General features: G+C 43.3%; 2 protein-coding genes and 1 pseudogene across 3 annotated transcripts; 2 read left to right on the top strand and 1 right to left on the bottom strand.

Annotated features, from left to right (window-relative positions):
• The first annotated feature begins 9,691 nt into the window (after positions 1–9,691).
• POLR3E (RNA polymerase III subunit E) lies at positions 9,692–37,208 on the top strand. The gene is made up of 21 exons (XM_080911167.1): positions 9,692–9,807; positions 14,150–14,221; positions 15,468–15,518; positions 18,343–18,420; positions 19,294–19,409; positions 20,140–20,222; positions 22,574–22,681; positions 22,970–23,019; positions 23,782–23,901; positions 24,785–24,870; positions 25,076–25,120; positions 25,202–25,293; positions 26,099–26,219; positions 28,373–28,454; positions 29,741–29,800; positions 29,886–30,043; positions 30,498–30,559; positions 31,054–31,577; positions 33,311–33,388; positions 35,330–35,455; positions 36,089–37,208. Exons 2-21 carry the CDS (start codon positions 14,186–14,188, stop codon positions 36,143–36,145), a joined length of 2,133 nt encoding a protein of 710 aa, XP_080767293.1. The 5' UTR covers positions 9,692–9,807; positions 14,150–14,185; the 3' UTR covers positions 36,146–37,208.
• Positions 37,209–47,641: 10,433 nt separating this feature from the next.
• On the bottom strand, positions 47,642–72,488 carry CDR2 (cerebellar degeneration related protein 2). Its single transcript, XM_080911538.1, has 5 exons — positions 72,254–72,488; positions 60,208–60,320; positions 50,931–51,079; positions 50,520–50,684; positions 47,642–49,310 (listed from the first exon to the last, which is right to left on the bottom strand). The coding sequence occupies exons 1-5, from the start codon at positions 72,327–72,329 to the stop codon at positions 48,446–48,448; spliced, it is 1,368 nt and encodes a 455-aa protein (XP_080767664.1). The 5' UTR covers positions 72,330–72,488; the 3' UTR covers positions 47,642–48,445.
• Positions 72,489–79,001: 6,513 nt separating this feature from the next.
• Positions 79,002–101,216, top strand: LOC308416735 (transmembrane protein 180-like; annotated as a pseudogene). Its single transcript has 6 exons — positions 79,002–79,151; positions 83,332–84,053; positions 86,816–86,971; positions 89,350–89,433; positions 90,617–90,739; positions 101,084–101,216. The product of its transcript is annotated as a transmembrane protein 180-like (transcript).
• Positions 101,217–107,964: the final 6,748 nt, after the last annotated feature.

Here is a 107,964-nt window from a genome sequence, read left to right as displayed (position 1 = left end):
ACCATGGGTTTCATTGCCTGGAGTGTGGGCCCAGCGTGGTTCCATGCTGCCTTTTCCCAGCTTAATGTTATGCCTCTTGATTTAAGCTGTAATAAATACCATAAGCCTGGTCCTTATGGTATCGGTTTGCTTTAGATTAAAACAAGTGGATGCAGGGGGCTGGAGAGATGGCTCAGTGGCTAAGACACTGGCTGCTCTTACAGGGGACTTGGATTCAATTCCCAGAACCCGCATGTAACTCCAGTTCCAGGAAATCCAACGTCTTCACCCAGACATAGATGCAAGCAAAACACCAGTGCACATAAATAAAATATGTGGATGCTTTTGATTAGTCCCTCTATAAAATAACAACCATTACCTCTGCAGGTTTGTCATGAGCTTCTGCGAAGATCCTGTGCACTTGGTGCTTTCCAATGGAGAGCTTCAAAGCTGTCTGGTGTGGTCATTTGGATTCAAGATAATAAGGTTTTTTTTTTTTTTTTTTTTTTTTGGAGGTGGAGTTTAAGAAATTTGAGTTTTAACTGCATGACAGTAGGTCATGTACATTTAAGTTAATATCCCCAATGATAGGGGACTTTTTAAAATTTGTACTTTTGAGACAAGCTCATAAGGAAAAAGACAAAGGAGTCAACAGCAAAAGTTCCAAGACAAGAAAATGCATGGCTGCCAACATGCCTGCAGGCCCAAGAACACTGGATCCAAAACCCACAGGCTGGGACTGGGGGGTTCACTGTGTAACCTCAGCACTGGAGAAGCTGGAGCAAGGAGATTCTGAGTTTAGGGCCAACCTCAACTACACAGTAAGATGTCTCAAAACCAAAATATGACTGTAAACCTAAAGCAGTGGGTCAGCAGAAAGAATGAAACATCATCAAACCGCCGATCAGACCGATTTGTTCGGTGTCCTTCGAATCCTCCTTCAGCCTGGGACATCAGGTACAACAAAATGGAGGTCCTTTGCTGTGAGGAGTAAAGAGAAATTTCCAGGCTCCATATAGAAAAGGCTCTAGCAGCCTTTTCCTGTGTTCCAGACATTGGCCATTTAACTTCCAACTTAGTGGCTGAACACAGATGTAGGAACCTCTAAGGGTATTAGATGAAATGAAATCAACACAGTTCCTGTCCCTGGTGAAACACCACAGGCAACACCACAGCCATCAATCCTTCCTCCTCACAGAACTGCCCAGACAACTTAGAGCCCCATTCTCAATCTGAGCAGACAGCTAAAGTCAGCATATGAAAGTCACATTTGAGGAGCTAGACAGAGTAGTTCTGCAGCTAGGAGCACCTGTTGCTTTTGCAGAGGACCCAGATTCCGTTCCCAGCACCCATGTGATGGCTCACAGTCATCTATAAGTCCAGTTCTACGGAATGTCTTCTGGGCACCAGGCATGCACGATGCACACACATGCAACACATGCAACACACACACACACATATATACATATACATTTTTTAAGAAGCATTGAGTGTTAAAGAACAGACAGTAAAAGAAAGCACTTCAAAAACGATTAGGAATGAGGTATGGTGCTTTATTCATTTAATATAGACTAAATGATCAATATTTGGGAATACAAGTTCAATTTTTGTTTATTATTTATCATAGTATATTGTAATCTCTTATTAAAAGATTTATTTATTTTATGTATATGAGTACACTGCAGCTGTCTGTCTTCAGACACACTAGAAGAGGGCATCAGATCTCATTACAGGTAGTTGTGAGCCACCATGTGGTTGCCGGGAATTTAATTCGGGACCTCTGGAAGAGCAGTCAGTGCTCTTAACCACTGAACCATCTCTCCAGCCCGATATATTGTAATCTTAAAGGACCAATTTCGATATTGGTTATGTCAATGGGAAACACTTGACTCTCACATCAAAGGGTACGACAAGAGATTGTTTAGTCTAAGACTAAATAGGTCATCCCAAATTCAATCTAACAGATTTGGTGAAATTTTTGTAGTAACAGGACAAAGGAGGTCTTTGAAGAACGAACTTGCAAAATATATGGGTGAAAACATTAGGTAGATGTCTTAAAACAAGAGGGACAAATCTCTGTTCTAGGTCCCAGATGTGTGCTCACACACTCTCTCTCCCCCCCTCCCTCTCTCTTCAGCATTTGTAGCCTTTCAGTCAGTAGGGGCTAGATATCTGTATATATTCCAAAGGGTTTGCTTCACAGACAAGAAGGCAATATATGGTCACTAACAGGGCTAAAGATGGCCCAAGATACTGTACCTTCAAGCTTGTAACGTCCCAAACTGCCCAGCCTTGTACAAGGGTCAGTAGAAAGTGGAGTACTTTCAGGAACTTTATTCACAGTTAAATATGAGCTCTTGCCTGTAACTGCAGCATTCTGAATACTTAGGCAAGAAGAATAAGAATTTGAGGCCACCTTGGGCTACTGAGACTGTCTCAAAAAATAATCTACCAACACAGTTCCTTAGACACACAGACAACTCCATCTCCTCAGTATGTCGACCATGCACTAGTTACTTTCACAGCATTTTCCTTTTGTTTTACACACATATACGCATATGTGTACACACATATACACATCTCCCTGGCTGTGGCTGTCCTAGAACCCACTATGTAGATCAGGCTGGCATGCAACTCACAGAAATTCACAGGCTTATGTTTTCTAAGTGCTGGAGTTAAAGGTATGCATCACCACACCCAACTCACAGTGAATTCTTTAGTTATTAATTACTTAATTTTTTTTTTTTTTTTGGATACCCAGTTTCTCTTTTCTCTGTGTAACAGACCTGGCTGTCCTAAAACTCACTTTGTAGACCAGGCTGACCTCGAACTCACAGAGATCTGCCTATCTCCTTTGCCTCCTGAGTACTGGGATTAAAGGCATGTGCCACCACATCTGGCTGAAAAAAAAATTATTTTTATTTCGTGCGTATGGGTGTTACGACTGCATGTTTTTCTGTACTATGTGCGCGTAGTACTTGTAGAGGCCAGAAGAGGGCGTTAAACCCACTAGAACTCACAAACAGGCGTTTGTAAGATAAGGATTTGGGTACTGAACCTTAGTCCTCAGGAAGAGCAGCCAGTGCTCTTAAACGCTGAGCCGGCTCTCCAGCCCCTCACATTAAATTCTTTTTACTATAATACAGTGAGGCTTTCTAGAAGGTTTGGCTTCTTTTCTTCTATCTTCATGCACTCAACATAATTCAGAATATTTCCAAAGCTGCAATAGAAGACTGTTCAGACTTTGTAAGGTATTGGAGGGGTCAGATCCACTTGTTTTTCTTCCCACATTTGGGCTGAACATCTCTAATCTGGGCCCACAATGCTCCAAAATCAGGAATTTGTTTATTTTGGAGACATAAGACCAGGCTCAGAATCTCTAACACAGTGCTGCAGTGGAAAAATCTTTTCACATACAAACATATTAAAATAGTGGATGTGGCTGGGGAAAGAACTCAGTGGTTGGCTGCTTGCTTAGCATACATAAGACCCTAGGTTTGATCCCTAACATTGCAACTTAAAAATTAAAAGCCGGGTGTAGTGGCTCATGCTTTTAATCGGCGCACTCAGGAGGAAGAGGCAGGTGGGTCTCTGTAAATTTGAAGCCATCCTGGTCTACATAGTGAAGATTCCAGAACAGCCAGGACTACAATGAGGCTTTGTCTTACTGAAGAGGGAGAGAGAGAGAGAGAGAGAGAGAGAGAGAGAGAGAGAGAGAGAGAGAGAGAGTTAGTTTAAAACTTAAGGGCTGGAGTCTTAGTTCAGTTGGTTGTTTTCCTAGCATACACGAAGCCCTTGGCTTGATCCAACAGCATGACAGAGAACCAGCCGACTGGCACATGCCTTTAATCCCAGAACTCAGAGGCAGAGGGAGAGAGATCTCTGTGAGTTCAAGGTCTAAGTAAAGAGTTCCAGGACAACCAGGGCTACATAGAGAAAACCTTTCTCAACCACCCCTCACAAAAGGAAACAGGTCTAGTGGAGGCAGGAGGGTCAGCTCAAGGTCATTTTTATATGAAGTTCAAGGCCATCCTGGGCTACATGAGAACACTAATGATAATATTAACAATTAATAAATAACATATATAAGCATATTTCATGTTGAGTCTAGTGTTTGGATATCTCACTATGCATATGCAAATATTTCTAAATCCAAAACCTGACACAGTTCCAAGTAGATAAAGGTTAAAGGTTATTCAATCAAGAACTAGAAAATGGAGTTCATGCTAGCAAAGACCTTAAAGAGTAGAGAGAAACGTTACACTTTGCAGGTTGTTGTATTACATATGTCAAATTTTTATTACAGTTCTGCTGCAGGTAAGGTTCTCCCAGGAGGCCAATTCAAAGATTCAGACTTAGTACAGACATTTGGGGGGAAATGTAGAATGGTATTACACCTTCACAGAGGAACCCGCATAGTACACAGCTTGATGCATGTCTGCACACATAAATATCAATGCAGACCAAGGTACAGAACCTTTCGAGGCCCTGAGATGATTGATACAGATTGTCAACTTGACATGACCTGGAATCATCTGGAATCATCTCGGGACCAACCTGTGGGCTTGGCTCCGACGGAATTTCAAGATTGGTGTTAGAGGACTCAGTCCTCCAAAGCAGCAGCCAGATCATCTGTGCCTGCTTCGGAGCCCCTACTGACTGACTTCTGTTCCCTCAGAGAAGGAACAGGTAAGGAAGGTCTTGCTTTGAAGCCTCTCATCCCCAAGATGCAGTTCTGGCCTGATAGTATGTAGCCATGTGGTCTGGCGAGTGTAGCTATGTATTCAAATGCTAAATACTGACGCCCGAGATCTGGTCACTCCCGAAGAGCAGATCACCACACACACCGAGGGATGATATGAAAACCTTGCTCCCCAATCTAAAACTATCGATTACTTAAAACTGGCAATAGCCAATTTCTGGAGGCAGAGGGTATTGAAAGAGGTGGAGTTTGAGTTACTGGGCTGGAAGTCCCAGGTATGTCCAGGAGGAGAAGGAGAGTGAAGAAGAAGACAGAACAGGAGTTCTCCAGGAGCCGTGGCGGGGGACACCAAACTGCTGGGGCAGAAGTAACCGAGAGAGCTTCAGACAGCAAGTATTTGCGGAGCACAGTTGATCAATAACCAGACTGGCATTTAGAGATTTAGATTGGGGGTTAATTGCCCAGTAATTGTGCAGATCCTGATAAATAAATATATAGCTTGAGTCTCATTGGGATAAGTTTAATAGATATTTTTATACATTTGGCACCCAATGTGGGGCATATCACGCTGGTATGTGCTGTTGGTTGTAGGTTTTGCTTAGATTGGGGAAAGTTAGGAGAGAAGGCAGCTGTGGGAAAGTCATCATCCCATCAGGGTGAAGACTTTTTGCCGTGGCAGTTTCAGAGTCACCAAAGCTCTTGTAAGTAGTCCCTTACCCAGCGCACCCAATAAACTCACAGATTCCTGGGTGAGCTTTGGTGGAATTAGGCTTTGGTTTGTTCTTGTAAATGGTTGGTTAATGGAGGTGGTCCATCCTGACTGCGGGCAGCACCATCCTTATCCCTTGGGGTGACTAACAAGGAGAAAGTAAAGTGAACCTAGCATCCCTCTCTCTGCTTCTTGCATGTGAATGAGTCTCTCCTTTAAGTTTTGATGGACTACATCCTCTAACTGTGAGCCGAAACCAGCTCTCTTTAAGTTGATCACCTCAGGTATTCTGCCGCAGCACCAGGAAGAGTGACTAATGCAGGTGCTCCCCAGACTAAACATCCTGCTCAAGCTGGGCAAACATTTTTCTGACCCCTGGCTCGACAGAGAATATGATTAGCCATTGTTAGATGAGGTTGGAAAGAATTTTCTTAAAGTATTTATCTGATTTAGAGTCCTCCGTTTTCATGATACCAAAAGAAGGCATCAGATCCCATTACAGATGGTTGTGAGCCACCACATGGCTACTGGGAATTGAACTCAGGACCTCTGAGAGAATAGCCAAGTACTCTTTTCCACTAAACCATCTACCTCTTTAGGCCCTAGAGATAGTTCTTCAGTAAGGGTCATTTTACACTGTCCAAGCCCAGACATGCGAGGAGTCCAGTGATCTGTTTGAAATCCAGTTGTCTTGCCTGATGGTTTTGCCTTTGATGGTCACATCTGTGGGATGGGCTGCAGGACAGTAGGAAAATGCCGCCGTCTGAGTTCCAGGAGCCCACGTCCTTCCTAGTGGCTGCTCAGTTTGTGGAGACAGACCTGAATTGCTTCAGACGGCCCTGGAAGGGATATTTCTAGTTTCTTTTGAGTCCCTACTAACCGAGAGCCAGGTTCTTGTCTAGTCTATAACTACTGAGTATTCCTGATGTTACCGAGGGAAGAGTGTTAAATGGCAGAGGTGCATCTCCAAGAGGACTAGAGGTAGGAACTGGAAATATCAGGATTTCCTTATGGCACGGCCCTGGGCTCAGCCCCACCCCACCCCCTGCCCCCAGTCCACACACACTTTTTTTTCTTTCTTTTAAAATTCAGAGTCAGGGTTTCTCTGCATAACCCTGGCTGTTCTGAAACCCACTCTGTAGACCAGGCTGGCCTTGAACTCAGAGATTCCCGAGTCCTGGGATTAAAGGTGTGTGCGAAGATCCCTGAGGTAGCACAACACCCCGCGCACTCCACCCTCCTTTTCTAATGTGCTGGCTTTCTCTGCTCTTACAAGAAAATAGCCATCCCCAAATCTTTTTTTTTTTTTTTTTTTTCTAATTCCGGAGACTGAGTCCAGCTCAACTCAAATGAATGCGTTAATCGCTCATGATGTGTTAATTCAGATTCTCGTGAAAGAATGAGTTAGAGCAACCTGAATCCTACATCTACCTTGTACTGCACTGGCCAGCGAGAGACGAGGAACCTGGGGACAGTGTAGGTGGTAGGATATTTAGAACAAAGGTGCCACGAAGGACCCTTTTGGGGGTCTTCCTGATGCTTAGAAGAGCAGGCCTGAACAGATTCCCACAGGTGTACTACCCTGGGGACACATTCCCATTCCGAAAGCCAGGTATACAGCACACAAGCGGTCCTTCCTGGCACCGAACTATCCTGAGCAGGTGGAGGCATCTGTTGATCTCAGGACTGACTAGTCGCCACTCAGCCCTGGTCTCTGGCTAAGCCCGACCCATTTCCTCACTAGATGGCTGCATCAGATTCTCCCAGATCCACAAAATCCTTGTACAGCTGCTGAGGGTGGAAGGATGGAACAAACAAATCCAACCTTAAAGAGTTAGGGGAAGAAATCTATGAAATGCCCACATTTCAGGATTGGGCCAACCCCAAATGACATTTGTGTGACTTGCTAGGGGCATGTCGAGAGAGCTGAGTGAAGTGGCTGCAGGATTACCCCGGTGAGTAGGGCTGAGTACCAGCTGGGTTAGTGCACTGAGTACTGGTTAGTACCCCGGTGAGTAGGGCTGAGTACCAGCTGGGTTAGTGCACTGAGTACTGGTTAGTACCCCAGTGAGTAGGGCTGAGTGCCAGCTGGGTTAGTGCACTGAGTACTGGTTAGTACCCCAGTGAGTAGGGCTGAGTGCCAGCTGGGTTAGTGCTTGTGATAGAACTTTTTAAATCCAGTGAACTTTACTCTCCTAGCCTAGGATATTTAAAATTTTTTTTGTTCATTTTTGTTTTGAGACAAAGTATCCTATGTAGTCTGGCCTGAAGCATATTCTCACCATGTAGATTAGTCTAGCCTGGAACGTAGTCTGTCACCATGCTGACCAGGCTGGCCTCAAATCTGCTGAAAATTTCAAATTTGCCTCCTGGTGACTGGGACCATAGATGTGTACGTACCATTATGTCCAGCACACAGATACACACACAGACACACACACACACACACACACACACACACACAGCTTTTTGTGTCCTGGAACTCACTCTGTACACCAGGATGGCCTTCAACTTAGAGATCTACCTGCCTCTGCCTTGCAAAAGCTGGCACTAAAGGAGTGTGCAACCACCTCTCAGCCCACACTTTAAGATACAGTTTTAAACGAGCACATTCCTTTCATTACCTGTGTATCTTAACTAATTAATTATCCTGTGGGTACATGTGGCGGAGAATGACTAGTGGGTGATTCTCTTTTGCTGTCATGCGGGCCCCAGGGATTGAACTCAGGTTTTCCTATATGCTTAGCCACTTCACAGTATAACTTTTAATAAAAATTACATACACAAGAAAATAATTGGAAGCAAAATGCCATATTAACAGCAATTGGCCAGGTGCAGGCTTGTCATTGGGAAGTGCAGGCAGGAGGCTCAGAAGTTCAAACTCATCTTGAGCTACACAGATAGTTCAAAGCCAGCCTGGGCACCGTGAAGCTCAACTCAAACAAGTGCACGATTATGCGTGCTCAAGTTTATGTATATGTGTATGCAGCGATGAGTTTAACTCTGGGTGGTGGAAATATGGGTGACGATTTTTTTCACTGTGTCTTTTTCTGTCTTAAAACATCTAGGGCTGGTGAGATAGCTCAGTAGGTAAATATACACCTGCCTGGAAGCCTGTCACCCTAAGCTGCCCCCACATGGTGGAAAGAAAGAACAAACTCAGGCAGGCTGTCCTCTGACCTCCACAGCATGTCCCGCCCTCTCCCCACCTCTCCCCCACTCCCAAACAAATAAATAAAATAAACGTAAGATTCTGTATGAGTACATTAGCATGAATAAATACTTAAAAATAAAGTCTGGTTAAAAACAAAAGAAAGAAAAAGAAAATTAAATCTAGAGTATGGTGAAAAACCAGCCAGCTGTATATCTCTATACGTTACTGTGTGAATATTTATATGCCAACGCATTCACAATTTGAACAAAACAATTTTCCATGGAGATAAATATCCATAGAAACTGACAGCAAAAGGTCAGAAAAGATGTCAATCAACCAATAACGCTGGTTACTAGGAAACTAGAGCAAGTCGAAGGTCGAAAAATAGTATTTTGAATATTACAAAGAATCTATTTTATCTGCCAAGTTTTAATATTGTTTGTGCATTAAATTTTTATTGGATATTCTCTGTATTTACATTTTAGATGTTATCCCCTTTCCCTCAATTTCATTCCCCCTCCCGTATACTAAAATTTTAAACTCGTAATTTTTCACCTGGGGTCACAGTTCAGCTCTCAGAGCTCGGTGAAAGTTACTGCCAGATCCAGACATCTAATTCCGGTTATGTGAGTGACGTTGTGGCTTAACCTGACACCTTAACCATCTGACTCAGAACGCAAATTAGACTATTTTTTTTGCTTTAAAACTTATTTGGAACAAGCTTACATCTAAATACTCTTGCAGTAAGTGGCATAATTATAATATTGTTTATGACAATTTCTATCTGCGGAAGATAAAAGAAACATCCACAAGAATCTAAGGAAAATATACATGTCAATCCAGTAAGTAGCTTCTAAGAAAGCAACCCTAACAGCTGGGTAGCGTGGCCGAGCGGTCTAAGGCGCTGGATTAAGGCTCCAGTCTCTTCGGGGGCGTGGGTTCGAATCCCACCGCTGCCAAGATGGTTCTTTTTCTTTTTGTAGTTCTGAGTTGCTTCTGCCGCCGCAGCGGCGACCCCTGGCGTCCACGTACGCTCTCTGCACCACGAGTAGCTCGACTAAGGGGGCGGTCCCGCGCGCGCCGGGGCGGGGCATTGTGGGTAAGAGGAAGCGCGAGGGCCGGCCCCGCTCCCCCCCACGTGTCCGCCGGAGTTTCTCCAGCAGCAACATGGCCGCTGCCTGATAGGAAACCCGGCCGCCGCCGTCTCTGCAGCCCGCGGGTCCCTGGGCCGTTCCGCCGCCCTTGCGCGGCCCCGGCGGAGAGGTGAGTCCCTACTCGGCGTTCTTGGGATTCGGGCCGCAGCCGTCGCACTCGCTCGGGACTCCGGGCCGCCCTGCTGACTAGGCCGGAGAGGCCCGCGCCGCTGCGTGTCGGGGTCCGCGGCCTCCCAGGGCAGGGCGCAGGGCGGCCGCCCCAGCTTTTCAGACCGCCCCGGGCCTGGGTCGTTCCGCACTGCTGACGGTGGGGAGGTGACGGCGATGGGGCCCGCGCTGACTCAGGCCTCCGCCGTGCTGCCCCGCCGGGGCCTGGCTCCCGAACCGCACCTGCGAGGACACTGGTGCCCGGTGGCGTGGCTGCTTTCGGAGGAGTGGGAAGGGCGCCTGAGCACCGGCGACATGGGGAAAGTCATTGGACGCCTGGGCCGCCTGCATGGGCGGGGGTCGTTACCCTAGCTGAACCGAGTCAACTCTGCCTGGCCCTAGTGGGCCCGGGACGCCTCATTCATTGATCTGTGTTTAAGCAGAGTGGAGACTGCTGCGCGGACCCGGGAACCCTCCAGGAACGGGCGATAGTGGTGCACATTCCAGGTTATCCTGGAATTCTGCTTTTAGAGTTCCTGGGTTTGGGAGCGGAAAGATCTTACCTTTATCTGTAAAATAGGGGTAATCTGATTCCCGTGTTGCTGCTTTCATTTGTGGCTGTCTTGTTCGGTCTTACATTGGAAGAAAACATGTTGCCACGTAGCAACAGCCCTTCTTATAGATTCTACTTATCTCTTTGAAGCCGGTGTGTGGTTTTAGTATGAAAATAGGAAAGGACCCAGGGTTATGCAATTCATGTCATTAATCAGCTGCTACATTGTAGAGGTGGGATTTGAACCTGTAAGGTTTCACATGGGAGTCCAACCTCTTAACCACTATACCATACTGCCTTTTACCAGAGATATGTGCAGAATATTGGTTAAGAATAAAATCAAGGCTCTTTGACATCAGATGTGGATTTCTTGATTACCTGTTTTCCTGGGACTGTGACCTTGGGCAAATCAATTCGAAGTTGGGCACTATAAATTTTGATTTGCACAGCTAATGAGAAGATTAAATATTATTTGGTACTATATTGGTGCCTGGCATCATTAACATTTGGGAGAAAGAACTGTGATTTTTTTTTTTTAATTTTAAAAGTAATGATCCCATAACAACGACGAAGTATAATTATTATCTCTACTTAATGGTCCAAATCTGAAGCATAGAGAAGCTTTCATGGAGTTTAAAGTCTAGTGCAGAGGACAGCTAACACCTGACCAGCAAGCAGATCAGGAAGTTCCAGGTTAGGACCATTCAGGAAATAAGGAATTATGCTTGTAATGGAAGGGGTTGGAAGCGGCTGTTCCAGTCGGGTTGTCAGGGAATGTGTCTAATCCTGGAGGAAGTGGCAGTGGTTACATATAAGGAAAGTGAACATCCTGAAAATGACCTAGGATTGTTGTGCAGAGGTCCTCAAGAATGCCTGGGGCTTGGCTTGTTAGATACTCACTAATTGATCATGTAAGAGCTTAGGGCCCATGGAAAGGTTTGTTTCATGGGACAGCTGAAGGCTTGGGAGTAAGATAGCAATGCTGTAATGTGTTGCTGTTGTCAGTCACAAAGATGGCAGGCTCTGAGGATGGGGGTAGAGGAGTGGAGCTGAGGAAGCCTTTTGTTTTTTTGTGTCTGTAATTTTTACCCCAGATGAGGCTTTGCTATGTAATAGCCCAGGATGGCCTCAAACTTGTTCTCCTCCTCCCCACTGCTAGTATTTATAGACATAGATCACCACAGCTTGCTCTGGAAGCTTGGATCGTTGGCTATAAAGATTGCAGGTCAAGATTTATTAGTGAGTGTTGTAAAATTGGGTTGAGGGGTCTTGCCACCAGCATTTTTATTTTGCAAGGGCAAGGATGGAAAGCATCACCGTGTGGCATGTAACAGCCATGCTACACAAAGCACTGCTTCAGCTATGGCCTTTCTGCATCACTGATGGGAAAATATTATTGTTGGTCGTAGGCTAAACCTTTAAAAGCCATCGAATTGGATACTGTTGCCTGGGAGGCTAAAGGGAGGTGATGAACTTTGCAGGTAGCCAGTTCAGGTGCAGTGTTCAGAGGGAGGAGCCTCTGTCTTCCAGCTGAGAGGACACCTCATTCTGCCTGATGGCAGGGCTGGGCAGAATTTTAGCCCTGAAAGAATAATTGGAACTCGAGACTCTCATAACTCATAACCTCTTTTTGCATATGTTGTGTTCCCTTGATTCCCCCTGAAATCCTGTCTTAACTAGCCACCAAGTGCAGCTGCCTGCAGAGCGGGTACCTGCTTGATACGTATCTGTGACACTTGGTAGCCAGTGCACATGCACAGTGACAAGCAAGTAGGACTGTGCTCAGATGGTTGAGACCTGCCTGCTATGTCCTCATCTGCTGTGATGGCCCATTTCCCACCAGCCTATCTCTTTCCCTGCTCCAGACCTCCCTTTGCTCAGAATCCCCCTGGAGCTCACAGCAGCCTTTCAGTTCACATTTTCAGGTGCTAGGTAGAGCTGGGCTCTATCTGCTGAGTTCTAGGGACCAGGGATACAGCAAGGCAAAAGTGGACTATCTTAGTTTGTAACTTACAGCTTAATGGTAGGAAAGACAGGCACAGCAGAAATTATCCCGTCACAATAATGTGCTAAGGAGACCAGAGAAAGCAGTTGGGACAGTTTTCAGTTTTGAGAAATAGGGACAGATCCACTTTAGAAATGAGATAACATCAGAACAAAAACCTGAAAATGGCACAGGAAGGAACCTGGAGTTAAGGTAGAACAGTTAGTATGGCTCTCAGATGGATTGGGAAGAGACAGGGAGATCAGAGGTGGTGGTGGGTGGGGCTTAAGGCAAAGGGGTGTGGTCTGCTGAGGTTCACTGGAAGGGTCAAGATTCTGTCTGAAGAACATGGAAGACTCTGGGAGGCATCACTCAGAGTGCTGCTACTGAGGGTTGAACAGTGATTTCGGGACAGGAAGGAGCCCCGAAAGATTGAGGTGTGGCCCACGTGGCCAGCTTCTGACCTTCTTTGCAGGCAGACCTGACCAGATGAGCTGGCGTGAAGTGAGAGGAAGGGAGATACCAAGGATGGTGCAGGTGTTTCTGCCTGAGCAGTTTAAGTGTGAACTGTGTCTGCAGCTACTGAGTTTACATAGGGCCTTAGCTGGTATTGAACCCTGTGTTAAAATAATTGCTTACGTACTTTTAAGTCTTTGTGGGTTTTTTTTTTTTTTTTTTTTTTTTTGCTTGCTTGCTTGCTTGTTTGTTTAAATCTGTTTGTTTTTGAAACAGTTTAACTGTGTGGCCTAGCCTGTAGACCAGGCTGACCTTGAACTAATGATTCTCTTGTTTTTACCTCCCAAATGCTGCGATCATAATCATTCACTGGTACAACTAGTAACCCTTTAAGTCCTAAATCATTTGGAAACGAGGTAGATACAATTGGGGTGGTCCTACCCAGGAGCAGAGGGGTGGGAACAGCTGAAGTCTTTGGATGTTCAGTTCTTTTCTTAGCCAGTAGCACCTCTGCCCTAGGGTGCAGGAGAGCTGGAAGCCTGAAGACACCCCTTTCCATCTCTGTGCTCAAACTCCCCTTTCTCTATTGTCAGGTTTCTTTTCTTTCTATCCTTTAAGCCCACCCACATGTTCCTCCTTTACTGGAGGGTCCCACTCTTCACTGAACTTCCCCGTTTATAGCTGTCACCCAAGTCCAAGGCCTGGATTTGCAGTGTTGATGTGGTGTGATGTTGAGTGAGTTCCTTTAACCTGTCCCTGAATTCAGTCTTTTTTTTTTTTTTTGGTAAGATGGATACCATCATACCACTCAAAGCCTTATTGCCTCATAAGCCCAAGAGAAAATATTCAAAGAGGGTCATTTTGACCACAGAGTACAGAAAATTGACTCAATGGGGTCAGAACCTGACAGCCAAGCTGTCTAACGAGACCTGGGAAGGCTGTGGGCCATGTGTCAGCTGGCTTTCATATTGGCACAGGACCTTCAAGACTCCAGGGCTTCAACTCTAGCTATGGACTGCTAGCTCCTAAGGCCCAGCTGGGAGTTCTTTTTGAGTGGGCAAGAAACCTGTAAAACTGGTCATTAATTTTTTTCCCTAGAGGTACAGTTGACATGTATTGGCTTGGGTCTCCCTGCTTGCACCCTTTGTGGGCTTATTCCTTCCTCATTGTTGCCTTCATCATAGACACAGAAAGGAGATCATGTTTTGGTCTTGGGCTTCCCTTCCCTGCACAGCACCTGTGAAGAAAGACACTTCAGAAAGGCTGATTGAACAGCTTGCTGATTGCCCAGGTCTCTTGCTGTCTTTGCAGATTGAGTTGAGGACTGTGTGACGGGCTCTCCCTAGTATGGCCAATGAAGAAGATGACCCAGTCATACAGGAGGTAACTGCCGCTGTCAACTCTTTGGACCACAGGCCATAGGACCAAGTCCCTTCTGTATGTCCATAGGCCAGTCTGGGGCTTGTTGGTGATCTAGGGACCCTGGACCTTGTTCTTACCACTCTTATTCCTTTAGGGTCATGACCTTTGAGACTTCATCTGATGTGCCTAGACTTCAGCTTACTTGCTGTCTGTCCCGCAAAGCCAGCTGCAGAGCTGGACGTTGAACAGAAGCTAATGACTGAAAGAGATTGTTAGCTCCCACGCCTGGGCTTCTCAGATTGTGTCACTTAGCAGTTCTTTACTCACTCACTGTGTACCAGGGACAGTGACAATAGCAACCAGGCTGTGTCCTTGTCTCTAGGCCTATGGATGAGACACATAAGAAGCCTCAGAACACAAACTTTGGGCAGGCAGGTCCAGACTCCTCACAGGAAAACAAAGTTGTTTGTTGTCATTCTTACCCTTTAGAATCCTTCCAGACCAGATCCTGTCTTTACCCTGGCCTCCTTAGGTGTATCTGGAACCCATACTGAGTCTGAAGGGTAGGAGTCAGGATCAGGAGGCCATTCCTAGGTAGGCAGTGGTTCCTCTTATTGGATACAACTTACTAAGTTTTTAGATTTGAATTGTTTAAATGCACTTAAGCTATCACTACACTAAAGAAACCCAAGTAACCACAGAGATAGCTCCTTCTGCAGCCAGGCAGCTCTGACCAGCTTCTTTTCACACGGGTATAAAGGACATTCCAGGTAGAGGAATACATGTGTGCAAAGGCCATGGGCAGGAGTGAATACAGTTTGTGTACAGAGCCTGGAATCAGGAGTATGAGGTGAAGAAGAAAAAAGGAGACAGGTCTCACAGGGCCTTGTAGACCTTCTTAAAACAGGGTGGCATCCAGGTACTAGAGCATCAAGGTGGGAGAAAGCACAAAGAAACACAAGTAGGTAGAGCCCCACCCCATCTCCCAGAAAGCACGTGCCCTGGCTTTAGAAGGCATCTTAGGTTTGGAGCCCAGGCATGTGTGCTCTTTCTACACCTTGGGTAGAGGCCAGGCAAGCTCTTGCCTTGGTTCTTTGGTAGCTGTTGAGAGGGAATCCTGGATGTCTCTCGGTTGGAGGCCTGACCTGGTTATCTCTGTTGTTAGTGTAAGTCAAGCTTTTTCCACTTCCCTAAACTGCCTCTGTGAGCCATTGATCCTATCCAAGTGTCTTGGCCTGGTTTAAATGTTTTCTTCCCTTGTTCCCAGATCGATGTGTACTTGGCCAAAAGTCTGGCAGAGAAGCTGTATCTCTTTCAGGTAAGGATAGGACTTCATGCAGGTAAATGGGGAAAGCCAATGTTGAGGGAGTGGGGGAGCTGGGCAGGAGGCATGGCAGAGCTCACTCGCTCTGATGGGCAAGCAGGACCACACGTGGGATGCAGATTGAGCAGCTGGGGTGCTAAACCTGCCCAGCCAGTTCCAGCTCCATCAAGACTCAACTTCTAACCCCAAGCAGGTACCTCATCTGTATGCCTCACTTCTCATAGAGATCCTGTGAGGGTCAAATGCATCCACATAGAAATGCTTAGGCCACTGCCTGGGGAAGAATTAGTGCTGACAGGGACCACAGCCGCTGGGTAGAACTCAAGGATGCTTCCAGAGTATCCTTGTGGCTGTGTGTGCCAAGTTGTTAGCCCTTCATGGCCCTTCTCTTCTGCTGTGGGTGGCATCTGTTGAGCACCTCCTGTTTCGGCACTGCTTTCCTAAGTTACCTCAATCCCATAGCAACACTAATGATGGTGACTATGCTTTTACATCAGCTTTACTGGAATACAGCTCGTTCACCATACTGTCCCACGTTTAAGTAAGTGAACTATGCTGGAGATTTAATCTATCTGGGGGCTGTGCAGCCAGTCCCACACTGTTGTAGTACATTTTTGCCCCTCTGAAAGAAATCCCATGTATTTAGTCAATCCTCAGCACTAGTTCCATTCTTACTTTATTTGTGTTTGTATGAATTTGCCTGTTTGGGACTTCATGTAGAAATGCAGGCTTTAGTACCAGCTCTTTTCTATAGAGCGTGGGTCAGTGTTTTATTTTCAAAGCTAAGGAGTATCTTTATGGGGCTGGGAAGATGGCTCAGTTGGTAAAGAGCATGCCGTGCAAGTAAACAAAGACCTGAATTTTGTCCCCAGAACCCACCTCAAAAGCTGGTGTAGTAGTGTGTGGTTGTAGTCCCCGTACTGGGGTGGCAGAGACATGTGGATACCTGGGGCTTACTGGCCAGCAAGCCTAACTTAGTGAGCTCCAGACCAATGAGAGACCCTGTTTCAAAAAACCAAGGAGATGGCTCATGAGGAATACCTAAGGTTGTCCTCTGGCCTCCAGGTACACATACAGATATAAGAATATCCATTTTGGATGTTGTACAGTTGTTCTCCATCAGTTGGTGGGCATTTGGGTTGTCTACACTTTGGCTACTGTCTTGAATAATGCTCTCTGGACAACTGTGCATGTGTTTTCATATGAGCCTGTGTTTTCACTTCTTGAATGAACATCTAGGAATAGAATAGCTGGGTCATACCACATGTAACTGGAGGACCTTATGGATTGCGGGTACCGTTTTACATCCTACATAGAAGGTGGTTGGCAGCACTTTGTTGTTGTTGTTGTTTATTTATTATATATAAGTACACTGTAGCTGTCTTTGGACACACTAGAAGAGGGTATCAGATCTCATTACAGATGGTTGTGAGCCATCATGTGGTTGCTGGGAATTGAACTCAGGACCTCTAGAAGAGCAGTCAGTGCTCTTAACCACTGAGCCATCTATCTCTCCAGCCCATCAGCAGCACTTTGAGCTGTGTTGCACATGAGGGAATGAGATGGAGGATCCTGAACTCTCCAGAGAGGGCCTGGGGCAAGTGGCAGGGGCAGCCACAGCACCTGTGCAGGGGAGAGGCTGTCCTTTCCCAAGGTTACCTGCACCTTTGAGTGCAGAGCCTCTGTGACAGTGGCTCCATGTATGTCCACTGTGCTGGACTCTGCTAGAGCCCACTCCATATGCTTTGTTCACACTCACATGGAGTAAGTGGCAGAGTCAGTACTGTAGCACAGACCTTTAGCTCACTACTAGCCTTCTTAGCCCAGAGTTGAGTGAAATTAGAGCTGTGGCTTTGTGAGCTATTGTGGGAGGCATATCTCACCTAGTGCTAGCTCTGCCTAGAGTACTTGTGCCCCAGGCTGTGCCCCTCACCAAAGCTTATCCCTGCTTCAGCTGAAGGAGTAGCCCTGGTGTTGTTACTGAAGAGTTTTTTGGAAGAATTTACTGAATTCTATGGTAAATGTAGCTGACCTGAAGTCATCCCAACATCTGAGCTTCAGCCCAGATTGCTGTAAACCCTCAAGTGCACTGCAGAGGCTTTTGAATATTAGGCACCAGTGACCGATGGCTTGGACTAAGGATGGGGTTCATTCATCAGCAGTTTTCATGGGAGAGGAGAAAGAAAATATTTCTGTGAGGCCTCTATGGAAAGGTACTTTATGTTCAGACTAGGCTTTCAGAGGAGGCCTGAAGGCAAGCTGTTTACATAAGAGTAGCCATACTTGGGAGGAACCCACCTTCCTGACCCCTCTCTAGAGGATGCATGTGCAAAGTACAGATAAGATTGATAAAGAGAGAGAATTGGGTTCCAAATTCCTATATCCAGTGTCCATATCAGCCTGTAGCAATCTTAGGCCAGCCCTGTTTTCTTTCTTGGCCTCCTCTTGTCTCATGTCTCACCCTGGTAGCCTTCAGAGTGGCAGTATGTCCTTGGGCCCCTACTACTCTCAGTTCCCACAGCCCTGCTTTTGAGCTTCAGGGTACCCGGGGGCTCAGCCATGCCCCTTGACAGACAGACAGCAACAGGAGGTTCAGAAGACCTATTATGAATTAGCTTGTAGATGTAAGCTATAGGGGTACCTGTTGGTAGAGCAGATTGGGATCCTGGGGACTCTACTCTGGTCTCTGTTGGATGGTGTAGGTGTGGGAATAGTGTGATTAGCGTTGGCTCTTTGTTAGTTCTTCATTGGAACCATCAATGCCCTGCTCCAGCTTGTTTTGTGCTGGGTGGACTGATTGGGGCTTTTTTCTCTCTAGTATCCTGTGCGTCCTGCTTCGATGACCTACGATGACATTCCACATCTCTCAGCCAAGATCAAGCCCAAACAGCAGAAGGTGGGGCTATCCTCCAAGATGGAAGTGGGGTACTGAGGGTAAATGGGGGCTGAGGGAAGCAAGAAGACAGATACTTTGGAGACTGGAAGTCCAGAGAAGGAGCAGTGGATGAATTAGAGGAACAGCTGTGTGCAGGTCTTGAAAGCAGAGGAAGGAAAACATTTCCAGAAAGGAAAGGCAGTCCCCAGCAGAATCGGGCTCAGGTCAGGGGTAGGAAGGTAGGCTGGGGGAAGCCTGGATTATCAGGTGTGGGTGTCTGAAGCAGACTGAATAGACAAAGATCTAGTATCCATACAGGATGGGTTGAGGGTACAGGAGAAACTGAGATAAATTTAAAATTTTCTCATCTGTAGGAGTTGTGACTCTCAGTTTCTAGTCTTGGAGGGCAGGTGGGGTGGCTGGTCTAGGATTGCTGATATTAGAGATGATATCTTAAGTTTTAAATTTTCTTTCTGATTTTTGGGGTGTGGCATAGTATGGGACAAACAAGAATGTGTATCCCTAAAAGACACTGTGACTTAAAAAAAAAAAAAGATTTATTTGTTTATTTTTTTCTGTATGTGAGTATATTGTTGCTCTCTTCAGAGATACCAGAAGAGGGCATCAGATTGCATTACAGATGGTCGTGAGCCACCATGTGGGTGCTGGGATTTGAACTCAGGGCCTCTGGAAGAGAAGTCAGTGTCCTAACTGCTGAGTCATCTCTCCAGTTCAACACTGACATTTTTGTTAGAAATTTCATTGGTAACTTTTTGTATGGCCCATTAGGAAGGACACTAGTCGCTCTTGCTTCTGGGTAGGGACCTGGTTGTGTCCTGGGGTGCTATGTATGCCATGGCACTTTGCAAGTTGGATGGCACTTTGTACCTTCAGGTAGAGCTTGAGATGGCCATCGACACTCTGAATCCCAACTACTGCCGCAGCAAAGGAGAGCAGATTGCATTGAACGTGGATGGTGCCTGTGCTGATGAGACTAGCACATATTCCTCGTGAGTTCCTACCCACAGGGGTCCACTGAAAGTAAAGGTTAGAGGAGGAGTCTCCAGTGGCCTCAGAGACATCGGGCCCTTTCTGCCCTTTCCCCCTTTCCCTGGGATCCCAATCATGTCAGCTGTCTGCCTTTAATCAAGAGTGTTGTTGGCCTTCCCTCCTAAGTTGGCTTATCCCAGCAGGTGTTTCTGGACTGCAAGGGAAACTGGCTTCTAGAGCCCTGTCCATCATTCATCTTTTGATTCCTCAAAGCTCTAGGTTCTCTCTCTCTCTCTCTCTCTCTCTCTCTCTCTCTCTCTCTCTCTCTCTCTCTCAATATTTTAATAATGTTTATGAGTACACTGTCGCTGTCTTCAGCAGAGGGTGCCAGATTTCATTACAGATGGTTGTGAGCTGCCAAGTGGTTGCTGGGAATTGAACTCAGGACCTCTAGAAGAGCAGACAGTATTCTTCACCACTGAGCCATCTTCAGCTCAAAGCTCTAGGGTTTTTTTTTTTTTTTTTTTTTTTTTTTTTTTTTTTTTCATCCCTTATCCTTTGCTAGTATACATTGGAATGACATGGCTCTGAGTATACAGGAAACATTCAAGTGTTGTATCACAAGCGCTCACTTAATAATTCCAGCACTCGGGAGGCAGAGACAGGTGGATTTCTGTTGGAATGGAATAGGTTTGGCCAGCTTTTCTGGAGCATCCTAGCCCTTGACACTAGTTCTCCTTTTGCTGTCAGGAAGCTGATGGACAAGCAGACCTTCTGTTCCTCCCAGACCACCAGCAACACAGCTCGTTATGCGGCTGCACTCTACAGGCAAGGTACCTAGGGTTGGCTGTACCCTGGGGAGAACACTGGGAGGGCTGGGCCTGGGGACCTCATCTAGTCTTATGTATGCTGTTGGCTGCTACAGAACACTAAACCATGCAGCATCAGGGCAGTGTAGATGAGAAACTATGGAGTCAAAGCGCTGTGATGAGGATTTTGCTGGGTACTTCCAACTTGGTAGAGTTGGAGTTCCCAGTTTGTTCCTGGGAACACACATGCAACATAGCATAGTATTGGAGACAGGTGGTAGAATTTTGTCCTTTAAGTACCTGCTACTTAGAACCAAGCAATCTTATTTATACATGCGCAGCATGTACTGAGGACAAATAGAAATATATCTCTATAAAACCATGAACACAGATGTTCATAGGACCTATTCATGAGAGCCAAAGAATGTAAGCAACCCAAAACCCATCACGTGATGCCTGCATAAACAAAATGTGCCATATCTACAGGACATCTATAAGGATAACAACCTTATCTGGTCATATGAAAGAATGAATCCCTGATTGATGTATGTCCACATGGATGATAAGAAACCATGCTCAAAACACTGCATGTAGTCAAGCAAGGTGGCACACAGTTTTAATCTCAGCACACCTTTAGTCTCAGTGCTTGGAAGGCAGATGTAGGTGGATCTCTGGGTTCTAGACCATCCTGGTCTACATAGTAAATTCCAGGCCAGTTGGGGATATGTAGAGAGATCTTGTCTCAAAACAAACAAGAACAACAAAACAATAGCATACTACATGTTTAACTTTCCTATTCCTGTGATAAAACACCTTGACAAAAGCAATTGATGGAAGAAAAGGTTCACAGTTGCAGTGTACAGACCAGTGGGAAGTAATTACTTGACATCCACTATCAAGATGAGAGCAATGAATGGATGTATGCATGTTAGTGCTCAGCTTGGTTTCTCACGCTTGTCCAGGACTCCGTGCCCATTACAGTGGTCCCACCACAGTGTGTGTGCTGTCTCATTAATCATGATAAAGCCCCACAGACGTGCTCCCAGGCGATCAGTCTAGCCACTCTCACTGAGACTCTCTTTCCAGGTGTTGTAGGTTAGCAGAACTAACCATCCTACCACACCCCCAAGGGCAGAGGAAGGGTGATTATGGGGAGTGACAGGGTTTTTTTTTTGGGGGTGCTGAAGATGTGCCAAAATTGAGAGTGGCATAGTTGCCATAGTTTTGAGACTATATTAATGTGTATCAAGCTGTGTGCTTCAGATGGGGGTGTCTAGTGTGTCAACTCAGTACATCTGTTGGATGCTCAAGGTACTTACTCCATTTAGCACTTGGACTTTGCAAAGCAATGAATGATATGGCTCTGAGAATAGAGGAAACACTGAAAATTTGTATCCCAAATGCTCACCTATAATCCCAGCACTCAGGAGGCAGAGGCAGGTGGATCTCTGAGTATGAGGCCAATCTGGTTAAGTTCTAGGACTTCTAAGGCCATGTAGGGAGTGTCTCAGGAGTCCTGCTGTCCCATAACTACTATGTCTTGTTCTGAACCACAGCTCAATGCTGCACCACTACCCAACCCCCACACACCATTTTTTTTTTCCAAGATGGATTTCTCTTTGTGGTCCTTGTTGTCCTGGAATTCACTCTGTAGACTAGATTGGCCTCACACTCAAAGAGATCCACCTGCTTCTGCCTCCCAAGTGCTGGGATTAAAATTGTGCACCACCACCACCTGCTTTTCCGTTTTTAGATTTATATATATGACTATTTGGTCTACATGTATATATGTGTATTGTGTGCATGCCTGGTGCCTGAGGAGGCCAGAAAAGGGGCTTTGGATCCCTTGGAATTGGAGTTAGGAGTGCTTGTGAACTGCCATGTCAGTGCTGGCAATCAGACATGGGTCTTTTTCAAGAGCAATAACCGTCTCTCCAGCCCTGGAAACTATAATTCTTGCAGCCAGAGACATGATAGTTAGAGGCCATGCTGTCCTCTAAGGGACTCTGGTAGGGTCTGGCAACAGCAGTGTGGCAGAGACCCAGAGGGAAGAGTGGGTGAGTTGTGCATTGTGAATAAAGGGAGCAGTAGGCATGAAGATTAGAGACATGGCTTGGGCATGGAGTATTAGAGAGGGAAGTCTTAAGGAAGAGTCCTTGAGCAGAGTCATGCTCCTGCTCTGAGGTATGTTTACTGTGCCTAGTTGGAAATAGCTCCTAGCCTGGTGCTCCCGAAGAGGCTAAATTGGAATCAGAATTGGATTGGTGGTTTAATAGTGAGTGTAGGTCTTCTGGGGGACGTGGTGATTCCTTTGAGCAAACTAGTATGTCAGCTTTGGTTGTAGAGGCATGTTCAAATCCTTCTTCCTTTACCAGGGGAGCTCCACCTGACACCTTTACATGGCATCCTACAGCTTCGGCCCAGCTTCTCCTACCTTGACAAGGCAGATGCCAAGCACCGAGAAAGGGAGGCAGCCAATGAGGGTGAGTCTGCTGACAGCCTGTGGTCTGGATGGGCTGACATGAGCGCGTGAAAAAGATCAGATGGTGGAATTCTTACTGACATGTCAGGCCCCTACTTACTAAATGCCAGTAGCCTCTAACTACATCTGGGACAACCAAAAATGTCCCCATAGATAGCCAGATGTCACCTAAGGATTAAACTGCCCCAGTTGAGACCAGGGCCCCCTTGCTTGGTCTTCCTGAGGGAGGGTTATGTAGGGGCAGAATGAGCAGTCTTAGTAGAGGCTATACTGACAGCTTGCTTTGCAGCAGGGGACTCTTCTCAGGACGAGGCAGAAGAAGACGTTAAGCAGATCACGGTAAGCTCTGGCCCTGGGCAGGAGGGAGCAACATGGATGGAAAAGACAGTAGGAGCTGCAGGGTCTGAGCAGAAAGGACTTCCTTATCCATGGCAGTAACAGATGCAGAGTAACCTATCCCTGCCCAGCCTGACTCCTGTTGTCACTGGGATAGTCTAGCTCTGTATAATAGCTGGGATCCTGGGGTGTGGCTGGAGTTGCCTGGAAACATGAAGCTGCAGCCCAGGATCCACAGTGAAGTCACACAGGGTCGCAACATCTCATGTTAATTACCTGTGTGATTCTGCATTTTGGTTGTTACAGAAGAATGGTTACCATGCCAATAATTTGATTTTGGAAGATTTAGAATCATAGCCTTCCTCTCAGGATGTATGAGGTCCCTCCTATTTCTGTATATGTCGTTTACAATAGCATTGAAAGACAATGCCGTGCAGTAATGTCATGGCTGGCACAGAAATGTCTATATAGAGTGTGTCTTCTCCTCAAGTTATGTAGCAGAGAGCTTAGGCTTCAGAAGTTTGTCCTGTTCTCAGCAGCTTGGTGGATAACCCTTAACACCTCCTGTACCCTCGTGGGTAAATACCTTCACTGGAAAGATATGTTTCTGCATACCTGTGTCTCAGCTGGAAAGCCTTGGCCAGGGCAGACAGAAGCAAGAACATACCGCTCCCAGTTTGCATTGGCAGCCCACAGATTAAATTCCAAAAGCAAAGTGGGAGGAGGTTCACAGACCTGGGAGTGTGACCTTTCCCTTCTTCACAGGTACGGTTCTCCAGGCCAGAGTCAGAGCAGGCTCGCCAGCGCCGAGTGCAGTCCTATGAATTCTTGCAGAAGAAGCATGCAGAGGAACCCTGGGTCCACCTGCACTACTATGGCATGAGGGTAAGTCAGTGCAAGATCTGGGGGAGCAGCCCTGATGCTCAAGAGCCACTTGTCTCACCTTTTAGCTCACCTTGTGTAAGGCCATGCCATAGAGACATCAAGTTGTGAGTAGTTTGCATCTTGTCTATATCTCCCTTAGCAGGTATCATATAAAGTGGGAAGCAGAGAGTGCCTGTTCCAATTTAGAGGCTTAGCGCCCTAAGCTATGCGTGCAGTAGGGGTGGTATTTGGTTAGAGTTTTTCATGCACCATGGATAGTGACTGCAGACTAGACACTTATCTGGGGTCCCACTGGAGAGTCTACTGTCTGTCACATACTTGGGTTGCTGCCTACCTATCCGGAGTTCTGAATATATTTGGTTTCCAGGGCTTTGCAACCTATTATCTGATGCTACACTCAGTAAAGGAAGCAATTGGACATTGGCTGCCAGGTCTCTGGACTAGAATTCTCTGATCTTTGGGGGAAGGAACAGCCGAAACCTTTAGGAGATTAGCATCAGGAGAGCCTTAGTTCAGGGTCAGACTTGGAGATACCCTACAGTTTCTTCCTGGGTAACCTGAGAAAATGCCTTTTCTTTCTTTGTGAAACAGGGATAGTAAGAGCTCTTATACCATTACTAAGGGATAATGAGCATTGATACAGAGCCCAACACATGGCAGATGCTTGATGAATGCTGGCTTGAGTTGTTCTTGCTGGTGTTTCTGCATGATAGATGGAGTTCTAGGGCTGGGATCCTAAAGCCAGGGTGGGTGGATGGTTGAGACCACATTGCAGAGGCTTTATGGGTGTTGTGCTTAGGATGTTGCATGTGGGCCTGTGGATAGCCTTGAAGCAGGCTAGTGGCTGGAGTGGGAGGTTATCTGTCCTGCCTTTTCCTCACAGGATAGCCGCTCAGAGCATGAGCGCCAGTACCTGCTGTGTCAGGGATCCAGTGGGGTAGAGAACACGGAGCTCGTCAAGTCACCCAGGTGGGACTGGTTGGTGGTGGCTAGAGGTTCTGGGAAAATCTCTGTTGGGACTGTGGCCCCTTTTCCATATAGGCAGGATAAAGGAGGGACACTGCTCCTGGAGAAGTTTGGGGAGGGTGGCCTGGCAAAGGTGATCCTCATGTTTTGTGAGGCTGTTGTTCAGAACCTACAGAGCCTCTGACACCCCTGTTCTCTTTCCCCACAGCGAATACCTCATGATGCTCATGCCACCCAGCCCAGAGGAGGAGAAGTGAGTAAGGCTCTTGTGTCCCACCCCTCCACTGTCTCCCACTCCCACTGGCCTTCTCTAACTCAGCCCTGCTTTTAACAGGGACAAGCCTGTGGCTCCCAGCAATGTCCTGTCCATGGCCCAGCTTCGTACGTTGCCCTTGGCTGATCAGATTAAGGTTCTGATGAAGAACGGTGAGCCCTGCTCTCTCCCTGCAGGACCAAAGCCCCTGCTCCCCAGAGTGTGCTCAGCTTGGCAGCTCCATCCTTGTCTGTACAGATCAGTAATGCACCACTGTGTCAAGTCACCCATGTGGCACTGGTCTCTGAAATGGGCTTTTGAGCTTTTCTGGCCAGCAGCTCCCTGCTGCAAGAGCCTGGGCAAGTCAATTTGAGCTTTGGTCTGTCTTTAAAAGACTAGTGTAGGTTCCTGGACAATGGTGGGCCTGAGTATAGTTTTACAAGGGATGTCAGGTAGGACTCTGTCTTAGTGCCTTACTGGTTCTACACAATAAGGACTATCCTTTTTCCCTCAGGCGGAGGTGCAGAACTTTTGTGTGCTGAGGCTCTGGGCTCCTCTGAGAAGTCTATAGGCCTTTATACAGCTAGGGGCTCTGCCTCTCCAGGCTTCTATAGAGGACTTTAGACTGGGCCTCTCCCAGGCTTTGCCCTGGCTTCTGGAGGCATTATAAGTGACCTGGGTTCAAATCCTGGCTCTTCTTTTTCCAACCAGCTGAATGTAGGAAAGTTTTCCACTCTTTCTGGGCCTAATAGTGACAGAATCTTCTCTACTCCTTAGTTTTCCACATAGTTCCTGACTATGTTTTCTGTGAGAGGCAAGAGACCTGGTATAGTCTGCCACCGCTGTGATTACTGCTGGTGCCATTGCTGTTACTCATGGGTGTTGGGATCGTAATGCTCTAGAAACACTTGGTGGGGAGGAGAGAGGGTCAGGTCTCTCTTTACTCAGTGAGTTGTGTCCTTTGTCTTTCTACCTTAGTGAAAGTCATGCCTTTCGCTAATCTCATGAGCCTCCTGGGCCCCTCTGTGGACTCTGTGGCTGTTCTGCGTGGCATCCAGAAGGTGGCGATGTTAGTCCAGGGAAACTGGGTGGTAAAAAGGTAAGCTGCTTGGGAGTCTATAAATTGAGTGACTTTGATGTTCTGCCTAATTGCACTTTATCTTTCTCAGGACTCTTCCATTTCCATGTTTTCATATTAATTTTGGAGTTAGTTTCTTGACTATTGGTTCCCTACGGTTTGGGCATGCATCTGTGACAGCTCAGCTGCATGTCAACTGCTTTTTACTCTTCCAAGACAGCTCAGAATCTTAGAATGCTTTAGCTATTCACCTCCCACATGTGTATTTTAGTTGTGTCTATATTTTCTGGCCCACAGGACTTTATCCAGGCAGTGTTCTTAGACTTACTCACATATTGGTCTTTTGTATTGTATTTTTATTCTAGTGTACATCTGAATTCCCAGAAGGAATCATTTTAGTCTGCCCAAGTGCTATAGTGTTTAATATAGACCTGCAAGTAATAGCTTTCCTCAGTTTTTAAGTTAGTAATAATTCTCTCTTCATGCATTAATGTATTTTCTGTGTGTGTGCTATTACATAAATGTATGGTAATATGTGTGTAAAGGCCCAGTGTTGATGTCAAATTCTCCATTGCTCTCTACTTTATGCTGAACCTGGAGTTTTCCTGGTGCTGGGATTATTATTGGGGTTCAGGTCATGGCTTTGTGGCTTAGTTTTTAGTAGCCTCCTTTCTCCTCCGGTTTTTCTGTCAGATCATCAGTTCTGAGGAAGTAGAGATAGTCTGTACTGTTATCTCCTTGAGTTCCTAGTATAATGCCTGGAATATACTAAATCAACTCTAATAAATGCATACTTTAATTATAATGAAATGGTGTTATAGTAAATACATTAACCCTACGCTGTGAACGGTGTAGTTTGAAGTGAACAATATAAAATGTGAATAGCTCTAAAATTCAAAGCATTTCATTTCATTAAGCCTTTCACTTGATTGCCAACCTGATAGTAAATTGTATATTCCTCTTACATGGTGGAGCCCCTTATTGGTAAATATATCTTGTTGGATTATCCAGTTTTCTTTATGGAAGAATTTTATCATGGCGCATTGCTTGTTAAATGTGAGGGTGAGTACTGTTTGTGAATTAGTATTACACTGTGAGGCCAGGAGGGGCTGTTTGTTGTATTACCCACACCTGAAGACACTGACCAAGAGGCCCAGGACTTGTGTATATCTCACAAGGCACTTGCAGAGCTGTGTCTGAACTCTGCAACTCAGCCTGGCCTCTGCCTGCTGTGCTGTTTTTGTCTTTGGGAGGCCTAGCTGTTGAAGTGTGGCTTATCTCATCAGCTTGGGTGTCCTACGTATTACAAAGGTTTCTATAAGCCTTCTCTTGGGTGTTGAGGCTACTGTGTGTGAGTCATAATCTTTCCAGCCAGATCTATCTTTGTGTCTAAACTCACCATGGTTTATATGTCTTACTTAACGTGTTCTGTGCTGTGTATACCACCATTCAGTGTACTCTCTGTCCTCAAAGCATAGGGGCCCACAACTTGTGCCTTACTAGGTTTAGTTGACAGTGAATTCTTTCTCCATATGGCAGCCAAGAATTTGCCTGGTCTATACCCATGGAGTTTAACCTTGGAGCATGAGTTGCTCAGGACCAGCAGGTATGAGAGAAGACCTCCAGTGGAGGAGCGGTAAAAGCTGGCCCTGGAGCTGTGGCTGGAGGGAGTGTGGGAGTCACAGAATAGGGACTGTCTGTTCGTGTGCCTCCAGGCCTCTACCCTGAGGTCCTCTGGGCCCTGTGCACATTCTTTATTCTTTTATGTTCCAGGGAAGTCAGGTCCAGCCTCTAACAGCTAACACAGATCCATTTAGGCAGGCAGGAAAGGCCTTTCTTTGAGCTTTCTTCAGCACTAATTTCTCTTAAAGCCACAAACATTTGACCTGTGGGATCAGGGTCTTCTCAAGAGCCCTGGTCTCCTGGAGGTCCCAAGCTTATATGACTTTGAGCTCCTAACTCTTCCTTGGGGTTAGGCCAGTATATGGTAAATGGAGAGTTGGGAAGGGGTTGCTCTTTCCCACAACTTCTGGGCCTGCAGACTCAGGCCTGTTGCCTCTGACAAGATGTTACCTGGACTGGCTTAGACTGTGAGTCCTGGACTTCTGAAGTAGGATGTGGTGGTGGTGGGATCACAGACAGGGACTGACCAGCTACATCTGCTTGTTTGCCAGTGACATCCTGTATCCCAAGGATTCTTCCAGCCCTCACAGTGGTATGCCTGCTGAGGTGCTCTGCAGGGGCAGAGACTTTGTTGTAAGTATCTAGGCTCTGGCCACAAGAGTGAGGGTGGAGGGAGAGGATTGAAAGCAGGCAGTGGAGGTGTGCAGGCCTCACTGTGGAGCTCCACTTGGTGCTCTTTTCTCCTCTGGGCATTCTGGGCTGATAAAGGCCCTGCTGGCTCAACTTGTGTGTGTGGTTCATGTGGTTGAGTGGTGTGTGACAAAGCTTACCTTGGTTGCAGACTTCACTTGGGTTTTCAGTTGTCATGAATGATTGACAGTCTGGTAGCGTTGGGTCCATAGCCCTGCCCAGCACCACCTACTTTGGATGGCACCAATAGTTCTCTTTCACCATAGTCTGGCACTTACTCCTTGCTACTTTTCTGGAGTTTGTGACTTCTAAGTTAACTTGTCCTTCCTTTCTTTCACCCTGCCCTGTTTATATCCAGAATTTAAGTCCTGTCCAGGTTCTTAAGCTCAAGACTGGAATCTGCATTGTCCTCTAACCCTTGGCATTTACACATTGAATTTGCTGAACTGTGGCTGCTTAGGGCTGTTCATGCAGGTCCTTGAGCCCTGCACAGGCTTTTCCTGAAGGGAAGCAGCCCTTAGATTGTTTGAGGACAGCTGTGTTTGCTCTTCTGACTAGATAGATATTCTTAACTTTTTGGGAAGTCAGTGTTGAGGGGCCTCAGCAGTCTGTCTGCCCTGGGGCATAGGAGTACAGCTCCTACCTGGCCTCACTCACTCATGCCCAAGTGCACTTGGTTTTGGCTGCTTCTCTAGTAGGCACATACTTTGGGTTGGAGCCCACACGTATAGATATGTTACTGTAGATGACAACTAGTTATCTATCCTTCCTCTTGGCTCTCATTCATTTTCCCCTCTCAAGAGTATTCCTGTGAGGTAGGTCTGGGACATGACAGCTGATGAGGCAGTGAGAGAGCTTTAGGGGCCTGAGCCTCTGGGAAGCCATCCCAACTACCAGGAGCTGCCAAAGTGGAATGTCACCATGCATGGGTCAGTACCTTGGTGCTGAATTCTCATGATGCTCTTAGGAGGTCCTAGGGACCAGATGGGCAAGGCCTCGTCCACTCAACACTTTGTTTTGGATGGAATGAGGCAGCCCAGCCATCCTGGAGGAGAGAACACATCTGTAAAGGCTGAAGGTGGCTTAGGTATAGAGGCTACCCAAGGCACATACAAAGAAAAGTGGGGCTTTTGGGCAGCTGCCCAGGCTCTGAGCCTCCCCTGCACTTTTGCCCAGGCCTCTTACAGGCCTGTTGCTGCCTCCTAGAACATGATGCCTTTCTTCCTCAGATGTGGAAGTTCACACAGAGCCGATGGGTGGTAAGAAAGGAGGTGGCAGCAGTGACCAAAGTAAGTGGTGTTCTTCATGACCTCAGGGCTCGCTATAGGAGGGAGCTTGGGGCTGGCGATGCCTCACACTCCTCCTCCCCCTCAGCTCTGCGCTGAGGATGTGAAGGACTTTCTGGAGCACATGGCTGTAGTGAGGATCAACAAAGGCTGGGAGTTCTTACTGCCTTACGACCTGGAGTTTATCAAGAAGCATCCAGATGTGGTCCAGCGGCAGCACATGCTGTGGTCGGGCATCCAGGCCAAGTAAGGGCTTGTGGGATAACATGAAGGGGTGTAGTAGGTGACCCTGGCCCTGCCTCCTAGGAGCACTTAGGCTTTGTCTGGGCAGTGAGGGACACTTGGGGTGGGGCTGTGTGCACTGCTTTCCATAAAGATGATCACTACTAAATGACCCCAAGTCTTCTCACCACAGGGCTGATGCAGCCACACCCCTTGCTTATCTGCTTTGTTCTGAGGGACTAGAAAGGAGAAAGGCGCATAATCTAGCAAGAAAAACTGGATGGTCATTCTCTTTATATTGGCCCTGGACTCTGGCTAGGGGCTTGCATGCACAGGGAGCTGGTATGGGAGAAGTCCTGGCTGAACCCTGTGCGCGTAGTGTTTTGGTGACCCAATGCCTTGGGCTTTGGGGCTTATTCCTGTGATGAGGTAATACAACATATAGGTTAGAGTTTAAAGGGTTTGTTCTTTTTTTCAGATTAGAAAAAGTCTATAATCTCGTAAAAGAAACCATGCCAAAGAAGCTGGATGGACAATCAGGTGTGTGTGGCTTCAAGGCTGGGTAGACTTCCAGTTTGGTCCCTGGCCCAGAAGGGGCCCTTTTTGGGATCAGGCCCCAGAAGAGGGCCATGTTGTTTTCAAAGTTCATTCTTTCTGTGCTGACCTTTCTTCTATCCTCTACCCTACTGCCAAGTTAACCGATTGCTTGTCCAGCAGGTCAGCCTCAGTGGTCCCCACTCCCACCCCAGGAGGGCACTGTGTTCTTCAGGGCAGAGTAGATTCTGAGACCTCTTGGATCAACAAGTGGTGTTTTGGGAGCTGTTAGAATTACAGCAGGGCTCTGTAATTCTGTGCCCAGTTTGATTTCTTCCCTTAGTATTAGGTAGCAAAGTTCCTCTTGAGCAAGGAAGGGTGGAAGGCAGCATATGGTTCCTTGTTTTGGGAGCTGTCTTCTGGTGTCCCCTGCTCTCTGTCTTTATGCTTTGTCTGCCTGGGACCTGTTCCTTTCTGAACCATATTGTCTGTTTACACAGCGCCTGTTGGTCTGGTCTCTGGGGAGCAACGGGTCCAAACAGCCAAAACCAAGGCCCAACAGAACCATGTCTTCTTGGAGCGTGAGCTGCAGCGACGGAAGGAGCAGATGCGTGGAGCCACAGTCCTGCCCAGTGTGCAGATCAAGGAGGAACCCCTGAGTGAGGAAGAAGCCGATGGGGATGAGCTGGAGGCTGAGGAAGAGGAACCCATGGACACTACACCCAGCAGTTGCCTCAGCACCAAGTTGGCCAATGGGCTGCCTGCTGGGCGGGCAGTGGGTGGGGACAGCCTAAATGGGCACCCAATTCCGAGCTGTGCCAGCAACCCGGTTGCCCGGGAACTGAAGGCTTTTGTGGAAGCCACCTTTCAGAGACAGTTTGTGCTCACGTTGAGCGAACTCAAGCGCCTCTTCAACCTGCACCTAGCAGGCCTGCCCCCGGGCCACACACTCTTCAGCGGTGTCTCGGACCGAATGCTACAGGATACGGTGCTGGCCGCTGGCTGCAAGCAGATACTGGTGCCTGTAAGTAAAGCTTGTGTCTGCAGAACAGGGTCAGTCAGCCCTTCAGGAGATGAGGCTTGCAGTCTTCACCTTAGGAGTCAAGAAGCATGGAGAGAAATCTGTGTGTCTTGGCTCCATCTGTCTGAGGAACAGTGGCTGTGAGGCTGCATGTGGACAGGGTACATGTTGTATTTGTCAGATGGCCTTGTGAGCTCTCAGGGCTCCCTGTCCTCATCTGTAGTGGGTGTGTTGGTTTTTCTACCACAGGAAAGTAAGATATCTAAGGTCCTTAGGCACTACCAAGGCCTCATTAAACATAAGTCCTTCACCTGATTGGTATTTACTTAGTCCCTAGGACATAAGTGGTACAGCTAGAACTTGCACCTTAGTCTGGAGGCTCTTTCTAAGTCTACTTTCACAGAGATCAGCTGAGCACTTCCTCACGTAGGGAATCCATGGCTTCCCTGGCTTTCAGGCTCTTTGACTGTATAAGTTCTAGCCTCTGCAGTAGGCATGGGGGTGGTGGATGAGCCTCCTCAACTTCAGTTCCTTCCTGCCCATGGAGTGGGCTTCACAGTGGGGCCAGAGACTGTTGCCTTTGGCAGAAAGTGTACTTCCCTCAAAGTACACTCTGAGGGAAGCCAGCCCAGGAAGCAAGTTGGCTAGGGATGGTAGGGAGGTGGCTATGCTGACTTATAAGTAGGGAGTATACCATGTACAGCAGCAAGCTCACAAACACCTGTGCCTAGCCCAGGATGATGCTTAGGCCAAGGTCCTTCCCTCTGTGTGTAAGGAACAAGACAAGAGGCTCTGCAACCTCTGTTGGTGGAATTTCCTTGTTGAGGTTTATGTTTATAAGATGCTGGAATTGGGTCCCTGGGTCCCTAAGTGGGGCCAGTATTCTGCAGGCCTACTTTTCAGTATACTGGGCAAGAAAAGGATACTGGCCTGGTAGTAGTGAGATTGCTTAGGCAATCTACATGGACAGAAGGTGACAGACCTTCCGTGAAAATGGTACTCTTTCCTGCCTACCTCAGAAGCTGCTTGGCCATGCACCGTCCTCTCAGAAGTGCTGGCATCTAGAGAACACCCCAGCCCTGTGTGGAGCAGTTTGACCCAAGGGCCATATTCATAGCATATCCAGGAAAAAAGGCCATGGAGAGTAGACTTAAAGACTCATGTCTAACTTGTGCTGTACTATGAGCTAAGCACCTGTAGATGGTGAACAGCTCTGAACTGCTATCCTGCGGAATGGGCAGGGCAACATCTTGGTGCTGCTCCTGTGCCAGTCTTTGTGTTAGTGGGCACTAGTACCAGCTACAGGAGGAGGCTATAGGCCACAGAGCTGGCATCTTCCCTCACCTCCTTTTCAGGTATCAGGACTGTCATCCTCTTCTAGTTGCCCCTGAAGCAAGTGGCATAAAAGGCTTGGGAGTCTACTAATATCCTGTTTTAGCCAAATTTCTTGTGCTGTCCTTGTGGGAAACAGCTGACTGGAAATCCTAAAGAATGCTGGGGGGGGGGAGACTTGAGAACAGAAGTCCAGGTAGATGCCTCAAGGCAGCATCACACTCAGCAGGTCCCAAGACCTGCTGTTGCACTGCCATTTCAGAGTCCTCTCTCGGAGCCAGTGAGTGGGAGGGACTAGGTCTCGACCGCTCTTGCCTAGGACTGGGCTGCAGGCGAGGTGGGTTGAAGTGGGCAGGGCAGGGGGTTCCTAAGGCAGAGAAATGACCAGCTCATGCTTGGGCCAGTTTCCCCCACAGACTGCTGCTTCCCCTGATGAGCAGAAGGTATTTGCCCTCTGGGAGTCTGGAGACATGAGTGACCAGGTGAGGTGCTTTTTTTTTTTTTTTTTTTTTTTTTTTCTTGCCATCTTTCTTTCTCAAAGGTGGGAGTCCTGGAAGGTTGAGGCCATTAGGAGTTGGTCATTAGAGTACAGTTGGACCATTAGGAGCTGGGCATTGGAGTACAGTTGGACATGTCAGGTTTTCCAATTACTCCAAGATAGGCAGTGTGTGCCAGTGGTTTGAACCTAAACTTGGATGTCTGCCGAATTAGAACGGAATCACCTTTGAAAAGATGACTGGTTTCCAGGAGTATGTATGAGGCTTCTGTAGAGATTCCATGGGGAAACAATGGCAAGCAGGCTTGCAAACCACATGCAGCGGAAAGTTCTCAGTGGCTCCTAACAGCAGGAATCAAAAGGCTTTCTTATTAGCTGATTCAAACCTGGAGTTTGGTTATTTTGTCCTGCAATCCTGTCTCCAGTTTTGTATAGTGCAGCTCAGGGAGGGAGCTGAGGTTCAGATGCTTTTAAATTATCAACTTGCCTGGATTCCACAGATTAAAGTGTTTTGTTTTTAGCAGAAGTGCCAGTCAGGTTGAGACAAAAAGTGAATCCTGCTGAAGCCTGTTTCAGGACAGGAAGGCTGAGAGCAAGAGTGGGTGTGGGGCCTAACTTCTAACAGAAGTTCTGAAGTGACCCTGTTTCTGGCCAAGAAAGGTATCTCCAGGTTTTCCTACTTGGCTTCTTTGATCACTATGGAGAAAAAGTAGTAAGTTCATTTAAAATCAAACAGGACTAAAGAGCCGTGGGGAAACTGACTCTAGATCTGTTTGACCCCACTCATGCTCCTCAGAGGCGGCCATTGTTTACATGGAGTTGCCTCATGCTAGTGCACAGAACCTGTTCATGCTGCCGTCAGTGCTTCCCTTTCCTTCACCATGTGGCGCTAGAGATCCAGCTCAGGCCTTCAGGCACCTTCATTGCTGAGCTATCACCCACTCACGGGCTCACTTCCTCTGCACTAGTCTGCTATTCTGAACACGGGGTGTGACGTCACTGCCTCTCCATGTGTCCGGCTCTTCCTGTGTCTAGAATCTTCTCTTACTTTATGTTAGCCTCTGATGGGGCAGAGTTCTTTTTTTTCTGCCCTCAAGTACTGCTGGTAATAATAGAACTAAAATTGTACAGGTCAAATAATTTTCCCTGTAGGAAGAGGGTATCTTAATCATTTCATAGTTGAAATTCAGTGACATTCTTCTTGTTCTCACAAGGCTTTAAGCCATGTTCTTCCCATAATTGCAAACTGCAGAGTTTATATTATTCTCTACATTGGTAGGACTTCTGTGTATTCTGAATTCTTTACTAGACAGTTGGGCTCTTAGAGAATCCTGTAGGTTGATAAATTTCTTTACCTTTTTGAATCCTTACGGAAGTTAGAGCTATTAAACCTACTAGGTGTTGTCTTTTCCCATTTTTGAGACCAGGATTTTTCACTGTAGCCCTGACTGGCCTTGAACTCATGCTGATGCCCCTTCCCCTGCAAGGACTGTAGGTGTGCATCACTATCTCGGCAGTCGGCTTTCATTCTTCCTTTCTGGTTTGGGAAAGGTCTTGTCTATCCTCCATGCTATTTAATTTCTCTTTAGGAGTTTGGTGTGTTTTCCTGTTTCCTGGATTCAGTGTTATGCTTGTGTCTAGACTTTAAACCAATGTAGATACTTTTTTCCTAACCAGTTTAGACTGGCTGCTTCTGCTTGCTTACTCCTTGTATGTCCAAACTGTTCATCCTGAGTTCCTTCGCTGTAGTCTTGAACAGTGACAAATAGGTCAGTCTTGTTAATCTTTAACCAGGAGTGCCGAGCCACAGGCAAGGTGGGGCTAGGGCCAACATTTTGGGTCTTTTGTTTGGGTATAGTTCATATAGTTCACATTTGGGATACTATTTTTTATAATACTAATGCTTTTTTTTTATTTTAAATTAAAGCATCGACAAGTTTTGCTTGAAATATTTTCCAAAAATTACCGAGTACGCCGGAACATGATCCAGTCTCGGCTGACTCAAGAATGTGGAGAAGAGCTAAGCAAACAGGAGGTGGATAAAGTGCTTAAGGTATGTCCATTGTGAACAAGACCTCACCCAGAGCATCTAGGCTTTGCCTCTAGCCTGTTGTTTTAGGGACACTTGTGTATGGGAAGGAGTTATGTCTGGTACCTTTATTCCTACTGTGTGCATAGCTTACCCCTAGTCCTTACAGTCTGATGGCCATCAGCGGGTGACGACTAGCATTAGGACACTGGCAGGAGAGGGCGTGAGGAGGTGCACACCATCTTCACTCAGTGAGAGACAGGCTTCCACTGGAGCCCTGTCCTGGGCAGCTTCACCCACTTGTGTAGCTGGTAGTACAATCCTTTTAGGTTAAAAAAGGAATACTGCCTGGCGGTGGTGGCAGTGCACACCTTTAATCCCCGTACTCAGGAGGCAGAGGCAGGCAGATCAGAGTTTGAGGCCAGCCTGATCTACAGAGTGAGTTCCAGGACAGCCAAAACTATATAATACATCTTAAAATGTCCCTGAGGTATAGTGGCTCAAAAACCCTTTAGTGTCAAAGTGGTTACACAGCAGTATACTTAGGCAGTTTCTGACTTACTGTTCATATTCTGTCACTAATCATAAATGAGGTTGTGATAGCAATAGCTACCTTCCTGCTAGAATCTGCCCTTACTTGGTTTTCTTAATTTCTAGGACTGTTGTGTAAGCTGCGGTGGCATGTGGTACCTTAAGGGGACAGTACAATCCTGACAATAGTAGCAAACCACTAACTCAACAAATCCAAGCCCAGGGAAGGATGGCAGAGCCACAAGTAGCCTCGACTTGCCTCAAGACACAGGAAGAGGATCTGCCCACCTGGTGGCCTGTGGCACTGCCTGGCCCAGAGGACAGAGGGCTCACACTCAGCCAGTGGCAGGGTCAGCGTAAGTGAGATCGCCCCCAGCAGAGACCAGCGGGCCTTCTTTGCAGTACAATTTGAAATTCCTGATGTATTTTGCTTATTGGGTTTCATTCTCATAATAAAGAGAGTGCACACTGAAATGGGCAGGATTATGAAAATCATGGTTTAATATTTTCCTCTTTTAAATGAATGCCAACATAGTTAAAGTTATGTTTACAAGATGAAGAGAACGTTAAGGTTTTTAATATTTAAAATGCCTAGAAGCCAATAATTAGTCTTAGAGTTTCTCTCTGCTAAGACTTCTGCCAATTTTATTAAACCAAATTGAACATTTTGCTGTTGGGTTTCTGAGGCCACTTTACCTTTTACAGCAGCCTGCTTTCTGCAGCAGTCTCAACTGTTTACACAAACCATAGCAAAGCATTAGATTAACTCCATCTTCTCCTAATGTTTGCATAAAGGTGCAAACTGAACCAGGTAAGTGTGGAACAGTGTGTAAGCGAGGTTATTACTTTGATGTAAAAAAAATTATATTTTGTGTATTTTTAAAATAAATGCTAACACTAAACTGGCATCATGGTGCTGCTGTTCTCAAATAGTTTCAGAAAGAAAATGTCCTCTGTGTTCTCAAAGCATTCAGCACTAAAGAGAGAAGGAGGCCATGTTGCCATCACACTAGGTCATGATCCATTTGTTGCTCACCTTGACCTTGCAAGATTGGTCTGGTAGAGTTCCCACAGGTCCCTGATGACTGGTCTGGTCTGCTCACATTGCTCAGGCCACCACATACACATGGACAGCCAGTGAGTGACCTTAGCTGAGCTGCAGACACGGAAGTGGAAGGAAAGGATGGAAAATGAACACCAACTTCTTAAGTAGGGAAGGGAGCTAGCGGGCCGGGCAAACTCCTGTGAGAATGTGAGATGATTGGTCTTTAAGGTTTTAGTAGTTACATTAAAATAGTTTTAAAAATAAATATTAATGTACTTCTGACCCAAATATTTTAAATCAAAATGTAATAAAGGTTTTGTTTTTTTTAACTAAGTCTTCAGAATGGTATTTTACACTTCTAAACCCCCTCTGAGCTATGAATGAAATGCTGAATTGCCAAACTTTAGCTGTGGTGAACATGCCAGACCATGTAGTCCTAGAAGATGGGGAAAAGGTGAGGTAGGCTGGGTGAGATGTGACTTTTGCCATCTAGTTCAGACTTTTGCTAGAACCCATCTTATGCAGCACAGCTACTAATGGCTGAGGGTTGCTGTGATGCTCTGTGCTCTCCCCTCTTGAAGAGATATCAAACACTTTAGTATAATTTAGTAAGGTATCAATCAGCTCTCCAATGAACATTTATTAATTATATCATGTAATAGGGTGGCTCTTGGTAACTCAGTTAAAAGTTATCAAACCAATGAAGAATATGTCCTTATTATATTCTAGGATCCTTTTGCCCTTGAAAGGGGAAGCCCTCATGTGGGCTGGCACAGCTGTAACAGTGCCCATGTAGGAAGAACTTAACTCAGTGAGGAAGGCCATGCATTAGATAAAAGCAAAAACAACACCAAATTCAAAAAGCTAACTGAACTTAAGATAGGAAGAATGGGATGCTCAAGAAAAGCAGTAATCGAGACGACAACAGCACTTTCCAGCTCTTAGTTCCTTCCTTCCACAGAAGCATCAACTTGGTTAACTATCCACAGATACTTCATAAGAGCTGTAAGGAAACCACAGATCTTAGAACCTGCATGTAGCCAACATAAGACACTTAATAAAGTGGAACAGTATTACATATACCTTCCTTAACCTGTCTGTAGAAAAGTAAACTCACAGGAAGAGATGGGATGTGAGCAAAGCACTGGCCTTTGCTTTGGACACCAAAGCCAACACTCATTCAGTGCTGGTCTTTCAGAGCTGAACTGGACTCCTTCTATTGCTTGACCCCAGAATTAGGATAATCCTGTATGAGTCGGGTCCATCTCCAGCATCACTTGGTCCCCACTGCCTAAGGCTTCAAGCACATGGTTAGCCATGGGTACCAAAGATGTTCTAAACCCATCCAATGCCATGCATGACCCTATTGCCTTACCTTTCATTCCTCTGCAACTCCAGACCTAAGCAGACCCATGTTCTAGGATTCTAGTAAATCCTGGCACTGGTCTGATCTTAGTGAATCCGAGCTAACCCTATGAGCCCAGTATTTAGATTGTTCCAGGTAGCTCTATGATCTAGAATTTGAGGTTAGCCTGGTCTGCAAGTAAATTCCAAAATAGCCAAGGCTACAGAGAAACCCCGTCTTTGAAAAAAGAAAAAAGCGAGTTCTGAAGATGAAGGTAGAGTAGGTAACATGAAACACATAGCAGTGCTAGCAGCAGACTGAAGGGAGGCCATGAAAATACACAAAGGGAAAACAATGAAAGCTTATGGGACTTTTGGTTATTTTGTTGTATTGGGGTTTTGTTTTGTTTATGAGACGGTTTCTGTGTGTAGCCCTGGCAGTCCTGGAATTTGCTCTGTGCACCAAACTCAAGAGATCTGCCTGCCTCTGCCTGCCAACTGCTGGGATTAAAGGTGTGTGACATCATCACCTGACAAGTTTGTGGGGTTTACAGAATAAACATCTAGCTACAAAGTTCCCAATCAAAACAAGATTACATCAAGACTTATAGCCACTGTCAAAATTCAGGAGCCAAGGAGGTAGAAAGCTGGCTCAGCAGTTAAGAGTATGTGCCCCTCTTCCAAGGACCTGAGTTAAGTTTCCAGTCCCTATTTTTGATGGTTCACAATTGACTTTAACTCCAGATCCAGGAAGATCCAAGGGCTCTGGCTTCGGCACTTCACTTACAGGTACATACATGTATTGTGTGTGTGTACATATGTACACTTGATCTGACATCATGGTTGTCTCCCAAACCCACGTGGTAGGAGGAGAAAACCAGCTCCTGCCAAGTTGTCCTTTGACCTCCACACTAGTGCCTTGCTTCCCACCCTGAAATAAAATGTATTTTAAAAATATTTTTAAAGTTGGTTGCAAAGGAAGTTGTAACAGATCAACTATTAATGAATAAAAAGCATAGACATTAGAATTATATTCCATGCTTAAAACACAACCACTAGGTTAAATGTAAGCATCCCACTTCTAGCCAAGCAGTGACTGAAAATCCAAGACACCAGTAAACAAACACCTTACTGATTCCTGGAGCATATTGAATAAGTTTACCATAACAGTTATGCACAGAATCTGTGGAGCAAGGACCAGGCTGGAAATGTGAACCTTAAGATGAGCAAATAAAAACTAGCTTGGTCAGTTTAGCAAGACCCGGAGAGGGGGGGAGGACAGGGACAAGGTAGGGAGAGAGAGGTTGACATTATTTTTTAGGGCATCTATTTAATCCAGATTATGTTATATGAATAGGTCAAGTGAGGAAAGTGGCCATCTCCAATCAAGATCTCCATTCAACACATGGAGAGGACCCTTCACCATTATTAAGTGAGATTTGTTTATGGGATTTAAGAATGTGTAAGTGTCCACAAATTAACAAATATGATATTAGCAGAGTGAAAGACAAAAAATGACCATCTCAATAGATGCAGAAAAAGCAATAAACAAAATTAAGAATATTTTCTTTTTTTTTAAACAACTTTATTTTACAAAACAAAGATAAATGTACAGATTTTAAACTTTTTTGCTTAAAATTATACATTTTTGTCAGTACTTATTTTCAGATTTTAACATAATTTTTACATAAAACTATATGAATATATTTTTTAGTCAGTACTTGATTTTTTTCAAGGTTTGATAGTATGCCTTGAAAACTTAATAGTTACAATGAGCATAAAGTACATGTAAAACAAAATGTAACATGGAAATAGTTAAAGTTTTCTTGTTTTGTAAATATTTTTTTTGTTTTGTTTTGTTTTCTTTATTTCTTGGACTTCATACAGTCTGTGAGTTGTTTCTGGGGGAATGCAAGCCTCTGGGGTTAGCATCCCACTATCAGTGACTGCCTATTATGTCTGTTCTTTTGTGACTGGGTTATCTCACTCAGGATGATATTCTCTAGATGCAGCCATTTTCTTAAGAATTTGGTTAAGTCATTGTTTCTGGTGGCTGAGTATTATTCCATTGTGTATATGTACCACAATTTTTGTATCCATTCATCTTCTGAAGGACATCTGGGTTCCTTCCAGCTTCTGGCTATTATAAATAGAGCCGCTATGAACATTGTGGTGCATATATCTTTGTTGTGTATTAAAGTGTCTCTGGGGTATATATGCCCAGAAGTGGAACAGCTGGGTCTTCAGGTAGTACTATATCCAATTTTCTGAGGTATCGCCAGACTGATTTCCAGAGTGGTTGTATTAGCTTGCAACCCCACCAACAGTGGAGAAGTGTTCCTCTTTCTCCGCAGCCTCGCCAGCATCTGCTGTCATCTGAGTTTTGGATCTTGGCCAATCTGACTGGTGTGAGGTGGAATCTCAGGGTTGTTTTGATTTGCATTTCCCTGATGGCTAAGGATGTCGAGCACTTCCTCAGATGTTTCTCGGCCATTCGGTGTTCCTCAACTGAAAACGTTTTGTTTAGCTCTGTACCCCATTTTTTTAATAGGGTTATTTGATTCTCTGGTGTCTAGCTTTTTGAGTTCCTTGTATACCTTGGATATTAGGCCTCTATCTGATGTGGTGTTGGTAAAGATCTTTTCCCATTCTGTTGGTTGCCGTTTTGTTTTCTTGACGATGTCCTTAGCCTTACAGAAACTTTGCAATCTCATTAAGTCCCATTTGTTAATCTTTGACCTTAGAGCTTGAGCCATTGGTGTTTTGTTCAGGAAATTTTCTCCTGTGCCTATGTGTTCTAAGGTTTTCCCTACTTTCTCATCTAATAGTTTCAGTGTATCTGGTTTAATGTGGAGATCTTTGATCTACTTACACTTGATCTTTGTACAAGGAGATAAGAAAGGGTCTATTTTCATTCTTTTGCATGCTGAGTGCCAGTTGGACCAGCACCATTTGTTGAATAGGCTGTCCTTTTTCCATTGAATGTTTACTGCTCCTTTGTCAAAAATCAGGTGACCATATACATGAGGGCTCATTTCTGGATCTTCTATTCTATTCCATTGATCCACATGCCTATTTCTGTACCAGTACCATACAGTTTTCAGCACAATTGCCTTGTAATATAGCTTGAGGTCAGGGATAGTGATTCCCGCAGATGTTGATATTTTCATATTAAAAGTTCCCTCTCAGCACATGAGCTGGAGGACAGCTCACACAACCAAAGCTGTGCAGCAAAAGTCACAACAAATACAGCATGTAGTATTGGAAATTGAAAACTTCCTGAGTTCAGGAATGGTGATGCATGCCCACTTAGCACTTTTATTTAACATAGTACCAGAAGTCTTGGCAAGAGCAATTAGACAAGAAAAGTAAAAAGCATCCAGAATTGAAAGAAGTTAAAATTGTCTTGGTTGCAGATGACATGGTTCTCTGAGAAATACAACAAAAGGAGAAAACCTGGTCTAGTATATACTCACTAAAGTTGCCATGTACACAGAGCAGTATGGTAGCATTTCTCTAAAGACCCCACTTAGAACGGCATCAGAATATATAAATGTCTATGAATAAACTTAGCCAAGAAAGTGAACGTCCCTGGGAAAAGTTCAAGGTAACTGAAAAAAGTGGAGGGTACCCGTGTTCATGGGCTGGATGTAATTAACGGTCCATACTACCCAAGTTGTTTATGGAGTAAAGCAACCCTACCAAAGTTCCAGTGGCATTTTTCACAGATTCATAGAAGATCCTCCTAAAACTCACAGAAGACTCTGAATAGCCAAAGCAATGCTGAACAAAAATACCAGAGCTTGAGGCATGATAGTACCTGGTTGTACAATTTATGTGATAATAATTAAACACCTTGGTGCTGGAATAAAAACATACAGCATGGAGAAAGGTTCTATGTAAAATAAGTGGTAACAGGAAAATCTGTAACCAGCTGTCTCTATAATAACACCAGAAACAACTTGAAACCAGAAACATTCATCATATAACTCTTGTAGATCTCAATCCAAGGTCCGTTGGCACCCCTGCTTTTGGCCAGTGATATGTATCATATCAAAGTGGCTGGTGGAAGAAAACTACTTACATCAGGGCCAGAAGTCCTCCTTGCCTCCTCCCAAAAACAAGAAGGAATAGTCCTGTTTTCCCTTCTAGGGCACATGCCTAATGACATACAACCATCTCTTCCCCCATATCACCAAGCTGGGACCAAGCTGTTAACTTGCGGATTTGGATATTCCAGATTTAAACTACAGCAACATCTATATGGAGAATGGAACTGGACCTTCATTTAATGTATGTATGCATGTCAACTCAAGGGCCTGGAGAGATAGGGCTTAATTGCTGTTAAAAGCTGGCTCCTCTTCCAAAGGACCTGGGTTCAATTCCGGTACTCATATGGCAACTCATAACCATAGAAACTCCAGTTCCAGGGGATCCGACACCTTCCTATGGCCTCTGTGGGCATTACATGTGCTTGGTACATAACCATCCATGCAGGTTAAATATTTAAAAACTCAAAATGGATTAAAGACCTAAACGTAAGACCTGTATAACTATAAAACACAAAACTGGAAAAACTAATCCTTGATCTTGGTCTTGATAAGGGATTATTAGTCAAAGCACAGGCAACAAAACAGTGCGTGGAACCACTTATGAAAAACTCCTTCACAGCAAGGGAAGCAAGAAGGGAACCTGTGGATTGGGAGAAAATATTTGCAAACCATACATACCTGAAGCAAGGGATTATTATCAAATATAAGAAACTCAACTGAGAAAGCTAAGCAAGCAACAAAGAACCTGATTTTAAAGTAGGAGTTGGACAGACCCTTCTCCAAAGATATCAAATGCCAAGGTACATGAAAGGTGTTTTAAGAAGATGCAAATCAGGAATCCCAGTTCAATGAATGTGAGATGTTTTCTCGCTTGCTAAAATGATAATTGTCAAAAAGTATTGAAGGTGTGGGAAAAGGGTATTTATACCTTTTACATATTTGGTGGGAACAAAGACTGGTGCTGCCACCATGGAAAACTATGGTTATTAAATAAAGATGAAGTTACTGCAGGATCCAGTAATCCCTCTCGGCTACATACCAAAGAAAGGAAGCCAACCTTGAAAAGTGCCTGCAGTTCTTTACTCATTAAGGCACTACCATAATAGCAAGATATGGAACCGTCAAAGCATTCATCAACACGGGTAATTTTGCTATAAAAAGGCTGGCATGCATAAAAGTATGTGATGGTGTTTGCAAGTGCAATAACTAAAAACTGCATAGAAATAATAGAAATGTTGGTTAAGAGAGATATGTAGATATAAGTTAGTACAAGCAGTTATTTAGGATGAGATAACTTACGGCATTGGGCTGCTGGGAATACTGTGCATATACAACACTGAGTACATTTATGACTGAAGGGTGAGGAGAGGATATATACATGTACACAAAGGGGAAAAACATCACAATTGAACAGTAGATATACCTTTTAGATGAGACGGATAAGTATGTTTACTTTCATCATAATTATGGTATTCTAAATGAATCAGTAAGAGAAGAATTAGAAAAGGGTTAAAAAGGAGTTTAAATTTTTTCAGAAAAGCTAACCCTACTTACTCAACAACAAAGCCAGAATCGTTAGGTTCTTCATATGTACCAACACAAAGCCCAACCGAAATCTTTCCAAATGTGCAAAATCTTTGAGACTGGTGGCTCTGTATTTGTCAAATTATAGTATTTCAATGTATTAAAATACATACACACACACAATTTTCCTTTAGGACTTGCATTTGGGAGGCAAGCTTGGTCTACAAAGTTCCAGGACATACACACACACACACACACACACACACACACACACACACACACCTACCTTCCTTTAGTACTTGCATTTGAGAGGCAAGCCTGGTCTACATAGTTCCAGGAGAGCTGGGGCTACACAAAGAAACCCCGTCTTAAAACACCAACCAAACAAAACACCTCACCTCAGACTGAAGAGATAGCTCAGCCATTACAAGCACCAGATGCTCTTCAGAGAATTGCTGCTACTCAGTTCCCAGAAACCACATGGTAGCTCAGAGCCATGTTCCTCTAGTCTAGGGATGACACTATCTTATGATCTCCTTGGGCACCAGAGGTTCAGACATGCAGGCAAACACTCATACATAAAACTTGAAAGAAAAGCCCTCCAAGGGTCTGGAGAGATGGTCAGAGCATTTGTTGCTCTTACAGAGAGGACCCAGATTCTGTTCACAACACCCACATGATGGCATGCTACAATGGGTAACAGAAGGTTTAGGAGATTCAGTGCCCTCTTCTGTCCTCTGGACACTGTATGCAAACATATATATAAAATAAATCTTTAATTAAGCATAGTGGCATGCACACCTTTAATTCTAGCACGCAGGAGACAGAGACAGGCAAATTTCTGTGAGTCTGATGCCAACTGAGTCTACAAATTGAGTTCCAGGACAACCAAGGTTACAAATAACAAACAAATCTTTAAAACAAAATAAAAACCTGGCCTCAAGTAAGTTCTTACATTCAAGAACTAGGCAAGTTTAGACAGAGAAAAACATGCCAACTGAAATCCAAAACAAAACCAGAAAATTCTATGGCAGAAACTCCATTTTTCTCTTTCAGTTATAAAAATATAAGTATCCACGTACAGTGATTAAACTGACATAGGCACATGGAATCAGATCTAGAGTATAAATTAGCTCAAATCCCAGAAGGGCATTTCAGTGTGTGAAACCAGATGGATACAACTATCAAAAAGAATAAGTTAAGATACTAATCAAGAAACAAGGTTATAAATGTGTTCGGCAAGTTCCATTAAGTAAAATGAGATATTCAAGGAAAATATTTGTAATCTTCAACTGTGTGAGTATGCTTCCTAAGTACTAATACTCTAACAAAGACTCTTGCTCTCTTGCTTGCTCTCCCCCCTTGCCACTCCTCTTCCCCTTCCCATCCATGTGCTCATGGCCAGCCTCTACTCCTCTACCTTTCTACTCTTCTCTCTGCTTCTACTACCCTGTTAACTCCCCCCATGACCTGAATAAACTCTATTCTGTACAATTAAAAAAAAAAAAGACAAAGGAAAATACAAATGGCTAACAGTAGGAATATCAACTTGTCCAGCAGTTGCACACACTGTAGGAGGCAGAAGCTAACCGGATTACATAAAGATGACTGTATATATGTAAGATCAAGTTCCAGGCCAGCCAACACTACAGGAGGACCTGTTTTAAAAATTAACAACACACTATTACCCACAAAAAGCACAAATAAATCTTCAAAAGTAAAGCCAAAGAATACACACCATTATTAGTGAAAACAAATTAGATCTAAGCTATCAGCACAACACCTTTCCTGTTATCAGTTTAACAATAGTAAAGTTTATTGGATAGCCTCAGCAACAGCATGAGACCCCCTTCTCAGAAAAGTTTATTGACACGCCTGTGAGAAACCTGGCATCCTTCTATGGAGTGACGAGAAGTAGGACAGTCCATTGATGCCAAAGAGCTCACACCTTTCACCTTCACTTCTAAACTATGTCCAAATGTATGTTACATGTTAATGTGTGTAGTCATTCATTTTTCAGTAATTGTAGAAGACTGGAAACCATCTCATCATAGAGGCTGTGACAAAGTATAGCAGTCACTAAGATACATACAGTCCCATGAAGCATAAGATTTACAAGAGTATTTGATAGTTTCGTTTTTAAATGTGGGGTGGCAAACATATTTGAGAACTTATAGGAAACTGGTTAGTTGAATTGAGAGAAGAGGTAGGTTTGTAGTCAGGAAAGACAGCCTGAATTTAAACAAAAATTCCCTAAAAGCTATAAGTAGCAGGACATACTGTAATTGCAGCACCTGAGAGGCTAAATCATTAAGATCATCAGTTTGAGGTCAGTCTGGACTACATGTGGCAAGACTGTGCCTCAAAAGACTGAGGGGATATGGGGATGTAGTTAGTTGGCAGAGTTCTTGTCTAGCATGCATGAGCTCCAGGTTCAATCCCCAGTGCCACATAGATCAGGCATAACACCAGCGACACTTGGGAAATGGAGTTTGAGGTTTAGGGTCATCAGCTACCTGAGATCATCTCAAAACAGATAAACAGTGATACTCAGAATCCTAGTACTGGACAGGCAGAAGTGCTGCAAGCTCAAGGCCAGGCTAGCCTATAGTGAGTTTTAGGTTAGCCACAGCTATAAAGTAAAATGCTACCTCAAAAAAACAAACAAAAAAAAACCTTAGGTTGAAATTAAAGTTTTACATTTTGTGTTTGTGAGTACATTTATAGAAGCATGAGAGTCCCACTGGTGTGAAGGTCAGAGGATAACTTGTACTTGGTTCTCTTCTACCAGTTCTGGGGATTGAACCCAGATTCTTTACCTCACTGGTATAAAACAATTCAAAAGAACATTAATTTACAGCCAATACTCATCATCTTAACACTTAACCATTATTATTTTATATGTGGGCCCCAGGTTGACATGAAGTGTCTTCCTCTATCCATTATTCTTTTAAGAAAAAAAATTGTGTTTGCACAGGATCAAAGTCAGAAACATCACAAACCCCTATAGCTGGAGCTACAAGCTGTGGTGTGTGGCCTGGTGTGGGTGCTGGGAACCAAACTCGGGTCCTCGTAACCAATGAGCCATTGCTTGAGACACTGCTCCAGCCTTTACTCTTAGGGACAGTCCTCACTGAACTTAAGAGTTTACTGATCTGCTGGTGTTTGCCTCCACAGTGTGGGGTTGTATGTGCATTCCTATCATGCTATCTTTTTCATGGGTGCTGTGGAGTGAACTCAGGTCTTAGTGCTTGTATAACAAGCAACCTTACTCAACCGAGCCGTTGTCTTAGCCCAATAGTGAAACACTAAAGGGTATTTTAACCATGATTAACTGATCAGAAGCTTTAAATTAACCATCAACTAGTTAAGTGCTATGAATTCAGAACTAAGCCAAACACCTCTAAAATAGTGAAAATAATTGTGGAAAATATTTTCAATCATAATATTTAGCAACATGGATAGAATTTTTGTTAAATTGTACAATCCCAAGGATTTCTTGCTTAAAAACAAAAAAGGAGGGGGAATCACTTCCAAATTCCCTCGAGCTGTCTACTGGGCAAAGGCCAGCTAATTTCAACCGTAAACTTAAAAACAGCACACAGTAGATCCATTTGTTCACATTCATAGATAGCTTTATTCAGCCTTTAGAAAAATATATACAACAATCAGAACCATGGTTCTCTTAAATATTTTTAAATTAAAAGTGTGCAAGTGAGAAAAGATTGTTTCCACAGTCAGAACATCAATACTGGGTAAAGAAGGAGACAGGAATTTCTGCAGGTTAAGAACTCAGGAGGAGCAGCCTGTGGCTGCCAAGTGGCCAGTGCAGATCATACCTAAGAGATTGCTGTTTCCATTTGAAAACAGAGTTACTATTACATGCCTAGCTTTGAGTAAAACAGCTGAATGCTGGGCATATACAAACAGGTGTTGATTAAACCAAAACTTGCCATTTCAATTGGTATTAATTTGAATTTGGATATATTAGGATCTGTCAGTCATCATTCAAGTGCTAGCAGATGCAATAAAACTTCAGGGGTTTAAGGAGCTTGTTAATGTAATGTCATCTATTTCAGATTATATTCTTGCTTTCTCAACATTCTTCTGAATGATAGTGTTTGTGAAAAGTATTTTAGTTAGGTAGTCCTTGGAGTTCCAAGTGGTTTGAGAAGCTGAATATGAAAGCAACAGCAACAGCCTTAGTTGTTTCAATTCTGTCCTTTACCCTACACTGTTAAGTACTTCAGCCTACTCCCAAGTACATGGATCTCCCTCTACTGGTTCTGAGGCTTTTCCTGGAAATCAGTTTAATCAATGTACCAACCAGAGGCCAGTCTATCGTGAGATTTCCTAGGGACCTTGGAGTCAACATTATCAGTCACCTCTTGTTCTGCTTTTGCCAACTAAGCAAAACAATGAGACAAATGTCATTAGCAACATCAAGCTTTGGAGACTGCCCTTATGTGTCTGAAGGGGAGCTGAGTGAGAGAAAACAAGCAGTTACAACTGGAGGTCTCAATAAGAGTAAGAGGAGAGAGATGGGTATTTTGTTCTCTGTTCATCTATTTCCTGCTTTGTTTTCTTGATGCAACTAAATATCTCCTTAAATAGTGCTTTGTATTCTGGAGGTGTAGTGGTGGGGGAACTGATGGGCTCTGGGCTTACAGGGGTGGGTTCCCAGCCACTGGCCCCGGCCTCAGACTGCGTGACCAGTCCTGTCAGGTCCCTAGTCAGTAGTCTAGAGGTCTGCACAGCCTTGTGCGACAGTGAGTCTTTTTCCTGCTGGCACTTCTTCAGTAGCTCTTCATACTTCACTTTCAGGGCACTGTACTGAGTGTCCACTTCATGCAGAAGGGAGATGCCCCTCTGCTTCACAGCCTTAGCTCTCCTGATGCAAGTGTCCTCATGGTCCTTCACAATGTCATCCCCTGCCAGGCTGCTGAGCACTGTCTCACTGCTGCTGCGTTTCAGTGGTTTCCTATGTGCTTCTGGAACAGCCAGGAACATTTCCTCCAGCAGACTCTGGCTGGGCTCCTTGAAAGGAACAAACAGAGAGTCGGGTACCAGCTTCTCAACGCCATTCACAAAAGGATGCTCTGCCTGCAACATCTGCCGCATCTCAGCCACCTCTGCCTCCAGCTCCAGGGCCCGAGCTCGGTAAGCATCTGTGGCACCCAGCTGCTGCTCCAGCTCACTGTTCTCCTTCAGCACCACTTTATACTCCGCCTCCACGCTCACTCGCTTCTTCCTCTCTAGACTCAGCTGGGCCTGCAACATGGTCACTGCCTTTTTCAGGTGCTCATTTTCTTCTTCATCAGGGCTTTGTTGGCTATGCAAGGAAGTGATCTTCTCAGCAAACACGTGATCATACACAAAGTGTCTGTGAGGAAACACAGAAATATAGAAAGGTCAACTGGCACTGCAAAGGAGGCTACTTTTCAACTAAGTCTTTTAAAAGCTGTGACTTCAATTTTTAGCCCATTCCATTCTACAAGCAGTGGCTAAATGAAGCTATATAAGGCAGGTAAATTCTTGAAAGCAAACACAGTTTTTGTGACTGATTTTCCCCTAATATTAAAAGTAGTATAGAAACCCATAAAACCAACAGAATGCAGCTGCTTACTAGGAAATATAGCGGACAGAGGTTCTCATCACAAGTTGGAGATCACTATCAGCTGGGTGGTTAGAACCTGGAGCTCACACCATTAGTTTGGACATTGCTGGTCTGCTGCCTGGACCTATGGGGTTTCAGATGTTTTCCATAATGTGAACCCAAGGTTAAGGAATACAGTGTTTGGACCTTTAACCTTGAATACACATCAGAACCACCCTAAAGGGGCAGCTTTAGGTTCACATCTAGAAATTCTGACCTGAGGAGTTAGTATCTGCTGCACAAGTAATCTCACAGCACTTGGAGATGGAGGCAAGGAGGTCAGGAGTTTGAGGCCAACTGGGCCGAATGAGACCTCATCTCAAAATCCCAAACTGCCATAGGTAATGTGAGAAAAAGCAAAGTGTGAGAGACACAAACTGGCCCTTTCCTGTTCAGTCTGAGGCAGCTGTGCCTGTCTGTGGCATGGTTATGGAGCACTAACTCCTCATTAAAATGAAGGGTTGAGGACACACAGCATGTCCACTTTGACCATCATTCCTGGCTATCAACTGCAGTGCAATACATGTTTAGTAAGCACAGTCAAAACTGTAAATTATAAAGTCATTTCTTTAGGCGAAAATACTTTTCTTTTTGTCTTTTGAGACAAGGTCTCTGTGTAGTCCTAACCGTCCTAGAACTTGCTATGTTTTGGATTTGAACTCACAGAGCCTGGCTCTGCTTCCTGAGTGCTGGAATTAGAGGCATGAGCTACCAAACCCAGCTCCCAAAGTTTCCATTTTCTCTTTCATTCTAAAGTGAAATACAACTCCCAAATCTGTACTACAGTAGAAGCATTACTAATTTTAAACTAATATTTAACAAGTTAAAATGAAAAACTTTTCATAAAATGACTGTCAGCCATGAACTGTCACTGGGTGGTCTCCATCTACTGGATCCAGGATATGCACGCATGTGGGAGGCAAGGCAGGCTCTTACTGGCGGAGGTCATACAGCTCTTTCAGACAGGAGAAGCTGGGTGCTGGTTTCTCTTCATCGCATGCCTTCTGCCTCCCTCTTCCTTGGTTGGAGGACTTCAGCTCCTCCACTTGGCTCTGGAGGTGGTCAATGTTGGTTTGCAGACACTCAATTGTCTCTGTCAAGCTGTGAATAAAACAGAAGCCGGTCACTGCTTGTCAAATTAAGATAAAAACCAATTAAGGGGATTAGGTGTGAGCCTCTTAAACTTGGCTTTCTTGATTGGAAAGGACTTACAGTTAAAATCTTCCTACAAAACAAACAAACAAACAAACAAAACCCTTATCCTAGACTGCCCAAACCTTCTACAGGCACATTCTACTTCAAATTAAACTAATTCCCTTGTACACTGCCCCGTAACAGAAATTCTACCTCAGGATTTTCTGCTGTGAGGCCTTGCTCTCAGCAACTAGCTTCTGGTTGGTTTCTTCCAGTTCTCTCGCTGTAACATCTAACTGCTCATACACTTTTGCGTGCTGCTCATTCATTTGCCGTAGAAGCTCCACCTGCTTGGTCAGGTACTGTAAAAGAGGAGTGATATCAGGTAACACAATCAGATAAGATAACCTGCATGCTTAACACCAATTCTCTGGTTCTCCAACACCAACTAATACCAGGTGAGGGCTTAGGGCTTCCACCTGTGGGCTCAGCACCCTCCTGGCATGGGGATGTGTTTGCTAGCCCAGAAGCTCCCATAGCCTTAGTTTAGAATTCTGTCAAAGGCTTTGGTAATTAAAGTTGATTGATATCGGCCCACACCTCTCCTGTCTAGCTAATAATGTGGGTCATTCCTCATCCTATTACTCTGGACAATAATGGTTTTAGGAAGACTTTTAAAGCCAGAATCCAGGAACAAAGACCAAATGTGAATTTTTTACTATAATAGTGTCATAAGCTTACTTAATAAAAAAGAGAATGTTAAATCCCAACAAAACTACCTGTTTTAATAATGAAAGCGGCACAAACCATTCTTCATGTGCTTGGCTCCATTAATGCTTCTTACTTTCCATGAGGCTAGACTAATTTTACAAACTATATGCTCAATAAAAGGAAAACCCAAAATGAAATATGATAATCCCTCAAGAAAACTTGGAAAAACACGATAAAAGTTTAAACACATATGTTTAACAGACACTGGAGAGATGGATGACTCAGTGGTTAAGAGCACTTGTTCTTACAGAGGACACAAGGGTTCACTGCCAGCATCCATTCAACTGCTTTTTACCTCTCTTAGCTCCAGTTCCAAGGGATCTGTTCCTTCTAACTTCTGCAGGCATCAGGCACACACACAAGCTCATAGACACACATTCAGGCAAAACATTCATACAGATAAAAATAATAAATCTTAAAAAACAACAACCCCTTTTTCCTGAATGAGGCATTTCAGACAAAAGCTAGTGAAAAATACATAAATTTTACCAAATACTTTAACATATATCAAACTCCTGTTATTTCTATTCTACAGGAATGTTATCTCTACTATCCTTATTCATGAGACACTCAGAAGGGTATTTATTTTGGTCCTGCTAAGACTGCTTTCCGAAGATGGAGGATAAGGGTTAGACTAAGCACAATCTTAATACCACAGCTAGGTCACCCGGACCCCTCCCTACCCATTTCCACTTGGGCACACTAAAGCAGAGCTCATATCCCAAACAGAACACTCCCACTCCTTCAGACACAACCAGGAAGTGGGGGGGGGCGCTCTTGAAGTATAAGCATAAGGTAGCCGACTAGATCTTACAAACACTCCCTGAACACAGCTCTTCAAGTACAATCAGAGCCAAGTGACCTTTGTGGGATTTTTTTGTTTGTTTGTTTGTTTGGTTGGTTTTGGTTTTTTTGTTTTTTGTTTTCGAGAAGACGTCTGTTATATATCCTGGCCGTGCTGGCTCTGACCTCTGGCCCTCCTGACTCAGCCTCCTGACTACACCCTAGTACTAGGACTACAGGTGTGCAACACTTCCACTGGCTTTCAAGTCTTCTTTCGAAACACAGAGCTAACTGATATTCAGTGATCCAATATAGCCCCTTTCAGATACTTACATCAGTGGCAATGCACAGAGCTCACATCCTCTTTTTAACTCTTTAATTTTCTCATATAAATCCCAGGGCCAAAAGTGTTCTGAAATTTTGAGTTAACACCACCATCACTATTCCCAAACAAAATATATGTTTTTAACACCCTATGAGGTCTGGGCAGAATTCTGTAATTAAGCATTGATACTTTGGCATCAAAAAATGTGAAGATTACAAATTGCCTCAGATCAATTCAAGATTTGTTGATACCAAATAAATTTGCTGCAAACTTTATGGGGAAGACCCCAGTCAAATGTCTGGTGTTCAGAAGTGGTAAGTGGTTGTAGATGTTAGAAACTGCTAGACTAACACGGTTAAGTGAGCAACATTAGATGCAGCATGGCATATATGAAAATCCATTTATTCTTTGCTGCCTGAACCTCCACAAGTTTTTCATGATTCCTCGAAAAGGAACCATTCAACTTGTTACAGGAAACTACTTCAGACCTGTAGGAGAAAGCTTTGGTTCTGCCCTTAGCTCATCCACAGGAACTTGTTTAATTCCTTAGGACAACCAGACTGGGTCAAGTGCTTCGTTAGGATCAACAGAATATATATGATTAGGGTAGCAATACATGATTAATACATATGATTAGGCTCAGTGGTAAAGGCACTTGCTGCCAAGCCTGATGACTAGATTTTAATTTCCAGAGCTCACACTGAGGAAGGGAGAGCACTAACTCCTGTAAGTTGTCCTCTGACCTCCAAACATGCTGTCCCACATCTGCATACACACACACACACACACACACACACACACACACACTCAATGTAAATGCATATTGATTATAAACATTTCTAAGAGTTTATAATTTATATAAAGTCCTAAGTATTCTTTGGGTTTGATTCACAATAACCTTAAAAAAGGCAAATGTATAAACAGATAAATAATTTACAAAGAAACTATTCCTACATCCTCTACATTGGACATATATAAAAAGCCAGTTAATGAATGGAGTCTTTTAGTGAGTGACGACCAGAGCTATACAGGAGGTAGTGGTATTCCAGCTCACAGTAGAAGCTGAAGGTCCTTTGTCATTGCTAACTTTTCTGTGATTTCCTAATCAGGACCTCATGAGGCTATAAAGATTAGTATATATACAACCATGATATGTGGCTTCAGAATATGTGGTTTTGGCATAAGGACTGCTGAAGGCAGTTAAGAAACAGATGCAGGAAAGCTGTGTGTCCTCCATGCACTCTGTCTACCACTGAGCACAACTTTAGACTCTTCTGGGCCAGGAGTCAGCACTAGAGGAATCCAACCCAAAAGCTTTACTAGTTTGTATCTACTTGTCCTCAAGTTGCCACACTTAAAAGAGTCAAAGTCCTTTTCCTCCATCTAATCCCTGCTCTAAGAATATACTGTTCTTCACTATGATGTATGGATTAGGCTGGTTTCTCTAGAGTCACAGTACTTATGGGATATTTCTATGTATTAAGGAATTTAGTGGAATGACTTACAGTCTGCAATCCAACTAACCAACAATGGGCAACTGTGAATAGGAAGTCTAAGAGTCTAGTAGTTCCTCAGTTCCACAAGGCTGGGTGTTTCAGCTGGTCTTCTGTATAAGACAGAATCCTGAAGAAACAGGTCCTGACAGATGCACTGGCAGGTAAGTGTAAGCAGGCAAAAAAAAGGATGAACCCTTCCTTCTTTTTCCATGGTCCTTATGCAGTCCTCCAGCAGAAGGTTTGGCCCAGATTAAAGGTGTGTACCACCCTACCAAAGTAAGCTTTTTTTTACGTGGAACTTGCTCTGTCTCAGGCTGGCCTTAAATTCAGAGCTCTGCTTGTCTCTGTCTCCTGCAATTAAAAGCACGTACCACCTTGCCTGAGCCTAAGATTTTCATGGCCACTATACCTCAAGCTCCAGATCAAAAGCATTTGTCATCCAACACCTACAGGATCAAAAGCCTGTGTCTTCCAGCCTCACGTTCTGGATCACAAGTGTGCCCTCCATTTCTAGATTGTAGTTCATTGCAGATGTAGTCAAGCTGACAACCAGGAATATCTATCTCAGTGTGTAGGATAAACTCCAAAGTCACCTCTTAAGATAATCACTTCAGTATCTCTGATGTATGCATATACAAACACATGTTTTACTCCTGTTAAACTGTCCCCTCATATATGCACTTATTTACATGAAGGGTAATACACAGAGTCCAGTCTGTTATCTGACAAATGATGAAAGTATTCAGGAAGATATAGATACTGTCCTCTTTCTTTAGAATTAGTTTGTCTATGCAATGCTAAGATTCACCTGAAAGACAACTGCAGGGACCTAGATGGTTGTCCTCATCCCTACACACAAAAGGCGTTTTGTCAGAGGACCCACTGTTGTCTACACAGCACCTTGCCCTCATTCCTCCAAACAACAGGGCAATCAACTCAATTCTTGACTGTTACTGTCACTCTCTTTCTGGGAAGGGATGGCTACTGTTCTCTATGTGGCCCATTTCTGACATTTAGTAGGGATCACAACTTATTAGCTAAATAGCTATTTTAAGACCTCCATTCACAGCAGTTATGTCCAGGACCACACAAGTCAGAGTACAAATGTCAATGAAGGGTTGTTTAGTTTTGAAAGCTTCTGTGACGGGAAAAGCCTCCTAACCATAAATTCTCACTTAGATTCCCTATTCCCATGGCCCCAAGGTTACAATCAGAAACCCAAAGGGGAGATACTTATAATACATAGTTATAATACAAGTTAAGCTTCTTAAAAAAAAAAATCACCTTAGGCTTGTGGCCAACACACAAATGGGCCACTAAAAACACCTACGGAAGTGCCTCTTATTCATTATATAAAAATCTGTGATAAAAACACAATGAAGCCATTGAAGAACTTGTGATATCTTAGCCTTGGCTTTGAGGATAACCCAAGAATGCCAAGGAGCTTGTTTTCCTACATAGTAGGAGTTTAGTTTAATTAAATTAAGCCAAAATTAATCAGAAAAGCCATTCAGTCTTCAATAATCAGTCACTAACAACCTATAAGGAATCAACTGGTCAGCAACTTTAAGAAAAACTACTGGCTTCTAAGAAGTATGCAAGTTCAGCCTTGGACTCTAAATTAGTATTTTTTTCTTCACTCTGTATAGAAGGAAAAAGGTTATCTTTTCCACAATTCATCTTAAAGTCCATACACGAACTCAATTTTTCAGTTCAGAATCTGGGACACCACTGTTAGATTGAACAGATAAAAAAAAAAAAAAAAAAAAAAAAAAAAAAAAAAAAAGAGTTCTGGAAAAACAAAAACAAAAAACCACCAATTCAGGATGGGGGATGTGGGATTGGCAGTGAAGTAGACAAAAATGCCAGTTTAGGGCAAGAACATCAGGCTCAGCTGGTGACGTGCTTGCCTTGCAAACATGAGGACCTGAGTAGAGACCCCAGAACTCACCTTAAAAAAAATAAAAGATTCTAGCATAATGGTGTACACCTTTAACCCCAGCCCTGGGGAGACAGAACAAGTGGAGCTCTGTGAGGTGAGGTCAGCCTCGTCTACACAGGGAGTTCCAGGCCAGCCACAGTTATATAAAGAGATCCTCAAACAAAACGAAACAAAAACCACAAAAAACCCTGGAGATCTGGCTTTCCAGCAGTGTCTGTACTATCCTTTAGTTAAGGATTACAACCAAGTCTTTTAAATTTAGTGCAAAAATAATCTTTAATAATAGTGAAGAAATAATTCCTGATAAGTGATGGAAGGTATATTTCCCCTAATTACAGTAATGTATTTGCCATAGGACATACAGGGTTGGGAAGGAGGAATATGAAAATAAAGGTCACATATTAAAAGCATACCAAGTGGATTTTTGTGTGTATGAGTAGCGTGTGTGTGTGTGTGGAGGCCAGAGGCTGATACTAGATGTCTGCCTTTTATTTTTTTGTGACAGGGTCTCTCTGAATCTGGAGTTTACCCATAGACTACAATGGTTGTTGGGGTGCACTCTGCTGACACTATATTACAGACATATGCCATCATTCTTAGCTTTTATGTGGGTGTATGGGATCCAAACTCATGTTTGCCCGGCAACCACTTTACCAACTGAACCATCTCCCCAGGCCTAGAATTTGTTTTTAGAATTAAGACTCTTCCACTAAAAATATTCTGAAAAATGAATAAATAATGTGGAATAAATTATGATGTGATAATTACAGAAGTCCAAAACACAGCATCCCCATGATCTCACCATCCCTTCAGAGCACCGTGTACCAATGCAGTGCTAACATTTGTCTCCATTCCACAGTGAAGCAGACAGATCTGAGAGCTGATTTACATGGCTATTTGCAAATATAATCAAGAGCTTATGCCCAAAAGTCTCTGAATACATAGGCCAGTGACTCCTCCTCATGTCTACAAGTCTCCAGAGGTAGAGACGCCCAGTTAAGTACCCAGAACCTTTAAACTGTTCTCTAGTACCCAACAGGCATGCAGTGCACTTCAATACATACAGGTAAAACACTCATATACAGCTGGGCTTAGTGGCTCATGCCTTTAATCCTGGCACTTGGAAGTCAGAAGCAGTTAGATCTCAGAGTTTGAGGCCAGCCTGATTCCAGAGAATCAGAATTACATATTAAGACCCTGACTTAAAAACAATAAAACATACATAAAATAATAAAATATTAAAAAAAAAAAAAAGCTGACATGGCAGTGTATACCTGTAATCCCAGTCCTGGGGGGGGGGGGTAAAGACAGGAAGATTCCCTGGACTTAACCTAAATCTTCAGTGCTGGCATGTGTGCATGTACCTACAAGTACGTACGTACGTACACACACACACACACACACACACCATCCCCTCTATTCCCAAGAAGGAATGAATTCTTGCAAAATGGGATGCTGTGGAGTGGAGCTACTTCAACAGGCAAGTAGAACTCCTGTTGGGACAGTGCAAATGTCAAAGCAACAAAGTAACAAGAACACATGGCTGCAGGAGAGATACCCTCATATCCTGTTACCCTCCATGGCCTCCCTCTCCCATCCAGGATTTGAAAATAAGCAAACAAGAGCTACTTTTCTCTGTACTCTTTAAGAACTTAGATGTGCAGGGCGGCCACTGGCCACCAAGCCTGAAAACCTGTCTGATCCCTGGAACCCAAAGTAGGAGGAGGGACTCTACAAGTTATCCTCTGACCTCCACAGGCACCCAGGTGTGTGTGTGTGTGTGTGTGTGTGTGTGTGTGTGTGTGTGCATATACGAATGAAGGTGAGTAATAAATGTAATTTAAAAATTGGGTGTTCCAATCACTCAGACAAGCTGCAGGCCTTTCTGAAGCTAGTAAAACCAATACTTTCAATATCTTACTCAACGTTTTAAAAAAATTCAAGGGCTTGAGAGATGGTTCAGTAGATAAAAGCTATTGTTGCTACTCCAGAGAATCAGACTTCAATTCCTAGTACCCATATATTGCCTCACAATTGTCTATAACTCCAGTTCCACAAAATCTGATGCTCTCTCTGGTTCTCATGGGCACAAGGTAGACACATGAGGCATAGGCTTGAATGCAGAAAAAAATACTTATACACATAATATTTTATAAATCATAATAAAACTTTAGAAAAAAAATTTTTTTGTCACAAAGTCTCAACTATGTAATCCTGGCTGACCCAGTGGTACCCACTATGCAGACCAGGCTGGCCTTGAACTCAGAGATCTGCCCATCTCTGCCTCCCAAGTAGAGGGATTCAAGTCATGATTTACCACACACAGTTCAATTTACTTTAAAACAAACAAACAAAACAAGCAAAAATGTTCTAAATTTTCATTTATGGATCATCTGGGTGTGTGTGGATCGTCTGGGTGTGTGTGGATCGTCTGGGTGTGTATGGATCGTCTGGGTGTGTGTGGATCGTCTGGGTGTGTGTGGATCGTCAGGGTGCGTGTGGATCGTCTGGGTGCGTGTGGATCGTCTGGGTGCGTGTGGATCGTCTGGGTGCGTGTGGATCGTCTGGGTGCGTGTGGATCGTCAGGGTGCGTGTGGATCGTCTGGCTACATGAATGCCGTGACACAATTGTAGAGTCAAACAACTTGTGTCAGTTTTCTCCTCCCACTCTAAGTTCCAAGGAAAGTCATCTCGATAGCCATTTTTAAACATCAAAAACAATACATAAAACCACTGACATCTTTTCTGATAACTATTTGAAATGCACTAACAGCCTTTGGAAGAACATTTGTATTAGTGTTATAATCAGTCTTTCTTTGGAAACTGAACATCATAGCATACATCTTTAGTCCTAGCACTTGAGAGGCAGAGGCAGACAGATCTCTGCAAATCTGAGGCCAGCCTGGTATGAGTTCTAGGATAGCCAGGGCTATAATTGCCCCCCCCCCCCCCCCCGTTCTTCATAGTAAGTCTTAGAGACTTCCTCCTACTGCTCTCACCAGATGACCCGGACCCCTCATCACCTCTCGTTAGTTAGGGTAAGTGATGACCTTTTGGTTCTCAATCATAACTGTTTTTCTTTCTCTTTCTAAATTTTCAAGATAGGGTTTTTCTATATAACCCTAGATGTCCTGGAACTCACTCTGTGGATCAGGCTGGTCTCAAACTCACAGGTCTACCTGCCTGGGCTCCGGTGCCAAAGATTAAAGGTGTGTATTACTACGCCTGGCTTATTATTTTTGTAAATTAAAAGACAACAGCACCCCCACCCCATGCTTTAATTACTTGTCTAGTGAGAAAACTGTCAATCAACATTTTGAAAAGCTTAGGGCCCAGGAGCCGTTAACTCGAGGATAGAAAGCATGCCATCCACAGCAGCAAATGAAACCCAAGAAAAAGTCCAGTTAAAACTCACACAGGTCCTTGCACTCATATGAAACTCAAACAGGCATTTGGGTGGGGTCTGGCTACTGGGGTTGTGAATGGCTGATAACATTTTCATTCCTTATGTGTGTTGGCTACACCAGTATGTTTACTTCACAAGAATTTGTAAAGGCTGAGGCAGGAGGACTGAGTCTCAAACCGACCCAGATTGCATAACAACACTTTCTGTCTCAAATAAGCAAGTAAGTACCAAGAATTTTACTAATTCTCTAAGTTTAAGTACAGGTAGTTTAAACTATAAAATCAAATACTGTGTTAAAACAAACCTTCTTACCTAACTCAAAATCTGGAATGACGTTTAGCTGGAGGGAAGGAGGTGCCACTAAAGAGTATGCAGGGAATGTCACCAGTGTGGGCAGTTCTCTCCCCTGAGCACTGGGGTGTGCACAAGTCTTTGTATGTGTACTGTTCTGCATGTTCATGCTTTCTGTGTATCTTCCATGTTGCATAACTCATTTTTAAAAGAAAAAAAACTTTAAGTACAACTACATTTTGCTTTACATATTGGCAAATATTAGGTTATTTCTTGTATACTTTCCCAAGGTTGAAGAGAAAACTTTATTTTTTGATCAGAGCAGACTTACATACTAGGAAAACATAAAGAAAGTGTCTTTGGTGGTTCAATTTCTCAAAGATTACTCAGAAGTTTCTATCTGCAAGTGCTATCTCAGCAGTGTAGACAACCGCAGAGAGCCCCAGAGGATAGACCACTCCCACTCAGCCAATTACCTCAATTTCCTGTAACTGCTCCTGATTGGTTGTATACATCTGCTGAAGAGAATCCTCCAACTCTGTGTTCCGATCCAGAAGCGTCTTTCCAAGTTCAGCAGCAAGCTGGAGATCTAGCACAACAAACAATGCTTAGGAGCAGCAAGTCCAATAAGCTCACTTCAACATTTTATATAAGCCGGTTCTTAAAATAAATGAAGCACATCTCAACACACACAAGTCAGATCCCAACAGAACACAGAATGGCCTAAAAGAAAGCTGAGTCCTACTTAAAATTCAGTTGGCTTGGGTACTTGGCTAGCAGGTGAAGTACTATCTTATGCACCTTGTCAGACATGAAAGACAGCGGTCTACTTCATAGAGATGTGGGATTTATTTCGGGAATTACCATTCCACTCTTTCAATTCTAAAATCATCATTTGGTAAAAGACTCATTCAAATCCTGACATTCTGCTTTTGATATGAATCCTTGAGCCAAAAACATAGGCCTCTGCCTCCAAAATTTCTACCAAGCCACTGTGAACACAATTGTCAAAGCAAAGTTTGTTGTCTGTACTCTTAATTTTTTTCTTTGAGTGAGTGAGTGAGTGAGAGAGAGAGAGAGAGAGAGAGAGAGAGAGAGAGAGAGAGAGAGAGAGAGGGAGAGAGAGGGAGAGAGTATGAGAGTTTATGTACCACTGAAGGTCAGAAGCAAGTATTGGATCCCACGGAACTTGAATTACATGTGGTTGTGAACTATTGATGTGGGTGCTAAGAAACTAATCCAGGTCCTGCACAAAAGCAGGACATGCTCTTAATGACTGAGCTCTCTCTCCAACCTCCAATATCCTAGACTCTCAAGGTAATTAAATGAAATGAAGAAGTACACCAGTGGTGAAGATAACTTGTGTCACAAGTCTGACTCTCCCAACCCTAATTCCTATCATATCTTTTTTGTTTTGTTTCGGTTTTCAAGACAGGGTTTCTCTGTGAGGCCTGACTGTCCTGGAACTCAGAGAGATCTGCCTGTCTCTGCCTCCTGAGTGCTAGGATTAAAGGCATATGCCACTACCACCCAGCCCTATCAGCAGTATGACTTTGCTTCACACTTCCCTTAAACATGGGTCCAGGTGCTATTTTATTCCACCCCTACCTCTCTGCCCTGGCTGCCCTGGGAAGTCATAGCAATTCTCCTTCAGCTTCCCACATGCCAGGATTACAAGTGAGCCACCACATCTGGCTTCTCTGTTTTACAGCTTGTTTGTCAATTACTTTCTTAGGCATATGTGCAAATAAAACAGGTTTTGCTATATTATATTACAATCCCAGGAATAGAAACTTAGCAATAATATACAAAGAAAAACACCCTGACAGAATAGATAATCTCAAGAGACACCTATGCCCTGTCCTCCAAATAATTAAAATCTCCCTCAGGAAGCCCTACCAGGGGAAAGGAAAGGCTGTGTCCCACACAGTTCTGACTGACAACTCATCAGCCCACCTTACAGGACAGACCAGAGCTGAAACTATGTGGGCAGGGTCACCTACATCTCACCTTAGTAATCCCTGAATGGACATGGGGGTGCAGCCATTGGGCTCCTCATATTTGTTCCTCTTCCCAGTATAGCCATGTTAAATACATCTTCTGTTTTTCCACTATCATCTGTCTCTTTAATGGTGTATTAAAGATAGGTGGCTGAGCTTAACGTGCTGGGGTTGCCAGAGCACAAGGTTTTTACTTTAAAATCCTGGCAATTATGGTGACACAGGTAATTGAGACAATTATCTGTGTGGTGCATTTTATGGGCCAGCTCTATGATATATAGTGGGAAATGTAATGACCTCTAGGCAGGAAGGTATAAGGCCCAGATCTAAGGAACATTTTCTAGAACAGTGATTTTAAGTGTTTTCATTTTTATTTGAACTGTGTTTCTGTTTGTGTGGGTGTGTAAATGAGTGTAGAGTCCACAGAGGCCAGAGTTGGAATCACAGATGGCTGTAGGCTACCTCATGTGGGTGCTAGAGACTGAACTTTGGCTCTTAGAAAGAACAGTATGCACTGGCTGGTTTTGTGTGAACTTGACACAAGCTGGAGTTATCACAGAGAAAGGAGCCTCAGTTGGGGAAATGCCTCCATGAGGTCCAGCTGTAAGGCATTTTCTCAACTAGTGATCAAGGGGGGAAGGCCCAGCCCAGTGTGGGTGGTGCCATCCCTGGGCTGGTAGACCTGGGTTCTGTAAGAAAGCAGGTTGAGCAAGCCAGTAAGTAACATCCCTCCATGGCTTCTGCATCAGCTCCTGCTTCCTGACCTGCTTGAGTTCCAGTCCTGACTTCCTTTGGTGATGAACAGCAATGTGGAAGTGTAAGCTGAATAAACCTTTTCCGCCCCAACTTCCTGCTGCTGCTTCTTCCTTCTTTTTCTTTCTTTCTTTCTTTCTTCTTTTTTTAAAAAGATTTATTTGTATGTGAGTACACTGTAGCTGTCTTCAGACACCAGAAGAGGGCATCAGATCCCATTACAGATGGTTGTGAGCCACCATGTGGTTGCTGGGAATTGAACTCAGGACCTCTGGAAGAGCAGTCAGTGCTCTTAATCACTGAGCCATCTCTCCAGCCCACCAACTTGCTTCTTGATCATAATTTGTGTGTGTGTGAAGGAATAGAAACCCTTAATAAGACACAGTACATGCTCTTAACTGCTGAGCCATCTTCCTAACCCCCATACAGTGATTGTAAAGGTCTCTAAACTTAATTGTCTTGTTTTGAGAAACAACTATTCTGTTAATATCAGACTGTAAATATTAAATGGAATAATACAGAACAGTTTTTCCAAACTAAGTTGCCATTGGCTTAAAGTTGCAAGCATTGGTTTAAAGATGTCTGCTGATAAGCACCTATTCTAAAGTCTGGCTACAAGAACAGAATGGGTGAAGCTCCTACTCTGTTGAGTTTTCTAAGCTGCTAGGGGAAGCTAAAGAGTACATAAACACTAAATTTTCAAATGTGATAGCACCATTACCACCCAAATGACAACTGTATTCACATCATATACACAATACACACATACATGAATACGTACAATATTCAGGAAGATCAGATTCTGCTTTGGGTACTGGGGAATATAAGGAATTCAGATTTTAAGAATTGTTTATCTTTTTTGGAGCCGATAGCCTATGAGAGAAAGCAGCACAACAGAATATAAAACAGAACACCACATACGTGAGAGACCATGTAAAGCAAGGAAGTGTATGGAGGAGTTTGGAAGAGAGGCTAAACTACGGTGATGCTACAAGAGAGATGTCAAGAAACTGAGGAAGTGTCCATCTGAGCGAACAGAATTCCAGGCAGAGGCAAGGCAAGCGCAAAGGTCCTGGGAGGAATCCTAAGTGAAGCTTTTAAGGAGGCCATGCTGAAGCAGAGGAGGACATTGAAAGTAAATTAGAGTGACTCCAAGGTAGGCCAGCTCGGGCAGGACTAAACTAGAAAGATCAAGCATTGCTTTTTACTCCAAAGTAGGTGGAGAGACTAGGGAGGCTTGGCAGGCTGGTTCTGGCTGCCACACAAACAGGTCAAATGAGACACAGAACACAGTGAGAGGACACTATAAGCAGGAGTGAGAAAGGATGGTGCCTCAGAGCAGACACTGGCAATGGAGAAAATGAAAAGACTTCAACATGACTACAAAGTAAAAGCTGAAAGGATTTGTTGATTAATTTGATACTGACTATAAGGGCAAAAAGATAAATTATGTAAGGAGGAATCTAAATTTAGGTATGGCTTGAAAGATGGGAAGTCATCATGGAAGAGCCAGGAAATAACTTATTCTATAATCTGGCAAACAGCCAGAAGGAAGAAAGCAAGAAAAGAGAGTGGAGTGAGTGAGATGGGGAAGCAGCCAAAGAGCAATCATGTGAGATGTTACAAGCCATGGCAGAGACATTTTAAATTGCATCCAATGCGATGGTAAATTACTTCAGCTACTGGAATACAAATATGTATCATGAAATATAGTAATACCCAAATATAGTCAACAACATAGTATTGTGCTGGGTTGGTTTTCCCTCTCCAAAAAGACAGGGGTTGGGGGGAAGCAGGGGGACAAAGCAACAAAACCTACCACACACCAGTCCAGACCAACTCCAAACACATACTTTTTTAGTGTATCTTGATTATGTGTTTACCTTCCTCAACTATTCCCAGATCCTCCCCGGGATTGGAGAGAAGCAAAAGGAGGAACTATGAGGAAAAACAACTAACACTAAAGACCATTTGGAAAACCATGTGGAAATCTACTGTAGAAGCTTACACACACACACACATGCACACACACACACACACACACACACACACACACACACACACACACACTAAAGGAATATAAATGGAGTCACCAAATAATAGGGAAACAATGCCTGAACTAGACATCTTATGCCACCAAGTAAAAGCCCCAGTGCCAAGCATGGGTTGCATTTTGTCGAGTAATTGACCAAAGGGGTTCCCTGGAAGCCCCCAAACATCACAATCTATTGGTTGCTTTCCACAACCTAATGGTAAGGCACTATTGGTGAAGACAACACTTAGGTCATGTTATTGAACCCAAAGCAGAGCTGGTACCAAACCAGAAGCTCTACCCCTAACGAACCCGTGATGCTGGAAGGTACTTTGGACATTAACCACCTAGCTACAAACCCTGTGACCTACAATAGTGGCTTGCCTGCAAGATATACTGGTGCAATAGGAGCACAATGTTATGGGAGCCAACCACTTTTTCTTAAAATTATCATTAGATTTAAGATCCATTCCATGAGCTAGAACCTATACCTGATACTACTAAAGTATGTCTCTGTGGGCTTGTCTACCAGTCTCTTTGTTCCCCAAAATTACTACTCTGAGAGTTCTTAAGTATGAATAAATACCTAGGTCCAAAGCTTTGGCTTGTTCCCTGACTAGCTCATAAATTACCCATTTATTCTATTCTTAGTCCCATCATATGGTTACCTCTCCTCAGGGTTAGGGCCCAATATCCTTGCCAGACTTACCTAGAATTCTCTCTCCCGGATGTCCCACCTACTAATCTTGACTCAAGCTTATTAGCCATAGGTTTTTTATTAACAGGTGATACTTCCACACAGTATGAAAAGATTCTCTCTACAAAAGTGGCCAAAAACCTCAGACTATTGGGCTATGGGCCTAAGGAGAAAATGATGTTTCTTCTTGAAATAAAGATCCCACTGTGGACCAGACTGACCTCTAATTGAAAACTGTCATGTTCATCCTGCCAAGCAGCTGAGATTAAACTATGTGTACCACATATACCCATATTCACCTTACAAATTTATCACTATTTAAAAATGAAACCATACTGATAGTTGCTAAAATGTGTTCTCTTATAATTTTTTTTTTAATCCTAGGATGTTTATTTACAAGGATGTATGTTTACAAAGGTAAAAGCCTGATCCTTAAAACTGGCTTCTCAATTTAAGTTGGATTTCTGGTATAGGGCATGGGCACTAGGACCTTCAAACTTTTTGGATTCGCAGCGACAGGGGTTAGCTACCAAAAGGGTTCAATCGTACTGGATGAGGATATCTTTGATCTCCTTCTTAGAGGCTTCATCCAAATATTTTTGGTAATAAGCCACCAGGGGACGTCCATTCACCTTGATGAGCCCTTTCCCTCGTTTGCAGTGGGCCACAGCTGTGGCTGTCTTCTTATGTCGGAAGACCTGAATGGACTGCAGTGGAACTTGAACGGCATAGTTACAAGCTACAAGCGCGAACACGAGCTCCTCACTGCGTGGCACCGCCACCAGAAAAGCCTCTTAAAATTGTAGTAATATTAAAAATATTTATTACTGTTACTACATTAAGGCCAGTAAAGAAGCCAATCAAATTCCATATTGTATTCACAAGCTAAAACCTTTTACCACCTTAAAGCATTTAAGAGACATTAATCTTGGCATGACCCAGCTTTTTCAGATGAGACAACCTGAAGGACAAAACTATTCAAGTACTCAACCAAATACGCACGGTGAGTCACAGACAGAAACTAAAGGTTCTAACTCAGGACCCCAGGACTCTTCATCTACATCTGCACAGTGTTTTCTTCTCCCATCTCTAGGTCCTTGCGCATACAAGGCAAGTAAGTGCTCTAAAGTAACCACCGCTTTCTCCTTCAACTGGAGTCTCACTACATAACCCAGGCTGGTCGTAAACTCAATCTTTCTGCCTCACATCATCAGTGCTGGAATTATAAGCATGCCTGCCCACCCCCATGCCTGGCTGTGAGGTAGATTGTTTTTCTCCCTTCTTCAGTGCTAGGGCTCAAACCCTGGGCTCTATTACATTTTAAACAAGTACTTAACCACTGAACTAAATGCTCAAACCCATGTCTGCATAGTTTCAAGGCTGAAGAAAGATATGTTCACATACTAACTACTTTAAGGGGGAAATTATAATTCTCCCTAGTCTAGGGCTTTAGTCACTTGTGAGTGACAGCAAGGAGAAATGAGTTCAGACATTTGGGTGTTTCTGGCCAGCTTTCAGTAAGTGACAGAACATCTCCACCCAGCCAAATTACTAGCCTTTTTCACTGAATGAAAAAAACTATAATTGAACATGGTGAAAGACTGACATCTGTACTCTCAGCACTTTGGAGGCAGAAACAGGAGGATTGCCACAAGTTCAAAGCCACACACAGATACATAAGTCGTGTGTGTGTGTGTGTGTGTGTGTGTGTGTGTGTGTGTGTGTGTGTATGTCACACAGTAGTAAGCGAAACTGTCTAGGGAGATGACAAAGGGTGAACAGCAGATAATGGAAGGAGTAGCCTCATCATGCACTATCTCCTCATAAGAGAATGTTTGTACACAACACTACCATATGCAATGAATATACATAATGGGAAACATAAAAAACACAAAATAAAAAACAATTCTCACAAAATAAAGGCCACTTCTCACTAATTAAAAAATAAATAAAACCAAACTAGTCAATTGAACCTACAAAGACTTTTGAGCTGAAACTTCTTCGGAATCAAGACCCCAGGTCCTCACGCACTTCCACTCAGTCATGAACTGCTTATGCCAATTACAACAGCCAGCAGCATGTTTCCTGCTACTGTAGAGGTCGGACATAGCCTCCCTTGTTTCCCATTAGCTAACAACAAATAAAAATTTGAGACTCATCTTCATCTCAGTCCTTAGTTCCAGTTAAAGAGTCCACACTAGGCTCAGTAAGCTGAAGCTTCAGTCTCTTGAATATTTCATGGAATGTTTAGAACTCTAGCAAGTCAGAGCGTAACTACAAGAATGCACCCATGAGGTCACACTGTATAATAGGACATTACTTCATCTGTTAGTGTAAAGACACCCGACTGTTTCAGTCTTTAAAACACATCATTTCCTGTTGTGTAGCATCTGACCTCCAGAACCAAAAAGAGCTAAAAGCTGGCAGGAAGCCCAAGAAGCGTTTCTAAGTAATTGGTGGAGGGAACGGGAGAATGCTGAAAGCCCTTTAATTTTAATTTTAATTAATGCACAAAAGGAAGGGAAAGCTTATACTTGCAAAGCTTTGCACACCTGTTTATATATTACAATAAGGATTTCCATTGTTTTTTCTAAATCCAACTGAACTGGCCTGGCTTAGGCAGTCACTATATATATCATAGATTTACAATGTATCAGTGATCTATACCTTTGGTATTCTTTTATTAACCAGTCTTGGCAGGTAAAAAATTTTTCCTTTAATGCTAGGGACATCATACTCAAAAAAGCAAGGGCTCTAGAATGGAGTTACATTCTGAGCCCATTTATGCTCTACTTTCAATGTGGGCTGCTAGCTTTAAATAATATTCACTCAGTCTTGCACTTGGGCAAAAACATTAGCAATAGTAGCTGACTGCTATTTTTTAAAAGATCTTCCAGACTTTATTGCGGTCTTTTTATTTTACTTGTTTCTTAAACACGAACAAATAAGAAAGCTGAGGATGGTATTTTATTTGTTGTAATCTGCAGCAGTAATTCAGTAACACGAAGGCTGAAAGCTTTTCCTATTACACAGTCAAATGCGTCATCTGGTGACGTTCCTACCAATGTCTAGTGCCAACATTACTGTAATTGAGATCACATACACAACTTCAACGTAAACATACAAAAAAACCCAGTAGTGTCGGTTTTAATGACACTCTAAACAATGATTCAGCAATTAAGTGCACATTAGAAATTCAAGGATGAGCTCATTCTGAAATTTAGAAAGGCCTACTCATCTTGCAAACGACTTTCAGTATTCCTTCAAACTACGACTTCATCTGGTGACCTATACACCTGCAACCCAAACCCTTGTTCTAAAGCTTGCAAAGTGCAAGTGGCAGTTGGTCTAAAGGAAAGCCAGCCTTTGAAGCCTTTCCACCTTGTTCTTGGGGCCACATTTCAAAACAAGTGCCATCATTACCTACAAGGAAGGCTCCTGCTGTCCCAGAAAGGATTGTGCCTAGAGATTACTGTCAGTGTTCTCAGCCTGCCAACTCAGTCCTCTAACAAAAGTCTCCTCACCAAAGCATCTCTGCCTCTGCGCAGCTTTACATGTAACAAGATATGAATAGAAGACCATAGTTGACTGAGGTAAGAATGTTTTTGTTATTCTAGAAAGGCAGGCCCTAACAAAGTTTAACACGGTTTGTCTATTAAATAATGGCAGCTATTACTAGATGAAAAAAAATGTAATACTCCTAATACTTTAGAAAAGAACTTCAGATCCACCTGGAAAGGTGTGTGCCACTCTATGCTCAGCTGGATTTTTTATTTTTTTTTCTTTTTCTGGTAAGTTGTTTTATGAAGCAGGCCACGGGCTCAGAGGTTAAGTGCACTTGCTGCTCTTGCAGAGGACCTAGGTTCAGTTCCCAGCACCCACATGGTGGATTACTTGTTTACAACTCCAGTTTCAGGGGATCCGACATCATCTTCTAGTATATATACATACACACAGGCAAACATACATATAAAAAAAATAAAAATAAAAATAAAAATGTGCTAAGAGGGCAAAGGAAGGAATTTGCCTTCTAAGCCTGGGGAGCAGAGTCTGATCCTGGGAAGCCATGTTAAGGTGATAGAGATCTGCCACCACAAAGCTGTTCTATGACCTCTACACGTGTACATGGCATACACCTCGCTTCCAACACACAGTAAGATACTGAAGAGAAACAAGGCATGGCAATCTCATCATTCAGCAGACTGAGGCAGGAAGACTGCTTTGAGTGTGAGGTTGCCTGAGTTACACACCAAGACCCGATCTCAGAAAGTAAGAACTGGTAAGATGGCTCAGCGGGTAATAGCACTGGCCATTAAACCTGACAGCCTGAGTTCAGCTGCCAGGACCCACATGGAGAAACGAGAACTGACTCCCACAGGTCTTTCTCTGACTTCCATATACACTCTGGCTGGTTTCGTGTCAACTGATGTACTATCGTTAGAAAGGAGAGAGCCAAAATTGGGAAATACCTCCACAAGATTGGACTGTACATAAGCCTGTAGGTTTTTTTTTCCTTAATTAGTGACTGATGTGGAAGCACCCAGCCTATTGTGAGATTTTTGTAAAGCATTTTAGGCCATCTATCCAATACAAATCTACGTAAGTTAATAAAGAAGATCATAAAGAACACATGGTAAGATTTGACTAGAGTTCCTTAATCTACACAAAGAGACAGAGCTGTTCCCAAACTATTTAGTAACAAATGCTGAGGGTGTACATTTACCAGCATCTCCAGATGTCTCTAGTGAGTGGATTCAAGCATCCCACTGAGTGGGAGTCCTGTCTCCCTTAATATTTGGCTACAACAAGTGGTACCACTGCCTACATCAATACCTAGGTCAGAAAAAAACGGTTCTTGAGAAATAGCTGTAAACTCTGTTCAAACGTTCTAGGCTGGCTCAGGGGTATACTGCTTACCTAGCATGCATTGAGGGCCTAGGCTCAATCCTAGCACAGCATGTATACAAACTGTTTAATATATAAGTTAGCAACATTAGGAAAGATTCTTTCAGAGGTATATTAATGAGTTAACAGGACTTCGTATCTTCCATTTGTACTTTATATGGCCGTTTATGATACAGAAGCCATGACAAAGTCCACTGTGATAATATGTAAAGGCTTTAGGAAAGTAGAGAAGAAATTCCAAAAGGAAATCAACAGTAAATCAGCCCAGAGGTTATGGGTTGTTAGACTTGAAGATGTGACGCTTTCATCTGGATCAGAAGTTAAGAATTCCACACACAGCCCCAAACATATTTTGTTTACCACTCAGTAGACTGAGATAGTGCAACTGTTTGTTCCTGATAACCTCCTGTGGAGGGAGGGGGGTTCGGCTGGTGGGTGGACTAGGGCACTAGACTGAAGAGAGCTGAAAATATTAATCTTGTGTGAGAGCTTCAGTTCAGGCCATCAAATACTAAATTAAGTTTCTATTATTATATGTTATATATTATGTTAGAGATGGGAGACCGACCTGTCCTTGAAGGTTTTGCATCCTTCTTAAATCTGGTAAAGAAAAATCTCTTGCTTGGATTATGTGAACTGCTTTCATGTAATAAAATGCTGCAATCGCATGGTGGTGGCTTCAGTCCTTAAGTATCAAAGTAGGTCATCAATCCTTATGGGGCAAATCCGAAGTAGGCTAAAGGTGTAACAAATTAGTCTTCTGGACACGGAGAAATGTGACGGCAAACTGGCATTGTAAATGCTAGGCAGCTTCAATGACAGTAGTTCAGGGATCTAACTGGGCATATTAAGAAATCAAGACAGACAGAAACTTTAAAAAAAAAAAAAAAAAGCCAATTACCACTTCTCCAAAGAGCTACCTGTTTTCTTTTTCTATTTTCTAAGTACAGGTCATTCAAGCCCACATTTTCCCCGTCAGATTCAGTGGAATTGTGAACAAGCAGCCAACTCACAAAGATATTAATTTTCACGAAAAGTTTGCAGTATATATATTTACGTAATAAATAATTATACGGAATAGCACAAACAGGATGCTTAAAGGGACTCCTGAGGATCCCTCTGTATGGTGGTAGAGAATGTCTACCAGTCTCCCTGACAGTATCTACTTCAGCCAGAGGTAACTATTGCGGCACCTGATGCTACTGGAAGAATTTAAGGAGCCTATCAGGGTGTTAAGGGTCTACCAGTGTCCCCAAACACAAACTCCTGCTATGGATGTGCAAGAAAATGGGCCATGGGCTTCAGACTGGGGCACTCTTGAGACTGTCTCTGGAGATGCCGCGATGTAAGAAAACCAAGGCACGATTATTTTTAATTGAAAACTCGGATGCAATGTTAAGGGCATAACAGAGCTGCCCTCAAATAATTTTTTTTAGCCCCTAATGAACGATGGCTAAGTAATAAATTAAAACACAAAACAAAACAGTTTAACATCCAACTGGATTAAGTTGTAAACTGGGATGCTAAGATCTGAATAGGGTCTAAAGGCTCCTCATTTCAAGTGTGTGTGGCATCAAAAGTACTCGCTCCTATATTCGGCTTCAGGGAATCCACTTAAATCGTTTAGCCTCTGCTTTCTGGAAAACGGGATAACAAAAAATTATTCCCACAGAGTGATGGCTTGGGTACCGCACAGCAGTACTGCCCCCCCCCACACACACACACACCTGCAACGGCTTGCATAGTCTGCGGACCATGAAAGGCGAAGTGGGGCGGGCAGGGCAGCACGACCCGGAGCCAGGTCAGCAGCTCGCTTCTAGAGCAGGGCAAGCTGATTCACCCCTGCCTACCCCAGTCCACTAAGGAGATGGATCCGCTCATCCCCCCCTACCCCACCCCCGCAAGCGCTTTCATAAAGCGCCAAGCACCGGCCAGTGTGGCGCATCCGCAGGGCCAAGGGCCGCGCGCGCTTGCTCTCTGTTGTCGGGATGGGCGGATCCGTTGCCAGGTGAGCGCGAGTAGCCCCCGGCCGCGCATCCCAAACCTCCAGCCTAAGGAACTTTCTAGCACTTTCCACGCCTGCCACCCCCCCATTCCCACCCCCAAACCTCCGGCGACCTCGACCTCACCCTCACCTTGCTGTAGGTCCCGGTGGTCGTACCAGGGCTCATCCTCCATCTCGAACTCCTCCACCAGGTTATCTGCTAGCATGTCGCCGGGGACGTCCGGGGGCAGCGGGCTTTGCCGCCGCCCTGGCGTTTCGGCCGCTGCCCCGGGCTCTCCCCCGGTCCTGCCACCCTCAGCCAGAGCCACCCTTGGGCGGGACACACCGGTCCCGCCGCCGCTTCGCGACACCCAACGGCCGGCCGGCCGGCGCCCTACCGAGCGCGCCCCGGGTGGCGCCGGGAGCCGGCTCCTCACGCCCGCAGTCCGGCCCAACGTGGCACTTTGGCAGAACCCTCCCAAGCCGGGGAGCCGATTCAAACCCGGGAGGCTCCTTGACCAATCATGAATGAGCCGCTTATAGAGTGACAATGACTTTAGCCAATAGAATATCAAAAAAGGTCGCGGGTCCGAGGAACATCAGCCAATAAAGGCTTAGGAAGGAACAAAGGAGGCGGGGAAAGGCGAAGAGGGTGCGGTCGGCAACTCCTCCTCTTTTGTCTGCGTCGCGTCTCCTCGGTTGAGTGCTCTTCAGTTCCGGAGTGTGAAGGAAGGTTCGGCGGACCCTGGGAGCCGAGGACTACCGGTTCTGGGCACCGGGCACCATCTTCCCACACGAGGGTTTCAGATGCGGGCCAATTCTCCTCGGCCCTGCCCTCGGTGATGCGCGGAGGGAGACTTAGGGTCCGTCGCGAGGTTAAAGCCGAGAGAACACTACTGAGTGAAAATAGCTCCTCAATGTCGGAGCCCTTGGCCTCCCAGGGGCATGGAAATGAACCCCTAAAGGGGCTGTCACCAGCCCCACTTCACACTCGGAGTCCGGGGCTGGCCAGTGGAAGCCGCCTCCCTTAGGAAAGTTGCCACAGTTTTGCATAGAATTTCTTAAGGTTCGTAGAGCCTAAGATAAACACCTAAGAGCAGGCATTGCACTTGGTGGCCAGCTTGCCAGTGTCAGCTTGTTGACGCAACCTTACACTACTGTTTCTTGGGTTAAACTTTTATCATTCTTGGGTACCTCACATAGGGAGTCTCTCAGAGAAAGGTCGGGCACAGATACTTGGGATGCTAGAACTACAGCTGAGGAGGGGAGTAAATACGCAGTTTGTGCAGTAGTGATTTGGTAGATACTTCCTGAAGTTAGTAACTCCTTCGCACAGATCCGGAGTGGCACCAGAACTAAAGTGGAAAGCAGTTGTAAGTTTGCCTTATCCAAAAAAAAAAAAAAAAAAAAAAAAAACATCAGTCATGGCCTTAAAATAGTGTACAGAGATTACTATGGTTTAAAACAGGAAAATTGCTAGGAAGAAGTTACAGATCCTCAGAGTTACTTTTATTTCTCTATATAAATGAATTAGATCTTGGGCAGTTAGGAGGAAAGAAAATTTCACCCTAATCCCACCCCTCCACCCCACCCCACCCTGTGCTAAGGATGCCTCAGGTACGCCTGACAATCGCTCTACCCCTGAGCTACAGCTCTAGCCCATCTTCTTGTAAAGGTCAAGAAAGCTTCCCCCTCCCCCATGGTGAAGTTTGTTGTTTGTACAAGGTCTCACTGTGCAGCCCAGCTCACCTAGCACACTGTAGATTGGGTTGGCTCTGCCTCCAGAGTGCTGGGATAAAAGGCACACAAACCATCGAACCTGCCCCTACAAGAAAGTTGTTCTGGAAAGATTTTCCTCTTCATCCCTTAAGAAAGACTCTTTAATAGACATAACAGGTTAGAAATCTAGGCATCTAGCCACAGTTTGTTCTAGCAAAGAAGGGTTTAGCACACTACTTAGGGGAGAGATGACCTCTTTGCTCAACAGTTATGAGATTCAAAGAAACTGTGCCCAGTAAATCTGGGTTATTTCTAACACTTGTGAAGGTACTATTCAAAAAAAAAAAAAAAAAAAAAGCCAGCAGCAAAATAATACATTTCCTTCTCTCTTTGCCTCCCTCTTCCTTTTTCTCTTTCCTGTTTTCTGGTAGTACTGAGGGGCAAGGAGAAGTTCCGAGCCACTGTCCGTAGCCCAGGAGTATCAAAATAAGTAGTAATAGCGACAGATTGCAACTTGTTAATGACGAATCCATGGTGATATAAATGAGAGAAAAAAAGTTTTCCTTATAAGGAATGCCAATCAAAAATATAAACGTAGTATCAGCTGGGTATAAGGCATCCAGCACTGGGGATGTGGAAACAGGAGGCATGTGAGTTTGAAACCACCTGTGCTACCTTGCAAGAGCCTGACTAGGAAACAGAAGCAAACTGAAATAGAACAGGCCAGATAGTTTAGGGGGCAAAGGTGCTTGCTCCTTGCCTACCAAGCTGAGTTTGATGACGGGACACACATAATACAAGGCCAGAAGTCCTCCACATATGTCTTGTTACATACCGCCCTAACACAATGATCAAGTATAATTTTAAATAGGTATAATATTAACAGAAACTGTAAACTCACAAGTTCCTTCTAAATACAAGTACACTAACAGGCAAGATGTCACTGGTCAAATTTTTATTGCTATGTTTTTAAAACAAGAAAACCAAGGTTCCTTGCAAAGATTCTTCTTCCAGAAATGCCAATATATCAGCTTAGACACAAAAATGAGACAACATAGATCTAACTACTGGAATCACAGAATGCTGTGGAAAGGAAGAAAATTCCATTTAGGACTTGCAGATGTGTGGAGGCCGAAGCCTGGAGTCATGCATCTGACCTCAGTCACTGGTCTGAAAGACCAAGGGGGTAGCTGTCTTCAGGACAAACCCATCTCAATTCCAAACGTGGGGTGTATGGGAATGTTTTTTTAAAATGTTCAAAAGAAATAACAAACACACCCTACAAAATTTTATTCATCTTAAGGGTGGGTCTGTGGGTTCATTTTTATGGATGCTATTTTCAGAGATCATTTTTGTGTGTGTTCTGCAAAATCCTGAACAAAAAGTGTATTGAGAAAAACCTTGCACGCTAAAAGCTCCACCTTGAAAGTGTCTCCACGAAGCACTCAGAAATAGCGGCTGCAGTGATGACCGTTGGCTTAGAGGCAAATTAGTAAGTAACGGCAAGTTGAGGCTGAACAGGTGGCTTCAGAGTTTGCTTGATTTATCAGTACACAGTGTCCGCGCCCAACCCCATCATGGCGGTATTCTGTTGTTTTGGTTTTGTTGGTGTTTGTTTGTTTTTCAAGACAGGGGTTTCTCCATGTAGTCCTGGATGTCCTGGAACTCAGAGATCTGCCTGCCTCTGCATCCCGAGTGACAGGATCAAGAGTGTCCACCAACCCCCGGCTCATTCTGGTGCTTTGAATCTGAATCCCGCTTTCTGTAAAACACTTTGCGGTAAAGACAGGTTGGCTTTTGGAATCCTTTGTTCTTGGCTATAAAGAGAAGTATTCTCTTGCATCTTATAGTCAAATCATTTAAAGGGGGATTTAAGATCATTTTTGAAGACAGTAATAGCAACTTTTAAAAGATGAAAAGTGATTTTCAGTTTGATAGTGAAATAAACTAAGATGGAAATAATCGGAAGGAAAATACGGCTGTGTCTTGTGAGGGAATTGGGAAGATGCTATTTCCTCAGTGTGTACAAGAAAAAAGTTTAGACACTTTATGGAAAGATACTAAAACTTTGCATTCTTCACTCTAGGCAGGCTGGACATGTAACTCAAAATTTTTTTGAAAAAAATTGAATTTGGGGAGCCTATGATATTTTGCAAAAATCTAAGTCTGAGACTGTCTCCCTTCTGATGTAATGATAGAGCAGTTCAGAAAGGCACAGCATACTTATTCTGGAAAGCCTCACATAAAAGAAAATGATGTACAGAGTTTGGTGGGCTAAATTTGTACCTTGGCTCTGGACTCTACCGACTTCCCTTGTTTGTGCTTAAATAACAAGGCGACCTGTAGCCCCAGTCTTCATTCAAACTTACACCAAAGGTAAGCCCCTGGGGTGACGCCTTCACTGGTACTCCAGCTTTTCTAATTTGAGAGTTAACCTTTTAAAACCAAAAATACCACTGCCCTTTGATAGTGCAATGCTCTTAAGCTTCTTAAGCCTCAAGGACCACATGAAGATGAAATGAAAACCAGACTTGTATTTTAAAACAGAGTTTCCATTCATCCAAAGGATTCAACTACAGGAGGCTGAAGAGATACTTCATTGTAGTGACAATTTTTGAATTTTGGTTTCATTGGAAGCATGGAGATATTAGAAGAATGTTTTCATTTGACCCCAGGTATGGGGATGTGCAGCTGCTTCGAACTGGCTCTGATCTGATTTCTGCTCTAGGTTTTGTCAGATGCAGATTGTTTCTATGATGATGTGATGCTTGGAATTCTGGAAACTTTTCAGAGGGTGCATAGATGTGAGGGCCCTGAGAGGTGGGGTTGGAGTTGTTGGTCATTTTGGAGGTTGTGGTTTGTTAAGAGCTGTGGTCAAAGGGGGAAAAAAGGAAAGGAAAGAAATTGGAATTTTTCTCTCCCTTCTATCCTTATTTCTCTTCTAGCTAATGTTAGGGGGTGAACCACGCATGGGGGATGGGGTGAGAAAAAGAATAACTCACAAAGTAGTAATGACCAGCTACAACTCATTCATTGGTTAACTAGCTCCAGGTTGTTGTGATACCTGTGGCCTCACAGGCACCTAAACTCAAATGCACATACCAGCCCCACACCACACCCATAATTAAAAAAAAATACAAATTCACACATGGATAAAACGCTTTTCATTGCTATTATTGCAGTGCTGGGGACCAAACCCAGGGTCATCCTCATACCAAGAAGCCATTCTACCAACGAGTGGAGCAAAAATATTCCTTAATTACTAACAGTGTTTCATATAGATTTGATAACCCTTTTTGTTTTAATCTGTGAGACAGGGTCTCAATGTTTAACCCAGGCTGGCTCCAAGCCCATGACTTTCCTGCCACAGCCCCAAGAGTACTAGGATTACAGGTATGCCCTAGCTTAATAATCTTTTTTGATAATTCTGGAACTCTATAATATATACAATTAAACTAATTCCTGGGTCGACCAGAGAGGGTAAAGACTGGGAACCAGTAATTGAAGGGGCAGGTTAACAAAGATTTCCATAGAGGTCTTGAATTCATTTTTCTGAACCTCTTAACTCAGCTTGCCAGAGTGACAGAGTAGTGGGCTGTTCTTTTGTTTTTGTTTTCAGTTCTGGTTTTCTCTGTGGTTCTGGGGACCAATAGCTTGATCATCTGTGATGTAAGTTCCCTTCCAACTTGCCTTTTCTCTCACTAAGAAACTGGGCACTGTAGCTTGAGTTGTCTGCTTAATTTTGTTCCTGATTCTCTAAGACTAGAGCAGAAGCCAGAGGATTATTCAAGCAAATACTATCCTCATTATGTGAAAATTTATCTATTCCCCAATTCAGTAAAGCTATGGACAGCTGGAGAAATTATCCCCCAAATCAAGGATGATGATGGGGGTGGGATGCATCCCTCTAATTCTAGCACATGGGAAGCCAAGGCAGGAAGATTTAGAATTCAAAGCCAGTCCAAGCTACATTATCTTAAATACATAATCAATATATCTAGTTTTAAAAAGTTAATCTAGGCTGCAAAGGCAGCTCAGTTGGCAATATACTTGCCTAGCATATGTGAGACTCTGGACTCGATCCCCACACAAACTGGGCAAGGTGGTGTCCACCTGAAACTCTTAACACTTGGGATTGCAGAGGCAGGAGTTCAGAGGGAGTCTCTGCTACATGGCAAGTTTGAGGTCAGCCTTTGAGTATATGAGACCTTGTCTGGTAAAACAAAACAAAAATGAGATCAATTCACATCTCCCTACTTGCTTAGCTAAACTCACCCCATTTTCTAGTCATAAAGATCAGAAGGTAAGGAGATAGGTTATTTTTAAGAGGGGGGCATCTATGTTAGAACAAGAATATGTCAGAAGAAGAGTATATTATTTCTGTATTCCTATTAGATATGGCCTTTGGATCAAAGTTGCACAGTCAAGAGAAGGTTGAGTAGCTATTTCACTGCAAGTGTGCTGAGGAGTGAGCAGCAGCTTGTCACGGATAAGGACCTTCTTATTCTCTCTGGCTTTAGCCAAAGGCTGTCATCTCACTGTTTATTTTCTGTTCTTCCTCCTCAACTAGGTAGGCTGATGCTTAAACATATTTCCCTGGCCACCAGATAAGTATGTCTAAACTCTTGGGTAAATCTCACTTTACAATTTGTAAGAAATAGAACAATGTAAGTAGAGACTGGGGAGCTGGCTCAGTCATCTACTGCAGCAGCACAAAGACCCGAGTTCAATATCTGTATCCATGTGTGAAAATAAGAAGTCTGGTGTGGTGGCATATGCCTGTAATCCTAGCTCTTGAGAAGCAGAGTCAGGAGGATCCCTGGGTCTTCCTAGTCACTAGTCTTGATGAATAGGTGGGATTTTGGTTCACTTAGAGACCCTGTCTCAAAAAACAAAGTGAAAAGCAATAACAGAAAATACTCAGTGTTGACATATGGTCTCTGTGCATGCATGTGGACACACACAAAGAAAAAATAGTCATACTTTATGCACATTGAGGCTCATGCAACATCTCAAAACGTTGAATAGGTATAAATAGATAAATCTAGTGACATTCACAGCAAGTATTTTGGACTCTAAAATTACTAGTGTTAATGGAATTTTATTACCCATCAACTACTATATACAGATAGTGATTTGAACTTTTTTAAACACAGGGATGAAAACTTCTGCATAGAAAAATGACACTTTTAAATATCAAATCTGAAGCCTGGGCATACTCTCTGGTTATACTAGGAAGTGAAATGTTAAGTTCGTTCTTCAGTTTCTACTACGTGAAACTTTTCTTGGAAGTATACAAGGTTTCTGAGTTGGCCTTCTACTTAGGTGAGATACACTTTTTTAATCTCTTCAATGCAGGACAGACCGTTCTTCCTTAGCTTTTTTTTTTTAAACTATCAAACAGTTTTATTTGTTAATTTTCAATCCACAATCCCTCCACACAATAAGCCTACAACTGGTTGACAAAGATATAAACTGTCCACCTAGAGAAGATAAATTGACCTATAGAAATCCATCTCCTGCTTCTCCTCCTCCTTTCTCCTTCCTAGACTCCTCCCCCTACTCTTCCTTCTCATCCAATGATAGGCTCCACCCACCTTGTTGCATAATGACATCATCCTACATATTACCCTTTCTGTCTAATTAAAAGAAACTTTTCTCTCAAATGTAACCTGTGTACAACTATTACCATTTGAAAATATTTTAAATGACTGTTTTTTTTTTTTTTAAAGTTAATTATCTTGGATAGGTTATAAACCTAAATTAGTCTTCAACTCTGTCAGAAATCTGAGAATGGCTAAATATCTATAAACATAGGAAGCTTCACATGGTTTCCAGAGCAGAGAGAGGCTGTAGAGACAAATCTCCACAGGCAGTCCCCTGTTGCAACGTGTGAGAGCAAGTCTTAGCCTTCTAGTCCAGGATAAACTAACAGACCTTTGAAATGCAGAAATCTTAAAGGGCTTTGGCTCAGCAAAGATTATCAGTTGACTATTCTGCATAATGTGTCCCTTTCTGGACAGTATTAGTCTGTAGGTGAAATAGGCAGTTTCTGCCCAGTGGCTGCCTAGCCACAAAGTATACCTCACCTGGAGGCAGAGATGATCAATATCTTTGTTAAATCTACCAAAGGGTAACTGTAAGGAGCAGATATGTCTAAACAAAAGATAATTAACATTAAATGTCATAATTTATAGATTTCTGACTTTTTTGAAAATCATCTATTTAAGGTAACCTGGACTGTTCCCCCTTAACTATTCTCAGCTATTTCTGACAAGAGTATTTTTAAAACACCATGTGAACAAGAAGCCACAAATTTGTTATTGGGCCCCCAATTCTTATATTTAATCAACTCAGAAGTTTGCAAAGGCATCAATAGAAGCACTGGGTCCAAACCTTGTACTTTTAAATTTTTTTGTAACAAATAGGTTCTATACCAATGTAAAGATATGACTTTAGCTTAGTTACCAAACGAGATTATGGCTGTACAAGTCAATCTGGCTAATTCCTCCCTGTTAATTATGACCATTTCTAAGTTCTTAATAAAAACAACCTTAGAATAACCACCTTCAACCCCTTAAAGTGAGGAAATCATAGGTTTCTTTAAGATGCATATGGGCGTTGAGATATCTAGAAGGTGGTGGTTGGGGATGAGGAAGCCATCCAGGCCTCAAGAAGGAAGGCCACACTGACAATTGCTGTAGTCTCTGATGTCTGTCCTGGCTGGATCTGGCTGAAAGTCCCTGAGATCAGGAATCCAAGCAGGCCAGTTCAGCATTCTGATGATGAGCTTCATCAAAGCTGCAGATTCTGCAAAATATAAATCTCAAGAGAAACATTTTAGCATCAAGTATCTTTTTGTTTGATCTTCTTGAATCTAGTTTTTCAGGCGGTCTCCCTCTATCAAGTCTGATCCATATAACTCTGGAAGGCATGCAAAACTGAATCACATTTTTTAAAAACACAAAGACAAAACTTTTCTAGCAAAATAATGTGTCCTTTAGTCGGCAACCAGAATATCTTGTATCTTGTATTCTCTCCCAGAGAAATAATATAACTACAAAACTCAACATCACACACATTTTAAAATTTAAAACAATGTCGATCTGTCCAGCTCTCAATCTGGAACACCAGATTTTCATATTAATAATTCCCATAATATATGTCTATATTTATGCTGTCTGGTGTACAGACTTCCGATTTTAATAACCTTAATTTGTAAATATCACCACTCTCTACTTGGAGTCAATGACTAATTTTCCCTTAGTTCTGAACTTTGGGTGGAAATCCCCACATGATTAAGGTGAACTCTGTACTCTCTTCTTCTAACTGTAAAAACAAACTTAATCACACTAAATCTTTATACCATCTTTAAAACAAATAAACCAGATCCAAGTTAAATCATTTTCTAAACAACTTTTGCTGAAAAAGCAAGCAGTCTCTAATCTCTAACTCTCTGAGCTGTCAGGACTTACCATAGCAGGGGACCAGCCTGTGAGCCTAGGCTGCCTCTATGTTTCTTTTGTTAAAAGTTTCAGGCGCTTGAGACATCACATGACTCATCATAGTGCTGGTCCCCTCTTAGAAAATAGAACTCTCTCAGGCTAATAATTTTAAACTTTTAGTAGATTCTTGCTTACCACGTTGGTTTATCACCTGTTTTGGTAAAAATAAAAAAAGATTTTGTTGCTATCAATCACACATTCTCACTGGCTCCAGTGTGGAGCCAGCTGCCTCTCAGCCTTTGCTTTCACACACTGTCCTCCACAGCCCAGTAAAACCATGACTCAACAATCAATAATTTATCAAACAGATTTATATGTTAAATTCTCAATCCACAATCCCTCTACACAATAAGCTTACAACCAGTTGACGAAGATATGAACCGCTCACCTAGATAAGATAAACTGACCTATTCCTAGAAAGTATATATAACTACCCATGGCTACTCAGAGCCACATGGAGGAGATGGGTCACCCTTGTCTTCCATCTTGAATCTGCCGCTTCTCCAAAAAGTGGATTCTTTACATACCTGTAAGTGTTATCAATAAAAGCATGTATGCAATGCTGATGCAAACCTATAACCTCAGTGTTTAAGCAAAGGCAAGGAGATTGTTGAGAATTCAAACTTGGTGCAGGCTACATAGAGGGATCCTATCGCAAAAAGAAAGATGGGGAAGGAGAGAAGGGGAACAGGAAGAGAAGAGAGGGAGGAAAAAGAGAAGGAAAGGTAAAGGGAATTTGATGGGGGAGAGGAGAGGAGAGGGAAGAAAGAAAAGGAAACAGGTAGTTATGGTTACTATTGCTGTGATAAAACACCATGGTTTACACTTCCATCACTGAAGGAAGCCATGGCAGGAACTCACACAGGACAGGAACCTGGAGCAGAAGCTGATGTAGAGGCCATGAAGGAGTGCTGCTTACTGGCTTGCTCCCCATGGCTTGCTCAACCCTGCTTTCTTATAAGACTATTTGCTCAAGAATGTCCCCACCAGAATGGACTGGGCCCTCCCTCATCAACCACTAACTCAGAAAGTGCCCTAAAGTCTTGCCGGTAACTCAGTCTTATGGAGACATTTTCTCAGTTGAGGTTCCCTTCTCTCATATGATCCCAACTTGTGTCAAGTTGAAATAAAACTACCCAGGACAAGAGCTATACTTTGAAAAGGTTGGTGAAATTGATAAGTTATATTAACTTGCCATACATAAGCTGAATGGATGGTTTTTACATTTTCCCTTGTGCTTTATGACATTGGTTATTTCAGAACTACATATTTACTATGTTGATTTTGAGTTAATTTATTATTATTGGTTATGTTAACCTTTCTTAATGTAGATATGCAAAACGGTACTTTGGAAGGAAAGAGAAATGGCTCATTGATTTAGAACACTTTTTGCTTTTCTTGAAAACGGGTTTAGTTCTCAGCACCCACATGATGGCTCACAATTATTGGTAATTTCAGTTCCAGGGGATCTGATAATGTGAACAAGACAGTCTGCATACACACATGGAGACAAAACATTCACAGATGTAAAACAAATTAATTAAATAAAAAAGTTTTAACAAGAGGAAGAACCCTAATTCCATGAAAAAGTACGGCCCCAAGTGCCACAGTGGGAGGCACGTTCTATATGTAAACACTTGTACTATAGTTGAATATAAAGCAAATATGCATTGGCTTTTCAGTAAACATACTGTGACTATTATTATTATTGTTACTATTGTTGTTTTGTTTTTTTTTTTTTTTTGAGACAGGGTTTCTCTGTATAACAGCCCTAGCTGTCTTGGAAGCAGACCAGGGTGGCCTTTCCTCTCTCCCCGCCCCTCTCCCTTCTACTCTCTGCTTTACTATGTAGGTAGCTCGGGCAGGTCTGGGACTCCATAGTTCCCCTTCAGTGTTGAGATTACAGACAAGGACTCAGCCTCAGGAGTTACTCTCAGCTTGAATGTGGTAGCCTACACTCCTAACAGCTATGCAAATAATCCCATGTGTATTTTGCTCTCCCTAGGGAATTTTAATAATCTGGAATATTCTGACTGACCTGAGTGGGTATTTCCACATGCACTCTCAGTATGATTTCTGTCTCACTTACCGTTGCTCCTTGCTTGGAGCCCTTCTGCATGCAGTGGCCTTCTTGCTCCCTTGGTTCCCTTGGAAACACTACAGACAAAGTGACTGGCTTACCGGACTCCAGCTGGTAGTTTCCCTGTGTGCATTTGACAGCACCCGTGCCTGGGTAGAGCAAGCCCAGCGTCGCCTGTTTACCCAGAATGTCCTCAGGGATGAGAGCAGGCTGCAGCTGACCAGAATTAACCGGGCGGCATCCCTGATGGCCCCACCAGCATCCTTCTCTGTGGCCTCATCTCTCACAACATGGAAATCCTGCCCAATTTTCAAGCCATTGCTGTCGTCATTGCCTTCCTGGCTTCTATCAGCTTTTATGGTGGCATGTTCCATTTGAGACAGTTTGAATTTAAAAGAAACCTGAAGGAAAACTTCCTCTCTGAGAGTGAACAGGAGTTGGTAGGGACCTCTGTCATCTTACTGATGAGACACATCTTGCCTCAGAGGAACTTCTACCTTTTCCTCATCCTGAATTTCTTCCAAGTCTTCCATTTGGCTTTCTTCAGTAACTTCATGATGATCTTTGTAGATAATCTCATTCCCATCGGGGCTCTCTCTTCTTCTGCGAGGAGCATCATGTATGGGGCTGGCTTTATCTGCCCTCAGGTATGTGAAGATTCCCTGTGTGTTTTCCTAGTGGGATTAAAGATGAACTCTTAGCTTTTATAAGGAGATAAAAATGTTACTGATTACTACATATTAACACTAAGAGCCATAGCCCAGTCCCTGTACAGGGCTCCATAGAAATGACGGGAAAGCAAATGGAAAGTGAACAAGGGACAAGCACAGTAAGGGCCAAGTAGCATGACATTTTAAAAAATTAATTCATGTGTGTGTGTGTGTGTGTGTGTGTGTGTGTGTGTGTGTGTGTTCAGACAGGTCTCACTGTAGAGTCCTGGCTGGCCTGGAACTTTCTAAGTAGACCAAACTGACTTTGAGAGCCCCACACTGAGACTATTGTATGCATGTGTATATTTGTGTGTGTGGGGGGGTTGGCCTGTGGCTGTCAGAAGACAGCTTGGAGCCACCATTTCTCTCTTTCCTCATGTAGGTCCCAGGGACTGAACTCAGACAGTTAGGCTTGGTGCCAAGCCAACTCCACAGCTCAATGTTTGAAATATGTGGCTTCAAATATAAGCATCAGCAAAGCTGTGGAAGAAGCTAATGGCTTCCTTTGAGTGTATATTTTTGTTTTATTTAGGCATTTAGAGATGTATTGGTAAATTATTTATTCAACTAGTTTGTCAAATTTTTAATTGGCATATTAGTCAATGTTCATATTATTGAGTTGCAGAAATACTTTGTATATTCTGGACACAAGTTGTTTTGTCAAATATATGTTCAGTAATAGTTTCCTCTCTGTCTCTGTCTCTGTCTCTGTCTCTGTCTCTGTCTCTGTCTCTCTCTCTCTCTCTCTCTCTCTGAGTACTGTGGATGGATCTAGGACCTTGCATAGTCAGTGTTACCACTAAGCTATACATTCAGCTAGTAAATATTTATCTTAGTCTTGTCCTAGTTGTCAAATGTCAAAAGAAATTTGGCCAACAGATTTCAACAGCCCTCTTCCTCAACCCCCCACAAGAACATGTGAAATACAAAGCTGTTCTAATGTATTCTTCATTTCTAGGTAAATGATAAAAATAGGGTATCAAAAGTGACAGCTCCTGAGAATTGTCAGTGTTTGAGCAAATGGCTTTAACGCCTTTAATCATTGGACACAGTTTCCCTTTTCTGAGGCTGGCTGCACAGTGGAATTCATTTCAAGAAATTGAGTAAATGGAAGGAGAAAAGAAGGAACAAGATAGGTCTGGTGGCTCACACGGTAACCTCCACAGCCAGGAGAAGAGAAAATAGTGGGGTTGGTGCTCATTGGTAGAATGCCATAAAATAGAGCAAAAACATGGGAGGAGAGAGGATATAGACATTAGAAAATGTCTCTTAGGTGAAGCAACTTGACTTTGAACACACAGGCAATTAAAATTGGCAAAGCTGGAATTCAGATGTAAGGCCTCTGATTTCCAAAGCTTTCACTTTGCACCGTCACTGATTTCCTGCATGTTTCTGTGTTAGAGACTTGGACAAAGCAGCTAATCTTGGTAAGTGGATGGGAGTGACTTTACAAAGGAGCATCCTGGGTCTCACAGGCGCTTGTTTACTTCCCTCTAGGAGAAGAAACTTTGGATCTTGTCAGCCACTGAACTCCTATTTTCAGCCTCTGGAGAATGAACTCCCTTGAAAGTAGAGAAGTGTTTACTTCCCTCTAGGAGAAGAAACTTTGGGTCTTGTCAGCCACTGAACTCCTATTTTCAGCCTCTGGAGAATGAACTCCCATTCCTTGAAAGTAGAGAAGTAAGCCAAAGAGTGGGCCAGAGGGGAAACGACGTTCTTCAGAATCCCTCTTCTATTGTATGTGCCTACGTTTGGTTAGTGGAGACTTCTCTGGGCTAAACAATGCACTTTTCATGTTGCAAACAAAGAGTGTTTTCTGAACTTTGTGAATGCGCATGAGTGCACATGTCACAGACCTTTTAGTCTAGAACAATGGATGTCTTCAGAACAGCAAAAATGCAGAAAAGGAAATAAAACAGTAGGGCCTTGGTGTGACTATGTTAGAATGATTAATATATATAACACTTAACCAGAAGAAATGGGGTGCAACCTAGGTACTGTGTACGAGACTTCTGATTTCAGGGAAAGAGGCATTTTAGATAGCCTCACAGTGTGGGTGGTGAGATAGTCAGTAAGTAACAGCCTGCCTTGGGTTAGTGCTGGCTTTAGCTTCCAGTTGTAAACCACGTATTTGTTTTAGTCTTGGATGAGCCTTCTATTTCCTGGGTAGTTGATGTGTTTAATAGAAATAGTAGCCACTTCCTTAATATTCATGCAACACTAATGCCTGCAGTTGTCTTTCTTTCTTTCTTTCTTTCTTTCTTTGTTTCTTTTTTCCTTCTCTTTTCCTCCCTTTTTGGTAGTGCTGAGGTAGAACCCAGAGCCTTGCATGTGTTTCTGACCAACAACCTACATTCCCAGCTCTTCAATTTTTAATGTATATGAATTAACAGCTGGGTGTAGTGGCTCACCTGTAATTCCAGCATTTGGGAGGCTGAGGCACAAGGATAACTAAGAGTTCAAGGTTAAACCTGAACTACATGGTAAATTCCAGGATGGATGGGGCCACATGGTGAGACCTCCATCACAAAACCAAACCAAACCCTGATCAAGACAGTCTAAGCTGTGATGTAACAGGTGTTGTAATCCAGAGGGACTTAGTTTCGTAAGGAGAGGCTGATTTTTGTCATCACAGGTAAGCGGGACTAACGGGTGGGGCAGGTTCCCCTTTAACACAGTGTCAATCTCTTTCTTTGAAGTGCCTGGTACTTCTAGGTCAGTCCTGGCTGAAGAAACACAGTTACTATAAGGTTATCTTACTTTCTTTCTACTTAGAAGGGGCAGCCGCCCTTGTCATGTTACTTCTGGGACGGGAACACCTACTACTGCTTGGCTGTTTATCTCACTGTTATCAGGTAAGTAAATGCCAGGTCCCTTTCAGCATTGTACCACACCTTCCCAGAACCCTGCCAAACAAGGAAATACCTTTAGCTTGAGTAGCTGGAGTTAGAAGCAAGAGCCCATGCCAGACCTACCATATTTGATCTGAATAGAGTTTCGTCTTTGTAGACAGGGGCATTGTTCCTTTCAGTAAAGTTGTTTGAATGTTAACAGCTTGCATGTTGAACGCACCTCATATAGTAGACTTATGCCAAAGATTGGCTCTGTTTAATAGCTAGGTTTGATGACTCAGCCCTGTAACCTGGCAGCTAGAACCTGAGGCAGGAGGACTACCATCAGTTCTAGATGAGCTGGATTATAGAACAAAGACTCTGTCTCAAAAGAAAATAAAACTAACCAGTCAAAACAAACAAACATAACAAAACCAACAACAATAACAAAACTCAACCAGGGGCTATGAGATAGCTCAGTTGCTAAAGTGACTTATTTCCCAGACCCCAGTGCTCTATAGTTCCATCCACTTTGCTACTTCACGCAGGATTTCATTCGTCTTTATGGTTAGATAACATTCCACTTATATACATATTTTCCTTATCTGTTCATCCACTAATAGGCACCTAGGCTGGTTCTATATCATAGCAACTATGAGTAAGCAGGACTGCAATAAGCTAGGCCACTTGAGTATCTCTTTGTCATCCATATCCTTGGGTAGTTTATGCAGCAGTAAAATAGCTGGATCTACTGGTACTTTAGTTTCAGGATCTGGAGGAGCTGTTGGAGTACAGCCTTCTCCACAGCAGCTTCTCTAATGTGCATGCTGCCCTGCAGTGTGTGGGAGCCTTTTCTACATCAACCGCTTTGACGTTTGGTTTTTGCACATTTGACAATAGCCGTTCCTTTTTATTTATTTAAAGTGAGGGTCTCACTCTGTAGACCTGATGACTGGAATGTTCTATATAGACCAGGCTCGCCTTGAACTCCAAGAGATCTACCTGCTCCTGCCTTCTGAGTGCTGGGATTAAAAGTGTGTGACATGATGTTCAACTGATGATCATTTTAGCTGGAGTGAAATATATCTAATATCTCCTGATGACTAATTTAGCATATCTTTTGCCATTTGTATATCTTTTTAAACATTATTTTATATGTGTGGGTAGTTTGCCTGCATGTATATCTGTGCACTACATGTGTGCTTGTGTCAGTGGGGATGAGATCCTCTGGCACTATAGTTATGGATGACTGTGAGCCATCATGACCCATCTTTCCTGTCTGGCCATTTGTATTTGATGGGATTGCCTTTAGTTTTGGTTGTTTTGTTGTTGCTTTTTTTTTTTTTTTTTTTTTTTTTTTTTTGGTGGTTTTCTGCTATGAGGTTATTTTTTAATTCCTTCTATATTCTGTATATTAATCCAGATGAATAGTTAACATATATTTTTTTCTCATTTGATAAGCTATCTCTTTTCTCTTGATGTTTTTCCTCTTGTTTTGAAAATAGTTTTCAGTTTCATGTAATTCCACTTATCAGTTTCTCTACGCCTTGCTTTCTGTGTTTTGAGTATTATACTTGTTTGCTGAACAACTTAAATGATTTCTTATTGTTCTCTGACTTACTCAATTCCTTGATGTGTTTTGTCTATGTCTTTTACATTAGTCTTTATTTGTTTGAGACAATGTCTCACTTAGCCCAGGCTGGCCTTGAACTCACTGTGTGATAGTTTAAACATGCTTGGCCCAGAGAATTGCACTATTTGGAGGTATGGCCTTTTAGAGTATGTGTGGTCTTGTTGCAGTAGGTGTTTATCACTGTCACTGTGGGCATGGGCTTTAAGATCCTCATCCTAGCTGCCTGGAAACCAGTCTTCTCCTGTTTGCCTTTGGAATGATATGTAGAACTCTCAGCTCTTCCTATACCATGCCTGCCTGGAAGCTGCCATGCTCCCTGCCTTGCCTATAATCCAGCCCCAATTAAATGTCGTCCTTATAAGAGTTACCTTGGTCATGGTTTCTATTCACAGCAGTAAAACCCTAACTAAGACACACTGTGTAGCTAGAGCTGACCTGAACTGTTGATTCTCCTGCTTCTATCTCCCGTGTGCTGGGTGTGTATGCCAGTAAGATGACCAGCTTTATTCTTTAAAATCATTTTACGGGTATGAATATTTCACTTGTGTGTGTGTGTATGTATATATATACACAGTGCACAGAAGACAGAAGAGGGGACTGGAGTTACAGACAGTTATGAGCCACCATGTGGGTGCTGGGAACCCTGAGTGGTCTTAAAAACACCAGCTGTCTTAACTGCTGAGCCGTCTCTCCAGCCCCTGTTGCTTTGCTCTGTGCTTTGTAGTTGTAGAATGTTCGTATGTGTACAGTATTTTAATTTTTTTTCTAGGGTGATTGTACATGCCTCTTTTTGCTTATTTAATTTGCCAGTGGCTGACATAGTCGATGCAGATTTACTGAAGTTTAACAAACAGTAAGTGTGTATTTATTCAGATGCTAACTACACAATGCCATAGATAAGAATTACCAGAGTCCCTACAACTCAGTTATGTTGACACCACAAACACATACCAGAGTGATGATCCTAAGTACTGTCACTGGGACCAAGAGAACAGACTATCATACAATGTTCACATTTTTCCACTCTGGGTAACTTTATTTTCTTGTTTTGCAATGTTGTGGGTTGAACCTCAGGGCTCTGCATCTGCTAGGCCAGAGTTCTACCCTTGAGCTGCATCCCTTGCTACGGGGCAATATTTTCCTGTTTCTGAAAGGACATTGTAATTTTTATTACTTAGGTTCACAGAACCACTACATCAAGGTTAATGCTTAGGAACAAAAGTGAAATCTCAATTTGTTTTATGCTATACAAATTTCAGTGCATTGACATTTACCAAATGTCAACACACATAAGCACCATATGGTTGTTTACTGTCCGATAAGCATAGTGACACTTTTCTGAAGTCTTAGACACTCTGTGGACTGAGGCAGGAGGATCACTTGAGTTCTAGGCTGGCCATATAGCAAGACCCTGTCTCAACAAATAGCTTTGTGTTGTGACACACACCTGTAATGCTAGCATTGCAGAGACCGAGGCAGGAGGATTACCTCAAGTTCAGGGTTAGAGTGTACTAAATAGTGAGTTAAAGTTCAACTTGGGCTATGCTGTCTTAAAAAAAAAAACATCATCATTAACAACAATAAAAATAATAACAAGAGTTCTATTATCCTTAAAACTAAGGAATTAATATTTTATAATTGCTAAGCTATCTTGCTTATCTATAGTTGTTTACTTAGGTTGAAGTGAACTTCATGAGCAAAGAGGCTCTTCATACATAGATCTGCATACATACTTGAGTATGGAAATTCAACAAACGTGCTAGGAGGATAGAACACATCGCCTGCACTTGAGAGGCACAGGGAGGTGGGTCTTTGTGAGTTTAAGGCCAGCCTGGTCTACAGAGTGAATTCCAGAACACAACCCAGAGCTGCACAACAAGACACGCTGTCTCAAAACAACAACAAGAAGAAATATACCGGGCATGGTTTATATTGATAAGGACCAGTGAGGCACACTGTCTCTAAAAAGAAAAGGAAGAAGCATATCAACTGTGATTTATATTGACAAGGACCAACCCTATGTTTGTCTGTTTCAGGTCTTCTCTTTCCTTGCTGGTTTCTGTCATCAGTGCTTTATTTACCAGATCTGCCCAGTCTTTAGCCCCCATACTGATACTGTCTAAGCTAAACCAGCATGGGTATGGAGAGTCGAACAGCAGGTAGAGAAAAAATACCTTTATAGTCACACAAGCAAATCCACCCTTTCCCATTAACCATTAAGAAACTGTCTTGGACTTTGGGTTTTGTTAGCTATTAACTCACATACCTCAAAGGAGCTGTAATAAGTTATTAATGTTAAAGAGCCAGGAGACAGTTTTAATACCATTATTGAAATCACATATACGGCATACACCTGCCCACCTCACACAGAGCTACATATTGATTATGTTTTCTAAGTTGTCCACTTCTTCACTGTGACTTCATGTTTCTGAGAACTTACTTGTTATGCTAGATAGAACAGTACTGGGGATAAGGTATGAATGAGGAGTCTCCATGGGGCTCTAGAGATTACAAAATGCTGAGATAGGTCCCCACCAAGGGCTGGGAAGTAGCTGAGAGGTAGAGCACTTACCTAGCAGTCTGGGAACTGTAGGTTTGAGCTTCAGTACTTGAAGTACACAGGTCACTGTGATTATGTGGAGGAGAGGACCCTACTGCAGTCTGCCTCCTGTCAGGGAGCACTCATGGGAGAGTGAGGCTATAGATCCACGTGGGAAGAAGAATTGACGGCTTCCAAGACTGAGAGGCTTCCTGTTGTGAGCAGGGACCATTTAGCCCTTCTCTGACTTCCTTTGTCAAGAGCTTCATAGTTTCCCTTATGCACATATTTCATTTTTCCAGGCTTATATCTAAGTATTTTATATTTTAGGACACTATATAAGTGACATTCCATTTGTTATTAAAAATTCTACTTGTTTAGTGCTTGTAGATAAGAAAGACAGTGACTTTGGCATGGTAGAATATTTTGCAGTCTTTTTATAATTAGTTATAAAATAACTAATTTTATTCTTCCAGTAGTTTCTTTTCTGTCAAATTTATGGTTTTTCTGCCCAGACAAATGTTTTTCAGTTATGTTGTAACTCCCAATATTTTATTATGAACATTTTCAAATATATGGGAACATGGAGAAAGTTTCGTCATGATCACATATAGATTCAGCTGTCTGCAACTGCATTAGTTTTAGTACATACTCATCCATGTCCCTTTCTTCTGTTTATCAATCCAGACAGCTTGTTTTTTCCTCACAAATTTTTACTATAAATTTTTTAAAAAGATTTACTTATTTATTTTATGTATATGAGTACACTATTGCTATCTTCTGACACACCAGAAGAGGGCATCAGATCCCATTACAGATGGTTGTGAGCCACTATGTGGTTGCTGGGGATTGAACTCAGCACCTTCAGAAGAGCAGTCAGTGCTATTAACCACTGAACCATCTCTCCAGCACCCACTATAAAATTCTTTAAACAGAAAAAAAAAATCATTTAAAGTACAAGAAAACCCATATAGTTACTTCTTAGATTAAAGAACTAACATTGTATATATTTGGTTCTAAAAGTTTGTATATTTGGTTATTCAATGTGTATGTGTGCACACACACAGAGACACACATAGACACAGACAACAGACACACACACATACATACACACACACACACACACACACACACACACACACACACACACACCAGTAACCATATGTACATATTCTAAGGCAGGAGTTTGTTTTCTCCTTCTACTAAGTTAAGATACTAAACTTAAGTTGTTGGGCCTGGCAGCAAGTGCCTTTATCCACAAAGCCATCTTACTGGTCTCTGACCTAGAACTCTTAATCTTGGCTTGCTTCCCAAGTGCTGGTAGAGTTCATATAATCTGATCATGTTTGTTTTTGTGGTACTGGGGATTATTCTCTGGGGTTTGAGCAGCATCCCTAACTTTTAGTAGAATCTGAAGGAACTCTTTCATAATCTCAGCTTCTCCATGTACTAGGTTTTCCTTATTGGGGGAGTTGCTGTAAACCTAGGTAGCATTAAAAGCCTCAAGCAAGTTTGTGGTAGAAATCTATAATGACAGACTGGGTCAAAGTGTCTAGGCCACACATCACCAATTTTAGCTTATTTTTAGAGTACTGTGACAGTAAAGGAAGAAGAACAGGTGTGTTCTTTCTCAAAATTATCTGTGTTCTCAAAAAACACAAAGACAGTCAACATTCTCAACCCCATTTGTACATTAGCATTACAAACAAAATAGCCAGGTCACACCCCACACCAGTTCCATCTAGAGGTGTGACCCAGCCACCAGCATCTCTTAAAGCTTCCCGCCTTTTCCAGCTTTCAAACCTAGAGATTTACAGCCTTGGGAACAGTGGCTCTGGGCACTAATTTTTGTTGGCTCAGCAACATGACACGTTGGCAGCCTGACATGCTGGCAAACTAGTTTCGTGATACCGTAAGCACTTTCAGAGATACAAGCGCATACAGGCACTTGGGTATCATTTATCTTTTAAGTGACAACTAAACCTTGGCCTCTGGTGGCCTCATGTGGCACATACTGCCGGAAAGTCCAGAGGCTAACTGTAGTACTCAGCAGGTGTGCTTTGATGAGTAGAGAACCACCGATATAAAAACTGAGCAAATGTGTCTACTGAAATACCTGTCACCATTGCAGATGAGTTTTCTAGCAGAGATCCACCTGTCTTGACTCTCAAGTACTGGCATTAAAAGTCTGCACCACCACACCTGATATAGCATCTGCTTCTTTGCTTACCGTTCCAGTGTACAGAATCAGCTCACTCAGGGCTAGCGTTCTTCCCTTGGCCCCTTTCAAATGATACTGTGAATTCCTTAGTGCAACTAAAGAAGTGTTATTTCTGAGCTAAGTATAGTGGTAATGCCAGTACTTGAGAAGCTGAGAGAGCAAGAGATTGTATGAGCTTTAGGCCAGGTTGGACTACAGAGTGAGTTCCAGGTGTGTGTGTGTGTGTGTGTGTGTGTGTGTGTGTGTGTGTGTGAGAAGACAACCCGTGGAAGTTGGCTGACTTCACTCTGTAGGTCTCAGGGATCAAACTTCGATCATCATCAACCTTTAGGGTAAGAATCTTTACCTGCTGAGCCATTCCACATGCCACTATATTTACTTCCTAAAGGATTCATGGTACACTTAATTCAGCAAAATATAATCATTGAATTTGTTAATAGGGATCTATAATTGGATAACCTGAGCAAAAAAAATAAATAAACCAACAGTATAATTCCTAATGATTTGGGGTAAGCTATTTCATGTAGTGATGGTGGAAATGGATGACCAGGCTTAGGCATGGTGGCATAATCTGGTTTTTTGTTTGTTCATTTTGTTGTAGAGACAGGGTCTCACTGTGTATTTCCTGCTGCCCTAGAACTTGTGTAGACCAGGCTGGCCCAGAAATTCCCTGACTCTGCCTCTGGAGTGCTAGGATTAAGGGGGTGTGCCATCACACCTGACAGTGAGTTTGAAGCTATCTTGATCTACATAGTAAGTTTGAGGCCAGCCATGGATACACGATGAAACTTTGTATTAAGAAAAAAATAAATAGATCATCAAATGTACATAATTTCCTGCTAAAAAAAATTACCTGAACTTCGGGGGATGCAGTTCAGTGGTTAATCACTTGCCAAATGTGTATGTGATTCAGTCCTTAGCATTGCAAACATGAAGCAGATAGTTTTGAAATTATAGACCAAGCTGCCAACATATTGCACAAGAGAATGCACAGTACAGCTCCAGGGTGTTATGGCAAAGACCTCCTCAACCAAGTAGATTTATGTTCTTTCTTGGCAGACACTTATTGCATTTTTGTAGTGTTAATACTGAACTGAGAGCTAGAGTCCTAAGGTTTGTTCCTGCCCTGCTTGCATGGCATTCTGGAGTCAGAAGGGCAAGTCCAGTGCACTGAGCTAAGTCCAGAGGTGAGAGAAGCCACAACTGCAAAAAAAACACGGGCCTGTGGTTGGTTACTTAAATGTGATGCAGTAAATGCTCTATGTGCAAGGGAGTACCCTGCAGGCCCGGCCAAGTTTCTGCTGCTTCATAGGACATTAGGAATACAAAGGTACATTTTCACCAGGGGTCATAGACTATCGGTTTTATTCACTGGATTACACTGTCATCTACTGGTATATTGTATATTGTTAATCAGTAAATAAAAATCATTATTTTAGAAATCATTTTGGCTGGGTATAATGGCTCATACCTGTTATACTAGTTCACAGGGAGCCCGAGGCTGGAGAATTGTCATGAATTTGAGTTCCAGGACAGTCTGAACTGTAGCATGAGAACCTATCTAAAATCCAAACCAAAGTAAAGCAAGACAAAACAAAAAGAATATTGACTTCCTGTGATCAGTCTGGTTTATATGCAATCATGTTTCTTTCTTTCTTTCTTATTCTTCCTTCCTTCCTTCCTTCCTTCCTTTCTTTCTTTCTTTCTTTCTTTCTTTCTTTCTTTCTTTTTTTTTCATTTAGAAATGTGACCTGGGGCTTGGGGCATGCTGGGTAAATGCTCTACCAATGAGCTCTACCCCAAACCATACAAGTATATTAAAAATATATGCACCATTCTTTAAGGTAGGATATAGAGTTTACAAGGAATGAAAAAGGTTATTTTTTACTAGTTAACCTTAGTCAACCTTCCTAAGAACTTATTTATTTATTTTTCCTTAAAAATCGAGATTAGAGGTACCACATTTTATTGGAGAAATGTTTAGATGAGATAAAATTTTATAGGTAGAAGTTCCAGCTCCAAACTTACTAGCCATGTGATTTTGAACAATTAAATTATCCCATCTGTCCCCTGTGTATGATGCTGTTGGGGACATTAGTAGCAATGGGAGAAACATGTTAAACTGTGAACCAACCTAAGTCTCCTCTAAGTCTCCTCAAATTTCATACATTAAAGTCCTAACTCACAGTGCGCAATATTTGCAGACAGGACCTTTGAGAAGTAAGTTTAGGGCAGGTCCTGAATGTAGGTCCTGCATGACAGGGTAAGTACCCTTGAAAGAGGAGAAGCCAGGGTTTCTGGGTATTGATCATTGATAAAGAACATCTGCATCATCAGCATGTGTGAGGACCTAGGTGTCTCTCTCTCTCTCTCTCTCTCTCTCTCTCTCTCTCTCTCTCTCTCTCTCTCTCTCTCACACACACACACACACACACACACAGAGGGGGGGGAGGAGAAAGAAAATATGAAGAAACTCTCTCTCTCTTTCTCATACATTCCTCCCATGCAAAGACATCGGGGCTGACAATATGGCCCAATGGCCCAATGGTAGAATGCCTGCCTAATATGGGCAAGATTCTAGGTTCAATTCCACAGGGTATGACTTTCAGTCTGCAAACAAATAAATTGGTCCCTACCAAAGTCTAACCAAGCTGGCTCTTATCTTGGATTTCTGGCTTTTTGACTGTGAGGCAAAATTGCAACATTGGTTCCTAACTGCTAGACCTCTCCCCCACTCCTGGCTGTGTTTTTTGTTATAGGTCTTGCTATGCAATGCAGACCCGCCTTGAATTTGGGATCTCCTGTCTCAGCCTCGCATGCTCTGAGACTACAGGCAAGATCCTCCATGCCTAGCCTTAGATGACTATTCTTAGCACATTGACCTAATGGAAGGGAAAGTTTCTTCTTTGCTTCCAAGGTAGCAACAATTGACGAATCTGTGCCCAGTAGACCTTAATTAAGTTCTTTGGCCCGTTTCCATCCTGAGTATATCCTTCCTCAGCAGGCATATGCACTGATAGGACTGGCTTACAACTCCATTGATAGAATTGCCTGTGGTTTTACAACTGGCGATAAAAGTTACTTCATGGATGTAGCCCTGGTAATTTCATCCTTTTCAAAGGGGAAATTAATGGGGAAAAGGAGAGTAGAGAGAAGCCAGACTTTATTTCAGCTTTGTAATTAGGAAGAATCTTAAGTATAATAGAACTTGAGGTACCAGTGTGATAACTTAAATTATGCTCCCTTTATTTCATAGAGCTGACTTTACAAATGGCCTAGCAGGTGTAAGTTAAGAAAGCAAGGTGTAGGCTGGAGAGATGGCTCAGTGGTTAAGAGCACTGACTGTTCTTCTAGAGGTCCTGAGTTCAAATCCCAGCACCCACATGGTGGCTCACATGGATCCAATGCCTTCTTCTGGTGTGTCTGAAGACAGTGATAGTGTACTCACCTACAATAAGTTAATCTTAAAAAAAAAGTGAGGTGTACCAAAGATGATATTTGGGGATATTATTATTACCTATTGTTAGTTATTTATTGTTCAGTAGTTATTTTTCTTTTGAAAGGAGGAAATCATGGGAGAAAATGAGATGCATAAAATTTTCTCATAAGGAAAAATGTTATTAAAAAATGTTATTATAATTACATGCTAAAATTAAATGCATTTGTTTATGGTTTCTTTGCTTCTGCTAGAAGGGAAGGTTTGTTTAGTGGCAATATTATTGTCATTTGCTCTGTATCCTAAGACTCTAAAGCAGCAAATGTGCTACAAGCATTTGGTGGAAAGAAAGCATAAGTAGAACTTAAGGATGAATGGATTAATGTGTGTATGCACATGAGCAAGTGTGGTCAGAGGACAGCTTGTCGGAGTCAGTTGGTTTTGTCTTCCCACTGGGTGGGTCCAGGAGATCAATATGGCTCATCAAGCCTTCTTGCCTGCCTTAACAGTTTTTTTCCCCCAGGGCTAGAGAGATGACTCAGTGGTTAAGAGTACTACCTGTTCTTCCTGAGGTCCTAAGTTCAATTCTCAGTTGTGGCTCACAACCATCTCTAATGAGATATGATGCCCTCTTTGGTCATGTAGTCATACATGCAAAGAGAGCGCGCGCACGCGCGCACACACACACACACACACACACACACACACACACACACACACACAAATCTTTTTTTTTAAAACTAATTTTTATACTGGAGATTCATTCAAAATGTTGGTACCTTACTTACTGTTCTTTCGCTGTGAAGAGACACCATGACCGAGGCAACTTATAAAGGGAAACGTTTAATGTGGGGCTTACAGATTCAGAGACTGAGTCCATGATTAACATGGTGGGGAATATGGTAGCAGGCAGGCAGGCGTGGTGCTGGAATGGCCGCTGAGAGATGGAGACAGAGAGCTCGCTGGACCTGGTTAGGGTTTTTGAAACTTCAAAGCACCCACAGGGACACATCAACAAGGCCACATCTCCCAATCCTTCCTGACAGCCCACCAGTTAAGTGGGAACCAGACATCCAAATATATGAACCTGTGGGGGCCCGCTTTCAGTCAAACCACCACAGTTGGTAAGGTTGGAAAAGAGAGGCAAAGACAGTCCAATAGCAAAATACTCCAATTAGTTAATAGATCATCCACAGTCTAGTAGAAAGACGAGAATAAATTCTTTAAAGTCATGCCCCTGCCTGAAATACAATTTTAGGAGAAAGAAGAAACTTTGAGAAACAAGCAGAAGCCAGGCATGGTGGTGCATGCCTGTAATCCCAGAAGGATTGACCTAAGTTTGAGGTAATCTGATCTATGTAGCAAATCCAGCCCAGCTACAGCAAAACCCTGTTTGGGAAGAGAAAACAGAAGAAAAGAAAGGAAAGAACCTGAGAGACAAAGAAATCTTTGAAGAGCTTCAAGACAGCCTGTGAAGCAATGGGGAACTCACAGGTACTTTGGAAAGTGTGAGGCCATTCAATACAACATAAGCCTAAGTGTGTTCCTCATGAACCCCTAGCAGGATAGTTGCCAGGTTATTAGATTCATTGGAATGTTCCTTTGCTGCCTTTGAGCATGTAGCTTGAGATATTTTGTGAGTGAGTGAGTAAGGTAGTGATCTTGTGTGTGTATGTGTGTGTGTGTGTGTGTGTGTGTGTGTGTGTGTGTGTGTATACATGTGTGATAGGCATGTATGTGAGTGGGTATACATGCATGAAGACCAGAGGAGGATGTTGGATGTTTTGCTATTTTACTTTCTACTACTTTGAGACAGGGCCTCTCATTAAACCTTAGCTGGCATCCAGAAAGCCTCACCTCTCCTCCCCCAACCCTCAGCAGCGGGGTTACAGGTGTGAGGAGCTATACCCAGCACTTTTGATTCTTTAACACAAACTCAGGTCCTCATGCTTGAGCAGCAAGTGCTCATTACCTACAGAGCCATCTTTCCAGCCTCCCCCTAGCCTAAGTAGGCATGTTCAATAGAGGCTTTGAGTCTGCAAATCGTCACAGGTGTTCTCCAGACCCTTCTCCCCAGGGAAACAGGAGAAAAAAGACAGTTTGATCTCTGAGGTGGAAAATCTCCCAGAGAGAGCCCCTTGCAGCTGGAATCTGATTTCTGGATATTTCTGAAGCTGGAATCTGTTATAACTAGAGAATGCTTAAGGATAATGGGCTCCTGTTGCTAATGAAACGCTGAGACCAGAGCACAGAGGTGTCTCTGCCAAGCAGAGACCGGCCTTTTCATAAAGCACATATTGTAATGATTCTGACTAGCGAGCGGCTCTTAGTTGTGGCCCCCTCTCTAAGGGCTTGATGAGGCCACTTCCTTCTTCTCTTTTTATTAGAGACATGATTCTGTTTCAAAGTGGAACTTGGGTTTCCACTACCTCTTGGCATTTTGCACCCATTGTCTCCCATCTAGTGTGTCATGTGGCTCAGATCAATGAGCAGTCAGGGCTGTGGAGCAACACCTCACATTTATAAGCATCCACAGCCTCAGGTTCAAAAGCAGTCATGACCTTGTCCTCTCCTCCTGGAAATCTGTACTCAGATGTTTCAAACCTCTTTGTCTTAAGAGATAAATTAATTGGCAATGGCCAATTACATACCACCTATACCCAGCATGGGTCAAAGCAGCTAATTTACAGTAACATGGTCATAAGTGCCAATTGAACAGGCAAGTTTTTCAGGCCACTGTGGCCAGCAAGTGGCAGAGATGTAGTGCAGACTAGCTTCAACAGAACGGGGACCTTCTGGTTATGTGTGAAAAGTCCAGCAGAGCTGGATCTCAAATGATGTCAGAAACTTTTGACCTTCCCCATTTTGGCTTCAGGCTTTTACCACTCAGTAGCAACAAAGCTCTCAGGCTGACTGACTGAACAGCTCCAGGCTGTGAATAAATATGCACCTTTGACTCAGCAGCACATCAAAAAGTCTGCAGGCAGATCCTGAGAAGCATCATGTGAGTCACACGCCTATCATGGGGGGGGGCAGCGGTAATTCACAAGGCGTGACTTCCTCTGAGTAGGTTTGGAGGTCTGACTGTTGGGCCTGCCTTGGGGCAGTTAGGCCCTACCGAGTCTCAAGGACAGAGACAGTTTCCGATGAAAGAAAGGAAAGGAGTTTTCTTAAAAGAGGCAATTCCAGGACAACAAATTGCCACATGCTTCTAGAAAGGAAGTTTCCCACCGAGAATTTGGGCAGAGTAACAATGAGGCCACCATCTGGATGCAATGAGCAGTCTAGCTGCTGACCTTCGCCCCGGTGGCTGTCTCAGTGCCCAGAAGAAGCAGAAGAAAATTGGAAGTAGGTGGGCAGCAATTAGTTCTTGGACCATGCATAAGTCAAGATGTAGGGTAGGTTTAATGGGTGAGGGTTCAGAGGGATGGCCACATCTAACAAATGTAATCCAGACTAGAGCACCAAGAACATTTCATGCCCAGACATGTTTAGAGAGGAGGTAAATAGAAGTTTTCTAGCTGACACGTATGCATTTCTCAGAACTGTTTACACATTTTCTCTGAGAAGCCTATTGAAGACCCCACTTGTTAAAAATGGGTAAATCTTCTGACAGAAAGTGCTTGTCTAATACCCCAAGAAACCCCAGAATAACACGTTTACATCCATCATAGGTACTAGAAACGAATGTCTAGAGTCACTCACTTTGTTTAGAGCTTGGCATCTCTTTGAAGACAGAAGACATTGGGGATGTGTATATTTCTGTAGCTCAGACAGGCCTTGAACTTGTGATCCTCTTGCCTCGACTTCCCAGTAGCTGCAGATCTTTATCATCAGGCCCAGCATATGACTCTCCATTGGTTTTCTTTCAGACAAGGTATTGCTGTGCAGACCTAGGTTGGCCTGGGTTCAAACCCATCATCTCCTTACCTCAGCTCCCTGGGTGCTGGCATTACAAGCATACACTAACTACCATGCCTGGCCTAAGGATACACTGAAAGCTTCTGTTTTGGGTCCTGGACTCTGTTCTCTGCCCTCCCATACATGGCATGTACTTCTGTATCACAGAAGCAGCACTTGTCACAAGGTAGTCACAAGTTTACATGTCACCCTCCTTTCCTATGTTCATCTAGAAGGAAGGAATTAACTCATGTACTTGAAAGAATAAAAATTCCACAACACAATGTCTCTTTCTCATTAAATGAGCCCATAGGTAAAATGCTATAGAAAACCATGTGTTAGATATCTCTGACTTAAAAGAAGCTTCCGGGACAAAAATTAACTGTCGGCCATTTTTTTCCCTCTAGACTACTTTCAGATCTTCAAGGCAGCATGTTTAGTTTGGTTTGCATGGTTTCCCTGGGCATCGCAACAGTGCAGCTTCTCACTTGGAGCTCCCTCTCCATCAGGAACAGAAGACACTGCTCGGGGACGGTGTAAGCACAGTGTCTGTGCCACCGGTTCAGGTGCTTGTCAGTTCCCGCAGGTTATGCTGTAAAGCAGACATGATCTTTATATCCTCCCATTTGTTTAAACTCCAGAGCAAACAAAACTAAACCCAACAGCGTGTTTTGAGTGGTCTTGTTTTGTTTTTTGTTTTTTATTTTCTAAGTTAAGGCCTTCCCAAGGGATTTTCCCTGGTGTTCTTACAGCCTAGGACCTGCAACTTGTCACCACTGTGTAACTAGAGCCCGCCCATCAATGCACACTGCTCCTGAGTTCAGCAAATCTCATATTGCTTCTTTGATCAATTTTATGAAAAGACAGCATTCTTCCCTCCTTTTTTTTTTTTTTTTCCTTCTGGGGCTGATGTTCTACCACAGATGATGAGCTACATTTAAAAAAAAGTTTTTGTTTTACAACAGGGTCTCATTAAATTGTCCAGGATGGCTTTGAACTCTCATTGCTACCCTGGCAGGCACTGAACTAGCAATCCTGTTTCAGCCTCTCAAGTAGTGGAGATTACAAGTCTGTGCTACCAAGGACTGGCTTCATCCATACCTTCTCCATTAACACTGCATCAACACCATCTGTATATTTTCTTTTCTGTGATGAAAAGCAGGAAAGGTCACCACACTCCTTGATTTGGAAATGCTTTATAAAACTTTATATATTGCTGATACAAAAGCAGACACAGGAACCATTAGAACAGGAACAAAGACCCATAAATAACTCCCACATTTTCAATGAGCTAAGTTTTCAACAATGGGCCCAAAAACATACAAGTCGGGGAAAGGGTGGCATCTTTAATAAATGAGGTTGAGAAAAGTAGGTGGCTGCATGTGGAAGAATGAACTTTGACCCTCACCACACCATATAGAAGTCAAGTGAAAACAAAGACTCAAAACCCAAGATTCAACGCTGTAAAAACAATGAAGGAAAACAGGACGAGGAAGTGGGTATATAAGGCTGAGTCCTTTCTGCACACTAAAGGACACAGAACAGAGGCATCCAGTATACTGGGAGTAAATGTTTGCAAATCATGCACCCAAGAAGGGCTGATAGCTAAAACATACAGCAAATTCAACCCAAATGTATAAAAACAAATATCCTGATTTAAAAATGGAGAAAGGAGCTGGGTGTGGTGGTGCACACGTTTGATCTCAGGGCTACGAGGCAGAAGTAGGGTGATATCTGAGTTTGAGGTTAGTCTGTTATAAAGCAAGTTCAAGGCCAGCCAGGGTCACACAGTGAGACTCACACATGCTCCATTGTATTTACTATAAAAGTGTGATGGTTCTCTTCATTGATTAGACTGAGAGTCACTGAGGAGACATTTCTCTCAGTAGGTCTGTGACGGTGTTTCCAGAGGTGTATAGCTGGAGGAGGAGAAGCCACCTTGAACCTAGGCACAGCACCATCCCAGTCTGGATTCCCAGCTGAGTACAAAGGGAGAAATAAGGTGACAGAGGACCACTGTGTATCTCTTCTTCCTGAGGTAACACAGTGTGACCAGCTGCTTCCCAGTCCCCCCTCTGTCATAAGTCTACCCACTCAAATTGTGAGTTGACATAAACTCTTCAACCTGTAGGTTGTTTTCTGTTAGATATTTGGTCAGAGCATCAGGAAAAGTAACCAGCAGTCAAACTCTATTATAACTCTTGCAATATGGTTTATAACAAATTAATCAGGAGCTTGGGGAGGGGGTGTCTAGTTCAGCGGAAGACTTAGCATGTATGAGGCCCCCCCACCTCTTCAACACAGAAATGAACACATTCATAAATCCAGTTAAATTTAACTTTTTGTGAAAAAGGATAGTAGTTTGTATCCCAGACTGGCCTGGAACCTGTTATTTAGCACAGGCTGGCTTCAAACCAATGACAACCGTCCACAGTGTATCGGGTATTGGGATACAGGCATGAGCCAACATACCTGGATACGCATATTTTTTGTTGTAAATTGCATACACAAGAACTTTTACTGTGATTTGCTCTTTCTTACATGTTCCACTATAAGTTTTTTTTTTTTTTTAAATAAGTTTGTGCTAGCTTGAACTCAGGTCCTCATTCCAGAAAGCAACTTGTTTAATGTCTGAAACATTTCCCTAGCCCCACTATAGGTTTTTATAATTCACAAAATAACCACAGAATCAAGACATATTTGGACAATGTTAAGAAAATGAAAACATAATCCACAAACTGGAAGGCAATGTTTACAAAGTGCCTAGTGATATAGAACTTTTTGGAATAATAAAAGGCTCCAAATTCAATTGAAATGACAATTTAATTTAAAAACGTGTAAACAGGCCAGGCAGTGGTAGCGCATATGCTTTTAGTCCCATCACTTGGAAGGCAGAGGCAGGTGGATTTCTGTGAGTTGGAGGCCATCCTGGTCTACAGAGTGAATTCCAGGACAGCTAGGGCTAGACAGAAAAACCAACCAACCAACCAACTAACCAACCAACAAACAAACCATGTAAAGATTTGAATAGATATCAAAGAAGACACATAGAATTTGTAAGGTGTGTAACATTGTTGCTCGTTAGGAAAGTGTGAAACGTAAGAGCACCGTATAAGAATTATAATCATCTGTGGCTCACATTACTCCTGATGGATGTGCACGGTCTGTGCTGCCATCTGAAGTCATGCTGATGTTCATGGCTGGGCTGCAACCAGGGACCATATTGGTGTCTGTGACCCATGTTGCCCAGAGGCTATGTTGATGTCTTTGGCCTGTGCTGCCACAGAGGGCTGTGTTGATGTCCATGGTTTGTACTGACACCAGAGACTATGTGGATATCCCTGGGCTGTGCTGTTCCAGATACTATGTGTAAGTCTGTGATCTGCACTCCCCCTGACTAAAGATCAAAGAAGCTACTTTTGCAGTGGTATGTATTATTGATGACTGCATAGTCACAGTTGAGAAAGAGGGACATAGAAGGCTCCTGTGACAACCCCTAACACTCTACCTCCAAAATTAACTAGACAGGAAGTCTGTGGGGCTGGGTTCTGGAGGTCCCACACGGTCAGGGAGGGGGAATGGCTTCCACTGCCTCCACTGTTGGGTCCGGCTAGGTGTGTGGGTTCAGGTGAGGGGGAGAGGGTCTCTAGCAGTGTGTGGTGGGGACTGCTTCTGCCTCCTCCGCTGCTGGTGCTGCCCCATCTCTGTTTCCGATGGGTGCTGCAAGATGCCAGGCCGGACCAAGCCAACAGGAGAATGGCTAGGCAGTGAGGGGTGCGGGAGAGCTTCTGGTGGCAATTTCGGGAGAGCCGATCTCTTCCCAAGCGGTGGTGTTACAGCTCTTATGACAGAAGCTCTCAGACGCTGGAGATGCACACCTTTCATTTCCAACAGGCCTCATACATACATACATACATACATACATACATACATACATACATACATATATATGGAGAGTTTGGCGTCTAGACAACAGGTGCTTCCTATTGGCTTGGCTTGAGGGCTTGGGAACACCTCATCTACATATTTGGGGGTGTGGTCCTGCTTCTGTCTTAGGCCTACGTGATGTATGATCACCTATGGATGAGGTACTTGAGGCATGACCTACTCGATTCAAACCTAGATACAGGGGGCTATAGGGGACTGTAGCTGGCTGCGTGACTGGGGGCAGACCTTCTGGAGAATAGGAAGCTCCTGCCGTCCTTTAGGGTCTTGGGGCTTCTACTTATCTCCACCAAGAATCAGGGTACCCTTCACCGCCAATTGCCCCACAGAAGTCATCTAAGAAAAACTCTTACAAAATGTGATTAAAGATAGCTCTTCACGGTTGATGGCTTCTGGAAGGGGTGCAGGGTGGGGGGGGGACTCAGTTCTCTTTAAGGGATTAACCACTGGGAATCTGACCCTGCTCCAGTGAGTATATGGGCAACACAAATTGAACTTTTTTCTTCTTTATATTTTTTTGTGGAGGTCACAAGAGTTGGGGAGCAGACCTGGGAGAACTGGGGAGCGAGTTCATGATCAGGGTGCATGATGTGAAATTCTCAAATAGTCAATAAAAATATTATGTTGGGGAAAAAAGAATTAGGGCCACCTGAAATAAAAACTGGCAGTAAACCAAATGCCGAGAAGGATTGGGGGTTCCCCAAACACACACATTCTTGGTATGGATTAAGGTGATACAGATGCTTTGAAAACTGGAAAGTGTTCTTGTAAGCAAATACACACTTCACATTTGACCTGGAAATCTCACCGTTAAGTTGCTCAAGAAATGAGAATTCATGTTCACACAAAACACTCGTGTAAATCATCGTGACACCATCATTCATATGCCAAAGACTGACAGGAACGACCTAGATACCTTCTGACTGGCACACGATTTTGGTGCTGATACACAGTTATGGTACATCTTCGTCATGGATTATTATGCAGCAATGGAAAAACTGTTCACTGAATGGCAAGCGCATTAAAGTAAGTACAAGAAGTCAGATGCGAAAGACTGTGTTGTATGATTCCTTTTACACGATACCCTGCAGAAGGCAAACCTGTCAGCACATAAGTCACGGAAGTGACTGCAGTAGCCCGGAGTTGGGTGTTGATTACAAAGAAGCAAAGGGTTTTTCTTTTTTTTGTTTTTGTTTTTTGGTTTTTTTTTTTTCTTAATTCAGGATTATTTTGATCCTTAATTTTGGTGGCGGTCACACGGTTGTATATATTTGTCAAAATTCACTGTATGCTGAAGATGGCAAGTTATCACTGAAAACACAAAACTGATAATAGCACCTGTTCTTGTTTCCTTAGGTGGTCACCTTCTTTCTGTCTCATAGACACAAAGCTATCAGGATATGTCATCTTTTCTTATGGATTGCCACAGCAGACTGTACAGAATATCTCATGACCCTCAGACCCTCTGTCTTCTCTTTGTAATTCACATTGGAAGCTCCCTGTTTGCAGAGTTCTCATGCAGTACATCTGGGAGAGTTCTGCAAACCAGCGTTTTAACCAGTGCCAGGGTGGGTGCTAGCCGGTGAAGGCCCGTCCGTGAGCACTAGGAGGCAGCAGAGGGTCCAGGTGACAAAGGTTTTCTGTAAGGCTGCCGAGTTTAAAATCTTGCCTCACCCCCTTTGCAGTGGAAACTTGAGGTGCCTCGGGGAATGCCCCAGGAAAAAGGTGGGATAAGAGAAACAATCTAACCAGAGTCACAAGGATTGAAAGAAAGGCCACATGTAAGAAAGATACTCAGCACCTGGCACCAAGTACATGCTGTCGTTGTCTTAAGTGACAGGTAGTACCCACGCAGAAACGTGGGAAGGAACTCTCTTTCTGGATGAGTAGGCTGTGACCTACATGTAGAATTCTAGGAGGCAGAAATATGTTTTTTCCCCATGTTTCGTTTCCTGGGTTCTTCCTGGACTTTACAATGGACTGGGCAAGCTTCCCACTGTGAAACAGATGATAGAGTGTGCATGCACGCACGTGTGCCTGAGTGTGATACACATGGATGACAAAGACAGAGGATTTTATTTTGGGTCACAAGAAGCTGATAATTTGTTCTAGACAGTTCTTAAAATACCACTATCTGCACTTGTTAACTTTGCCACGGTTGTGTGCTGTTTGTAGGTGATTGTTTCCCATTCTGTGAGTGTCATGGAACTCTGGAATGGTGAAACTTATTTTCAAGGTATGTGGGAAGACACTTCTCCACTTCTCTTACGGATTGTCTAAGAACAGAAACATTTACATTGGAGTTTGAGGACATAGTTTAAGGATTTAGGATTCACTAATAAAAGCAAGCATGTGACTGTTGTGAATGGTTTTCTTAATTACTGTTTTGTGTGGATGTGTGTACATGTGTGTGAGAGTGCACATGGATGTGTTTGTGTATGGTGGTGGTCAGGGGTCAGTACTGAGTGTCTTTCTCCATTATTTCTCACTCGTCTGTCTGTTTGTCTGTCTGTCTACGTGTCACCTATTTTTGATACAGAATCCCTCACTGAACCTGGAGCTTGTCATTTTAATTAGCCTAACTGTTGGGTAAACCTCCAAAGTCTCCTGCTTCCCTGGTGCTTGATCACAGGCATGTACTGCTGTGACTGGCTTTTTATGTGTGTCCTAAGGCTCAAAATCAGATCCTTACACATGTAAGGCAAACAGTGAAGCAACTGAGCCATCTCTGAGCTCCTCGCTGCCATTATACAAACAAAATTGCCAGGGTTATGGATTCTCCATGTGCACATGAAAAGCGTAATGGGAGTAACTAGACTTTGGGTGTCCTGTGTCCTGGTGCAAATGCTGATTTGTTTTTGATGATGAAGATGTTATGGGGGTATGGCACTGAGTAGGGAAAGTGACAGATGAATGGGTAAACAATGTGTATGAATTTTACTCAGCCTTAGGCATGGCATTCTGCCACACACTACAGGGTAGATGAAATATAAGTTCCTTATCCTGAGTGAGGTGCCAGCCATAGACGAACACGTTGATATCACTCTTGTGAGACACTTGGAGTCAAATTCCTGGACACAGAGAGCAGAGTGTCAGTTGTCAAGGTGTAAGGGGAGGAGAGATGACAAGTGACGTTTAGAAAGTTTTCGTTTGAGAACACAAAAAGTTGTAATGATGAACGGTGGTAAGGGTGATAAATGCAAATGTTCTCTCTTAAAAAAACCTTCAGTTTGTTTGTGTGTATGTCCGTGTCTCAGATCTGTGCATATATATACCGTGATGCACGTGTGAAGGTCAGCGGACAACTTGCAGAAGTCAGTTCTCCTTCTTCCCACATGGTAGG

This window comes from Micromys minutus, assembly GCF_963924665.1.
Source record: "Micromys minutus genome assembly, chromosome: 2".
NCBI lineage: Eukaryota > Metazoa > Chordata > Mammalia > Rodentia > Muridae > Micromys > Micromys minutus.
Note: the sequence above shows the minus strand (reverse complement) of the source record. Positions and strands in the feature narration are given on the sequence as shown.

Coding starts and splice junctions, on each gene's coding strand:
- POLR3E (XM_080911167.1), top strand. CDS start 14,186: ATGGCCAATGAAGAAGATGACCCAGTCATACAGGAG. Junction 22,682..22,969: donor AAGGGAGGCAGCCAATGAGG/GTGAGTCTGCTG, acceptor CTTGCTTTGCAG/CAGGGGACTCTTCTCAGGAC. Junction 30,560..31,053: donor GAAGCTGGATGGACAATCAG/GTGTGTGTGGCT, acceptor CTGTTTACACAG/CGCCTGTTGGTCTGGTCTCT.
- CDR2 (XM_080911538.1), bottom strand. CDS start 72,329: ATGCTAGCAGATAACCTGGTGGAGGAGTTCGAGATGGAGGATGAGCCC. Junction 51,080..60,207: donor AGCAGTTACAGGAAATTGAG/GTAATTGGCTGA, acceptor CCTCTTTTACAG/TACCTGACCAAGCAGGTGGA. Junction 50,685..50,930: donor TCACAGCAGAAAATCCTGAG/GTAGAATTTCTG, acceptor TTTTATTCACAG/CTTGACAGAGACAATTGAGT.